Below are 144,179 nucleotides of genomic sequence, written 5' to 3'. Positions count from 1 at the left end.
AAATTACATGTCTAGTTGCAGAAAGTTAGTAAGCCTAGCTTTAAGCTGTGCTTCAGTGTGAGTACTTGTGTGTTTATATCCGGGATCGCATGCTGAACTTTCACAAACTGGGACCTCAACCCTCAGGCATATATGGTTATATATACTATATATGTACACATATATATGAGTATCCATATATGTGTATATATATACACTGTACATGTATAGGAATTGTTAACCTCAGAAAGGAAAAGAACATTTTGGAAATTCAGAAAAGGAAACTGCCGTTTATTTGAAAATGGAAACAAAACCAGCACTTGAATAGCAATTCATGCACCGCTGTCAAAGCAGGCTCTGGGTGGACATGCAGACTCGCAGGTTCTCTGTAGCTGCTGAATTCCTCACAATGTTGGCTTTATCAAAGAGGTAAACATAGATTTGAAAAAATTGCTTTTATGTGCAAGACATCACAGAACAGCAGCTCCATTCATTGCAGAGAATCCATTATTTAAGTCGCTCAGGCAACTGTACAGGTTTTCCATAAAAGGGAAGAATAACGGGATTGTGGAAATAACCCCCTCAACAATGTGTATTCTTGATGGCTTCTGGAGTCTTTCCCTCCAGTTTCAATATCTTAATTCTGTGAAAAGATAGTAGGCGTGAGCTCACGCACCAACAGTCTCAGATATACAGTCACTCCTCACCAAAGGAATACCTGTATTCTTGTCAGACTCTTCTGTCCCTGGCTGCAGGGGTGAAGGGAGGCATTGTGAGAAGCACTGAAGGCTTATCATCTGCCTTTTGCCCTTGAGACTTTCCCTTGGTTCACCTTAGGTTTTGCTCCTGCACTTGCAGCACACCTCAGGGCTGATGGGATGGGCCACACCTGCTGTATCCCAGAGGGATGGAGCAGCTCTGGCACGATGCTGCTGGGGCACTGTCGACTGAACTGGGCTCATCCCCACAGCAACATCCCCCATGGAGACGCTCGTGTACAGGAACGGGAAAGGCAGGTGGGAGCTGGGGACAGATGAGAAGGGTAAATCAAGCCCCATCACCTGCAGACTGGCCAGGTGACCCACCATCCAGGCACTTTCCTATGACAGTGAGACACAGTTTTCCCACCTCCCCTCTGTACTGTCATAAACCATGTGAATGTGTAGGAAGGGTCTGTGAAATTAATTATACTGTGAGTGCTTGGTAACCAAATGAATTGTAAATTGTACATTATTAAAACAGCATCAGAGCACTGACTGATCTATTATTCTTCAGGGAAATGTATGAAGATAAGAGCTTTATAAGCTTTAGGGATCTTTCCAGCCACCACACAGCCAGCTTTGTAAGAAAAATATTTTGTTACTGTCTGAGTTGCAACTGACACAATACTGTATTGTTCATATTTATGACATTGTCTCCTATTTAATATATATGAGATAGTATAACACTACCAGTGACATATGCATGGCCAGTCCCTTTCTGTTTGTCCTCTTTTAGATGGTATTTGGGATTAATCACCCTTATTTCTCTGTCAAAAAAAATCTGTAGGTGCAGAAATGTGAGATAAATTTTAAGCGTGCCTTTCTGCACAAATCATGTAACTAGCAAGATGCACAGCTATTGTTAGCCTTATTTTGCCTGCATATTACTCCTTGCTGCCTACCTGTCTTCTAGCTTCAGAGAACTGTAAAAGGGCTTGGTGTGGAGCTGTACATTAAGAAAAACCCTGTTAAATTATTATTACAGGAAAGAAAAAGATGGGTTTATATGTGCATGCATGTTTTTCTTCCTTTCTTCCACAAAGCATGCTCTCCTTCACATTCCTCTCATGTTCTATCTGATATCCAGGAGGCCTAGTTCTCATGTGTGCACTGGCATATTTTGGGATACTACAGACCAAAAGCCCCATACCCTCCCTCCTAGGGTTGTTAGTTTACTGTACTACTTCGTACAGGCAGTCCCTCTGACATGATGTAATGGCCCTTTTCACCCCTTGCCTCTGGCAGGAAGATGTGTTAAGTATAAGTGTGTATAGCAGAAAGGGAGAGTGTTTTTTTTTCAATGCCTCTATTGAATAAATGGAGGCGGTAACTACTCTAGCATAGCTTTTTCTACAAGGTTGCCTTTATATTCCCTCCTCGAAGGAAGATACATGACAGTATACAGTATCTGTGCAGCTGCTTGCCAGTGAAGAGGACAAACAGCTGGAGAAATATCCTCCTCCCTCTGGCTGGAGACACATCTCACAACAAAGCTGCTCAAGGCAGAGATGCCGTGGTTTCTACAGCCACCACACCAGTGGTCCCATACCAATGGGCAAATTTGGGGGTTACCATACACTAGAGTAACCCTAAGTTTTTCTTGTGTGGTGCAGAGGACCAGCAGCAACCAGCCACATCCTCTCTCCTTCAGAAAAGGCCTATTAGAAGAAAAGGTTTCCTCTGACTGCAAGACTTAGACGGGCATTCAGCAAAACTCCTGGCTCAAATAGTCAAAGATATTATTATTGACTAAAGACTCAGTGAAAGTAGTCCAAACAATTTCAGGACTTACTCTCACTTCTAATCCGGCACTGGAGACAATGAACTTTCTCCAAGATATTTCCATAACCGAGGAGGGCACCTTTGCTTCTTTTCCAATTTTTCAAAATAAACTGGTGAACTTGTGGTTTAGAGAATTTGCATTCTTCGGAACAACTGTCCTTACTCCGTTTAATAGTACAAGATAATACAGTGCTGCTTTTCTCGACGTTCACCAGCCCCGCAGGAATCGCCAGCATCTTTCGGATGCTTTGCCTGCCGCTCCCCTCCCTCTTCCAGGAGGTGCACTGCGTCCTGAAATTCAAGAGAGGGCAGCATTTTACTTAGGCTGCTTGAAAGGAGGAGGACGATTCCAAATGTGTAGAAGACTGTCAGGCACTGAAAATTACCAGTTAGAAAATACACGCATCACGTTCGGAACGATTACTTTTAATGGAAAAAATGCCATGTTACTAGGACTCTCATTAAAAAAAACCAAAAAAACCAAAAAAACAACAAACTACAAAAACCACAAACAAACAAAAAAAAACAAAAAAAACCCAAAAACCAAAAAAAAAACAAACAAACAACAACAAAAAACCTACCCCCCCAAAAAAAACCCTCCCAATTGATCAGTGATATTAATGAAAACACCCCATCTTTGTTCAAGGAATTCTTTGCGTAGTTTGTCGTACGCAAACAATAACACTTTTCCTCAGCACACTACAATGACTTTGCCATCAACTTTTGATTGAAATGGCTAATAAGACTGCTGCATCAGGGATAAATACTGTATACGAACGTAGTGTCAAATTTTGTCTGAGATAAAGAATCCACTCCCCTCTCAATAAAGTCCTGGCTTCAAACTATGCCTAAAATGTAACCAAGTCATTATTTTCTATTACCTCAGTATCTGCTCAAAAACTGGCAAAGCCCATCCAAAGCGGAGTAAGAGTTTTGTGATGTAGCCCCAAAATATGCGTTTTCTAGTGTGAAATAATCAAGCATGCAAAGAAAGATCAAAATGCTCATTTTAATCCAGAAGCCTGGGCCTTTGTGATCAAAACTTACCTTCTGTTTTTAAAGAGTCTGTGTAATATTTCCTCTGCTTAAGCGGCAGCGTAGCCTTGATTTTACAAGGAAATTCTAAAAAACAAGATCTCTTTCAAGTACATGGTGGATTGTAAAAAAATTAGAGGGCACCCAAGTGTAAAACAACCCTTTTTAGTTTACCCCCTACTCAACATTTGATGCAATGTTAGCCTCCTAAAATAACCATACTGTTCGCACTGTCTCTGCCACATTCAGCCAGGCTGGCTGAATCACTGAAGAGCCCAGGACGGGGCAAATATGCATTTTCCTTCTCTGTTTGTATCTAACAAATAACAGATGTTGCAGTATTGAAGATGCACACCTGATGTGACTAACAAGGGATTTCTAAAATATTTGTCCTAAGATGACAGCCACGCTATTAAGCATTTACTTAATGAAAGCTGTGCATAGGGAAATGTTGAAGTTGCAGCTCCTTAAGAAGGAGCAAGCTGCTTGAAATAAAGGTTTCTTCTGTGATCTTGGGCTAAATCTGTGTTACCAGAAGCATGCACACCCAAGCCTAAGGATACTTGCTTCCCACACACCTTTAACACCCACTACAGAGTCCCTGAGGGAGCCTGGACTTGGCGCTGCTGTCCCCACGGCCACTTGCCCTGCTTTTCCCTGGGTGGCAGGCCCTGCCATGTGGCTATCACCACAGTCCCCAAGATGTGCCAGCCGAACCCTTTCACATCGGCTAGAGGGAATCTGGCACGGCATCTCCAAGCGAACCTGCCAGGAAGCAGGGTCAGCCCTTTGCAAATAAACCCTGCCTGATCTGAGTAACACAAATGGACGCCTGGAAGATTAATTCATCCCCTGTAATAATACAACTACTGTTTGCACAAACCAGTGGCATGCAATAGTTTCTTATTAAAATACCCAGAGTATGCATTAAGACCTCACTAAACAAAGCAGGGCTCAAGGACAGGAGAGAGTGATATTTCCTTATTACAATTTGCCACGTTTCCATCAGATTTGATAGAAAGCTATAAGCAGCATTGCAAATGGACAAACGAGTTGTCTAATTGTCAAGAGCACCCTCATGTAATTTATATAAGATCTTAATTTTTGTTTTGCAACCTCTGTTGTAAAACTTCAGTGAGTTATGGCAGGTATCACTACCCCAAGAACACATCAGGGTATGTTTTTCCCTTTAGATTCCCACAATGGAAATAAGCAAGTTTCAGCAAGGTATGTACTCACTACATTAATTCTTTCTAATGTGATTCCAGTCAGCCCCTTAAAAGTAAAATCCAAAAGATTATTTTTACTGTTTCCATTCTCTGTTGTGCCTATACAGTCTTCTTGCTGAAAGGATATCCATCTAACTTTACACACACATAGATGAATATACATTCAAATCACAGATACATATCAATATAACACACATCACAGACCGAAAATACAATATTAAAATTAACTGCATTACGGAGAATAGAGATATAGACAAAACTGCTGAGGTACTCGACTCTCCTTATTGCAAGGTGCCTTAACTTGAAGCAAACCTGGCATTCCTTTGTAATGCAGTCCTGAGATACTTAATCTGCTTTCGCTCCTCCACTGATGTAAATCAGCAGCAAAGTTGTCTGCAGAAGATGGGGGACAATTGTGGCCTGATGGGTTGTCTCTCTATAGCCACATGCACAGTGAGTCTGCTCACCAAATATTTAGCATGCGTATTTTCTAGGGCACGTTTCCAGCAAGGTGTTAGGAAGCAAGAAACAACAAAACTGGTTTAATGCACCAGGTAAATCTGACCAGCTCATTGTGAAACCTATCACTGCACGATTGTTATGATAATAAACGTGGTGAGCTCTGGTTATTACATGCACAGCCCTGTACTAACTGCTCCCTACCGCTCACCCGTTCTCTCACTTTAGCAACACCCCACACACCTGTTCAAATAATATTACTATTACCTTGTGTTGACACCACATCCACCCTTTCCTTTCATATAATAAGAGCTCCTGGTGAACTGTAAATGGAAAGCTTGCAGTAGCAGAAGCTGATTGTTTACCTGTTTCCAGTTTGTTGCCACAGATACTTGGTCAGAAGAAGGGAACAAAGATCAGTTTGACATCCTTGTTAAGCAGGATTTGCCCCCCACCTTACCCACAAAAGGTGACGAGTTCCTATTCAAGCCTGAGCTCCACAGGTGTGCCATCACTCCTGTCTGAAAGAAAACAAAATACAGGTTGTTTCAATATGGCTATTGCCCCAGCAAAATAAAGAAGACCTTGCCCTGCAACAAAGATACAAGCATTTGTTTCAATATTTCAATGAAGCTAAGCAAACACAGACTAATATCTCCCTTTAGATTTAGCATTTGAGCCAAACGGGACACGAGTACTTCAAGCAATCACTGGCAGTGAGCACCCAACCCTGCTGTTCCCACTAAGCTCATGGCTGAGTGCAAAACTCAACTGAAAATCCATCTTGCAACAGGAAAAAGGATTTTCTAACTTCCCTGATGTTTACGCCAGACCCTAATCTCGAGACCACTGAGATGGAGACCAAATCCAAAGATGAGATGGGACAGGTTTGGCCTCATCATATATTTGCTTCGTCGTTCAGCCCCGCCGAAACTGCTGCTGCTATTGAGTCACATATAACTCTCTGCATAGTGAGTTGTTGTGGGTTTAGAATAGGGGAAGGTTAAAAATTGTGACCACTGGCACTCTCCTGCTTGGTCGAAGGCTGTGCCCAACTTCTCATGCCAGTGGCAACAGTGTAGGTTTGGGCTAAACTGGTAAAAAACGGTAAAACCTAGCTCCCAATTGAGGGCCAGATGAGGCATAATAGGATTTTGTCCATGTGGAGTAGAGCACTACAGAGCCCTAAATGTACCCATTCATCTACGTGAATTTGGTATTTGACAACTGCTGAAGGGGATGGAAAGACTTCGGTGGGCATTTGATCAAGAGCTGAGTCACTGAAGTTTCCAGCGCTTTAGGTAGAAACAGTTTTCACCAAAAAGGGCTAATGAGAAAGATTTGCCCACTTTCCAGCTTAAGCAGTGCTCTATTTCTACTGTTTTACATTCTTATTAAAAGCCTTATCCATAGTTGCTTCCATTATGGCTTTACCAGCATTGTTTGTAGTCAGCTGTAAGAAGGTGTCCCTGTACATAGGACAATAGGAGTTGCAGTCGATAGTTTGGAAAGAGCTTGTATACTGGGCTGCAGCTTATGTAGAGAAACGTCCTTGAAGAGAGGAGCATATTTTATTTATTATTTATTGCATATGCCAAGTAAATGGAATGCCAAATTATGAAGACATAAAACATATCAGCACTTTTTATGTGCTCCCAACCAACTCGCAGTTTCCCAGCTGAAAGCAGCTTGATGATTTTGAAGACCTAGAACCTTTGGAAGTGAAGGGACATGTTGAATTTTAAGCACTTAGAAAGACAATTAACTGCATGACCAGCAACATTTTCCTTTTTTCTGTTTTTTTTGGTATGCTCATAAGTAGCAAATGATGAAGACTCTGGGGGATATTAACACAAGTAAACTAAACATGGGAGTGGGACTGTTTAAACAAGGTGAGACAAAAGCCTTCATGCCACAAGCAAATGAGTTTGATAGCAATTTTTTTATGTTTCCACCTCTATTGTTGCAGATGCAAGGGCCTGGGAGCTCGCTGGGTTCCCCTTGCAACTTTCTAGTCAGGTGGGGATATAGCTTCTGTCTGCTCCCCTACCCTCCGAGAATAAAAAAGTATTTGCCCTGGCTAAGAGCTGCAGAGGCATGAAGTCACCTACGTGCATGCCTTCACTTCGGCATGCACTGCACTTTCACACCTGCCCCTAGCATTTCTTGGTGCCTGGCATGAAGCCTCCAGAGCTGCACTCAACAAAAAATCCCCATCAAATTCTTAAAAAACCCTGCTGGCACTCAGAGCCCTAGAGCAGCTTACTGGTATATTAGCTCCTACTTACCTGTTAAGCCTGTCCCTCATGTGGACCAAGATGCTGCTTCCTCTAAAACTAGAGAAGGTACAATGTGATTTTGCACCATTGCTCGCCCAGCAATCCCTGTGATGCTCCTGCAGGGATCCACCAGTCTCTGCACAGACGCAACAGAAGTTGAAGGGAAACGCTTGGCCCGTGGCACCGTGTCCTCCTGCCCCTCTGAGGTCAGGCGCTGCTGCCCTCCCAAATGATTCATTACGTGTACTGCAGCCCACACACATAACGTGTCTGGCCCTGCGTGTTCGCAGGTCTGGTGGAGAAAACATAGGGGAACAGAGGAAGGAGTCTTAAAAAACCTGATACAAAATGGATCTATGTTACGGTCTCGTTGTTTCCCATTTCCAGGTTTTCATGGGAATCTTTCCAACCGGCCGAAAAGGCTGAGCAATAATAATTTTGAAATATTCTAAACAAGACATAGATGCTAGGTTTTTATAAACACCAGCATCTCTGAATGAAGAGATACCCTGTTGAATAAATAATACATATTAAAAAATGTCTGAATTGGAACTTACAGGATAAACTGTAACAGCTTCAAAGGAACCACTGATCTATGGAGTACATAATATGCATGTTAAAAATCATTGGAATATTTATTTACATGACACACAGCTCAGAAGAAGCCATTATGGTCCTTAAGTAAATTATACATGTTGTGAAAATTGTCAAAGCGCTTCTTTTACCAGAAATGAATGCATCCTGTCAGTTGATAAACACATTATCTTTGGGGGGGGGAAAAAAAAAAAAGGCAAGCAAACCCAAGGCTAAAAGAAGGTTAAAATGGGGGAGGAGGAGGGGAAGGAAGAAAATAAAAATCAGCCCTCGTACCACGACCAAGTGTGTTCTGTGCCCATCAAAGGAAGAAAAGCCTGAGCTGCCCTGCCTTGTGTCCCGCTCAGCAGTGCCATCGCACTCTGTGCAGGGAGAGCTGCACGCCTAGGACTCTTGCGGAGGGGCTGCTCCTGCCTCTGAATGCCAAAGTCCTGGGTGGCAGCGCTTCTCCCTACAGGCCAAGAAATGACAAATGGGGACTAATTCACTCCAGCCACCACCATGTCCTCTACTTCGAAACAAGCTGCCAGAAGCGTGCTCTGCTTTCCCTGCCCCTGTCCCTCTGAGTGTGGTGGGGGCCAGCCAGAGAACAGTAAGTCCATCAGTACTATCTTCACCTCTGTATATGGGGAGCTGCTTTGTATGACTACTTTTCCAGGTTCTCCGCATCAGTGCAGCACAGTAGTGGTTGCCAAGTGGCCTTGCCACCCCTTGTGTACTTTCAAGAGGGGCAAAATGGGGGCAAATATTGCCTCGCAATGCCCAGTGTGCCCAGCAGTCAGGCTATTGCTCACCAGCATCTTTCCGATGACTCCAGCTTTGTGTTTGTGCTCAAACGCAATGAACGGCAGGGTTTGCACCGCTCCTTCCCCAGTGCTCTGTGGGTGACACAGCTCATCTTCAGCAGATGTTTTCCTGAGGAAGAAGAATGCCAACTTCCCCTCTTGCCCATATTACTGTGATTGCACAGCAGCCTACACCACAGCTTGGTCCCTGCAAATTTTTTTTTCCAGGCTGTGGAGGGGAAAAGGGTTTTTGTCAAGGAGGCATAGCCAGGGCATAGTGGCTGAGAGACCAGCTCTGGCCCACACGATGCTGGCACTCGGCTGGCAGCTGCTCACAGTCCCGGAGTGCCTGGTCCCCGGCTAAACTGGGATGTCCTCCAACGGCTGGTGTGTGCGTGCCTGCTTTGGGTGTTTCGGAAAGCAGGCTCTCCTAGTAGGCACAGCACGCAAGTATTCTCCTACACAGGAATAAGAGTGAAGGATGGATTTTCTAATGCAAGAGAGCAAGCAGTGGTGCGGGGGGAATATATTTAGCCTGTGTTTTCAGATCACATGTTCTGGGACTGGAGAGGAAAACATTTTCAATACTATTTCGGAATCAGGCTATTTAGTACTGCAAGGCCTACTATTGGAGAAACCAGTAAATTGCGTTGCGACTAAAACAATTACTTGAATTGCTTTTACCGTGCTTTCTTTTTTCCAACAGCAAAGGTTTTACAAAAATGTGACTTCTACAGCTACTAAAGCATTGAAAATACAAATAATAGTAAAGTGGTGCTCTGCATTTGCATAAACCTGTTTATCCTATACACGGTTTATTCATTAACTCTCAGAACAACCTGCAGGACAGCTATGGCATTCCTTATGACCACTTCGGTCGTGGCTGAAAACTCAACAGCTGCTTAAGAGCAACACTACATGGTTCAGAAAGTGAAAATAAATACCGTTCCCATGTGAAACGGTGTGGAAAATCTAGCTATCAATCACCACAAGAGCTGGAATTTGGCTTTTATATGGAATGAACATCTCCTGTCACATGGAAATGTCAGAGGGGAGTCTCAGCATCTGCAAGGACTGGGACCTACGCACTGCAGCTCACCAAAACACACACACACACAGTATCAGCAGTATCTATCACTGCGCTCTGCAGACAGCACATGAGTTAGGAGGGATGGAAAAGACCCAGATTCCTCAACTACTCCTCCTTCAGACCATTATCTAGTGCTTTATAATTTCAGTGTCCCAAGCAAGAGAGTCCTCGCAGCCTCTACTAGCATCGTGTTTTCCAGTCAGCTCCTCCTTAGGGAAGACATTCTTGACAATCACCCCAGCTTTTCCTACGCTTCTTTTCTTACCCAAAACATAATCCCCATAAAAAAAGATCAAATAAACACTAATGCATTTTGTCTGTTTCACCTCCCCACTTCTACAAATTTGAGTACATGTTGCCACTAGTACACTGTAAATGGAAAAACTGGAAGTTTCCTTGACAGACAGTGAGTTGCTCAAGGTCACAAAAGAGCCTCAGTAGCAGAGCTGGGAACAGAATTTGGTATCCTAATTCCTAATCTGGCAGCTTCACCACAACTCTCATCACGCAATCAAATAGCTCCTTTTAAGGAATGCTTTTGTGACTAATAGAAAATCCAAGGCATTAGAAGAGAGTTCTTTTAATTTGCCTTTTTTCAAACATTTATGCCTTTTTGCTATATGGAAAACATGATTTAAAGAAGATATAGGATTAAAATACAATGAAAGATTTTAAAATGTTTGAAAACCAGAAATAAGCACGGCTGTAGTGAGGACTGTACCGATTGCGGCCATTAGGAAGCCAGTGATTAGATATTCCCTGTTTACAGCTTCATACATAACATAAGGAATAAATCAAGACCGGTATCTACTATGCTCCGATAGAGCTCTTTTGAGTGTTACATGCAGGCTTTCACATTTGTCAAGAATAGCATGTAACGGGAAAAATTTTCACAGCTCTTTAATAAGACTTCATTTTCTAAAGGTCCTAACCTGTTGCACCACAAGTTTTTTAGAAAAAGCAAAACCAAATCCTCAAGCCGCTAAACCCAATGGGAGATTGCCCTGACCTGAAACAATCCAGGATTTAGTACACTTGCCCTTGAAGTTCAGTGATTTAGCAGCTCTCCCAGGATACATCAGCTTTTATATGCAAAAACTCTACAAGGTAGTTTCGTATTTTAAGACTGCACCTTCTGCTTGCTTCCTCTTCTTGTGTAACAGAATACCATAATTTGGCAACAGCGGTCAGAAACAAATGGGGGTATTGAGAACTAATGTTACTGTAAAACTGTATACAAAATAAGCTGAGCTATACAAGCTGAAGTGGAGGATTGTGTATATTAATAGGATAAGCAAAGAAAACCAATATAAATGTAAACCGTTCGAGAAATGTTGCTTTTCTTTTCTCAAACACAAGAATTCCCACACTGCAGTAAAAAGTCATATTGATAGCATTCTTACTGTCATTGGATTAGTTGGAGACGCAGGATGAGAGGTTCATGACTTGATTTTACAAGAGCATGTACTTTGCTCATTAAACTACTATTATTATAACATTTGAGCTGGTGGAAAACAATACAGGGACCCAACTCTCCATCCCTTGAGACGGGGCTCAGCCTGTGAAATGCCCCTGCCTTGAATGCATTTGCAGTGACAGGCCTTATGTTTGCAGACGTGTTAGCCACTTTTTTATTTGATCTTTACGCAATTATTTTGATTAAGAAAATGTTCATCTTGTTGACATTACCACTGTAGTCAATAGCTAATGACCCCAGTAGTTAATTTCCTTATAAATATTTAACTTAATAGAAGAAGTCCCTTGGGTTATAGTACTTTTGACACTTCTATAATCTGAAACAAATCCTTTTTTAGTCAAACAGACCATGTTACACACACAGTTGGCTAGCTATTTACAAAGCACCCAATTAAATCCTACTTAATTCTTCCACTCTGAAAATCCCGTTTCATTAGTGCGCAGGCTACTGATCACACAAAATGAACATCTTTCACTGAGCCTGGACCTTAGTTTACAGTCTGTAAGACTTGATTGTACAAAAGCCTGTCGCAAAATGAATCTGCCCGTCGAGGGTTATGTAAAAAAAAAAAAAACAAACCCACAAACAAAGAGAATGTGCAAAACCAGAAAATTGAAGAAATAAGCTGAAGAATCACAGTTGAAGACAGGTAAATCTAGTTTAATGTTCACATGTAGTAGAGTTACACATCACAGATTAAACAGGATTTTAACTGTAACAATAGCTGCAGTGAAATGAAAATCATTTTGTACTAGAAAAATAATCTTGTTGGAGAAATTTGATTTTTGGTCTACTCGAGTTCATTTTAAGATGAATTTACATCACTGATCATAATGACTTTGCCCACGTGCCTTTCTTAAGTTCGGTATCAATACTCTTTGGATGAAGGAAATAACTGGTTTTGTTAATGATTTGCCCTTTGGTTACAAGCAGAGAACTGTTTTCACTTTTTAAGCAGTTAACAGGCTGTAGGAACGCAAGTTTGCAATAAAACCTTTTGGTGCTAAATAAAGTTCCAGAACAACTTTCTTGATCTGATGCAACAGCATATTTGAAAAAAAGCTGTTTAAAGATCTAAAGCATTGTCCCCATAATGCAAAAACTAGATAGAATTTTTCTATTCCCAGTAAAAAAAAAAAAACCACCACATCTTACCGCTATTTTTATAGAATGCACTAAAAAACCCTGTGCCTAAATGACAAAAGTGTAGTCTCAAAATGTATAATACATTTACAAACATTTAAAGTCTAGATTGAGGAAAACACATTTGTATGGACTCCAAACAAGTTTATTTGCAATTAGACATCTCATGCAATCATGCAGGACCACTAGCTATAGCTGTAAATTCCGTGTCTAAGGGACATTTGGGGACAAAAAAAAAAGAACCCTAAACATTCAAGATATTTTCATATTAACAACTCCGTACTTGAGCTGTGTTTTTCTAAAGAGATATTCCCACAAATTTAAAAAAAACATACACAACTTTATAATATTTACAAAAAAATATTTAATTAAAAATATTTTATAATTACAGTAGTCTATTAAAGCATATACTTTTCTCACACTTATAGAACATCTCTATATATACACAGTATGAAATGTCACTCATTTATCTATACAATATGTAACATTCCTGCAGGGAGAATAAAGTTCCCTGGGCCCCAATAAAATCCATCTATTTTAAACAATAGATGTCAAATATATCTACAAATGCTCTGGTAGATTAGTAAAGCTTCAAGATTCAGCTGCTCGGTCCCTTAAGAGTTATTAACGCTTTGAAAGTCCGGTTTAGGCTCGGGTCCTCTATCCCGGGGCAACTTTTTCCTTCTCGAGTCCGACCACCACCGCGGGATATTTGGATCGCATCTGCTCGGTGAGAAGAGAAGAGATGGGACGGGGTGGGGAGGGACGGCGGGGACCGCTACGGACGTGCAAAATGGTGAAAAAGGCTGGATGAGACATGGGAACTGCTGGAGGGGGGTTGGATGGCTCCTCGCTCCGGTGCGGCGGGGGCCGGGAAGGTTCCCCCCCCCCGCCGCCCCCCGCGGTGCCTCCGCGCGGCGCCGCCGCACACCTGTGGGAGAGGAATGAATAGAGGGGGTGTGTGAACCGCTCCGCTCCAGACCGACTGGCGCCACCGACAAAACACAAGACATGCTTGATCAACAACCCAAAACAAACCAGGTCAAACAACAACCGCAAGCTCCCGGGCTGCGCCAGGCGGAGGGATGCGCAGCTGCACGCCGCGGCCAGAAGCGCTTCAGGGGGGGGAAAGGCGGAGGGATTGAGAAAAGGAATTGAAAAAAAAAAAGGGAGCAAACAAAAAGCCGGTAATTAAAGAAAATATAATAACCGCTCGGTAATAAAAAAAAAAAAAAATAAAAGCCAAAGCCTCTTGCAAATATTGCTCGTCGGGCTCGGGTTGTGCGCCCCGCAGGGCTGAGGATCCCCCCGCCCGCCCGGGCACTCACCTGGGGAGCGGAGCTCAGCGGCAAAGGATGCTGTCTCCCGGCTTGTTAACAGAGCCAGCCTGCGCAGCAACGGAACACGGCGAGTTAGAGGTGGAGGGAAGCCGCACGGAGATTCCTCCCCGCTCCCCGGTGCGGGGCTCCCCCGCTCCGGCTCCAGCAGCTCCCACCGAGCCCCCGGCTGCCCCGAGGAATGGAGGGGGCTGGCGCGGGGGGATCCCGCGGCGGGGAGACGCTCCCCGTTGCCCTCCACCCCGATCGGTCTGCACCGCGGGCGTTCAAGGCGCACGGCAGCCCCCAGACCCGCTCCGCGAAGGGCTGGGAGCCACGGGAGCGGCGCGGCTGTCCCCGTGTATGCAAACACGCCGATTACAGCGGCTCTCCCTCGAGAGGCTGTAATTACACGGCAAACCCCGCGCCGGTGCCTGCCCGCACCGCGGGGATGCGGGTACCCACTGCGCGGCATCCCCGCCCCCGCCCCGGGCTGCTCCTTCTCTCCGGGGGCTGCGGCCCCTCGGCAGGGACAGCCGGGCCGCACCTCCGGGGCTCCCCCGCGTCCCCGGGCTGGCGGCACGCACCTCTTACCGGGTCAGTGTTGAGGGCCGTCAGCGGAGTCCTGGGGGTGCCGGCGGGGCAGTTGCCCGGGTGCAGGGCGGGCGGCTGCTGCTGCTGCTGCCGGAGCAGCGCCGGGTGCGTCTCCAGAGCCAGCTGCAGGTCGAGGATGTAGTCGATGACGTGCTGCAGGATCTCCACTTTGCTGACCCTCTTGTTGGGCGGGATGGTGGGCACCAGCTTCCTCAGCCGGCTGTAGCAGTCATTCATATCGCACTGCAGGCAGAGCGCCGCGGGCTCCTCGCCCGACGGCGGTGCCCCCTTGCAGCCGCTGTGCTCGGCCAGGCAGCGCAGCCCCCCGCCGCCCGACACGCCGGGCTGCGCCTTGCGGCTGGGGTGTCGCACGGGGCTCACGGCTTTCATGCTGCCGCAGGGAGGGAGACCTCCCTTCTCCACCTCCACCGTCTCCCGCAACCCCACCGCCGGCTGCAACCTCGCTGGCGTTACCGGCTGCACCCACGGACCCGCAGCGAGAGGATCTCGCGGGGAGGCTCGACACCAACAACAAGCCGTCCCCTGTCCCCTGCCTCCTCCCTCGCTATCAACCGCTCGGCTACGGCCGCCGCTACCCGTACCGCCCGCTATATAGCGCGGGGAGGCGGGCGGGGCGCGGCGGGCGGTGCCGCGGCGGGGCGAAGCGAGCGCGGCGCGGGGAGCGGGGGCGCCGCCGCGCCGCAGCCAATCGGAACGCCGCGCCGCCGCGCCCAGCCAATCGGAGCGCCGCGTCTCCCCCTGGTGGCGCTGCTGGAGAGGGCGGGCGGCTGGCACTGATCCCTGCGGAGAGGAGGAGGAGGAGGGGGGGAGGTCCCGGGGAGGAAGGACTGCGGGAATGCGGGCGGGACTCGCCACCCAGTGGCTCCCGGTGCCGCCCACGCGGTCCAGCGCAGCCCTGCTCCCCGCCGCCCGCCCGAAGGAGGAAGGGTTCCTCCCTCCGGGATGAGGGTAGCATCTCCTTGGGTCGCGGTGTCTCGGTGTGGGAGACCCAGCCTGGCTTTACGCGTATTTTGAGGGACTTCAGGACGCCGGTTTAAAGGCAGGGAAAATCCCGAGCAAAACTTGAGGGGGAGGGAAGAAGGGCGAGACGGGGAAGGAGGAGGCTTAGGGACCGCAAGCAAAGCAGTGCCTGGGAACATTAAATTAGAGCACATAACTATTAAAAATGCATGCAGATGGAGTATTTAAAATTCCTTCATGGCATATAATATTAATCTGTTTTATGTAAAATTCATACCTGTAACTTAATTTGGTCCATTAATGCACCAGATCACGTATTAGTAGATGTACTATGTTTTAAATATGATGCTGGAAATGTCCAGAGTTCTGTACTTTGAGACAGAGCATTAAAATTAACAGACACATACTCCTTGAGTCCTGGTTTAGTTGTCTTGTGGCAGACTGTAACCTTTTAATTTAATAATGCAGTGTTCAAACTTTCTGTTCATTCCTGTGACGGATTAAGAGCCATTGCATATTTGAATGAGATGCGGCTATAAGAAACTCGGCACCCGATTCTACAGAAGCTGCAGTGCTTCAAGCTCTCTGTGGGTGAAGTAGGGCTGATTGCTTGGGCACAGGACTGCAGGAAGGAGTAAAGGCTCCAGGATCTGCTCCTGAGCTTGTAAGTCAAACCCAACAGAAGGGAAGAAATCCATAAAGGTGATTAATGATTGCATGTTCCCTTAATGCTTAGTCACAATGGGTGATATATAAAGGATACAGTGGGAAGCTGTTAAACCCAGGACTTGAATGAGCAGTGAGACTGGATCATCTGAAGTGTATATTGAAGCACACTTTCATTCTCTCTCAGCCTTTAAAAAACATGTTTTCAGGCTCTGCTTACAAAAACATACTTGTTTTTCCTTATTTTGTCCCATATTACCAGTGCCATCCATGGCAGTTGGGCTCGTCTTGGCACAAAAAAATAAGTGTGTGATGTAAATCTTTGTCTGACCGAGGTCTAGATTTGTATGCTACATCACAATGATGTGGTGGGAAGATGTATTTCCATTAGCTATGGGCTGGATGATCCCAATTCTGCCGCAGTCATTCCTTTTATTCTGTGAAGCTCCACTCCCTTCAGTCTCCGAGTCTCACAAGATGGAAATATATATGGGCCTTATAGCATACATTATGTTTACACTTTGTCTGTTTTCCAGAATGCTGGTAATACCCACAGAGTTGATGGGCTGCGTGAAACAAAAGTTATTTGTAAATTATGGGGAGCATGCAAGCTCAAATCTTGCCCCTCCCATTGAATTAAAATCCGTGTGAAACTAGATACACTGTAATACTGGGTTGTTCTGTTTGTACTGAATCCCTTCTAGGGGCTGGTCTGATCTGGTTGGACATCTCTGGGAAACCCCAGTGTGGAACTGATTCTCCTTTAGCTCTCCCAAAGCTGATTTGGACAGATTATTTCTGTACACACACACACAAACAAACTCACTCACTCACTCTCTGTCTCGCTCGCTCTCACACACACTGCAGCTGCACTGTTCCGTATACACTGAGGCCACTGTTGGCTCTTGAAGATGATTCAGTATTTCTGGAAGCCTGAGAAGAACCACGATATGCCATAGACCTCTATTTTCCATTGGGCTACTTCCACCACAAAAGGTCCAAAATCCAGAGGTCTGTAAGCATTGTGAGAAGACACTGTGCGTTCATGTAACTAGCGTATCACAGTAGAGAGATGTGGGAGAAGGAAAAACAGCAGTTCCCTCCAACTATGGCATAAATATTCAGGGGATTTCCTCTAGTAACTCCCTTTGATACTCATGAAGTTGATACATGCTAGTCTGACATGCTTGGCTGAACAATAGGCATCACTTCCCTGTTAACAACAGGTCTGCTTTTGCTCTACTTGAAGTCAATGGGAGTTTTGTCATTGACTTAAGTGGGAGCAGGCTGGGTCAGCTGCTTTTTCAAAATTTAGACTGGATGTACACCAGATGCTAAGTAAAATGCTCTAGAAATGGGTTGGAAACCCATGAATATTACCAATGGAAGTAGGCATGTTGAAACTCTTCATCTCTGAAGATGTACATAAAGAGAGAGTGACAACGGCTACTGTTCATGCTTTTGTCCTATTAACAGCAATATTTTTCAGGACATGAGTACACAGGGATTAATGTTCCTGGTTTTCACCAGACCAAGTTTGGATTTTTCAAATAAATCCTGGGCATCTTTAAGCATGTGGTCCCTTCCTGGCTGGCTGGAGTTCATCTGTCTTGGCTGAGTTTTTCTGTGCTCTCTTCTGATGTCCAGAGTCAAGATTCATTTCACCTGTAATCAACTCTTACAATATTATCACAAGATCCTTAATCATGCTTGAATGGACCAGCTTGGTCCATTAAAAGAGAATCAATGAGGGCAGATCACATCATAGGTGGTCTCTGGAGCTTAAAAAAAGTTGCTTTTGATTCAAAACCAAAGTAAAGCAAGTTAAAAATGATAACTTAATGATTTGTATTGCTTTGTATCCCTTTTATCATGAGGATAAATCCCACTGAAGTTAATGCAAATGAGTAATGTAGGCTGAAATTGTCAGCACAGGTCTGAGTAAATGAATATGCCATTGACTCCAGCTGAAAAAATAAACCTGAGACATTGACACTGTGCCTGGGTCATGGCACCAGGGAGCAGTGACAGTCCTTGTAAGCACAGAACATGGGACATTTCCTCTGGCAGCACTCTGGATCCACAGATGTTTGTGCATGATACAATACCAATGAACCAACTGGTGCATTGGATAGTACCACATTAGTTTAAATAGTCTCAAGACAGATAAAATTTGAAGGGAACACATTTAGGTATACAGAGGGAATCAAACAATCAACGTGGTTTCTTACATGAGGTTACTTGCTGTACCTACCTTAAGAGGGCATGAAATGCACACAAATGCACAATTTGTTTTTATTCTTAAGCAGGTTTTGAAACAGTGGTTGAGTCAAGTGTCACTGTTTGGGGGCTTAGGACACACCTTATCAGAGCAGTGTGGTAAAATCCTCAACTTTCCTTTGCTTGAGGCTGATAACGGGTGTGACAAGTTTCATCTTGGTGGGCACAAAGATGCATGATACTCAGACCTCCCCTGCCTCCTATTCTTGTTACTTCAGCAGGCAGCCAGGAGACTCAGGATCTCGGAGGAGCTGCTCAACACCTAGAAGGGCTGATCATTAAAAAAGCATAATAAATCTCTGAATGGTTTATGGTTTATGAGGGGAATAGCAATTGATTCCTCAGTGGTGCAATTACTCTCCACTATTGCTATCATTCAAAAGGCAATAACATTGGTTATTTACCTTCAATTAAAATATCTAGTTAGTTGTGATGTCATTTAAAATAGCACTATAATGTGTTTAGTGCTCCCTTATCAAACGCCATAGATAAACTCCTCTTGGCAACAGGGGATAGTGATATGAAATAAAAAATTGGGTGTGGGAGAGAGATGGAGGAAAGAATATGTAAATCTTTTACTGGATTATTATTCCTACATGCATATATCCCCTTGGACACCAGCCTGGACGTGAGACTGCAGGCTCATTTGCAGTGACACCCTGTGGGTCCTCAGAGTGGGTAGGGAATACCTATCAGACATTTGAGGAGCACAGAGAAGTCACCTCACTCTGCAGTTGAACAACAGACCAAAATCCATCAGTCTTCTGGTACTACTCCTCACTAGGGATGTCTTATCATCAGAGCTCTTACAGACTCTTCTTAATGCAAATCTTTTCCCCAAACAGTGTGAGTCATCTTCAGTACTGTTCTCCTTATTTTCCTCAAATCCAAAATCTAAATACAACTTACACACTTCACTTAGCGTGGTGGTTTTTTTCCTTATTCTCTGGTTGCGGTCATGACACAATTTTTTGTTTCATGAGAAAACCTAAGAGATTCTCAAGACCGTCACTTCCTCGTTCCCCCCATGCATGATGTTGAATATAAAATAAAAAGGAAATAAAAATGTTGATTGTTCACAACAGCCAAATAGATTTTTTTTTTGCATGTTTACATAGTTATCCTGTTTAGATAATCCTTCTGATGACAGGAGCATACTTCTACCCACCTGTTTATGCTTTCCTTTGGTTTCGTACACTACAAAAAAATCACGTGACAACAAATATTTTGGAGAGATGAAGAACAGATTTAAAAAAACCCTTCTCCGTGGATTGATACTTATGCAAGCTGATTTTTACACAAACATGAAAATAAATGCATAAAGAAATGTTTTATCTCAATTAATAGAGAGAACAAAAAAAAAGACTGTAATGTGTTAGTATCAACAAGAGATTTTCTTGCCCTGCTGCCTCCAGAATGGCTATGTTGTAGAAATTTGCGCAAACCCACCCCCTCCCTTCAAAAGGTCTGTGGCAGCAGACAACATTGGTATGTCACTGACAGCCACCCTGGCATTTTGCTGATCGTTGTATGTCGACTGAAGGCTAATGTCATTTAAGAAGGTTGCTTTGTTCAGGTGACCAGAAACACCAGGTTTGTTGGGTAATGTCAGATTTCTGCTTTGACTAAAGCAAGCTTGTAGCAAGAAAGATAACTCATCTTGACAACTTTCTGTGGTGTGGCCCAAATACAAGCAATCAAGATGCTTATTCTGAGGAAGGGGAAAATAATTTAGGAGTATTTGGAGCAGCTTCCTGAGGAACACTAGATTAAAGTGGGTTACATAGTAACAGATTGAATTTGGAGTCTTAACTTTAACTTTAACTTTAATTTTATTTTGTCTAGATTTATATCAGATTTATGTGCAATGTCATGCCCTTTGTTTGTAGTCAGAGATCCTCAGCTAATCTGCCTGAAAACTGATGGTATGATACTGCCTCATATTATTTTCATGTTTATTATGAGTTTGAATTAAGAGCTCTATAATCACACAAATAATACAGCCTACAGGGACAATGAGCAAATCGACCTAAATTAAATAAGTATCTGGATGTGTACATGCTCATCTGCATATGTTATCATTATACCAATGATACAGGTATTTATTTTCAGGGGACCCGAAGAGCTTAATCAGCAAAACCAGTCTAAGTTCATGTCACCAAAAACCCCTGCAGAAACAATAGCAATACTTTGCACAAATACAACATTTTACATCTCGAAAGCTAATACTAGCATGTTTATTATTTGTTCTCCGTGAGTGTTTTAAGCAATTCTCTGGGGTTTATCTTTTTTCATCTTTTTAGGTTTCTGGGTTTTTTTTAAATTAAAATAAGAAATCATAGCCTTCCAGTGGAGGGACGTCCAAGGTAGATGGAAGGACCTTTGCTTCATCTATATTGATGTAAATGGATCAATGTTTTGTGTGACTGCAGTCAGTTGATTCTCAAAGTGCTTTTATAGGTCAGTGTCACTTTTATCATCTACTTGACAAATATTATTTTTTTAATATTAATCTCAGATTTTGCTTCATGCTAGTGACTGCCTGACTGATATTTAAAGTACTATAGAAAATGCTGCTTGTTGATTTGGTTCAAGTCACACTGGTGTCATTACTGGGAACAGAAATTAGAAAGAATTAGAAACTCAAGTCCGGTGGTTGTGCGTGTGGAGGGGAAGCTTTTCAATGTATCTTCAAGTCCTCTGATGGCAGTTGTTTATGGGCCACGCTGTGCACTTCCAGTGCATGCTGAATTTTGTGTAACCTTATTATCTATTTATTTACCTGCTATACAGTTCTTGTTGCCATAACATGTGAGGGTCTACCAGGGTTTAGTAACAGAAACAAAAGGTTCTTCCTCATTCTTCGATTCCATGCTGCAGAAGAAATAGAGTAGTAGGAGATTATTTATAGGATCATAGCACCATTTTAATATGCTTATAAACTTGTGTGTGTTTGAAAAAGCAGCCCGCCAAAAAGATAAGTTTTGTATTAATTGTGGTAGGATGCTTTCTGTGATCATTCTGCATGGTTTCTGAGAAGGCTGTCACTTAAGAAAACAAGAGCCTTCGGCTTCTGTTGACAGAAAACAGCTTTTGCAGGATTTCATGTTTAGAAAGCAAGGAAAAAAAGTGATGACAGGTAATAAAGTCAGGGTCACGCTCACAGGTTTTAACTACAGCAATAGTATAGACTAAACTGACCTTACGTATTTATTAGGAAAATAGGATTGTCTAATTAAAACCGCTGTGTAGTACTGTGAATTTAAATCAAGATATACTTTGCAGAGTGCAAATGGCTGTACATGCAGAAAAAAAAAAAGATGGATGTAAGAAGAATATTGGACAATGATCCATGAACTGCAATTCTTCACTGTTAAAACATATTCTGTGACTTACTAGTTTTCCATTATAAGAAATGGCAATGGATGTTATTTTCCATTTTAGAGTAATTGTATAGCAATTCTTCATGGTTTGGCTTCTCGTGCAAAACGGGGCAAAGTATGCAAAAGTATTTTAAAGACATATTCAAAATTGCCATTAAAAATGCTTCAACATGCAAATTTTCTTAACAGTTTTGACTTTGTTTTCTTAAAGCTAAATGATGTGCATGTATAAGAATATTTTGAGTAATCACACAGCTTATGCTAAGTAGGTATTTTAAGTTGTCTTCAATACCAGTATGTTTCCACGTACTTACCTTGAAGTGTTAATGACATTTATTTTGGTAATTTTTACTCCACTAACATGCTCTTTCAACACTTTAAAGCACTGACGTATTTTACTCAAGCAAATCTCTTAATTTACCTCAATGGAGAAATTGACTTGAAAAGCAGCACAAATCCTTGCTTCTATAGAAAGTTTGTCTTGAAGTTAATGAGCTTATTTGCCTGAGTAAGGATGTGGGTATAAGGACCGCTCAAGTGAGGAGAAGTTTCACAACTAGATGCAAAGTCATTAGTTTATTTCAGATCAACCTCTACATCAGGCTCCTGAGAATTGATTCTTAAAACAATATCTTTTAAAATATAAAAATGCAAATGCAAGAGTAAAAAAAAAATTATATTTTAAACACAAAAGTTTAATTAAAAGACACTACAGTTAGTGGTGATGGTTATTTGGAGTAAATTTTTGGTCCCTACTGGGTTGTATCCATTGTCCATTGTAGTCTTTTTCCCACTGGGACTAAGAAAATCCTCATAGACATAAAGAGCTTTCTTTTGCCTCCAGGAGCTCCTTCACACACACAATGCATCATACATCCTTGCAGTATGGTATGAATTTATTATTAGAAATACACAAATAGAATATTATGTATTTGTAATCTTACCATGAGGTATGATTTATTTACAACCTTGCATCTCAGCTTCTCCTTTCTTTTTAATCCCTGTCCCTTCTGTATCTTCTTTCTTCTGAATGGTCTTACACTTGCAGCATCAGGATTCTTCACAGTGTTTAATGTTTTAGTAAGGTGGGAGTGTCTCCTTTCACTCTTCAGGGTACTGAAGAGTATTGAAGAGGTACTGTTTCATCCTGATGCACTAGGAGACACATGCTTTTACCTCTGCATCTGACAAAAAGTACTCCATGAAACCTGTGAGCAAGCAAGCAGAGATGTGCACGCGTGTGTGTTTGCCTTCCTCCATTCCTGGAAGACCTCGTTGCTTCAGACAAAAACTGAAGTAGTTACAGCCCATTAAAAGCTATGCCAGATGAAACTTAAACTGGCACTGCATGAACAGGACAGACAATGGGCAGGCACTGGATAAAACATTTATTTTCAGTTGTTATTGATGACCTTTCAGAAGTTGCTCATGGCCCTACTTTGGCCTGTCACTTGTGAGCTGAAGGGTCATCAATAACTTATGAAAATAAATGTCTTATTGAGAGTCTGGCTACTGCAAGTCCAGTATATTGTCTCACATTCAGACTCACAGGCACAGAAAATACGAATCACAGAGAAACTACTCTTGATATTGGCCTCTCTCCTTTTATATAAACATGTGGCTTTCTAGATTTTCTGTTTCCTTTCCTCCTTCCTTCCTTCCTTCCTCCCTTCCTTCCTCCCTTCCTTCCTCCCTCCCTTCCTTCCTCCCTTCCTTCCTTCCTTCCTTCCTTCCTTCCTTCCTTCCTTCCTTCCTTCCTTCCTTCCTTCCTTCCTTCCTTCCTTCCTTTCTCTTTCCCTCCCCCTTTCTCCCTTTCTTTCCCTCTTTCATCTTCTATTTCTTTCTAGTGTTTCATAAAGATATGCCTCTAATTTATTTATAAGGGTAAGTCTCCAGAAAAAGGTAGAATTACTGAGCTGGCTTACCAGTTCCTCTATACACATGAGTACATTCATAATTGATGAAATGGTCTATAGTATTGTGGCTAGAATAAACTTAAGGTCAAATCTCTGGGAAAGCGAATGTTGCCATTATTCCTGATGAGAAATAAATACGTGCCGGAACTAAAAAGTGCAGAGCTGAAAGGGAATAAAACTGAATGTATAAGGGCATTTTGAACAATTCATTCCAAAGTGAAAGTGCTTTTTCTTAGTTTTTTTCCTTTCCTTGATCTTCCTAAAACTGTTGTTGGGGCAGGTTAATGACTGACCTTTGAGGGAACCACATACCAGTCTTTGTTCCCTAGCAGTCAGGATCTTGCAGAGGCTTGAAACCTTTGAGAGAGAGAATAGGATTAAACTGCGGTATGAAGTCCAGTGCAGGTGATGATCAATGGGAGTGGAGGAGTGAGTTTCTCAGGACACTCTCTCCCTTCCCCCACCAACTGGAATTTATTTCCTTTACTGCAGAATTACCTGATGGAGGTGACTGATTGTCAGTGATTGTTCCTAGATTAATTTCCCTTAAGCAGTCATCAAAAGCATGCAGTGTTAAAATCCCAATAAGATTTTAAAGGGTATATGTTTAGGTTTAAATATCATATTGAGCAGTTAAAATCATAAAGACTTAACTCGAGCTTCACTCTAAAATCATATTTACAAAAACTCAGTTTTCTTGCTACCTTCCAATTTCCAAAGTGTCGAACAAACTAGAGAAAGATGATGTTTGATCCTGCAACATGTGTGTCTACTGGCTAACCTTCGATAAATCAGTGTTTGTAGGGCAAACCTTTCAAATATGCCTGCCCTAAATCTCATTCACATACACCATTGGTCCTAATATGTTACACTGACTACAACATCGCTTTGCATGCAGACTTCTGCAGGGTGTTGGCATTCACCTTATCGGCAGGATGCATGGGTCCACTCCCCATCTCCCAAGTCCATAGTTGGCTCCAGGGGAACCCATGCCCTGTCCTGGCAGGGTGATTTGCCCACACTAGCCCTGTGTCAAGGCACTGCCACTCCCTGCAACATCTCCTCTCAGGAGACTGCTCTTGCTTCTTCAGGTGACTGAGCTTTTGCTGTGACAAGGTTCAGGTTAAGGGTCTGCAAGTGGAAGGGTAACACTAGCAAGTTTCTGCTGCCTTTGAAGGCTTCTGTATGACTGCAAGTGGTTGTAATTACTCCTAAAGATTTAGACTCAACCTTCTATGATACTTTTTCTTCCTTGAGAACTTATGCATTAAACCAATTTATTAATGGGAGAATTAAAATAATCATAGAATCATAAAATCACTGGGTTGGAAAAGACCTTCTAGATCATCGAGTCCAACCAAAATAAGAAGAATTACAATGAAAACCACTGCAAGCATCCCACTTGCCTGGCTGGAACCAGCAACTCAGCAAATGCAAAGTGAAGTAAAACACAAAACTGTGTCATTAATTTAAGTTGCTCTAAGATTTTACTGATAAGGCAACCTAAGCCAAATCCCCTCCTCCCCCTCAGCCTGGAGGAACTCCCATGCATGATGGTTCTGAGGCCAACAGTTAGAAGTGCTGGGTGACGAAGATGAGATAAAATCCAGAGGAACAGTAGTTTTGGACTGATGGACGAGAGGCCATTTCATTCACTGAAAAAAAAACAAAACCAAAAAACAAACATTCGGCAATAGTTTAATGTCTGTACTGAGAGAAATTTATGTTTAAACCCAACCTATGTCTCCTGCTAGGTCACAAAACTGCTACACTGGCTCTCACAGAGTGGTCTTCCTTCTGAACCCACTGAAACTAATGGAACTAAGAGTGGGGGTGGAGGTGGACTAGGTGAACTTCATGGTCCCTTCCAAACCAAACCATTCTATGATTCTATGAAAAAGTGGATCTATGTAAATTACAATCTACATTAGGGAGCAATGATTTTCCCATGCTGAGCCTAAGCCGCTCAGCTTGGAAAGTATCCTTTCATGAAGAATTACAGGAAGAAAGTAACAAAGAATTTCATAGAATGGTTTGGGCTGGAAAGGACCTTAAAGATCATCCAGTTCCAACCCCCCTTGCCATGGGCAGGGACACCTCCCACTGGATCAGGTTGTCCAAACCCTCATCCAACCTGGCCTTGAGCACCTCCAGGGATGGGGCATCCACAGCTCCCCTGAGCAACCTGTGCCAGTGCCTCACCACCCTCATCGTGAGGAATTTCTTCTTAATGTCTAATCTAAGTCTTCCCCCTTTCCAACTTAAAGCCATCCCCCCTCGTCCTATTTCAGATGTGAACTAAATGTTCATTGCAAGTTTGAGAGAATATTTTACTGAAACCAGCTAAACAAACACAATCAGGTATTCTGCACTGTGGGAATCTCGTTGCTGAAAGCAGTGGGAAACTTCGGAGCTGAATGAGGGAAGTTTGGGAGCACTGGCAGAGACCGTGAGCCTCGCTGGAGCCGAGTGAAAAGCCCCCTCATTCCCGCAGGAAAGAACTTTTCTAAAGCGCCCGCAGAATGAATTGAGGATGGAAACAGAGACATTGCCATTCAGACAATGAGGAGCTGGCAAGGTCCGAGCGAAATGTCCCTCCCCCCCGCGCTTTAGAGGCCAAGTGGAAGCGACACCCGCGGAACTGCCACCTCGGCGGTGGCCGCAGCCCCGCGCGAGTGCCAGAGCGCCACCCCCTCCCCCGCGCCCCGCCGCTCCCAGCTGATGCCGCGGCCCAGACTGGCCGGCGCCGGGCGCGTGACATCACCCATTCACACTGCGGCCCCAGCTGGCGCCGCCGGGGCGGTCGCCGCGGCAACGGGGACGCCAATCTCCGGGCAATGACTTCCAGCTGCCCCGCCTGCCGGAGCGCGCGCGAGCGCGCCCGCGACGCCGACTCCTGCTCCTGCAGAGGCGGGAAAATGGGGGCTTCCCGCGTGCCGGAGGGGGGGCGCGCGGGGGCGGTGCTGGCTGGGGGAGCGCAGGGGGTGGCGGTGCTGATCGTGGTGCTGGTGCTGCCGCTGCTGCTGCTGCTGGTAGTGCTAGTGGCGCTGGTGGTGGTGTTGCTGCTGTTGGTGCTGCTGCTAGTGGTGGTGTTGCTGCTGTTGGTGCTGCTGCTAGTGGTGGTGCTGCTGGTGCTAGTGGTGGTGCTAGTGGTGTTGGTGCTGCTGCTGGTGGTGGTGTTGCTGCTGTTGGTGCTGCTGCTAGTGGTGGTGTTGCTGCTGTTGGTGCTGCTGCTAGTGGTGGTGCTGCTGGTGCTAGTGGTGGTGCTAGTGGTGTTGGTGCTGCTGCTGGTGGTGGTGCTAGTGGTGGTGTTGGTGCTGCTGCTGGTGGTGGTGCTAGTGGTGGTGGTGGTGATGCTGGTGGTGGTGCTGCTGGTGCTGGTGCTGCTGGTGGCGCTGCTGCTAGTGGTGGTGCTGCTGCTGGTGGTGGTGCTGCTGCTGGTGGTGGTGGTAGTTCTGCTGCTAGTGGTGCTGCTGGTGCTGGTGCTAGTGGTGGTGCTACTTGTGCTGCTGCTGCTGGTGGTGGTGCTAGTGGTGCTGCTGGTGGTGGTGCTGCTGCTGGCAGTGGTGCTAGTGATGCTGGTGCTAGTGTTGCTGCTGGTGGTGCTGTTGGTAGTGGTGCTGGGTCCTGGGAAGCTTGGGTGGCCCAAACAGGCCACAAATGAGGTGGCTGATATTGAGCAGGCTGTTAGCCATGGGGGAAAAAGGGCCACAGAAGCCCATGGCTGACAGCCTCAGGCAGGTTGTGAACCAGATATCTAAAGGAAGGAGGTGGTTTTTGCTAGGAGGTGCTACGCTCCGAGGAGGAGATGGCATGCTGGTCTGCAGCTGATGGCTGAGTCTTGTGGGGTGCTGTTAGGAGCCCACCTCAGGAGCTGCCTTGAGGAGCTGCTGGGCAGGGCTGCCTGCACTATGCCCTCTAGAGACCTGCCCAGCAAAAGCAACCAGGAGCTTGGCCTGGCCTACGACTGGTCCAGCATCTGTAGGACTGGGTGGTTAGAGGAATTTCTGGCTCACAGGTGGCAGCCATTGTATTTAATAAATATCCCATCAACCTTTCTGTGCAAATACTTATGTTCTGTTATTCTTTGGTGTCAGTGGCATCTGGTGGCAATGAGTTCCACAGTTTCATCTAGTGTTAAAGGAACAAAAAGTTCGTTTCAATTGCTCTAAAAATGTCAGCTGATAATTATGGCTGGCACCTCCTAATTCTCGTGTTATGAGAGAGTGAATAACTTCTGTATTCACCTTTTTGACACAATTACTGATTTTGCCAATCTCTACCATATTCTCCCCAGTTTTTTTCTTTTTTTCTTTTCACGCTGGAGAAAATATGTTCCTTTAATCTCCCCCATGTGGAATCCATTCTGACTCTGGCCATTCTGGTCCTCTGCTCTGCAGCTCTGTAGTTGAGTGATTCACTTTTTGAGACTGGAAGGACTGCATGGAAACAGCATATGAGACTGCTCTGTGCTGAGTGCTTTTTAAAACTGGTTTTAGCTGTCCAAGCATAAACTGTTTTTGCTCTTGTAGTGTGGTCAAGTACATGAAAATCTAATACTGAATGTTTTGAAAACTTAAAAGCTCTAAACTTTCTAAACTCATCCCAGAAACTTGAAATCCTCCATGTCATTGTGAAAGACCTAGAGCTGATGTCAAACTTTGCAAACATTCATTTTCATTGATCAAATAGATATGTTTCTATAGTGTTCATAATGAAAACTTTTGAACTCTGAGTTGACTGAAACTTGAGGTAGAAGCAGCAGGAGACAAATAAAATGAGCCTACAATATAAGATTAAAAGATCTTGTAACTTTTGAAGCCAGTCCTGTGATTATTATTATTATTACTATATTCAGGAACTGCTTATGCTTCAGTTTGATATTGCTGCAGTTTGGCCCCGTGTGACTTCCCTAAGCTCCAGAGGGGCACTGAATCAAATGAGAGATTGGAAGTGAGAGAGCCACTTGGTTTTCTGTACAGCCCTCCGGGCAGGTAGCTCACGCTTTGAGAATGAATAGTTGCTACCTATTGCCTTGCAGTTTGTTGATTCACAGTTCCTACATGAAACCATCTATAAATATTAGTCTGTGTAATTTGTAGTGATATTAAACAAAGTGATGAGAATCCTACTTAAGGAGAAAAAATTGATAGCTTTCCATATGGTTCCAAAAGCTTAACACTAATAGTTGTTAGCACAGTATAGGAACAGCACAGTTCTGACTCAATTTATCCATAACAATGAAGACTCGGTGAAACATTAATTTTCCAAAATTACAGAATATTTTAATGTGATTCTAATTGTGCCTTTGTGCTTTTAACTTATTAACATTGTTATAACAAATTATAACTCATTGCAACTGACTGCTTTAGATACGAAAAAACTAAGCTGGTATGCTGGTATCTTGATATAAAGATGGTCTCTGTATAATGCAATCATAGTGTATCCATTCTGATTTATTTGGAGTAACTTATGCTAATTTTGGTGTTTCTGTTGCATTGGTGTTGTGATGCTTTTACATCTCAGGCTCTGTTTTTTATGTAGTCACATCTTATATGTTTACAATGCGTTTTCTTAGGGAGCAACATCTAGACTCAGGACAGCCAGGAGAGCTGGGTCTTGCACAAAGAGGACACAGCAAACTACCGTAAGTGATGCTGGGGAGGGGAGCCCTGTGGAAACTCTGATGTGAGCAAAAGAGTATGTTGCAATGATGTCCGATTAGTTCATCAGGAGCCAGTGTGAGTCTGGAACATCTAGCACTGTGTATAAGCCTGGATGCGGTCCAGTTGCTTTCTTGCCCTGTGGAACTAAAGTGTTAAGTCTTGCTGAACTAGATCTGTTCCTGTTTGGGTGTGTATACGCTATGTTTCTGTAACCAGGTATGCTGCAGAACCCAGCACAGCCAGTGTCTACACAGAGGCATTGGCAGGGTTGGTAACAAACCGGCAGTACTGATTCAGTGTGCAAACTGCAACACCATTTAGAGCCTGTGTGCTGGGCCTCATAGCGCACAGAGAGGAGCCCAGCTACAGTCCTGGATCCGGGCTGGATTTGTGCTATACTGAACCAAAGGCTCAGATTGATTTCAGTCTGGGTTTAATAGCACTAACTCCATCTGAGAGTCTCTCAAATCCATCTGGACTTCGCCACCTAACTCTCCACTAGTGCGGGGATAACTAGGCAAACTCGGTTGCATTCATATTCCGTGCTGCGTGGAAGTATTTGTATGGCTTTGAATCTGCAGTGGTCTGGGATGCAGCCTGAGCTACTGAACTGTATCAGACCTGAATTGGCTCTGCATGGAGCTCGCTCTAGTGCCTCTGTTGCTTCAGCATTCTTGATCTGCAATCTATCACCTGTGGTATATCTGCAGATTGACTTTATCTGGTGGTGTGTGTGTAGATGCATAAACTAAAATGTGATTGGGCAGAAAATATTGCTAAAAGCACTGAGAGGAAGCTTTATAGAGACTCGCTACCAGAATGAGATTGTATTTAAGACTAGGTCCGTACCCTGAAACTTTGGTGTTAATTTTTCTTAGCCTGTGTTATGGGCACTGTGCCTGTCTGTTCTCTCTTTCGGTGTTAGTGCTGGTCAGATATTTGTGTTCTCTCCCATTGCATGCTACAGTTATGATCTAGCAAAGCATTTGAATTATGTTCTTTAGAGCTTTACTGGATCAGAGCCATTGTCAGTACTTCCAAAATGTAAAGCTTATAACATTCTCTGAAATATTTGGCTAGAGATTATGTAGCATTATTCCTTGCCCATAAGGATCTTATCTGGACCCTCCCATAGGAACTGAAATAGCAAATGTCATGTATGCAGCCTTGGCAGTCAGTTTTGAACTTGGAGGACTTCTTTTGGTGAAGTAGTGTGGGCCAGTATGCCTATGAGACATGTTTAAAGCTTTTTATGCTTTTCTCATTCCTTTGAAATACAAACAAACAATTCCCATTTTCCAAAACAGGACTAGCTGTATGTTGTGATGGTGGCAGCGACTTGAGAAGGAAATATGGGAAGCATTGTCTTCGTTTGCCTGTATAGAATATGCTTTATCTAAGAAGGATAGAATCCTGTAGGGTAAAAATACAATAAATCATTATACTGAAAGCTTTTCATGTGCTCAAAACTGTTTATTGATTTGTAAACAGTCTTTGATACGTTTTTCTTTGTCTGTACTGTAAAACGCTTACCTGGGTACATCAGTGACAGCTGTCTAAGACTCAGAAATGTCTTTTCATCTTTGGAACTTATTTGCATTATTGAGGCTTCATTTATCTTGTTTCTGATAAAAGGAATATATTCAAACATGCTATCTTATTCTGAACCTTTTTTTCTCTTCATTTTTACTTTGTGGCTGAGGGATGCTGGGTGGCAGTATATCAAAAGTTAATGTTTTTTGTGTGGTTAAATTATCATGAGCCCTCTATGCTCATTCAAAAAGATAGAGGGCTAAAGGATATATTTTCATGCAGCCTATGCTATGAGCAGTAGCATGGATGAAGAAGCTCTAGTGGAGTGTTCACAGTGAAAACATAAGTCTCTCCGCAAGGTGCATGAGTTGATGACTTGGTTTTGCTTCCCAGTGGCAGGCCTACTGTAACCTGTAGAAGCCTCTTCCCTAATGTTCCTTGAGGACTATTTCCGTCTTTGTCTGAGATCCATGCTGCCTATACAGTAGCATGGTTCCTTTTCCATGGAAGATGCAATGGTGTCAGTTCAGAAACTCTTAACATGCTTTACTCAAAATATATTTCCTTCAGAATTTTCAGGATAAAAAAGAAATTTGCATGTTGGATGTACACTTAGTAATTTGTGACAGTTGTATGCAGTACAAGTATAGAATTCTCATGTTTGGCTCCACATAGTCTATGTGAACACTGTTTTGTCTTATAGAGATGGTAGTGCTGGAGAGAATTTATGAAATGGGCAGGATTGTAGATCTCTTTCTATTGTTGATTGCAAGTAAGGAGATGAAAGAATGCCCAGGGCTGAGAGTTATATCCCAGGCTTTAAACTGGGATAAGAAATGAAATATAGCACGTTTTTATTACGTGTCGTTGCATCCTTAGAGTAGCCCAGTGAAATGGTTTAGTCATGAGAAGGTTCGTATTACTTTTATGAACTGTTAATATTCATAAAGTTATGGTGTCATAATGTTCATAGTGATGTCATAAATGTTCAAGGTGAAAAAAAGGTTTTTTTTTTGTGTGGTGTATGCATGTCTGGATATGTAAAATATCCGACCCTCCCAAGTTTGATTACTAATAATGTAATTACAATGAATTAATTTGTGGAAAAATTGCACTACTAAATAATACACATTTTCTTCTAATGAACAGCAACAGGCAACTAAGCATTCTAACCTTGAAATTCCAGTCTGTTTGTTGAACATACAAAGTTTTCATGTTCCTATTAGGGTAGATGCCCTGCCCACATCTGTAGGCATGGTATGTTAATGTCAGCAGGTGGAGATGACACATTATGACTATAGAGTTCCCTTTTCATGTCCTATCTACCGCCCTTCCTACAGGGTTCACACGGGCCTCCTTCTTCCTAGGTCATGAACAACCCTACAGGTAGAGTTTATATATGGTGAAAGCTAGTAATAGTATATGTGGCTTGCAAATTATGGAAAATGGCCACCAGTGTTAATAGGATTCTTTAGTGGAAGAGCCAACCCACTTCTTTCTGCTGGAATTTTTTGTTTCACCACTTCCAACATTCTTCATGTCCAGTTAGCATGCCATGGACATGTTGGATATCTGGGACCTTCACATCTGGAGCACAACCAGATGGAGATTCTCTCAGCAACACAATCCCATCCAGGATGTTCACAATCAGAGCACTACTAGCTGGAAGTTCCTTTTGGTGATGAATTCGTGTCCAGGACTATCAACAACTGGAGCACTATTGTCTGGAAGTTCCTGCCTTGGTGGCTGAGGTAGGGGTCAATGGCAATGTGAAAGTACTGACCAAGGTCAGAGAGATGAGACTGCTTCCTGTAACGTGGTCAAACACTCCTGAAAGAAGGATGACACCATTCAATTCAATGCATTTTGAGTTAGAAACTCATTCCTGCAACATCCATTTCCTCCTTGTCTGTTCTATCATGGCATATGATACTTTCAAACACTGTTGTAGCAGAAGCCAATAGAACCCATCATTGTCATACGTAAAGTAGAGGCGGACAAAAGCTAGGCAAGCAGACCCCTGGACACCTGCCTGACTGCGTAAAAGTACCTGTGATCACAGACTATGGGCACTGATCCATATGATTGACTGCCAAAATTTCATTTCACCTAAGAGAAAACTACGGAGCGGTCAGTGAAGCCAGCTTTAGAGAGGAATTCTGCTTGACACTGGGGCAGAAGCCAACTTGGTTACTCTGAAGGGCACTCTGTTGGACCATGAGGAAGTGCAGCGTCTTCAGCAGAGCCCAGCTAGTAACTGTGGTCCTGTCTTAAGAGGGTCATAGCTGCTCCTGCCAGATATATATTTATTCAGTAAGAGTTTTTTTATTTGTTTGGGTTTTTATAAACATTTCTGTTCTTCCTTCAGGAGATAAAAGGTACTTCCATTAAACCCTCAGGGATCTAATGGCATGTATACAGACTTTTTTTTCTTTTTGCTTGGCCAGCCCATGTTGCACTATTTTTTCCTGGGAACCACCATTTCCAGTGCAGCTTTAAAGCACTAAGGTGAAAACTACGTAGCCGGTCACCTTAATGTATGATAAATGCTGTGCTGGAGTTCATGTCTTCTCTAGTGCACTCTTCTGCCCTCCCCCCATCTTCCCCTCACACCCCACTTCTCTTTTTCCTGTGGGGGAGACATTCATAAGAGTGATTAGACCAGATGGTTTGAGAGTAATAACCATTGAGAATGTAGGTCTACTCATAGTGCTTAATTTTAAATTGATTTATCCTTAAATATGACCTTGCACACAAGTCCGCCTGTAAGATCAAAGCCTTGGTGTGGAACTTGCTCTGGATTTTCATGAAGTTTTTGACTGTCTGAAGTTAAGCTTTATTTTTCTAGCTATTAAACTAAAAACTGTATTTAACATTTTAAAGAAGTTTGTTTGATTTGGCCAAAGTTTCTATAGAAAATCAGCTGTATCATCCTTCTCTATCTTCCTTTCAGATGTTGCAGCTCTGGTTTCAGGTTGACTGACGGATAAGTCTAGATGATACAGAGGGTCACCTGATCAGAAGCTCTCAGAAAAAGATAAGACTAAGCATGGTGTGTTTCAAGAAGCATCTCAAATTTTACTCCTGCTTTTGTGCAGACTTCTCCAGACTAGTTATCTCTTAAGACTGGAGCAAGAACAGAGGATTGTTCTGTTTCCTAAGAGTTGTAATTAATCTTGATCTGTTAAAGACTTTCCATCAGCCAGGCTGCCCTCTTCAGATACTTTATTTGATAAAGGAAAGACCATTCTTTGCTGCAATGACTTTCTATTTCCTAAGAACTTGACAGAATTCTTACTTTGGTTGATGGTAAAATTCTTCTTGAGGTCATTTGGATAAAACAAGCTTAGAACAACGCTTTTGTCTAGAAACTCCTGCTCTTATAGCCCAGCCTTCTTAGGAGTTAATTAACCGCAGTCTGAAACTACGAAGAAGATAGAAAGTGGAATTTGTATGTGTCTGCATATACATAAATATAGTTCTGAAGGACACCATTTTATGCTATTTGCCCCTAATTTCCCCAAAACTTTTTACCTAGTGCATTGTGCGATAGTCTCTCGGTCCATAGAACAGACTTCCCAGTGGTCATTCTTGTATTTTTAGATCAGATCTTCTAATTATGAATGTTTTGAATGTGAGTTCTTACTCAGTATCATTTTGATGTATTAGTTCTTCATTTATAGTTACAAATTTTCTTTTATTTTTCTTTTTGAAGCCTGTGGGGGGAAGTAGCTGCAATACTTAGAGAAAGCACTCAGAAATTAGATTTACTTATAAGATGATATTTACAGTTGAATTGGCTATAGGCTCCTGGCACAAGTTCAGTGGAAAACTGAGAATCAGTAAGTTGGAGTCAATTAGGTGTGATTTCTAAGACAGCTCATGTAGTTGTGGTCAACTACAGCACATGTAGTTGTGTCCTGTGGTCTTATTTCAATGTAATGTTCTAAAATCTGTCCTAATAGCAGTACATCCATTGTCTTCAACAGTGGAAGGAATGGTGAAGTTATAAGAAGTAAAGCATGCATTTAGTGCTCTATTTGCATTCTTTCAGACTGCAGAATCTAAACATAAGTAGAGCTTATTTGTATGAGTCACAGATATGTGTATTTACATGGTACGTGTGTATATGTAGTATAGTAAAAGTGTGTTCACATACTGAAAGTATTTATCATGCATCTTTGATCCTTTTTAGCATCAGCTAGCTTTTGCCCACTGGTCCAACAAGACCAAGTCATTTGATAAAAATTCTTAATGACTTCAAGCAGAATTTGGATGTTGCTTAATAGGTGATAATTGGATAAGTATAAAGAATGAAATCCTTTCCTTTTTGGGGGTGGTGATGGGGAGAAACATCTGCAAGAGGTTTTCCCACTATCCTTAGGCATCACAGCTTTTTTACCTGAGTGACCATTCACAAAATACTTATTTGGCTATCATGAAGTAAAGCGTTTTCCCTTCTCCTACCTCCAGTTTTCATGTGTCCACTTACCATATTTCTACTTCTTTTTCTTCTTCTGTCTTCCTTTCCCACAACTTCTGCTGGTACAAGTTTGATCTGTTGATGACCCTGGCCTAAGGTCTGTGATGAACAGCCTAACAATTTGCAGTTTTAATGGTAATTTTCTTTGATCTCTAAGGAAACAAAAGGAGGACTATGAGATGCTATGAATATTGGAAGGGGAAATTGTAAATCTGCCCTTAATCCTGTTGCTGAACTGAAAATGACTATAACAGTAAACATGAAATGTGTGACTTCATTGCATGAGTACTGCTTAACGTCAGGGTTTGCTGTATTTTTGTGTGTGTTTGGTTTGAATTCTTTTACTATGAGAACTGAAAATTTGAAGTAGTAGGAAAACCCCCAGCATTTAGCTTCAAAAGTGGTGAGGTGTGTGAAACGCTCCTAATCCAAAGTAGAGAGAAACTCTGGCACTTTCAGAGCTGTTTGTCCCCTGTGATGATTATGTTGCAAAAGCAGTACGCGATGACATGGTATTCTTCAGGTACTTGTTTGGAACAAACTGCATGGCTTATTCATATTTTTTCTTTTTTGAATAAAATACCTATTTTGAACTCATTAACCTTGCTCCCCAACCATTCTAGACCACACTGTTACAGATCGAGGTGCATTCATAGGTATCTACATGTAAATAAACTTAAGCTCTATTTGCACATGTGAAAAAGTGGGAAGTGTTATCAAGAATATAGGCATGATTTAGTGTTATTATGTATGAACAGGCAAAATCTAAGTGATGTATTGGCGACCTTTAAATAAAAGAAAAATTCATGATGGTTAGCAACTGTGATTTTCAGAAAAAAATTGTAGCGTTGCTAAGATTATTAGCTGCTTTAGAGATTTGTCAGTATGGATAAACCAAAAAAACTCTTTGTCATTTGGCATACTGGCAAGTGGCAGTGACTGTACTTTCTTAGTACAAACGAAAGAAGATAACCCCAAATCTTATGACACCCTTGCATACCTCTTTATTATGTTCTGTGAGGATAGAGCATTTTTCTTTAAATTTTTGCATGTAAGACTGTAAATTCAGAAGAAGGATTTGTATACTAAATACCGGATTTAAATACTTAGAACTGCATGTAATACTTCCAGTAATGCATGAATCAAGCTACTGACAGGCTGTAGAGCTCTTGCTCGCTCTACCTGGTGCAGGTCTTAATTGTCTCAGCACTCTAATCAGTAATGGCAATATGGGAAATATGAGCCTGAAATCAGCAGTCATTTTTCTTTGGGAGAATCATCTCAGCATTTTGTAGTGGTTATAAATCTACTGCATGTATATGTAGATAGGATGTTATAGCTTCTGATTTTTATACAGATGTATTACTGGTTGTATCACTCACTTCAGGGAATTGTTGCTTATATATAGGCACCTGTGTAAGGGAAGCAGTCAGGTGCTCAACAGTTATAAGGATAGAGTCTAAAATGAGTCATGCTGGAATTTGACTATTTCTTATATTAACTTGTCAAAACATTGAATTGTAATACAAAGCTTGCAGGAATACTTTCTACACATGTAGAATGTGCTTTCCCTTTTGTTAATTTTCAAAGAAGCGGAAGAAAAAAAGATGGACAAAGTCATCTTAATTTTTTCTTCAGATCAGGAAATGTAATATTTTGTTCAAGCGTTTTAGCAGAGCAATTATTCTTTTGTTTTTAAATATAATTTTCAAGTGAATTAACTGCTTGTGGCAGGTGCTTTTTCAGCAGTTGCAGATAATGAAGTCCTTTTTCTACCAAATCATATAACAGTATCAGTCAAAGATTTCTTTACCTGTTGTCTTTAGGGGTCTCAGCTTTCTTTTGGAGTGACCATTCCTAAAAATAAAAGGAGAGTAGCAATTTCAGAAAACCTTTTTTTTTTTTTTTTGTCCTGAGGTCAGTTATTGTCTGCTAGGATGATCGAACTAAACTGAGGTTGCTGGTTCACTATGGGTCCTTGAAGAGCATAAAGGTAAGAGCTTTTGACCTGGATTAGATGTTGAAGCAATGATCTTGAAGTGGAGGACCAGTATTGAGATGACATTCCACTGGGGTTTTTTACTGAAATTGGAACCTAAAATATTAAATAAGCAGTATTCTCCAGTTCTTTTCCTCCTGTGCTCGTCATTAACAGTGTACAAAGGTTTAATGCGATCTTGTTTAATAACAGCAATAGAAAAAGAAAGAAATAGCTACACACTCATTAGAAACAAAATCAATTATTACTTTTAAAAACTACCTGCTTTCAATTAAGCAGGAAATTATCTAACCAGTTACTTAATTTGCTCTGGCTGGCAGTCTCTCAACTGCTTTATGCCGAGTGGAGCATGAAATTAAATATGTAACAACTATCCTAATGGTTATGTTTTTAGAAAACCAGCATTTAGAAATGGTATTTTGCATAGTATCAAAAGAAATAATGACATAAAAATAAATTACTGCTGCTTCAATGCATTTGATATTTAAAAGAAAGAAATTACTTTCTTTTTGGATTCTGTTATTCTGATTAATAACAAAACAATCTTTGGTTTGACTGATGCAGATCCATACTTGGGAATTGGTTTATTTGTTTTGGTGGTTGTTTCCCTCTCCCCCACCCCACTCCGGCTTTCAGATTGTGTATAATGGGTGAAAGCATTGGTGTTAACCTCTCGCTTCTTCAAGTGTTAAGCTCCACCCCATGAGCATCTATTTTTGTGTACAGTATGCCTTTTGGTTAAATTATTGTAGGAACCTTCAGGAGACATCAGTTTTCTCTTTGATGCTGTTTGCTGGATCTTTCTCAGGGTACACTTTCTGGATCCATGCTGGAATCCATGCTTTTCTTACCACTTAAGAGAGATGTTCAGAGTCATATGTGGCAAGCCATTACCTGATTTTCAGAGGCATCCCATTGGAGTTCAGTACTGGCTCACATATCTGCCTTTAACAAAATTGAGAACCTGGTGCAGAATGATTCTGAGTGTTCATTAGGAGAGTGGTCAAGCCAATAGTCTAAGGTTAGATTAGAACTATTTTGTTCTTCAGTTGGGTTTCAATGCTAACTGAGTAAGTGCCATTTTGTAGATTCTTTAATGAACACTTTTCTGTTCTCCACAAACTTGTGAATGTGAGCCACCAAAGTAGTAAAATTGTTCGTCTTTGCTTTTGAGTCTTGATTCAGACATTCATTGTCTGCCCCAACTTTTGAAAATGCTGTTTGACATTTTCTAGAAAGTGTTTGTTCTTCTGCAAAGGAATCCCACCCTTATATTGCAGAAGTAATGGTTGTGGTAGCAGCTGTCTGCATCTTATGAAAATTATTTGGTACTGTTCTTGACTGTAAGTCTGCCAGGCCGTTCTGTTTTGTTTCTTGAATGGAGGACAATTTGTTAATTGTCCCAAATAACAAAAATAATAAAAATAAGCTCCAGATAAATTGCATCAGAATTGAAAGAGAATGTCTGACATTTCATTTATGATTAGAACCCTTTACCCTCTCTGGCATATAATTTAGAAGCTGTCTTCAAATATTCATGATGACTTCTATGTCCCAGTGACACATATAATGAAGAAAGTGGCAAAAAGAAAATAACTTGAGGAAATGAACTCAGCTGTCCAAAATACTTAGAAGAGCATCCCTGTGGGTCACCCCAGTTTTCTCAAACTTCTTCAGTCACAGTCTTGAGGAAAGTCACCTTTCCTTGTTCCTGCCATTGGCATCAATTTTCTTTCACTGTAGCCTGCAATCAGAGTTGCTGAGCTGAGAAACTGCCTGCTTTCTTTAGTGATGCCTTCCATTGAAGTTGATGGTGTCCTGTCAGCAGCTTAGCCAGACAGAACCACTGGCGCCATCTTCATTAGGGTAAAAGCTAATATAAACAAATAAAGGCGTTAGTGTAGATAGCAGAGTGGAGTATTACTGAAAAATGCTTTGCAGAGTCAGTTGCTATGCCTTTAGTTTTAAAAATATATAAATGTTATATGAATCTAAAATCCGTTTTTATTTACATAAAATATTTATACATCAAGCAAGACAATTTCACAACTTTAAAATGTATTTTCCTGTTAGATTAATCTTTTCATATGCTAACCACATTACAAGTAAACATTTTCATAGTCTCCAGTATATGAATGTGGCTAAAAGCTTCCTTGTTATTTTATAGTTGCAGCATTTCAAATGTATCCCTTTTTGACGTGGTTAGGCAGCCTGCCAGTTTTACCACTAAATTATAGCAGAGAAAACACTCAGTAGAATTTGATTAGATTTCTTCCTTCTCCCCATGAGTAAGGCAAAGCAAATTTATGTTCAAAATGCAAGCTGGGTTCTAAAGAATTGAATATAGATCCATATTTGTAGTGTTAAAAATGCATGCATGTTTTGTAGTTGAAAATACATCTTGTTTATAGTGCAGCTTTATATTGCTCTTGTATTTTGTTGTTTCGTCACTATCATCTGTAGAAAGACAGAAAAGTGTTAGACTATACCAAAGTTAATGTTTGTATTTGAAAGAATTAGTGATAAATGTCTTAATCTTTGCTATTAATAAGCAACTATATTAACAAAGTAGCTATTAAGACTGGATTAAACCCAACCAGTTGCAAGCATTTACCTAAAGGGTCTCATTTACAAGTGTGTTAGGCTGTAGTTTTAAGGAGAAAGGCTGCATCTAACTGACCTCTGAGTATATGATGTGGCACATTTCGAAGCCATAGGACTGGTTTTGTCGAATTGAGAATCTGGTTGGAGCCTATTCTGGTGCCCTCTTGCCAAGAAGGTCAGGATTTTTTCTTCTAGTAATCAGAGCAGAATGGGAGAAGATATTGTGTTCGTGATTTTGACCCGATACACAGCTGGAACAAGGCATAAGACAGTATCTGAAACTGGGAGTTAGGAACTGCTCCTGAGTATTCAGACCATTGTCCAAAGATCTTCAGTGGGCTGAACTGCCCCTATGTCCATCTATTCCTGTGAACGATAAGCATACTTATATTCTAGAACTTATTCTCTCTCAGCTGTTAACTTCAATTCCTAGGTTGGCTGGTTTGTGAATTATGAACACTAATGATCAAATCCCCCTCAAGACTGGTTTCTGAAAGACCATATGCAGTGGTTTGTGATCACCATCTATTATATATTTGATAGATGTCTGCATGAACAATTCACTCATGAGTGTGTATGATCATTATAATGACATGGAAACAAACTTGTTTATATTATAGTTGCTACTCAGTAGCACAGATTTCATAATATATTTATATTCTTCGAAGACTAGAGAGACCATTGTGCACCAGTGTTAAATAACATAAACCAAGAAAATTTAGTCATGAGTCTCTTCAGAAGCCTATTCAGATGATCAGTTGAGTTGAAGTATGCATTTTACAGAAAATGTAGTGCAAAAGCTAAGGTGGCTATAACTGCTTATTTAATCCCTGTTCTAAGAGGCAAGCACAATAGCTGGGTGGGAGTCTTTCATATTCTGTAAATCTTTTATAGAAACAGAAGGGTTCAGAATCTGACATTATAAGTCAAGCACATTTCACAAGTGATCCTTAAAAATGTACACTTGTTGCTATACGTTTTGTGTACAATGTGTGCTTTTAGAATTAAAGCGAACTGAAGCATATATTCATAGTTCTGTCTCCTACTGCCAAGCAAAGGAATTAAATGGGTAACTTTAATGAATATAATGTTTTAATTGTCTACTATATATAGATATGACATTAAACAAATCTTTAAAATCTTATGCGTGAGAATGTACCTAATAATTAACAACATTTAATAAATGTGACTATGATGTATATGATTCAATTAATTAGGGAAAAACATTCTGTAAAGCATGAGCAGTAGATGTAAAGATTTTTCATCAGGATTAGATTCATTGTTAGGTTAAAAGAAACTAGTGTAGGAGGGAAAGAGGTCCACCGTATTTTATTTTTTTTTAATAACCCCATGAAAATCTTTGGATTTTCGTATTTAAAAAGACTTCAAAATTTGTTTTAGAAAATGTTCAGTAAGACATCAAGGGGCTGTGCAAATGGCAAAAACAGTGAGTCAGCCATACTAGCCTAATTATTCTGAGTAAAGAGGCAATGTATATGCCACAGCGCGGATTACTTATTCAATCTTTGTAAACAGCTTTCACAATAATAGACCGATTCAAAGCCTGTAGACATCAGTCAGTACACTCCTAGTATTATCTTCAACGTCTGTTCCAACTCAGTTTGAGCCAAAGCTGCTGTAACAGCTGAGGTGGTGTAAGGACCTAAACAAGCTGTTCTGAAATTAAATTACTACCTCTTTTACACCTTTTTCTTGATTCTTCTGCTAATTTTGACAGCACCCAGCTCTTGGTAGAACTTTCATTGAGCAAGTGTTGATTTTTAGATCTCACTTTCTAAACGGGGGCTATTCTGCTGAATGTTCAAAATGTGTCCTGCCTGTAACTAAGAAAAATATGACACAGTCAGAAAGAGCACAAAAAGTGTTATGTGTGTTTATAGATAATTATATTTAAGTAGGGCAGCAGAACGTTCATTTAACTTATGATTTGTATGCAAATAAAAGATGTAATTGGTTTAATTTATATCAGCATGGATCATTGGTAAATGTGACCTGAAAGGATCTGTATTTTGGTCCGAAGCTCAATGTGATCTTATTCCCTTTGAAGAGAATAATAGTAACAAACATATTGTAGCCTTTGGGGATTGAGGTACTGTTTGTCCCCTGAAGACTCAAATTTCTCAAGCATTTACTGACACTGTTGTTCCCATGGAAATAAATGGGATTGTTCACAGGACAGAAGTTAAAATTTCTTTTACCTGTAAGAGTTTTCGCAAAGACATGAGGACAGGATTTAGTGATGCATTAAAAAATTGTCAGTGCCCCACAAGCCTCAACATGGGCAGTCCAAATATACTGGGGAGGGAAAGAATGACATGGGAAAGTAATCCCTTTTTGCTATTTCCTATGAGACTTGTATAAAATGACATGCACGAGGATGCAGTGTTACTTGCTGAGGATGCAGTCAAGAGAGATGATGTTCAGATTGCTTATTAGAGTATTTGCATGTCATCTTTCAGAGTGGGTGAAGTCAGTAGGATGGATTATAATATGTTACTCAGATATGTTCTGATCAATAGTCATGTTCTCAGATTTTTTGGTTCTGGAGTGGAAATATTCAAGACAGGTGAAATAATTTTTGTCTGTAGGATGCTGCACAGTATCAATGCCACTTTCCTTCTTCAGCCAATTTTTGATACAGTCTTTCTCTGCAACAAAATTAAAGCATAAAGGTTGTGTTCTTGTTCTTCTATTAACTTCATGCTCAAACTCTCTGATCATCTTCTGCTAACATATGGGCTTGAGAGAGGGCCAAACAAGCTGTTTCAATGAGTGGGGAAAATTAGAGGTGGCTCTCCTTTCAGCTCTGCTCTTTCCAAGGGAAAGCACAGGGTTCCAGCCTTGTGATTCTATGCTTCCATATGTCTCTTGAGTGCAGTGTCTTAGGCTGACCATGGTGCTTTTACTTCTGAGGCTATATGTTATAATATCCGCTTAGGACTTCCTTGCTTTAAAAACAGGAGTGAGAAGAACAGTAACCCCATTATATGCTATAGAACTGTAAAGAAAACAACCCCCAGTTGTCCAGTAGATTGCAGATTTGTATAATTCCACAAAGTATACAAGCTATAAATATTATGCTTATTCTAAAGAAGAAATATGAAATGCACTCACCAGACAAAATGCTTCTTTTGTCTCTGTTCATATGTTTCTCCATTCTTTCATGACCTCAATGTGATAATATCTAAATAGTTTGTTCCACAACATAAGACATTCTGTGTGAAGAGACAGGAGCTGGGAGCATTCATACTATGCTAGAATCTTGACTGGTTGATCATCTCTTGCTACTTATGATTAAGCAATAAAGAGAGAGAGAGGTAGAGAGTATTTCCTGGGGATTAATAACTGATAGGGAGGAGTTAATGGCCTGAGGTGCAGCTGAGGGCCATTAACCCCAGCTGGTCATCAATCCTCATTAAAACCCTCTGCAACTCAGTTCACCAAACACAGTGAAGGACAAACCAATGTTTTAAACATCTTTGTGATTCCCTTCTCTGTTATCTCCTTAAATTAGTTCTATTTTAATTTTTTCTTCTCAGGATTGTTTCTTCACTAAGGTGAAGATTGGAACACTTCTAAGTTCTATTCACTTAAGCGTTTATCTGGCTAGTAGTTGTGTAAAAGTGGCAAAGTTCAGACCTTTATGCATACATGGGAGTCCTCAGTACTGTTGTAGCAGAGTATTGGACTTTTTAGATACTCCACCTTTTAATTACATGAAAGAGAAGGTAAGTAAGAAACTATGTAAGATATTGGCTTGAAAAACCTGTATTTGTTGGCTTGTTTTTTTTTTTTTTAATAATGCACCACAACCTTTTCTTATGTAACAAAGAATTTTTAAGGGAGACACCCCTGCTTCTTCTAGGTTGTTAAGCTGTTGAACTTCTTATTTTGTTTCTAAAAATTATTCTTTTATGTTTGGCAGTGTTTGATATGTAAAGCATCTCTTAATTCTGTAATCCATATACATAGACTTAAAAAGCCGAGAACTGCAAATATTGTTTCATATCAGCTGATAAGCATTGCAATATGCATATTTTGTAACTGATTTGGGGCTTACTCAGGTTTTTAAATGTGTATAGGTTTGTGTTATACTAAATGTTTCTAGAAGTCCCCTTGCAAGGGAGGCACTGTAATTGTCAACATGGTATTTAGCGTATAGTAATTTTGTAGGTATTCCATTGTTCCTGGTTATTCCAAATTCAGATTATGCTGCCAAATATGAAGCTGTGACAATATTTCTGAAATTTTTTCCTACTCTCTCCTTCTTTTCCCTTCTTTTCTCTTTACCACTCTTCTCTGTGATTCAGCCTTGCACTGAGTGAAGCTCTGTCTCTGCTGGTCTCTAACAAGCAAAACCACCTTTCTTGCAGCTCTGGAGCTTGTTAAGTTGCTTCTTTTCTGACTTCGAGTGACTGTTGTAATGTTTTTTTTTGGCTTTCCGTGGCTAGTAGGGTCTTGTGAAGTGTTAATGAAGTTATTGTTGTCTCAGTCCTCTGAGCTCCTGTACGACTGCCTTGCTCAGCCCTGGGTGGCATACGGTTCCCTCCAGAGGACTCAGTTTTCCTTTTCCGTCCTTGTGGATGCCCCCTTCCTGGAAGTGTTCAAGGATAGGCTGTATCTTTGGGCAGCCTGATCTAGTGGGAGGTGTCCCTGCCTAGAGGGGGGGTTGGAACTGGATGATCTTTAAAGTCCCTTCCAACCCAAACCATTCTAAGATTCCTTTGTCCATCTCACTTCCCAAGCTGGTGATGGAACGCGTTTACCCATTTTCATGGAGTGGGTCAGGAGTGAGATGTGACACTGGCCATGTGGATCTGATAAAGGCTGAGCTTGCTTGTCACTCTTTGGCTCTTAGGTTGATGAACAACTACAACATCAGTGTATTGCCAACATTATTCTCATTCTAATCCAAATGAGCACTGTACTGGCTACTAGGAAGAAAACTGTCTCAGATGAAACAAGGACAAATACCTCAATAATATCAGAGACCTCTGTTGGCTGAACTTGAGGATAGCTGGTTGATTGTGTTCATTGCAATTCTATCTGAAAATCGGCAGAAAAAATTCTCTGCAGCCCTTTCAGCTTTGTAGAGATGCTGTCAAATGCAATTGGCAGAGTTCTGGGTACAAGGGGCATATAAGAGAATGAGAGAGTGGAATCTGGCAGCAACACAGTGAATTGATTCTAATGCGAGCAGAATTAGTCTTTAGGCCTTCATTTAAAAATGTATGGTTTTGCCTTACGCCCTGTGATGAACTCTGGAGCCTGTGCCTGGGCTAATAAAATCAGAAACCCTTCTCTTCTAGGAATACAGAAATACCTGAGAAATGAGTGACCTGAATGTTTGAAAGGAGGAGAGCACAGGGCACTCTAGCTGAAGAAATGCTGTTTGCATAAAACCCTTTCCTCGTGCTGTGGGAATGAAAAAGAGCCTCCTTTGCAGAGGAAAGTGAATATCTGTTGAAGAATGCCTCTGTGATCCACCAGTTTGAAAATCTCATCTGAGCTTACCATGTGGAAAGGGTACAGTGCTGTTTCCGGGTATCGTGAGGGCATAGGTGTGCAAGGAACTCAGATACATAGGTAAAGGCAACTGTACAGGTGAGACTTGGATCTTATCAGCAGTTTTTTGAATGTAATTAGGACAGAGATGTCTCAATACAACCCTGCACGTGAATGTGGTAAGTGGAGAGCTGTGTGCCTGGGGAGTAGCTAAGGAAAGTGAAAAGAAATATTGTCCTTTTGAGTGTGATGACTGGGCAAGGATGTACCTGTTAACTTAAACTGCTTGGAGAACCAAGTGGACAGATGTTTGTGTGGGCTAAGGTAAGTAATACAAATTGGACATGTGGGGTTTCAAGGAGAAAGCAAACAAGAAGACAGCTTCTAGAAAATGATCTGTGGAATTGCTTTGAATCGTATGCAGCTGTGTGTCAACTCAGAGGGGAACTATTTTAAAGGTGATATAGTTGATTTCTTAATTTCTTAAATAAAGAGAGTTACAGGCACAGTCTTGTTTATTTTGCGTTAGACCTTGTATGTAATTCAGCTAAATTAATTGATATTTGTCAGAAAACCCTTTCCTGTTTTGCAAAGGTTTGTTTCCCTCTCTCTTCTATTCACCATAGAGGATCAATGTGCAGAAAATGACATGCTAAGAAAAGATGCTACTGACTGTGGACAAATATTCAGAGATAAACAGATGAAAGTGGAGGTGGTCAGAAGAATGTTGCCTTCTTAAGCCTGGAATATTTTCTTTGCAACATTTTTAGGTCGGTGGGATTTCAGTGCAGCTTAATCCGAGACAGGGTTGTCATGAACTCTTGCAGATCCTTGAGATCAGAATTGTCTACTTCTTAGTTCTGCTTTCAAGCTGAGGATCTTGAAAGCCTTGCATCGCCATTCATGTGGCGCTCTCCTTGTTAGGGTTCCAGATTTTGTTGCAGTGCAGCAAACCTGCTAAGCAGACTTCCTTAGGTTGGGAAACCTTTGCAGAGCTATTGAAATACCACCCTTTCTGCTCCCATGACAGGAACCAAAGAAGACTGGTTCTCCCATAGGCTTGGCCTTGTCTCTGTAAAAGGGGAGCTTGGAGGTCCAGAAGTCTCGGAGGCTGGATCTAAGAAATAGTAGACCTTGGGAAATGTTCCCAAGGTCATCGGTTCTGGCACAGTATGCCTAATGAGGCTGATGGGATGCTGTAGACGTTGGAAGCCTATGTAGCTGATCATGAAAACTGAGAATAATATAATAGCAGATACTTAAGGAGGAGAAGAAAAATTCTTAAAGCGTAATTTCACGGAGATCCTACAGAGTGCAGGAAGTCTTCACTGGGCAATATGACTGAATTTTTCTTTACATTTCTGGTTTGTAGAGAGGGTAATACTTCCAGATTTTAGTCTTGCTCATGTGTACATCTGGCACTTCCTGTGAATGAGAAACTGCTTTTCTGGTACTCTAGGTGCAACCTAAATTCTGAGTGTATTGCACGTGAGTGTCTGTGGGGATGAAGACTTTGTAGAAGCTCTTTTTTGTTACTTTTATGGAACTTTAGATATAATTTTACTATGTCTTGGACACATAAACAGAATACACGTGATATGTATGGGAGAAAGCTTCTGTAGGTAGCTGTGTGATAAGTTTGATGTGATACATTTTAAATAATTACAGTTGTTAGAGGTGAGGACTTGTACTGAGAGAAATGGAGAATCTTGTTGGGAGGATTTAATGGTAATTGTAAGAAAATACATCTGTCTTTTTATTAAACTTATAGAAGGGAGCTGGGATTGCTGTAATACATTGTAGCACGTAGCTTCAAATAGGAAAAGAAATAGTCTCATTCCTTTGCTGTTTCTGGGGGGCTAAGGCAATAAATGATCTGCAGCTTTCATTAAGTGGAAGGATTGCAATTTACTAATGACTGTAGCTAGTTAAAAAAAAAAAAATTAAGGAATTTTCTGGTTTTGGAGAATGCCTTGTAGTATGCAAATAGTCTGACATTAGTGTGTACCTTAAAGACATATTTGAGGTCTACAATGGTTCATATAAAATCAGCTTTCTTCTTGCCTACCCCAGCATAAATGGACAGTCTGTACAAAGACAGGGGTGTTACTGTCATATGAGACTAGCATGAGATCAAAATAGGCTCTAAAATCTTGTAAATATTAGAAGACGCTAATGTACATTGTTGATTATAATTCTAGTCACTGGTTATAAACCTCATGAAATGAATCACCTCATTTATAATGCATACCATGGGACAGCACCTAATTTGGTGACAAGCACAGAGTCTAGCAAAAATTCAATAGAAATATCTGCTTAAATGGCTGTGTTGTCATCTAATTACATATATTTTCTAAAGCTTTGTTATTTAATACATCTGTTGTTATTATTAAATTTAATTTCACACCTTCAAAGTAGTCTGGTAAATAAATGCCCTTTTCTCTGAGATGCAAGGTTAGTGTTTGTTTTAAATTGTGACTGGTTTTGTGAGAAAGATAAGAAAATCAACATATGCTGTTATCATTCCTCATTTTGAAAACAACGAAGTGAGGGCTATCCTTGGAAAGTAATTGATATTCCTGTACAGGTTGAAACTGATATACAGACAGATAAGCAAAATCCTTCTAGTCTTTGCTCTAGCTGCAAAAAGCCATGCCAATGGTTGTCTTATGGCCTCCAGTTTCAGAACAGAACTTTGACCTTTTGGACCATTCTCCTGGTTTACTCTGACCTTTTCATGTGCATTGGACCTATGGAAATTTTAGCCACATAAGTAACATCTCTTTAATAATTTTATATCCTACCTAAATGATCTAAACGATCTTAAGAATAGGTGTATAAATAAGGTCTCTATTGAATGTAATTATTTTGCACTAAAAATGTCATCTAAACCTCGGATAACATGCAGCCAAGAAGTACACTAAAATTGCGTTGTTTATCTAGCTGAGCTTGTTAACAGTTGCACAGTCTGATGGAAGAACTTGTAGTGAAATCTGGCCTTCACAGATAACTATGGCTAATCAGAAAACATAAGGAATACTTCAGGATCTTTAGGAGGTCATATAGTGGTGGTTATTGTCTGAAGTAAAAGCTGAAAAAATACAGTTCTGTTAAAAATTCCATTCCTAGACTTCTGGAAACTATTTTTGGTCTATAATATGACCATATTGGGTATAAAATTCCAGCATCTGTGGCCTGGTATAAAATGGCATATTTTTAATAATTTGTTTCTGTGTAGTTTTAGTTATGATTAATGGTGGTAGCATGAATGTGCAGTAGCCACTACTGTTCTGGCTGCAGCTCCAGGACTATATGTGACTATGGTGGAGTAAGCACAGCATTTATTCCCTGTCTCTATCAGCAGAGTGTTTTCTCTGTTCCAGTTTGGTTTATCTGTGGAAATTCATTGCAGATATAATGATTATACTGGTGTTACCCAGCACGTATTCTGAAGATAATGGGTTTGTTGATGTATAACAAACCAGTTGTTTGACTTGCTGCAAGATGGGGAGAATGCTTTTCCTAAACGGATGAATAAATCTTGAGACTCAAACAGTGATCGCTAGGACTTGTTAAGGTGGGGGAATCTTTTATTACTGTTCTTGCAGAGTCACTCATTGAGTGACATTTGTGCATGATCTTGGAAGCTGCAAGTGTTTTGTTTTCTAATTGAATAAATATGTCTATTCTTTGAGCTCCTTAGACATGTAGATGAAACCGTTTTTTTAAAACAAAACTTCAATTAGATTTTTCATTTAATTGGTTGCTTATCTTCTGCACTGTTCTGGAATGCTCTCCCAAAGCCCTGAAATCTTGCTTATGCTGCAGTTACAGACAGGTGCAGTGCCCCAAAAGTAGGGGAAGAAAGGGACCCCTCTTCAGGGGAGATGGTGGACACAACTGTGCTTCAAATACATTTCTGCCCAAAAGGAAAGAGAAGGGTGATAGCTGCTGGAGAATCTCCCACGTGGAGGATAGAGGCGCCCATCTACCATACTGACCTGAAGTCTTGGAGTTTGCTGCTTACCAGGTACTTAGATCCTGTATATTGCAGAGGGTCTGCTGAAGTTTGTCAGTCTTTTAAACTGTCATCTCCTGCTGCTCATCCATCTGAGCACCAGTGATACTTCCAGGGAGATGCCTAGAATGGCCCCAAGGCTCTGGGATTAGAGTGGTGGGTGTGGAGCTCCGTGTGTTTTTACCTGTGAATGCAAAAGACTTGGAGAGGAGTTGATAGATCCTGAGTCAACATCTGGCTCACAGCAGCTAGAGTCTTTGAGAGGGATTTGGCTTTTGCAGATGTGAAAACCTATGAGGGTTGAAGACTGCTGGAAAAGGATGAGATCCACCCAATTAAGTGAGGCAAGAGCATATCAGCCAACAGGCTGGAAAACTTGGTGAAGAAAGCTGTAAACAGTGAGGAAATGGTGGATGGGGCTGAGAAGCAAGTGGTGCAGGGTGACAGTTACAAGAGTGATCTTGGGAACAGATACACAGGTTGAAAAGAGGAACTGGAACTGTGTGTGGTCACACAACTGCAATACTCTTGGAATGACTTCAGTGGTGGGACAGCTTGGATGATGAGTGCAGCAATGAAGGGGATACAGGTTCTTCAGAAAAGATGGGAAGACAAAAGAAGGGAGAAGTTTCCCCCCAAGTGAAAGGACAGTTTTAATATATGAAGCTTTGTGGGATGGAGGACAGGCAAATTGAGGGCTTGTGGGTTGTAAGGGAGTAGGCCAGTATGGGGCGTATCATGATGGGAGTTTGTCTGATGATGAGGAAGCACAGAAAATCTTTAGACAACTTGAGGAATTCTCTGGCTCGCAGGCTGAACCTCTGAAGTCTGCTGGAAGAGTCATGGCTTAACCCCAGCCAGCAATTAAGGCACCACACAGCCACTCACTTGCTTAGTAGGAAAAGGCTAAACAAGGAAATTTTTTGCCTGTGGCTGCGTAGGGGGTGAATTGTCGCCATGGCACACAGGTAAACCTGAGGTACTTGTTCTTGTGCTTCAGTCTTCACTAATGAGAACTCACAGATATCAGTGCTTAATGAAAAGGCTAAAGAAGGACAAGAGGTCCCTTGAGGGGATAAGGATCAAGTCAGGAATTACTTGAGATAATTTGACCCATGTAAGTCAATGGGACCAAGTGGGCTGTATCCAAGGGTGCTGAAACCTGGTTTGTGTCCATACAAAGCTATTTTCTGTCACCTTTGTATGGTCATGGAGGTTGGGGAAGAGCCCCAATGACTGGAGAATGGTACAGCATTTGCCTATCTTCAGAAAAGTTTAAAAGGGTAATACAGGCAACTGCAGGATCATCAGCCTCTTTGCTTTGTAGGAAAAGTATGGACAGTCCTCTCAGATAACATTGCTGTATAGATGTTGGAGTTGGTAGTTTGGAACTGTCAGTATGGACTGGCTCTGAGGAAAATCTCTTTCCCTGTGAGAACAGTCAGGAAGTGGAATGGGCTGCTTGGAAAGGATATGGAGCCTCCATCCCTGAAAGCTTTCAAGACTGAACTGGATAAAGTGCTGAGTAAGCTGGTCTGACTGTAGCTGACCTTCTGGGCAGGTGGATGGACTAGTGCCTTCCTGATGTCCCTTCCCACCTGAGTGAGTCTGATTCAATGATTCTATAATGTACAAGACGTCAAAGGTGGGCAGATGAATCCTGTTGTTGTGCTGTTTGTATATATGGCATGGCAGAGAGAATAAACAGAGCCAGAGCTGTTACTTTAATTACATGAAGATGCAAGCCTGGTGGTCTGCATCCATAGTGCTGTTTACGTTGGGGAGTTACTCAAGTGCTGTTAGGGGGGAAAAAAAAACTACAGATGATGAGAAGCTGGGAAACACAAGTCTTGCTGCAGGGTCTTTAATACTTTTCTCTGTGTGATTTTTTTTTTTTTTTTTTTTGTTCCTTTCCTAGTGCTTGAATTTTGTCATTTAAGGGCCATGACCCATAGTTTGTTAGGGATATAATTGCAAATACAAAGACAGTAGATAAATCTATATGGGAATTTTAAATGGAGCGAATGGCTTTAATGAACATATGACATGTCCATTTGTCAGAGTTGGGAAGGAGGAAGACAAATCACAGATTTGTAACTTGGAAATTAATGCAATCATGCAAAAATTCTGTTATGTGGACTCCAAGGATCTATCTACAGTTGAATTTTTATACTGTGATTGGCATTACACAGATGGGAAAAGGAGATGATATGATGAGAGAAGTGTCACGGCATGAAAGCATAGAAAAGTGTGCTAGTGGGTTTTCTGGTTTTGTGCTTTTCACAAATGGTGCCATTCATAGGTTATCTGCATGGAGGATTTACTTGACATTGCAGAAAATATTTTTCTGCATTCGGTGTAGGAACATTCTTTGTAATTATTCTAGCTGATAGATAGCAGTTTTGGACATAAGTGTTGATAATTTAATTGTTTACCTGGTATGAATCTTGCACAAGAAACTCAAGTGAAGACAGCTTGAACTGCAAACACTGTCACTCTAGTCTCTTAGATGGGAGAGATGCTTTTTAGGAAGTATAAATGTGGAGATTACAAAGCAGATTTCAGACTGCACTCCTCAGTGTGCACACACACACACAAAATTCCTTTTAAGTTAGGATTTATAAAATATCTGAAGTTCAGTCCTTACACTGACTCTGTGGAATGAAGCTGTTTGCCAAGTTACTTGAGGAGGGAGCCTCTCTTTTCTTCTCCTGGAAAGATAGGTGCACTGGAGTTAGGTTCTGCACGTAGGAACTTAAATATGTGATGCAGCAGGGAACAATGTGAATTTGGAATTCGTTGCAGCCTTTATGTTCCTCTGTTAGCCTCGATACTGTCAGTATCTGCAGTCTGTTTTCAAATCACCTGCTCTTGCCCAGAACCTGTGACTCCAGAAGTCCTTTCAGATGGTAAAGAGCAGCTAATCACTTCCCACTACTTGCGAGGAACAAATATGCTGCCTTTGGACTATTTAGTTGATCTATTTTCTTAACAATAATAAAAGTATAGCAGACTCACATGGTTACGCTGTGGAATGGAGGGAAGTGTTTTTATACTGTGGGATTAGATGGCTGCAGCTCTGACAAAACTCGCCCATCATGTCTCAAAGAGCGAACACCTTTTGTGGAGTGGTGTCAGTGCGATAGCTGGAAGAGATCCCAGTGTTGCCTAAAAAGGGAGCTCTTTCTGAAAGAAGATGTGTTTACAGGCAGAGGGAACTTTCTGGAATAAGAAATTGGTTCCAGATTGTTTCAAGGAATGGATAAAGAAAGCTCATGCAAGTCCTTATTTTGACTTGGTATCAGCACACTAGCGTTGAGTTTCTTGGTAGCTTCAATTATCATTACTCCTGAGGATCCTTAAGATGCATAGACCTAAGACACCACACTAAGATAACCTATGTTAGGCCTTTTAGAGAGGTGGAGTGGAAGCTATAGAAGAAGTGACTAGTTTGTGGTAGTGTGACATCTGTGGTCAAAAAGGAAAAACTCGGACTCCTAGTTGCTATCTTAACTGTCATTTTTCTCTGAGGAAAAAAATCTTGACTGTTATCCTATTTACTTAATACTCTGTTGGCAGGAATGTTCTTTTGTAGCCATGTGGATGCTTTTCTGGTGTTAAAATAGACTTGGTGACATTGTATGTTTGGATGTGTCAGTAGATTTCTTCATTCACGACTGAGCTGCAATGAAGCATTTTCCATATTGGAACGTGAAGTTAGTAACACAGTTGTTGCTACGATCCCAGGCTGCATCATCAGCACTTGAAGTGTCTTGTGATGATTGTCACAAGGCTACAAGACCAGCCTCGTTAACACAAGACCAATAGTGTACGCCTTTTAAATTGCCTTTTAAGTTACGATATCAAAAGATTTTATTGTTCCGTGCCACTTTGTCATTACAGAGGTATTAACTCAGCGGTGGGGGGTGTAAGTGCTGATAGCATCTGAATAAATAACACTTAGCTTTCTGCTTGCAGTGTTTGGAAGAATGTTCTATTCAGCTCCGGAGTCCCTTTGTTTCTCACTGCCTCACTCTCTCCGTCTGCGTCTACTAGTTTAGACAGGGGTGTAGGGGGTGAGGAGAAGCAAAGGTAATTATCTCTGCTAATAGTCTGTCTGCTCGTGCTTTATTGAAATGCAGCCTGGCTCTCCTGTATCACTGGTTTATTCCCAAAGAGAAGTTCCAGTTGTCTACAAAGCCAACACCTTTGGACAGGCACCATCTGGCCAACTGCTGATTAACTCCCATGTTCCTGACTAATTCTACTAGTAAAGAGACCAGCCTCAAAGAAAGGAAACTAGAAGGATGCTGCCAGAGGCCCCGGGACCTCTCTTCCCTAAAGAAATATGAATTCCATGCAGCTGCCCTAGAGGTTGCCATGTAAAAATAATTAAAAGGGTACTGAGGAAAACCAGCTAATTAAAAAGACTATACATGGAGGCTTCTGATTCTTTAGGCCTGGACAGGGTTTTCCTGTGGGGAAGGCAGAAGTCAGTTGTGTTATTATGCTGCCATTTCAGTTGCCCTGTTTTGAACCTGTGTGAATGATCCTTTGAATCAAAGTACAAGTCCAGGCAGCTGTGGTTCCCTACGCACCCTCAAACCTGAGGGATTTGCTGCCTGGCCATGCTGGCCTGATGCCTGATGATGGGCTTGCTCTCCTTCTACAGCAATGGAGGGTGGACTCCATCAACCAGTTTGTAACAGATTAATTTTTTAATTTTTTTTTTACTGAAAAGATTCTGCGAGGACAGAGCAGGTTATCCAAGGTGTGCAGGTTTGAAACGCATTGTCTCATTGGTGCCATGTGTTTGAATGGAAACATAAAAGAAAGCGAACAAAAAACTTTAACACAAATAATACCCGATAAGGTAATCTGAAATGGTTTCTGGCTGGAAGAAGTATGTTCACTGGTAGGATATTTTGTCAGAGAACTGTCCGCAGGGAGTTTCCATTTCTGTTGGAAACTCGTTCATATAAAATAAAAGAAGAATTGGCTCTGCTGTATGCTCTGTTTGTCACTATATGGATTTAACTGCATTTTGAAATTGAAGGATTGGGTAAAGAAAGTTCATGCCTTCAGGAAGGCAGCAGAGGGTACTTGTAAACTCAAAAGTGACAGTATAGTGTCTCTGAAAATATTCTTTCCAGAAAATCTTATGAAAATTAGGACTTAGATGAAATAGAAGAAATCACAAATTGTTTTTTTACAGGAAGATCTTTACAATTAATATGAAAAATAGCATAAGTAACTGCTACATCATCACTGCTTTGATTTGATTTTAAAAAAGAAGATTTTTTCCGTTATCTGTCACTCGGTAGTTTCATTGCTAGGCACTGTGGTCCAAAAATGTTTTCTTTTTTTCGAAGTCTCTTATAAAAATTTAAAATGGATCTTTCAAAAACTGAGAGAAAAACATGTATTCTTTGATTTCTACTCCAATGTTCAAGTTATTTTGGAGATTAGGATAAAACATAAAATTAATCAGAAGTCTTGCCTGTCAGCTTATTATGATTACGCCGTAACACAGTGTATGGCTACAGTTAAGTCTTCCTGTTATTCTGTCTTAAACGTAGGACTGTGTAGAATTTGTTCTTACCTGCTCGTACTTGGAAATTTGTTCTGAACAAGGACAAAAAAATTAAAATGTAACAGACTTAGGTGCCTTCTTTTCTTCCCGCTTTCCTTCCCTTTTTTTTCCAGAGGGACTTCTCGTTTTTTGCCAAGCAAAACACACAGCAGAATTTCTGGCTCTGTTTCTCCTGCTGGGGATTGAATGGTACAACTCATAATCACTGACATTGTGCACAGATGCTCAGAGAGATGATAGAAATGGAAAACTGACCATAAAGCAGCTGCATTTTGGTGTGATTCCCCTAATGTAGGGTACTCAGAATTTGTATATTTTCAGTAATTAAACCAGGGAGTATTACAAAGAGAAGGCAATGCCTGAAATGGCTATCAGTAAGCTATTTTCAAAAGGGTGTGGGTATGTAAAATGTTCTAGTCTGCAGGTTTGATTATTCTTTCTCTTATCTGTGGAACCACATTTATCTTTGGCAAAAAAAAAAAAATTGCCAAATAAAGGCTGATAGAATTGTCTTCCTCTTTAGCCTATGCTCTTTATAACTTCAATTTTACCATGTTTTACAATTTTGTTTGAGCACAAGTGTCGTCTAGCAATGTGCAATTGAGATAAACTTCCATTTGAAGTCACTAGGAGTTCAGTCTGTGGAAGACCATATGGGATCAAAGAACAAACTGGAATAATCTCAGCTGATATTTGGTGTTAAGCAGTTCTAATGTTCAGTGTATACTAGGAACTTTCTTAGCAAATATACACAGATGAGCAAACTACGATTAGTCAGCATAGCCAGAACATTCAACTAAACAAAGTACAGTTTTACTCCACTTTTTTTTTCTTCCAAGGATCTATGCCAGTATATTGTCACATAATTCTCAGAGTATTGCTGGAGCATCATTATGTGACATGGGGAGCAAGGAGAATTGGACAAGTGTTCTGCAGAGAATGTGATGAAAAGCTTTTATTGAAAAGATGATTTCACGAGAGAAAAATGATAATATCAACTCGGGTAAGGATTTTATATGCTTGTTTATTTTAACATTTGAGGCAATAATTAGAACCTGGAAATCTTGCTCTAAAAGAAGCTGAGGCTTATTAAAAGAGTGTGTGTGCATGTCTATACACAAACTTGTAGACACGAATATATCCTGCTGTCTCTGTCGGCAAGGTTAGCTGTGTTCACCTGTGCAGTATTGTTTTGAAGGACTCTAACTGAATAGCTAATGAGCACTAGAGAAAGATGACTGCTTTCTTGTTTCTTTTTATATGGCCATGCTTATGTTTTGCCTACGAAACTTTTCAGACAAGTTTTTTTTAATTTTCAAATCTGGACTAGCATCTTCCTAGACATAAGGAAGAATTTCCTCACCATGAGAGTGGTGAGGCAGTGGAACAGGTTGCCCGGGGAAGTTGTGGCTGCCCCATCCCTGGAGGTGTTCAAGGCCAGCTTGGATCCCCCTGCCGATGGCAGAGGGATTGGAACTAGATGATCTTTAAGGTCTCTTCCAACCAAAACTATTCTAAGATTCTATGATCTCGGAAAGATAGTATTTCAACAACAGTAAGTGCAGGATGTTTAATTCTTTCCTCTGAAAGCACGTTTCAAACCAGCCTTGTCAGAGTAGTTGCAATGTATACTAGTACGTGTCTAGATAATCTACTATTTGCTGCCACAGAAATATTATACTGAGTGACTGTGTAACCAGAACCAGGCCTGGCAAGGTTATATGTAACTGTATGGAAGGGTGTCTGTCATTGATTTGTTACATTGAAGGTGATGGGTGACTCTGCTTTAAATTCTTGCCTGATGCTTTCCAGTATTAAGGGCTGATCCTGAAAAATCGGAGTATTCAGACACAGAGTTAAGATTTCAAGGTCCTCATTCTGTTCGTTCTTCGATTTGTACTAGAGATCAAAGTATCTAATGATGGGTAATCTTGAAAATTTGGGTAGGTTGCAGTCTCTCTCTAACATGTAAAGCTTGAAACTTCTTAGTTAATTCATTTAATTGCTGCATTGCTAATGGAATGGGACATCAGTGGCCACTTGTCCATTCCTCAATCCCATGTTTTATCAGATGCTTGGACCCACCCAACGTTCTCCTATCAGACCAGCGAATCACAAGCATCGTGTGGCCAGCTCTTAAAGTGAAGTCCTCAATGTTGCTAGTAGTGTAGAGTCTGCATTACTTCTGGTGAAGGGTTAAACCGCAAGATAAGACCCAAGCATTTAAGACCCAAAATGCCACTTTCATCTAGTTTCTGAGACAAAGAAAACATTCTGTTAACTCCAACCAAGTCAAACACAAATGCTCTTAACTCTAGCCAGTTTTCATAATCTCAGTTTCAGTGTAAAGGCCAGGTTGCCAGGGTCTGATCCAAAAAGATAAATGAAACACACATGGGATGTCTTAGGCCAACAGGTGTTGCAGCTGCTTTTATAACACAAAGCTGAAGAAAACAAAATGCCTCAAACACTTGTATCTGAAGAGATTTTTCTGCCATGAAATTCTGTTTCCAATCTTCGAATAGCCTGCTTTGGAAGGCATCACAAAGCATTACAGAACGTCTTTGAGTGACAATTACTAGAGAAGTTACTGCCCTCATAATGTAATTTTCCAGTGTCAGTATATAATTAAGCAGGGTGAATAAAGAAGAGTCCCTATTGTGAAATACTGAGAAGCTGCTGTGCCCCTCCCAGTCCAATGCTGCTGAATAAATCAAATTTAGCTTCTAGTTGTGCAACTTCTAGCTTTCTGAGCTTTGAAGCCTGTACTGAGTGTGCTGCCCAACTGGTCCAGCTGACTTCTGCATTTAATCTTCAAGGATCTTTTGGAAACAATATCTATATGTTTAAAAATTCTTTTTGGGGATTTTTTTGCCAAAAGGCCATATTTTGTCAAATCTGGACACTGTACTTGTTAAACATGTTACATTCACAGAATCAAAACCCGTAAAATTTTCAGCAATAGCAGCAGCACAAGCTACTGAAAGTTCCATTTTCCACCACTCGTATCTCAAACCCAATGTCCTCTTTGTTGGGGGATGTCAGAGTCTTTGTTGCATCAAGTCCTCTTATATGATTGAGATTTTCAGCGTTTAGCTAGTTAAGCCTCTTAAAAACCATCAAGCAGCTATCAGATGTTATTGTAAAAGACTACTTCTATACTGTGGAATCAGTATGAAAATGAAGGCTTCAGTTTGGCTCCACCTTCCAGTTGCTATTGAGCTGTGCCAATATTGAACTGTGAGCTGTGCTGTAAAACTTTGTTCCATTGCTTTTTCTTCTGAGAGGTCAAGTTTACCTAATGCTCACGGATTTATTTAAGTGTCCTTAAGAACGCTCTTTGTTGTCTGTATTTATGATGGCTTGTATAACCAGTCTCTTGGTAGATACAGGCATTTGCTAATTACAGATCTTAGCAGCAATTTTAGTAATAGTGTTTCAGGATGGGAAGGTGATATTTGGAGATAATCTATTTTGCTAAATTGTTAAGCATGTCAAATACTTCTTTGTAGGAGACAAAAATGTCGCTATAATTGTAATTCCTGTTCTCTACATGAAATGAGTTCATTGGAGCAAAAAAATGAGTTCAAGCTACAGATAACTGAATGTGCTGTGGAAAAGGAACGTCCCAGAAGAGTGCACCTTAAACAGGAGATTCCTTTGCAATTGGATAGTCAGAGGATGCCTGAGAGTGCTGCTTTGGCAGTTGCAGGTTCTTAATGCCTCTGAAGACTAGCTCACAAATGGTAGATGAAGAGCTTATTTATCAGTCAACAGTGGTCCATTGTATTCATGCTCTTCTGCAAAGGGAAATCTGAATGATTGAATAACCACAGAACTCTGCTTTACAAAGCTGTGTGAACAACATTTTTTAACCTCTGTGTTAGATGTGGCAGTGATGATGGTGGCCTAGGCAACGGTCCTAAACTATTTTACAAACAAGAACCAATTCAGCCATTGGTAGACCACCAGATGGACTGACAGTCTGAGCTCTCAGGACTTTTAGTTTTACAGTGCCTGTGAGTGGAGTTCTGTTGCAACAGGGCTGTTGTCAGCCCTTCAAGCTACCTAGTTTTAAGTTTGCTTGGATGTAAACATCTTGTGCTGTGATGTAGAGCCACCTGGAGATGTGGCAGTCCTGTGACTTCAGCTGTTTAAAAGTTTGTGAAGGCTCATCTGAAAGGGCACTTTTCTGGTCAGCAGAGAATTACTTAGAATCTTACTATTCAGCTACCTATGTATGTCCCCCTCCCACTAACTGAAATATTATTTTTAGGATGAGATGAATCACTGTCTGGAGATGCTCCTCTCTGTTGAGGCAGCCTAGATGTCTAGTTTAGATTAGATGCTTGACTTTTAGACAACTGAAGATACTGACATGAATGAAACCCTCTGGAGTATTTCCTCTTTTTGCTTGGAGAGTATATCCACGTGCCACAGGGGATCTTGTTGCTGCAGGGTTGTGATAAATAAGAAATGAGGGACTGATCTGAGGTGGAAAATAATCCTTCATATATAACCCTTTCTTCTGGAGCAGTCTTCCATTTTTAGTTTCCAAACCTTTGCCTTTGTGTTGGGGGGGGATCATATTCTTTCAACTTGCATAGCTACAGAGATACTGCAAACAGATTTTATGGTATCCTCTGTGTAGCATGCCTGATAGAATTAGTCTTTTGAGGCAAGATCTCCACTTTTTGTGTAATGCTTCCTTTTTCTCCTAAATGTTTTAAAAAGTTATGCAATGTGTTAAGATTTAGAAGAAGCCTCTGTGCACTTAGAGCTAGCAGGAATATATGCCAGAGAACTGCCTTATGTGAGCAGAGCACCATTGTAATCTACAAATAGGCACAATATACTTTGATCCTGCTCCTAAAACTAAGTTTCCTGAGTTTAAGTAACTTGCATTGGCAGGATATATGCCCTTGTTGAGCACGAAGAGCTCTTACACATCTCCATCAGCTCTGTTTGCTGGTAAGTTTGAGGTCAGCTTGATCTTTTGTAAATAGTAGGATTTGCCTTATGATTAATAGGGCATAATAAAAAAATAAATGTAAAGGATTGCATCGATTCCTTGGGGGAGGAGCATAATTAGAGCAGAATTTAACTTATCTCAGTTATTTGAAAAATCAGTTTTCCATCTAGAATATTTGAGTTTAAAAATAAAATGCACACTGATCAAACATCAACAAATACGAGAAGCCCTGCAAATGCAGTCCACAAGGTTGCTTTGGCCAGGTGCAACTTTTGACGCTTCTTTTTTGCTACAGAAAGTTCAGTATGCAATCTTTCTTTTATATATGTTTGTGAACACCTCTAGGCTTGAGTGTGCTTTGGTGTGTTTGCTATTTGTGTATCTGTAGTCTACTGTACTGATTCAAATCAGTGTGTTGTATTCAGTGTTTTGAAGAAATATGTAACTGTGATGTCAGGGAAAACTATAAAACTGTCTTGCACTTTCATAACTGGAGTATACTTAGACCACTAGAATTAATCATGTAATTCGCAGCATGCATATTAAAATACATGTGTATATATGCCTATATACGAAATAGTTGTATATCTTAATGTTTTGTCCCACCAGCCTCAGATGAGGTAGTCTGAGAACTGAGATTAATTTCTAATTCATGAGTGGTCATAGAACGAATTCTGTGTACTCCAGAACATACTTACAGGGACAACTGCCTCAGCAAAACTGTTGGAATTTCTTTAGTGCTTTTTTCTCTAGTTATAAAACAAAACACATACACCCCCAGAAGAAAAAAAACAAATGAAAGGAAAAAACCAAAACCCACCGAAAAAGTGCAACCAAACACCAAAACCCCTTACCAGGAATACTTCCCAATGGTATTGCAACTTGAAAGCAGAATCTGAAAAAGAAGAGTGGTCTTCTGGCTGTAGTACTGTTCACTGAAGTCCTGGCTCCCCATCATGGGGAGAGGAGTGCTGGAACCTTGTGGAAGTTGGGAGTTCTGCTTTTGTTATAAACGTTGAAATCCTCAAGGTTAAGTATTTTACCTTACAGAGTCAAGAAGAGAAATACTAGGTCCGCTCTTTTCTCTTACTGACCTTTCAGAAACTTGGAGGCTGGACTTGAAGTTGTTGGAGAGTCTGGATAGTGTTTGTATGTGTGAAAGAGAAAATAGTTGGCTGAAGGGCTGAGTTCCAGTGGGAAGCTGCACAATGGGGAACGAACCTCCATGTTGTTTTTGCAGATTTTCTCATACTTTAGGACCACCCCGCATATTTTTTAGCATGTGTAATAGAGCAGCCGATACCTTCTCTCTGTCCGATTCTTTTAGAGGTTTTGTCTTGGGTGTCAAATTAACGGTTGCAAGGTCTAAAAAGAAATAAGCTGAATAATTTAAATATAACCTTAAAATGGCACTGGCATCATGGACTTTTAAACTGGAACTGCAATCCTGAATGATTTTTGAGAAACTACTGGGTATTTCTGCTGAACTTCTTTGGATTTATGCACAGGTGGATCAATGAAAGAGTTTGGTTGTTAGTTTTGCTTGGGGGTTTTGGTTTTTTTTGTTGATTGATTTGTTATTATTATTTTTATTCCCCTTTTCTTACAGGTCTCTTTGAATAAAGATTTCTGCTCTGCCCACAACCCAACGAGCTGCTCTTGAGAAGTTTACTGATGTCTGAAGCTTGCCAGAGGAGGTGATTTCTAGCAGAATTTAACACTTAAGACCTTTTAAAATGACACATTGAATACCAGGCTTGTGATGATATGTGCTAAACATTATCTGTGAATTCTTAGGAACTTGGGAACCTGAATTTCCTTGTGCAGCAACAATGCCCATGGGCCACCTACTGAAAGGAAGGGAGTGTGTGTGTGACAGAGTGCTAAAAATTTGTTTGCCCTGATTTTTTTTGTTTTATGTCAACCCAGGGTAATGCGATGTTGTGTAAAGGTCTAAGCTAACTTTAGAAAACAGAGCTTGAACTTTGCAAGCAGTAGAGCTGCATTAATATAGTGTTGTATCCGGGCTAATTAGCCGAGCTAAGAACAGGCTGCTCATAATGTCACCATTGTGCCAGTTCCTCAGTGGCACTTCAAGCCACCTGTTGAGAGAGGGACCATGGCTGCCAAGTGATGTCAAGCTGTGGGACTGCACCAGATGAGAAGGCACAGGAGCTCTTTACACCTAAATCACTGTTAGACAGCAGGTCTTGAGCTGTGGAGTACCTCTGCAGCCTCTATCCTACTTTCAATCCTGATGTGATAAAAGCAGCAGTATCAAAGATCTGTTTGATCATCCAGCCATGCACTTGGGAGATGAGATCAACAGCATTGCAACTTGTTGCGTATTCCTGAGGAGTGAGTGCTGAGCACATGAGCTCGTGGAAGCCCACTGTGTGAATCTTTCTCTAGGACCTCAATTGTGGGAATAGGTCTTGGTGGCAAAGTGGGCAAAATAATGGCAAGTATCCTGGTACCATATGCTTGAAAAAACATTGGTTTCAAGGCCAGCAGGAGGCAGTGAAAACCTGTAGAACATCTTTTCATTGTTCGCTGTTGTTGTTATTGTCATTATTATAACATATTTTTTTCTCATCAATGGAAAGATAACTGAATCTTTTCCTTTTAATCAGCTTTTCATGAACTGTATTTCAGAATCTTGCTGAAACTCAATACAGGAACAAGCGTGAAGCTCGCTATAGAAACTTCTTAGATTCCAAAGACAGTTAGGCACCTTTTTTGACTGAGGTTCTGTGGCTTTAGAATAAAGCAGCCCATGCACCTGTTTTCACCATCGCTCTGGGTGCATAAGCATGGAAGTCTTACCAGTGTTTATGCAGATCCCATAGGTCTTGTATTGAGGGAGCCTTTCTGTTTAATGAAAAGTTCATCATCTTCTAAAGTGGAAAAAAAAGTGGACTTGTGTCTTCAGTTAGGATATTGTTTGCACTGGGAATGGTAAAAACAATGCTATAATTGTAGGTAATCTCTTTTTCCTTTTTTCCCCCCACCTGTTTTGTGGAAGGAAGAGGATTGGCTGCCAGTAATTGCACAGGGATAACACCTGTCCTCAAAGTTTTCATGGCAGGGGTTAAACCGATGGATTAAAGGCACAAATGATTTCTTTTAAGAAATGTAAATAATTTATTAGGGGATTGATAAATTTCAAATATATGCTAGTGGATTTGAAGAAGGGTAAGGCTATTCTCACATAAGTTGCATAGATTTTAAAGCCAGAGGAGATCGTTAGAATCCTACCTCCACTGTATGATGGAAACAATAGTGTTTTACCCAGGTGTTTTATTCAGTCAACCTGTCTCTGGAGGAAGCTAAGCATATAGTTTTGAAGACCTAGTCTTGATTTCATCTTCTATTAACAGAGAGTCATCTACATCCTTGACTAACTGAGGTGTTACATTGATTAATTTAGCAGATTAGTGATGTAGTTCCTTGATCTGTCTTATCTGGCGTAATTTAATATGACTGCTGAAGAGGGCATACTCACTGTCATCTAGTTGCTTAGCTGTGCCAGATCTGTGTTTTTTTTGCTTCCTAAGTGAAACTGAAGTAGTTTGTTGCCAGATGAATTTCTAACCAAGAAACCAAATTATTTGGTTTTCTGCTTACTCAGTTCTCCGGTTTGATTCCTCACACAAACAATAGTACTGATGCAATGGAGACAGTGGGAATGAATGGCTGTAATATGGAGGAGGAAGGTGGGACTGGCCTCTTTAATCAGCTGCACTGAGAAATGACAGATTAAATGGATTATGGAATTATGGTGTGAAACATAACAAGCAAGTAGCTAACAGCTGACACTAGACAAATTCAGATGTGCAAAAGGTACTCATGGCCAATGAAGATAAAGAATCCTTTGCTATCTGACACTTTCAGTTGGAAAAATTCATTTCAGAGGTAGAGAATTTTGTGACCCTTACAGAGCACATGGCATGTCTTTTCTGACAGTCTGCACTGAATTTAGAAATCGGAAGGACTACTAATATTCCTACAGAGAGAATAGGTGCTTAGAAATTTAAGGAGACTCTATGGAGGGGGGGAGGACAGTAGGGTTTAGAATCCTCATCCATGCTGTGAAAGTTTTACTCTGCAGAGGATCAGACTGTTGCTTCAGCAGTTCAGATTCACATGCCTCCTTAGTCAAGAAGCATTTTTCCAGGCTTGCACCTAACTTTCTTGCTTCTTTCATTGAACCTTATCCACACGACAAGCAAGACTGTCTTGGGGTTCTTGGCAGGCTGCTTCAATGCAGTCAGAGTTGAAACTATAGGAACAGAGAGATGCTTCTCTGCAGTGTTGTGGTTTTGCTATAATAGGAAACAAGGTGCATGAAAGCTGATAATTGGAAGTGGTCAGGCAAAATCTCCCTTCTTTATTTTAATCATCCATACCTTTGCTGAAGTGGAATTAAAAGAGGCTGACTTCCTTCTAAAGGACAGTTGGCAGATGACCAACACTTGATTGAAGAACTCTGAAGCCTACTTTTATCAAACCCGTTGTTTTCCAGCAGGGTCGAACTCCTATCGCTATCAAAGCTGTTAGAATTGGGCATGAGGCATGAAGGTAGTGTGACAATGGGCAGACAGTCTTCTAATGACTTGTTATACACCTGTGATTTCAAGTGCCCTACAGTCTTTTGGGAACCATATTCTATAGCTTTGTTTAAAAATCCAGCTCTATCTTAAGGCTGAAAGTTTGAACTCTGAAGATGCTATTAAAAACATCTGTAGGTTTTAAGTAAGTGTATGATTTCTCCAAGACTTCTACAAGAACAAAAGTTGCAACAGGCTCAGGTAATTAGAGCCTTCTTTTAATCTTTTGCTATGATGTCACTTTTGTAAGAATATACCTTTTATCATCAGCAGTTGCTTGGCACCTTTTCATGCAAGTCAGGGAAGATGCTACTAAGCAACTCTGAATTTTTTTTTTTTTTGTCTTTCAGAGGATGACAGATAATGCCTTGATGAAACCTGGGCACTGAGCTCGTAGGGCACTTTGCCAGCATAGCAATAGCTATTTTCATAGCTGTCTGTGTTTCTAACTTGACTCAGTGTCAATAATAGCAACTCTAGACTAGAAAGATGTGCAGATGCGTGTTTCCTGTGTTGTCTTTTTTTTTTTTTTTTTGAAGTCCCCAAAGTCAGCTTAAACCTCAAATACATTTTGATCACTCATGCTCTCATTGGGCCTGGCAGGAACTTTAATAGGTCTCTTTGAGAAATATTTGTATATTTTTGAATTGTAGTCAAAAGGGTAGCTTTCCAGTTTATTTTTTTTAAGAATTAGTACTTCCAAACACCAAAGCATGGAGAATAAGAGCCCCACAATATATATGCACAGTGATGCATGATGAAAATGGAATTAATAGCTTTAGGTGCCCTGAAAGCAAATAGTGAAGAAAGCATGTTCAGGTGTGCTGCTTGCAGGGTGTTGCTTCTGTAAGAAAGGCAAGACTAAGTTTGCATGCTGTTTGCCATCCAGGCGGGACAGGCTTGGAGAGAAAAAAATTATTTTGGGATTATTGCTGCTACTTTACTTGAGGTCATGGCAGCAGGTTGCAGCATGCTGTGATTTGGCTTGGGTTTCCTTTTCTCTCTGTCTACCTGAGAGCTGTTATTTCTGTGTTGAAATACGTATTCTAGTAGCATGTGAAAAACCTAGCTGCTTTGCAGGGATGCTTTCCAGGACATGGAAATAGCCAGTTAAATTACTAGCGTGTGGTTAAAAAAAATTGCAGAGATTGAATGGATAGCTATCAAGACCTTTAGCCTAAAAATATGCTTGCAGGTCAATGCATATCCTAAACGTAGTGGCTAAACTGGTTTTGCAAAGAGGGTTGCCAACCAGGTTGTGAATCCACCTTACTGATAGAAAGGTTGGAAGCTTATCAGCAAGATAAAACGGGCCCAGTGATGAAGCCCTATTCCCTTGGGAAGATTATGGGGCAAAGACAATCTAAATTCAGAAAACATTGCTGTTTGGAGACTGGCAAGAGAGACAGAGAAGCTCACAGGTGATCTCTGTTCCTGTGTGCAAATATTTTGCATTTTTGCCTAGGGAGCTCAACCAGGTCTGTGTCCATACATATTTGCACTGGTAGTAGGAGCTAATGCTAAGGGGTTGGGTTTGTCAGTGTCCTGACCAAGCAAACTTTTAGAATTAAAAATCAAACAAACCTTCATTTCTCCCTAAAAGCCACACACCTTAATCTCACTTAGATATGCGTGGTTTGGCCTTTGCTTGTGTTTTTTGGAGAATATTGTTATTTGGATGGTTTTGACCTTGCACGCATGTCTGGTTTATTTTCATTGTACCTCTTGAACAGTAATTTAATGTTTAAGTTTTTGGAGCTTACTTGTGAATCCTTTTAGCACTCCTCATGCTTTTTAGTCGATACGTGAGCAGAGTGAGCTTACTATTTCCCTAAGTGAATCTTGGCTGTGTAGCCCTGATATGAAGGGCTGCTCTTCCACTTTCACCTCAGTGTTTATGACAGATAAGATTAAACAAAAATTCTGTGTCAACGGTCCAACTCTGAACTTGGAAACCATCGTACTGAGAATACCCGTGCAAATATTCCTGAATTCTGGATGTCCCAGATTTTAATTTCTTCTTTCCTGTAGTTTGTGGGCTGTGTGTTTCAGATGATTCTGGAGAAGAGGGTGTAAGTTGTAACACCCATGCTCTATTTGGAGCTTGGGGAATTTGATTTGTGCTCATACCTTGTATTTCTTTGCCTTCTCATCTTCTACAGGCTGATTCCAAACAAATGGAACTACTGAGAACTGGCTGTTGCTAGCGTCTGTAGCATTTTCATTGCTAATGTCTACACTTTAATGCTGTCAAAAATGAACAAAAATTTAGAGCACTTGTAAGTGCTTAGTGTGTGTGGTATGCAAGCAACAGATCACTATGTTGCCAAAGATTTTGCTGTTATGACTTGATTTATATGCGACTGTTCAAGTTGAACAATATAGTTTGGTATGTTCTTGTTAGACTAGCTATCCAATCTCATAAGATTTTTCTTTTTTTTTAAAAAAAAAGCAAGTAATGTGAACTTGAAGCATGACTTCACTCTCCTATTTATTTTCCATTTGAAAATGCTGGTGGAAGCAGGTAGTGCAGTATTATCCTGGAAGGACCTGTATGTAATATGAAGTTAGTTTCTAATCAAACAGCAGACTTGGGACGGGTGTGCTTGCAGCAAAACTCGGCTTGCATCTTCTATGTTGTGCCAGATAGTGTCCAGTACTGTAAAAGGAGTCATATAATGAGCAGGAATAATTGGTTCTGTGTTAGTTTTTGGTACTGTGGCATAGCACTGTGCCCGGACCAGAGCTTTGTTCTTGGCAATGGGTGTGGTTTGTCTCCTGAATCAAGTGGTTGGACATCCTTGCTGAAGTTTCTCTCCATTTGCACAACTGCCACCACTAGAATGTTCTCTGCTTTCAGATTCAAATTGATTCACTTTTCTTAATTGAAAGTAATTCATATTTCGAATTGTATGTCATGTCTGTGCCTATGTAATGGAAAAGTGCTATTACAGACATGATAATTAAAAAGAGCCTACATATTAATGGAAAACAGAAACTGTCCATTAAGGAAGGTAATTAAAACCCTTTGGAAAGTATTGATATGTATTAAATATTTATTTTTAAGAGATCCAAGATAATTTTTCTTCTCTAAAAATAAATAAATAACTAATTCATAAATGGTCAGATTATTTTTAGTATGAGAAATATATGGGCAAGAACTTCTTTCCTTGCGGAATTTCTGGCCAGGTTTCTTTATTCCATACAAAAATTGTGGAATTTGGGATCCCTTGATGGAGAGGAGATAAGCCGGGGTGGACTGGGCCTCTGTCCCTTCTTTTATTCACTGTCTTTGAACTATGGAAGGATGCTCTGCAGGGTAGTTGCAGGTGGAAGCACCAGAGTAATCTAATCAGGAGGCCAAAGTAAAGACTCAGTTATATACGTTTTAAGCTCACAGGTGGTAGATGACATGAGATTTCACAGGTCCTATGTGGGCCAGGAACAACCTGTGTGATTTGTAGATTTTTCCCAAAAGGAAGAAACTTCCTTCCACAGAGAATATAAGAGTGTAGGAGATGTCCATGGGTCATATCAATTGTCTGTTGAATCCAGTGTTCTGTGTTTGACAGCAGCAGACAACAGTGCTGTTTGGGAAGAACGTGTGAACCTGGCCACTTTTGTGATGCCTGTTCCTCTTACAGCCCACCAACGTTTGGAACTGTTGTATTAGGCTCCATACATCTCTAGTCATTTAAATATTTATTTTTTAGGCTTGTTGATAAGAATCTCTTTGTACATACTTTTTTTTTTTAAAGGAAAAAGAAAACATAGGGGAATTGAGAGTAGCCTTTGAAGGATATTTTCCCCATAACTTGCCTCTTTCTGCCTCTTTTCAAGACCACAGCAATACATTTCGCAAAATCTTCATTAGAACACATCACTTTGGAGTACAGTTGTTCAACTGCATTGCAAAAATAAATGTTGTTCTTGAATTTGCATGATTCATGATTTCATTATGTGCTTTTTTAATTAATCCCAATGGAAGGATGAGGTTTTCTGATTTGCTTTCGTTTTAGATGTGGTGTATCAAGTCAAGAAATGAAGCACTTTTTATTAATGTGCTCCTCTCCAACCCACAAGCAAAAAAACCCACAAAAACTGTTTATGGGAAGCTTGGATGTTCTCTTTAAGGGCAAAAGCAAATTATCCCCTTGGAGTCATTCTGTTACAACTAATAATTAAAAAAGTTATGGCCAATATTTTATCTGAGATGTCAATGTGTCTGCTATTCACAAAGAAACTGGCATGTGTATAACTTTGAGGTGGTCAGCTAGTGATACAAATTCCTTCTCCCTACTCCCAGAGCTACTGTGTGCCACTCTTCCTCCATACAAAGACATAGTAATGAACAATGTTTTAACAGACAAAGGCACTTCTAGTGTATTATTGTGCTGTCTTTTGAGTAGTGCTAGATGCTGGGAAAAATGGTAATTCACAGTGTGAATGCTGCTCAACAGCAGTGTGTTAGAACAGAGAGCATGTACAATCCATGTTACGTAAGGTACAATTGTGAATACTAGGGGGGGAAGCTCAAATTATAGCTCTTGCTAATGGCCAAGAAACTAGTCTTTTGTATCTTTTTAGAATGAAGACAGCCTAAACAAAATCCAAAATATTGTCCTTCAAAGCATGTATGTTGCTGAGTTCAGTAACAATATGTTCATTTTTAGTGTTTGCAAATTCATATAAAAATACATGGCTGTATTGCCGAAACACCTGTGTTCCTCTAGTTTTCTTGTAAACTGATATAAAGCACAGGTGGCTTTTCATTAACTTACTTCACACAAATATAAATATGCTGCACAGTTTCTCTCATTGAGACTATATAATCCAAAAAAACCATGATTGCTACTGATTTAATGTAATCAGCGTTGTGAGGGGAACATTCTGAGCCCTTTGTGAATGACTCTTTTCTGAGGGGATTTACACCCCATGTAAATCTGATTTAAATGGGAGAGTGGTGGAATGTGGCTTTCCTATTTAACCTATGCAAAAATCTATATTCTCCCACCTAGGTTTCTCACTGTGTGATGGGATACTCGGCTGCTGTGTGGTGGGGGAGGGGAAGAACACAAGTCCAATAAGGACAGAGAAAGTAGGTAAGGGACTATCTCAAAGAGGCAAGTTATACATTTTGATTCAATATTCTGATATTCTTATCAAGGCTTTCCAGAATGTGACACCGACTCAAACTGCAAACAATAAGGAGAAAACAGCAAACATGTATCAATGTCTTCAGTGTTCTGCAACGATTTCCTTTTTTAAAGAACCAATGTTGTTACAGCAGAAATAAAAAATCTAGAGGAATAACAGTGAGCCATCTGAACATATAAAAGCAAACGTGTTTTTAAAAATTACTTTACTAGTTTAAAGATATATTTCTGTTTAAATTTATTGAACTATAGCCAGATTTAATCAATTAAGATAATACACTTCAAGGTTAACTACCATTTGCTGTTCATTTAGGCAAGCTATTGTACAGTTATGTAAATTTCATGAACAGAGACAAGACTTGAGTGTCTTAATTACAAGCAAAAACTGTCATTTAAATATGAATAAGTGAATAGTTGCCTGTATTTCCTGTTCACATTCTGCTGTCATCTTTAAGACCAAGAGCTAACTAGCCATCTATATTGTTCTTTCAGTTTTTCCTTCTGTCTCTAAAGGAAAAAAAAAACCAAACCCAAAATAAAGCCTATCATATAAATGCATATAAAGTAGATGATGCGGGAATGTCCTACTCTTACTGTTGTTAATAGCACAGTGAATTTTAATTTACCCAGGTGACAATGAATAGCAGTAAATATGCAGTATTTTTCTTGCATTTCTCTGTGTTTCAATGTGATATCTATAGTTAAATTGTACCATCTATCATTTCTGTGCAAGATCCTTTGGTATTAACTTTCTGACAAGTCTGCTAAGGGCTTATTTTGTATGTCTCTATTTTCAGTGCTAAGAGCTATTATGAATTCCTCTCATTTATATATACACAGTTGTGTTCAAAAAATTCTGTTTCCCTATTAATTTATAGTTGGCCTAAATTAAATTTTATGTAACAAGAAGTTTGGTAGCTATTCCCTCATCTTTAGGATTCAGTTCCCTGTATTTGGATCGTGTTGATAGTTTGGGATTTTTTCCCATTGTTTTGAATTGTTTGTCTCTCCAAAAATGACCTAGAAAGAAATCTGTTGTTAATCACATATCAACGAGGGAGGGATGATTAGTTAATAAAAACCATGCCTTGTTTCTGTGGACCAAATGGCTAACACTGGTTCTCAGTACGTAGTGTCTCTCGAAAGACTGTTCCCATCCTTCGGTGATGTAGCTGCAGCTCTCCCTGAGGAATGAGAAGTTTGCTATTCACTCTGTGCTTGCATCACCCTTTCCAACATGTTCCCACTGATACATTAAAGGAATTAATTGCTCATAATGATCTCACCATCTGTTAGCAGAGGTTCATACCTACAGGCTGGTGGCATGTGGTGGTCCTATTCAGAAATCAATAGGCAATGCTGGGGGAACGCTTTCCCACATTGCCTTCCATTGCACTCTGAAAAGGGGAGGAGAGCTCAGTGTTGGCCATCTGCTCCTTGTCTTTCTGTGCGCGAGACCTTGATGCAGTCCAGCCCGGCTCTGATCTGACTCCAGTCTGATTGGAATGTGGCTGATCTGAGAGCCTCTCAAAGCTGTGAAAGTGAGTCAAAAGGAGATCCCTATTGTCCAGCGGGTCTGAAAGAAAATGATCACTTTAAAATTCATAACTCCCAGGTGCCCGCCATCTATTCATGGGAAAAACTCTCTGAACTTCTCTTCATTAAAAAGAGAGGGAGAACAGCTAAAAAGAGAGAAAAGGAAGTAGTTTGTGGGAAATGTGCAAAGGATTTCAGCCTAAACAAATGAGGAATTTGGAATTTTTACTTGTATTAAAGGAACCTTGTAAGGAAAGGGAAGCATTTGTAAAAGCAGGGCCTCTGCATCGGGGGCCCTTCCCTGGGGTCCTTTAGCAAAATAAAAAGGCTTTTTTTTTTTTTTTTTCCTCTGGAGTTTTTCCTCCCTTTTCCTCTTTCTTACCTGTGTGAATGATGGAGGAATACTACATGAATTAGACTGTCCCTGCTTTATGTGCTAAATTAGAATGCATTCAGTCTGGTTTCCTCCCCCTCTCCTGCATGCATTTTATTGTTTAGGCTGCATATAAAGCTGACCTGATAACAAATGTAAACTAAAGCTGAGTATCCTCATGGAGAATTAGATTTTCGAGGGGGTGGAAGGGCTGCTCTGTCTGCTTGCTGCCTAAACTCTTCCCTGCACCCATGTCTAGTAATCTGTGGATTTGCCATGTCACAGGAGGGATTTTGGTTTTCTTCCCCTCCCCCACTTTCCCTGTCTTACCTTTCTGAATGTGAGGTAGTGCTGAATCCTTCCTCATTCCTCAAGTGCATTATGTGTGCTTCCCAATTCTGTGCTTTTTCATAGGGCCTCATAATATCTTGAGAGGGTTTATGGTTGTTCTACAATGTGAAATGTATTTTCATCTAATATTATTTATATGGCTAAATGTGAGGAAAGGCACAAGTTCCATGTAGTAGTTTTTAAGGCAAGAACAGATTATTTTGACCACTCATCGTCCAACTACCTGTGCAAAAAAGGCTGAATCACTCCTGGTAATTAGAGTTCAGAGCCTACAACTGTAAGCTAACTACTGAATATCTCTCACAAACACTCAATTTTAATTCAGTGATTTCCAGGGAAACATGGGTGAACTTTGGTATACTGCATAGATACATATCTGTGACCTATTTTCAGTCTAGAGTACCCATTTCAAGTCTCATCCTGCCCTTTGGGGTTGGATGCATTTGTATTTGATGCTGGATAGCATGAAGTAAGCCTTACAGTCTGTGTGATTGCACGTGTATTTGCTGTCAGGATGTAATCACTTATCTTCCACCAAAAGTGTTTGTGCAGTTTTTGAGGTGACGTTGACCTGCCTCCCCTATCCCAGGAGTCTTTTACCTTTCGATGCACCAGTCTCTTTCATTTTCCCCTCTTATAATTTGGCAAGAAGAGTAGTGGTATAAAGCATCTCTTTTTTTTTTTTTTTTTTTTTTTTTTTCTGTTTGTTTGATTCAAAGTGACTTTGAGCCTTCCTATGTTGAGATGTTGTTCTGTCCATCCCAAATCTTGTTTTGGATATCTTTGAGGTGGAGCCAGTGATCTGTGAACATTGTTTGTTTTTTGTTTATTCAGTAGTGTGGGAGGATTGGTAAACATTATTCAGGGTCTCTTCTTCCCCAGAAATTGCTGAGGAAGTAGGCAGCTATCACCAAATAACTGAGTTATGTTCCAGCAGACAAGAACATTTGTCGTGGAATTTCATGATAACATATTGTGTTCTCTGTTCTCTATTTTAATCTCTGCTCCACCTTTGCCTTAGTTTCATCACCAGTTTCAATTATGTTGTTTGTCTCCTGTCTCTTCATCTGTATCATTGGTTGTATATTCATGAGGTGAAACACCCTTCTTACCATAACCAGAGCCAGCATTTGCATAGTAATTTCTGGAAACAACTGAGCAGCACCTGACCCTGTCTCGCCTTGTGGTGTTGAGAGGTTATGTTGGGGCAGTGCCAAGCACACTTACAGGTTGAGTGGAGAATGGATTGAGAGTAGCCCTGAGGAGAAGGACTTTTGGAGGTGCTGGTGGATGAGAAGCTCAGTGTGAGACAATAATGTGTGCTTGCAGCCCAGAAAGCCAACTGTATCCTGGGCTGCATCAAAAGAAGAGTGACTGGCAGTTCAAGGGTGGTGGTTCTGCCCTTCTACTCTCATGAGACCTCACCTGGAGCACTGTGTTCAATTCTGAAGTCCTCTACATGGGAAAGATATGGATCTGTTCGAGCCAGTCCAGAGGAGGGCCACAAAGATGATCCAAGGGCTGTAGTACATCCTTGGTGAGGACAGGTTAAGAGAGTTGAGGTTATTCAGCCTGGAGAAGGCTCCAGGGAGACTATAGCAGCCTTCTAGCACTTAAAGGGGAAGGCTACGGGAAAGCTGAGAAGAGGCTCTTGATCAGGGAGTGCTGTATTAAGATACGGGTTAATAGTTTTAAGCCGAAAGAGGGGAGATTAGCTTAGATATTAGGAAGAATTTTTTTCTGTGAGGGTAGTGAGACATTGTTTCAGGTTGCCCAGAGAGGTGGTGGATGCCCCATCCCTTGAGGAGTTCAAGGACAGGTTCAATGAGGCTTTGACCAACCTGATCCAGTGGAAGTGTCCCTGCCCATGGCAGGTTAGTTGGAACTGGGAGGTCTTTAAGTCCCTTCCAAACCAAACCGGTCTGTGGTTCTGTGTTGCAATACATGCTTAATGGTCTGATTTAAAAACAAACCAACCAACCCAAACCCCAACACAGACATTCAGACTTTACTTAAGTTAGTATACTTAACCTGAATTCTGCTTGCTATTTTATATCTGGTACTGCATTTTTAATTTTGTGAGCACTTCCTGTTCTTGAATGATCATCTTCTTTCTAGAAACTTTAGATGTAATTTTTTAATATTTGTAATATTTTATTCTGTTTTAAAAAAAAATCTTTCATAGTTCATGTGGCAATATGTGGTGATTAATTTAGCTATCTGAATGATAAATCTTTTTTCAGAGATATGGCTTTTTTTTGGTCTGTTTGCATGCATTGAACTTTTTGTTTCTGACCAGCCTTTCTTACCAGATATTCATGAGTGGGATGGTTAGCATTGGAGCTAACTGAGCAGAGAACTTTTCAGTGATCTTAAACCAGCAGGTTTTCATTGTGAGTAACTGGAAATATTGTAAAAATGAGTGTATTATTGATTTCTTATTATTTCTTTACCTTCAAGACCAATGACAAGTGGGAGCTTTCAGTGCTTTATACAGGGTGTGAATAGTGTGTAAATGATGCCTGCCAAACACACTTTATAGTCTGGATCAACAAGGCAGATGAGCACGATGGCACTTAGGCAGACTGTTCAAACCGATCGCAGAAAATATATGCCAAAGCCACAAAAAAAAAAAAGGCTACTTACTTCTACTTACTTCTTCAGTTCTCTGATGTTGGATAGTTGAATTGAGTTAGTGTAGAGCTTTGTGTGAATTAATGTTTGAAAAGTGGTATGCTGAAGAGTTAGATGAGAACTAGCATGTTCAAACACCAGTTTTAAAGCTAGGAGAGGGGACCACAGTTTCTGCAGGGATAAGTTTGGCAGGAATAGTGTGAGATGATCACAGATGGTGAGGAGAAAGCAAAGGAAGGGCTTATAATATTAACGTTAATTTTTTTTTTTTCAGCAGCAAATACAGTGTAGAGATTACACAGTATGCCTAGCTTTATTCACTTTCAGAAGCTGCTTTCTATCTCTACATGTTTCTGGTGTTTGCACTGAGGTACTTTAAGGAAAATCTGTTAAAATAATTTAGTGGTTTGGTGTGTGGGTGGTTTTTTTGGTGGGGTTTTTTTTCTGTTTTTAAATATTTTAAAAAGCTTTTTGTAGCTGGTTTTCATTATTTTGTTTAATACTTGTTTGAATATTTTTTAATAATATTAACAGGCTCTTACCCAGGATACAGATAGGTAAGCAACTGATTCAGCACAATTGAAAGAATTGTAGCCCACAATAGGAGTACAAACCTCAAGCAAGGGATACACAGACTTAAACCATACTTATTATTGGTGGAATACTAACATGCAGTCACAGCTAAAGGTCCTGCAGCCAATAAGAAAGGTAGGGACATGTGCTGTTTCTTCTGGTAACTTAAGTTTCAGCTTTTATATTAGTTTAATTTTTTTTTTAGCATCAATAATAAATTTTAGGAGGCTTTTGAGTGAGGTAGATTTTCTTTGAGGCACATTATGTCATCCTGACATTAACTATTTTTTCATAGTAGATACTTCATTTAAGAGGAAGAATAATAATCCTGTGATGGTGACATTAAATTTGAGAAGTCAATGTGCCATACCAGCGTCTTAACTTAAAATCTTACATATGGAGTTTTCTAATACTGTTTAAAGGAGAAGACATGGGAATAACTTCAATGAATGTCATTCCCAGAATCTGAGACACCTACCACTTTGAAAATATCCATGTGGTGATGCCTTATTGTTAGTAAACACTGTACAGGTTGTCTTGGAGAATCTACTTGCTGTCTTCTCTACAGTGCCCGTGAGGTGCCTGCCTCTCTCTCTTTGACTTATAGAAACTATAAAAGGCACTCAGACATGATTCTCAAGTGTAGAAAGACACGTAAGGATAAGCACTTATGGGGATTTTTCAAGGACACTGAAGTGGTTTAAGTGTTGTCGAAGTCCCTTTGACTCCAGCTTGTAACGCCAGCAAGACTACTGTCTGCAACTTTAGGTTTCCACTGCTCTCAATATGCTGAGCTTTTGTATCACATTCTTTCTGCTGGGTAGGATGGAGTGGAATACAATGCCGTAGAAGAGTCCATGGTCAGAATACTGCCTGATGATTATGACTTGTGTTTGGTGTCTTCCATAATCCCAGGGAAGTGACCGAGACTGCCATTTTTTTTTTTTTCCCCCCTTTTGGTGGTATGTTGCCTGTTAACTAGTACAAGGTAAAACAATTCCAGGAAGAGTACTTGAAAGGGGAGATACTTTGGTAGTTAAGTCATCTCATTGCTGTGAAGCTGCTAGGCTGGGGACTTGAATTTGGATATCTACCCCAGGTGAGTTTCCAAATGACTAGGTAATCACTAGATTGGGATGACAGGGAAGATCACTGACTAGGAATGGCATCTGCATATGTAACACCTTCCAAGTGACACTGCATTTTGTTGAATAAAAAATGTGAGTTTACTAAACAAATTTCATACAAGCTTTGTTCTAAGTTAGTTCACAGTAAAACATATAACATGTTTATAACATTTAACTTAAGGCTCACTGCTGTTCATGCTTTGAGTTCCTTTCCATTCTTCTCTTTGTCCTGAGCTATACACTTTGAATAGCAGAGAGGGGGAAAAAATGATGAAAATGTGCTGCTCAGTATTTGATATTTCAAAGGATGTTAACTTACTCGAAACAAATTTCTTTTAGAGTATACGAAGGCTATTCCATTTCAGCTTTAAATCTCTGACCAGATTGACTGATCTCAGTGTTGATGGTTCTCATTTTATCTTGATTTTTATGATATGTCTGAGAGCAACTGGTACCTTTCCTCTCCTTCCACTGCTCCTAAGGTGTCAGCACTCACGTAACAGAGCCCAAGCTTTTTTCTTTAATATGAGAAGGAAAACTTTAAATTTTAATGGTAGGGTTTTATGTATGGGAAACCTTGTAGTAATTCAGATGTATTATTAATTTAAAAATCTTAGGATTGTCTACATTGATTTCCATGGATTTTGATGTCTGAGGGTGGTTTTTGCATTATTGTCCTTCATTTTGGATGTATGCAAGAAGTGAGCAGTATTGCCTTAATCTGCCAGTTACTTTTGTGAAAAGATTAAGGTGTTTATGATGACTTGATGATCATAACAGTTAGGTTAGTTCAAAGTTAGAAGTACTGTTTGGGAAAAAGAGAGTTTGTAGCCTGAGTTGTTCTGCAAGAGAATTCTTACAGTAACTAAAGTTTGTAAAATATTTGGGAATTTTTTCCTCAAACCAAATCCATGGCAGGGAAGAACTTCATAAACTTGCCTATAATATTGTTGTGGAATTGAAGTTTGAAACATGCAATATTGCTCATTTTATTTAGATATGTACATTTATTTTATTTCTTATTTCAAGAATGTTGAAATAAATTGTTGGTTTTAATATACTTCTTTAACATTCAAAACCAACTTTCCTGGTTTTGCTTGCAGTTGAGAGGTAATCTTTTCTCTAGTCTACCATTTCGATTGAAATCTAAACCTAAATTCAGCTTTAAGGATCAAAGTTTTAGTATGTTTTTTGACAAGATTACAAAACAAAATTACAAAATCTTGTTCCTCATAGCCTCTACTGGAAATGAGGGTGTTTGTTGACTGTATTCATGCATTAGAAGAGTCTTGGTCATGATCTCACTTCATAACTGTGTCTCAGATGGTGCCCTCAAACTTCCCACAGCATTTTGGAGAGCTTGCTTAATTGCTCTGTGCCTCAGTTCCCAACTTCTAAAACCAGTTTAATTGTATTTCTTCAGCTTGTGAGAGTGTGCACGTTTGGATATTGTTATGCTGGGAGCTCTATAATCATTTGAAAATGGTGGTTTTTCTGTTGCAGTGTTCTGATGTAAGTGTGTTCGAGTGTCTGTCTTGCTCATTGCTTGGTCTCCAGCGGTGACCAGCTGCAGATTTCTGAGGAGCACTATTCGAACAGGGCAGGCATGCAGTGATACGTTCCCAGAATAGTCCCTTAGCCTTCAATTACTTCATCTGCTTGGATAGTCCTGGGCTAGGGGTAATATCTTTCTGATATTGGGTCTTGCTGATGTTTTCTCCCAGAAGCAACCTGAAGTCCCACTCTGCTGTTGATCCTCTTGTTTTCTGGGAAAAGTGCAATGAATTGAGTCGTTCCAGATGGCAAAAATATGTAAGATTTTTAGGTTTGAATAGGTATTTGTGTGTGGGGTTTATTGGTGGGCTGATTGTGGTTGATAATACAAGTTATTTAATTTGTATTTCATGTCCATGTTAATATGCCATTTGTATTGTGATAGTTCTTGATGTTATTCAAATACGTAGTCAGATTTATGGCCTGCTTATGCCACAAGAGATCCCAGTCCTACTGAGTGATACCTTTCAGCTTGTGCTCTTGTCTGAGTAGGAGAGCATGTGGGACATCAGCTTTTGCTGGACTGCTCACCTTCTGTGGAGAGGCAAGAAATACTGAAGGCTGTTTTTTACTTTCCACAACTCACTGTTACTTAGCAGTTTGATGTATTACAGAGTAGAAAGCAATTTGTGCCAAATGCAAGGGTGAAATGAATCAGTTTTCTACTTCTCTTTGAATTCCAGAGTACAGCTAACCTGTCCAAATCCCAGGTTTCCAATCCATTTTGTCAGGCCCTGGTCAGCTTGTGTGCAAATATGGAGAAGGTTGCAACTAGAAGCTCAAAGGTTCTGAAATCTTTGGGACACAGTCACTTCCAACCAATTGTTTGGGTTTTTTTCCAGTGTCTGCCTTTGTTCTCCAAAAGGAAAGGTAATAGAAGCTCTGTAAACTTAGCATCAGGAGGTTTTGATTTTGGGTGGTGCAGGAGCCACCGCTTTCTGGGAAAGCTTAGCATTGGATGGAGAATATGGTTGTCCTACTGGAGTGCTGGACAGTGGGTATTAATATGAAGAGAACTAGTGTAAAGTGGGAATATATGACAATACTTCTGAAATGTTTAGAAAGGGATGAGCTAGACATTATACATCTGTTTTGGTTGAACAGGTTAAAGAAGTGGAATAGTTTTGTACGGAGAGCATACTGCATGCTCAATGAAGGAGTTGGGAAGGAAGTGAGCAAATAATTATGGAAGCAGTGGACAATAAGGATGTAGCTAGTGGGACGTGGCTAAAACATGGGATTAGGGATATTTAAATCCATTAAATACCGAATTTATGCATCACAGTGAAGAATTAAGGCTGATCTGGCTCAGGAAAATTTTAAGCAGCTAATTTGTGTTGATCAGAATTGGGATTAAATGCTTGGGAGGTGCTGTCTCCTGATTGCCTGCAGATCTTTCCTCCACTGGTGTGATTCGCTGCCTGACTGAGGCTGACCAAAAGAGAAGGCAAAGGAAATTAAAAGTATGCTTCTACTATAACATTTCAGATGTGCTTCCTTGTGTAGGCCATTTACTAATGTGTTATGTTAGTGTGATTGTATCCAGTGTTTTGGGGGATGTAAATGCTGACAGAAAGTTATTCTGCTTCATCTTCTTGGAAAACTAACTAAACCTTGTAGTAAAGCCTGGCAGCAAAGCCACGTAGAATAGACCTGACAAATCGGGAAGGTAAGGTATGTGAGAAAAATGATTAGAAATTAGTCACTAATAATTCCGTACTTTCTAAATGAATGAGATCATTCATCAAGATCTTCAATGCTAAGAGGAAAACAGTAATAACATGGCTTGATGTTTCTAGGGGAAAGATGTAAGAAAGCAAGCCTCCACGTTAGCCTGTCATAATGAATGTTTTACTTATTTCTAGTATGATATTTTAGCATAACAATCATAAAAATAAAGACTGTAGTATTATTTCTTGAATGCACACTCTGTTTTTAAAAAAATGGAATCTTAATTTTCTTTTTCCAAGCTACTCTCCTTCTTTCTTGCATATGGACTTCATAAACATTAAAGATGCACACAAATTTCCGTACCATATTCCACCATATTCCACTTGTTTATAATATACATTTGTGCAGTATGGTGTATAAATAATAAAAAAAAGACAAACCAAAATAATAAAGCCCTGAAAAAAACCCAGTTATTTTCATCTTTTGAGGCTTTTCGGAACTGCTTTTCAGAGATAAAAGTGAAGAACCAAGGTGCAGTGCAGCAAAGTATTATGACTCCATTAATAGGTGTACTGAAGCTTTAATGTTATGTTTAGGACACTGGGGATACTATTTAGTCAGACATTTCTTCAGAATCTCATTCTGTCTCTGATTATAAAGCCTTAATGATCACAGCAACAATCAGCTAGGTCTCTATCAAAAAGACATGTCCTGCCTTTTAGACAGTACATTCACCACAGAGATGAGCTAATTTTAGTGGTGTGTTCTTGGGTTCAGTATGTCTGAGTCCTTTTGATCTGTTAGGAGGAATGAATTCCTAAACCAAGTAATGTCCTCTTACTAGTTTCCTTTTTAATGATCTCTAACTCTATATGTTTGTGCATGTGTGCTAATTTGCTGACAAGACTAAAATATATTGGAATACCTGAGTTTACTCTATAAAACCTAGTTTTTAGGTGGGCTCACTTGCAAGGGAAATCTAAGAGGCTACTAGTGGCAAAGCGAGATAGTTGCTGTTTGGTAAATGTATTCCAGTTTTGATTCTTGTGGATACATTGTTCTTAAGTGGTTTGGAATGTCCTTAAATAGTATGTATTGCTGCTTCAAACAAACAAACAACATGCCTCTCCCCGCAGATGCTCAGGGGTAGAACTTGGTCTTCCAGACTTATTGTTCTCTTTACTCGAGAAACAATATGTTCAAAATGTTTATCCAAGAAACATTAGTTGCTTTTTTAAGAATATATGTGTGTAATTGTTAGGTCTGTATTTACTGATATGTTGCTTATGGCTGTGTTTCTTTACTGAGCAGTTACTGTATTTTAGTATAAAAAACTTTAAGGCTTGTTTTCAATAGGTTTTTCTTGAGTCATCATTTCTCCTTTCTATCACATACAGAAGGTGAGGAATTAATAAAGAACCTGTTTCAAATGTGTATTTTTAATTTAAATTCAGTCTGGAACTACTTCTATTTTCAAAAAAAAAAGACAAGGAAATAATCATCAGCGCTTTAGCTGGGATGTGAGTTAACATTTGCACCAGCCATAGATTTTTTTCAATTAGCAGTCCCTTAGAAAACACATTCACCCAGCTTTTGTCAATGTGCTGCAGGAGAAGAAGAGCAAATAGATTGGAAATGCTCTGTAGCTCACGCTCCTGGGAAAATGTAACAGGTGTTACAACTCAGCTGGGTATGAGCTTTATGAAAAAGACCCTCTCAGACTTTACCCATAGAATTCCCTTTCCTAGCCAGGGCTTCAAGTAGGAAGAAACTAATGACTTCATTACCATCTCAATTCTGGGAAATGCTTGGTCCAGACCTGAATCATTAAAGGAAAGGTATAGCACTCTGCGTGACCTTACAAGATCAAAATGTTATTTAGAGCAATTCCATTAGTCAAGGCTATAAACCTGAAAGAACACACCCTTTTGCGTTTGCTTTTAGGCTGTAAAATGTGTGTGTGTCAAGAGGAGGGGGCAGGAGGGTGGAGACTGGGGAGTGGGGGAACGGACACACACATATTCTGCACTTGTGCAGCACGATTTCCTATGCTTTCTTTGAAAAGCCTGCACTTACAGCACTTCTTCCCTTCACCCTGTGTCGTGACATGTTTAATGGCTCTTGTCGTTCTTCCTCTTCTAGGGGTATCTAATTGGGGATGATATTGAAACCAACAATAATGTCAAAATTTCAATCCATACAAAATGAACTATATTTCTTTAATACTATAGTAATTGAGAGTAACTTTTATTTATTCATTGCATCTTTAGGTACCTTAAAATAAGGAAAGAGTAAGATAACAGCGTGACTCCCAAAAGACTGACTTTGGTGTTATTTTGTTTGTGTACTTAAAAGGAAAAGAAGTCTTGCTTGGTGAATCTGGATTCTTGCTGGTTGCCTGAAGTTTCTTTACATAATGATGACACTGAATTGGAAGCCCTGGCCCAACAATCCTTCATTAGTAAAACAAAATGTTCACCTTTTAGGTAATTTTAATGGACTTGGTCAATAGGGAAAAACTGTGTTTTTCCAGACAAGCTGCCATGAAGTCTTTTCCTGCACAAAGGTACCTCCACAGGTGAAGGCAGACAAAAGCTAAGACAAAGAAATGTGTTATGCCTGCTTTAGGAAAAGGTTTGACGAGAGGGAATAGAGGCACAGTGTGGTGTTTTGTAGGTGGTTTGAAGCCTCTGTGATATATAGGTGTTTGCAATACCTGAATCTTGTGCCCAGAAAGAAACTGTATGTCTTGTACACCAAGTCAGTAATGCGAGACAGTTAGTTTGGTACTGATGGACATATGAAGAATACTTGTTTTGGTGGACTTGTGTCTATGCTGGTATTTCTTGAAAGTGAAGTCTTTAAAAGGCACAATTGTCTATGCAGTGCAGGACAGTTTACTGATGGTCTCATAGCTTAACTTCTTCCAGGTACATCTCTACAAGGTTGTTGTAGTTGGTTACCAATGCATTCTGGCCTCAAGTATTCTTGCTTTGTAGCAATCCATTTCTAGAGGGCAATTTTAACAACCCGTTACCGCATCTGTATTTTAACTCTCCTTTTCTGAACAGGTAAAATTGGGTATTGGCAACTGGAGCTTAAGATGAGGTCTCAATGAGTTTGCCATTAATGTACCTTAGAACTTCCTTTTCTTCTTGCTGCCCTGTGACATTGGTTGCTAATTTTCATCCAATGATCACCTGGTTTTCTTAGGTTCTCTTCCTTTTCTAGTGATAAACCTATAGTCTCAAGAATGGCATTAGACCTTAAATGTATGACCGTGCATTTCATACTACCAAGTTTCACTTCTATTTGATCCCTTTAATTTGTAGTGGATCCTATTTACCCTGTGACCACATAAGCAAATGCGAAGAGACATTTCTTACTTCTCATGAGTACTGTGTGGGGTGTTTTTTGTAGCCTCAGGTTTATGCAGCCTTTAGGCCAAGGTTCCTAGGCAGCTAAGTTGGCAAGCACTGTACTCTTACTATGGACAGTTTGGATACAAGGAAATGGGTCTTGGAGCCTAAGCCTTCTACATCAGGTCTGAGAAGTACTGTGTTGAGTAAGTTAACTTGGGTATAGGAAAAGTATACGTCAGCAGGACATTGTTTTCTGAGCTGTTACCTACTGTGATGCTGCATTTTGATCCTCAGTTATACCCTTAGTCTGCGTGTCTTTTTCATTTGGCTTTGCTAACATTCTGTATGATTCTGTGTTGTATCTCTTGCATTACTGTGGTGGGTGACAGGCTGTTGTGTTGAGCTCTGAAAGAAGGATGAGAAGGTGTACAAACTAACATCTATTGTCTCCCTGAAATATGTTGATGTGACAGTTTCTTGGACTGAAAATGCACTCTTCTGACAGAAATCTTCTGACAGGAAAAGCAAGCAGTTTTGTCACTGAAAACCAGCACAAAACAAAACCTACTCTGAATATTGATCTACAATAATTATTTGTTTTATGAAAAATGTAGGTGGATTATTGTGCACAAAGGCCTGTGTGCTGTTCTTTGCAACCCAGAACAAAATTCTCTTTCTTTGTCCTCTGAAACCCAGAAGCACCCTTAGAACACCCCCACTGCAAAGATTTGCTGTTTAGAGCACTTCTGAAACAAGGTATTCAAGGTGGAGGAGAATTAGAAAATTGCCAAATACACATTAAGAAGAAAATACTGGTAGAGCTCTAATTACGGAACATCTATTGGCATCTCTGTGCTAGTTTGTACTTCACGGTGCTCTTTATCTAGCCACCTGAGAGGACTATTCTAACAGGAATTACTTAACCCTCTCGGTGCTTCTGTGGCAGGGCAGTTCTATAGGTAGTTCAAGCCCAGGTGCTCTCATCTGGGCATTTTCCAGTGAATCAATTTTGTGCACCAAAGTGAAAATCATTTACTTCTCTGGAGCTTTGTCATAGTTGTGTGTTTTGAGTATATCCATTTTGTACAGACTTGTTGTGTTGAGTCCATTTTGTAGATGATGTGTTTTACAGGTGAAGGTGAAATTTTAGTACTTCTTATATGGATAAATGTGTTGCTAATTCTATTCTTCTGCTTGTTTGCAGCTCACGTGTTCTTCTTCATATGTTTTGTCATAAAGTAGGTGAAAACACCATTCTCTTATTCTAGATGTTGTGTGTTAAAAACATTGGTACAGTGTGTCTCACCACTTGAAAGGTCTAGAGTGTCTGCATAAAAAATTAGTGTTGGAGTGCTTGGAAGGATTTGTTTTCCATTCGAGTATTCATCTGAAGTCAGGACTTGCCTGAGAGCTTATTTTTTCACTTGCGGGAAGATGGCAACAGCCTTTTCTTTAGCAGCATATTGAGACGTACATTAAAGGAAAAATAAGAAACACAAGAAGATAAAAACTAACAACCCCAGTTAGAGTCTAAGTATTGACAGTTGTTTTTTCTAATCAGGTGAAATTTATGTATCTGTGTATAGACTCGTTAAAGTAGTCATTTTCCCTTCACATGATGGTGTTTGCAGTTTGTATTTCCTGACACCAGAAGTTCATTGTATTTAATAAGCAACTTCCGATTGCATTAGCAAATTTCCATCTGGTTGGAAAGGTACCTGATTCTATTACTATATTTGTCTTCACGGCTATGATGCAAACCATAATTTGCTTATAGCTTTGTAAATATGATTAATGCAATGATATGTATATCATATTACCCACGATTTTGCTTTGCGCAGGGTACCTCTGAATTTATGAATGAAGAAAGACAGGAGATAGCTGCTGGTTCTGTAAGCCCAGTCATGTCCCAAAGCTTCATAGAGGCTTTAGAAGGAAAATGAAAGAGAAAACTAAAAGAGAGAAATAAAATTACTGCCTGAAAATGCTCTTTGTTTTGTGTGTGAGAGGGAGAAGGACAATACCTACCCTTTACTTGTGTGTGGGATTTTGGAGAGCTACGTGGGATGATAGGATTTAGTTAGTAGCATCATAAAAATGTTATTTTAAGCTTTAGAAAGCGCTGCAGAGGGGCTATTGGGTGAAACATTAATAAGTATGGGATTTTGTCGCCTGAATTTTACCTGTCTCCAAGAAGCTTCAGCAAACAAGTAATCCTTATGAATTCTTTTAGTAATGGGGCAATATTCACAGTGTTACTCTATGCCCATTTTAGAGGAGTTCAGAGGAGGTGTGGATAACTTTACTGGTTTGCCTCTTGTCCTGTAAGGTGTCTGCAGCAGACAGGAAAATGAAGCCAGGATCTCGCAGCTGGCTGGCTCCCTGTGGTGCTTACAAAGTCTTTTGTAGGAAGCGCCACATAAAAACATTCCTGCTCCGAACTAGGTTAGATGTGAGGAGAAAGAGTTAATGCCTTGCCCAAAGAGTAAGGAAAGCAAGTAGCAGAGTTTAGGGTTTTAGTTTTCTAAAGAAACAAGAAAAAAAACCCCAAAGAAAACAGGATGCTTGCATGTGCATTAGTACTTAGTCTTCTAGTGGTACGTACATGATAGCTTAGAGTTTTGCAGTATAGTAGTCTGGCAGTAGGAGTGTGGGGAGGGTAGAAGACCTTCCTTGGGAAGAAAGTGATCCCACTGCCTTCTGCTTCTTTCGGCAATTCTGTAGCTGACCTTGCTGTCACTGCAGAACTGCAGATTACACGTTACTGACAGCAATAGGATCACTCTGGGACTCAAGCATGTTGATTCCCATAAGGTATCTCCCAATTTGACACAGCCAGGAAATGTATCCATCTCGTGACACCTTACCTACAGTTTTGCATGGCACTCAGGTAGCACTACATTACAAGGTGGTCGTCGTATCATATGTATCGTACCTTTCTGTTTGGTTGTCATACCATACCTTTCTGTTCCAAGGGGGTATGTGGATGGTTTTAAATGTAATATGCAGGAAACAAAGCAGACCTAGCTTTGTTTTTATATGAAATCATTTGGGCCTTTTCTGTGGGCAGATAATGTGGGGATACCTCGTGGCTTCCCCAGTGTATGGAAAGACCACAGAAATGCTGATAAATTATTTGCTATGTGTTTTGCCACCACAAATTAGTGCATTGATGAGGCATTCTGCAAAAGCAGTGTTTGTCTTTCTGAAGATGCGCAAGTATATTTACCAGTGAGTACTAATGAAGTGTGCTTGTGAAGGAAATGAAGCCTCAAGTGTGTGTAATTATGTCCCCTTCTTTCTATGATAGCTGCCAAGAGCTTGAGAATATGAGCCTGTCACCTATAACAGCAACAAGAGATTTTGTCTGTTTTCTGCCATTTGGTCTGTATATTAAGAACCCTCTAGGAACCCTCTCTAAAATATGATGGTTGTCAGGCTTAAATTCAGAAGTGCATCCATGTTTTTTTTCAGAAATGTGTGAGTTTAAGGATTCTAAAGCCTACTGCGTGTATCATGCTACACTGAGTACCAGACATCAAACATGTCTAACGATTTCATCTGAAATATGCTCTGAAGTCTGTTGTTAACTTCATTCTTAATTGGGATCCATGCAAGACTTTTATATTCTGGTTGCTTAAAACTGGGACAGTAAAAGTAGTACACGATAGAGTCACTCATCATCTCTGCAAACTGAATGTCTGGTTTAGGTGTCAAGATAAAGAGCCTGGAGCCTAACTTGAGGCAGTAATGTTTGACAGCTTTGACTGGAGTTTCCTTATTTGATCAGATGTTTCACAGAATAGCCTAACTCTGTACACTAATGAAATCCTGTAAGATGTCAGGTTGCAACTGTGAAATATACTGAGAAAGAAAATAAAGAGCTACATGGGAAAGCATGTGATGCTAGATTTCGGATTTGTCCACATAGCTGTGTGTGTTGGCTGCATAACTGATGCTCTGCAAAGAAATCAGTCCCAGAAATGGAGTAATGTTCTTTGACTCATTGTTAGCAAGTAGATATTGTGTCAATGGTATAGTCATTCAGTAAAAATCAATGATATGAAAGAACTATGAAGGTAGTCTGTCTTTCCAGATGAGGACAGTGTTTTCCCCAGAGGGAGATGATCCTTCTCTTGCTATTGGGAGAAAGGAGTTGAGACCATTTAGAAAATCGGACATCTTTAAGCCTATTGATGATTCAGGTTTCAACCTTACATACTCCTTTGTGCTCAGTATCACGGTTTATCTAAGTGTGATTGTGTTCAGCTATCTTGTTAAAAAATTTATTCTTTGGTGTTTATGTTAAACTGCCACTAATTATATCTTTCAGGTTAAAACCAGTCAAACAGAGCATCTGTTATGTTTGTGAGCAGCTGGCTAGTGCATCTGGGAAAAAAACTATCCCTGGGTGTGGAGAGAGGTAGAGGATGGAATAGTTAGCTGCCTGAGGAACAGCTCTCTGCCACTGGGGAAGTTGGTTTCTGTCCAAAGCTGTACCATGGCAGATAGGGTAAGAAGCCTAGTGGGCACAAGGAGGGCTATATGAAACGATTATGAAATGATTATGCTGCTGACTGCCAGAGCTACTGCGGAAGCATCTGGTTTAAGAGCCAATGGCCTTGCCTGGCCGGTGATCATAATTTCTATATATGTAGCCATGGGTTCATTACAGTACATTCAGTGGAAAAGAATTTAGTGCAGGAGATAAAGAATTTCCATTTTGCCTGGAACTGGGCACCAGCAAATACAATGAAGGCTTTATTAACGACCAGGTGTGCAGCGTTCTGCCAGCACCTCAGTCTAGAACTGGCATGAACAGTGTTGGAAGAAATGGGACTTGAGAACAAATGACGAGAAGTGAGCTTCCTGCTTCTTGGACTGATGATGGGTTTAACGGTGTGGGAACCAAAAATTCAATAATTTATCTGGTAAATATTGAATTAATTATAACTAGCTCCTAGGCTATTGGAAAAAATGGATAATAGTTGTTAGCTTTTTAGAATGTTTACCTTTCTGGAAGCATTGCTAGGTTTTGTGTCAGTTTGAAAGAAAGGGACCTTTTGTGTAGAAAAGAAAGCTCATGTTGTCTCCATAAACTCTGAAGCTCAAGTGTATCAGAATTAGGCATTGATGTATGGTGGATTTCAACTGTTATGGTATGCCTTCCTCCCCTGCTTCCGCTCGCAATAGACTAATGAAACATGGATGGGACAGAGTTGACTTTATGTACCTGCCCTATCCAAGAAAATGGAGAGTTTGCAGCTGATGGAGAGTACAATTGGAAAAAAACGGTAATTTGAGTTCATTTATGCTGCTTAGTACAAGCAACACAATCTATATAAATGCAAGCTATATTTCTACATTCGGATGTTATTCTCTGAATAAAACAAATACAGAAATCCAGAGTTTAAATGTAACTTAAAAATTGCAAAATTTGCTGCTAGTATCTAAGGTATGCAGTAAAATTTCTTAGACATGTTGTGTTCTATGCCGCAGTAAAGAAGAGTTTTGAACTTGCTATGTACCTTCTTCGATGTGTAAGTAGGGAAAAAGTGTCTCAAGGTCTACTAAATGTGTCTACATTTTTGTTTAGGCTATATGATTCTTAGTTTTCCTCACATCTGTCCATTCTTCTGCTCAGTGAAGTTTTGTGGGACACCTTAAGTATGCAACCTACATTTATACAGACAAACGTGTGGCTTGGTCTTACCTGCTTTTTGCATCGTTTCACCTCTCTAATTAGGAGTGGAGTGAGTTTAAAGCCTGTCCTGTACCTTGGCCTTTATGGGATGAATTTCTGTTTGTGTACTCAAGCACAAAGATGATTTTTATGAATGCAGGGCTACCTTTTGGGTAACTCTTGATTTCCTCTTGGGCCTAAGTCATATTTACATTTAAATTATTCCTGGTAGTTTCAGGACATTTTTGTGGAGTCATCATGGTAGTCAGATCTCTTGCTTGGTGCCTTTGCAGCCTAAAACACGAAAATTTATCCCAGAGTAAAATAAGCAAATAATATTGCACATATTATCCTAGAAATTGGAATCTTTACTCAAAAGCAGTCCTGAATGTTAATATGAAATGAAAGCTATCAAGGGAATTCAGTCTATGTCTTGTGTTATATAGGGCCAAGAGTTAGAGAATCTGGCTTGGTGGTTACACCATCAGTTTACTTCTGATAAAAACAGAAAATATAATTAGAATGTTGATCCTTTGCTTTGCAAAGAAATGTATGGAAAATAGGTAGAAGCCAGTTAAACTCTATTGTTCTGGCTGGTGATAATCTGGTAATCCTTGTTCAATTTCCTTCCAGTAAAATTAATTATTTTTGTTTGTTTTTATTATGAGAAAGTGTGTTGTGATAACTTTCTTTAGCATCTCAAAATGTAACACCAAACTCCATGCTGGCATGACTTCAAGAGAAGAGTTGTGCCAGCAGATAATTTGGCCTAGATTATTTTTAAGAAGGTTGTCAGTCTTGTTTTTCTCTATTACATTCTTACTGTGGTAATATCAAATGTTTATTCTACTGATTACAGCTTTAAACAGACTTGATGGAGTAATCTCTTGACCTGTGCAGTGACAGAGACAGGCACCCTCAGAGCTGTTCGAAAATGAGAATGATTCCTCTGGCGAAAAGGTATATTTAAACCACATTACTAGAAAACTCAAAACGGTGGGGTTTTCATGCTAGTGTTGTCCTTCCTGCCCTTGCTGAAAAACTTGATGAAATTCCCTCATCGCAAACGTGGGACTGAAATCCTTGCCTCTTCTTTTTCCTTTGACATAATCCTGTTCATTCACCTGTATACGTATGAGTGTGCACACACATGCAGTCAAATACTCCTCAGCCTCAGGAGGGTGAAAGAGGAAACATTAACCTCCCATTAGCTCCAGGGTTCGCACACAGAGTCTATAAAGAAATCTGGCTTTGGGTTCCAGAACTTGTTGAGAGAAAAACATAATAAAACGTAGGTGCTTCTTACATCACTCACTGGCTCGCTGTGTTTGTGTCTCTGTTCCCTCTCCCCTGCCTACAACCTTTTACATCTCCTAAGAAAACAGACTCCCCTCCCCTATAGGAAGTCTCATTCATTCATGTTTTGAAGGAATTTCTTAATTCTCTTTCAGCAAGATTACCGCCATCCGTGCCCCTTTTCCTCCTCTCTGCCTTTGCCAGAGAGAGAGAGAGGAGCAGGGCTTGCCCAGATGGTTGAGGACCAAAAAGAAGGAACATTTTCTCATGCTTTTAAAAAGACTACTTTCTTTCCTGCCTAATATTTAGCTCCTTCAAATGCAAATGGAGAGGTTTCACTCCAAGGTTAGCATAACAATTATGGGAAAGCTTTAAATCTGAAGCATTTGTTTACACGATGAAAGGAGTCCACAGTCCAAAAGCTCTGAGGCCAGGGCTTTTCAGTAGCTATTTTCTGACTAAGTAGTGAACTGCAAGTCAATTTTAGACCACAAAGAAAACCAATTTATATCAGTGTGTAAGCTAATTTTGGAGGGAGTTCTACATTATAAACGATGGTGTTTTTTTCTTTTTTTTTTTTTTTTTTTTTAAAGTGACTGTTACTGAAATAAACTCCTGATTTCTCCCTCCCCCAGCCATTTGCATCTTGCTGTTTAATGAGCCCCCAGATGTCTTGGATGTTAATGACCTTCCCCAGTGCCCTCAGAAGAAGGGACATGCAGGGTCTGGGGAATCAGCTTCGTTGATACCCAGGTGGGTAGTTGCCCAAAAACTTGTACTGATGCTCAGGAGTGAATTCCAGGTGGGCAGAACTCCTGCCAAATACGTATTTTCCTATCTTGATTTCTGTTTAACTTGCTTGACTGGTTGCTCACTCTCTGAGTGTGAACTCCTATTGGTGAACTTTTAATTGGTAAAATGCTCTGGAGTGACAACTTTCAGGATGCAATTCCATGGAAGCTATAAGACACTTCTGCTGTGAGTATATTGATAGTTCTCCATTGCTGCTATTTTAGTCTGAAACAAACCTGAAGTAATATTAATGCTGTACGATACTAAGTGACAGCTAGATGTTTCCACTTATTTTGTTGGTTAGAACCTTCCCCCAAAAGCCTCTTTTGTTACTGTTCACATTGATTTCAGTATCATCAAAGTATCTGTAAATCTCTCGAGCATTTTGCTGAATTTTTATGTTTTAAGTCTGGTATGACAGCAATGTGATGCTGTTGCTTCTCATCCCAAACAAGATTGCACTTGGCTTATGTGCATTAGAGGCAACTTTGGCTAATGATACTAAGGGAGGAGTATATTCTTGCTGTGCTGAGGTGCCAAGGCAATGTCATTAGCTAAAATCAAACAAGACCTCAGTTCTTGAGATAGAATGTCTACTGCAAACTGTCTCACGTTCATTCATGTGAATGGGCTTCCACTAATAGCAGGTACATGAGGGCTTTAGCCTCTTCACGCTGGGAGAAGTTTTCTTTGTGGAAAGCTTTAGAAAAGGTTTTCAAAACGCAGTTTTTTCCTGGGCAAGGTGGCTGCTTTCTTTCACAAGAGACTGTACTAGTGCCACACAACTATGTACTGAGAAGCAAACACTTGTTGGTTTATTCTCCTTAAGCTGTCAAGAGGATAGAAAGCTGAGACCCATAGAAAGCATTGGTGGAGGGACCCTCAATGCACTACCCAGTCCATCTCTCTATCCTCTTGCAATAAGTCCTGTAGTGATGCCTTTCCTGACAATTTCTTGTCTATAAACTGTCATCTGAATCCACAAAGTAATTTATGCCTGTAGAATTGGGGTCCTAAATGATCACTTGACTTGTCTGCTCCTGTGGAAACAGACCACGTAAAGTAAGTGGTTCCCTTGATTTTTAACTAGAACTAATGCAACCATATGCAACTTGTATTTGTTGAGTTTATGAATTGCTTTGAAAACATTGTTTAAAACTGCAGCCAAAACAGCAAGATTGATAAGTAGGAACCAAGTGAAAGAAACAATTGCAAAGCAGCAAATGGGATGAACCTCAGTGGAACCTCCCACCGAGAAAAGCCTGTAAAGCGTGGAATTGGTACTAGGGGTGTGAGAACCCTTGTCTTCTTGTGAGGCCATTTCTGCATGGTTCAGTTGCTCTACTTAGTTTAATGTATTTGTTGATTCACTAAGCAGGTGTATTGTTTAGCACGGGAGTGTGTATTTGGCTTCCAAATGTATTTGGCTTATTTGTTGACTGAAAAACTAATGATGTATTTTAGTGTTGGTGATGGCTGAAACTTGCTATTATAACTATTATTGGATTAATAACCACCAGATTGTTGTCCATAACATTGTCTAATATTATTTCTGAGGTATTTGTAACTTGCTACTGGCTGTTGTTCATCCTCTGCAGTTAGTTAGCTTCTGGGTGGAGAGATTTACTTTATTTTTTGATTTTCATTATCATAAGATCATAGTAGTATATGTCAAAGAATGCCCTGACTCTACAGTAGTAAAGATCCAGCTGTATAAATGAAGCTCTGTTATCAGGCTATATCCCTGTTAAGTTGTTTTAGTAGCAGAACTTGTGAATATCATCCAAGCATTTGCATTATGTGTGATTCCGTTATGACACTGTTAGATCTCTTTTCTTGTTTTGATGAGTAAATTGTTTTGGTTGATCCTGTAAAGCAAAGAATGGGACCAGCTCAGCTCCTGGCCCCAAAGGCATGATAGGCATTTCTCATTTCTTGTACCTAGAAGCCCCTGAAGTTGCTCTGCCCACGAAATGATAAGTTCAATGAAAAAAAATAGGTACACTTAACTTCATAAGGTTACTTTTTTTTTTAATAAGGCTCAAGTTATTATGTGTCATCATTGTATAATACACAGCATAGAACTTGCCACTCTCAAAGAATAATTGGATTAACCAAACAATCTCATACAGCTAACAACAGCTAATAATATACATTACACTGACTCATTTGTGCAGTAGTCACTCTTTTCTCTTGCTTTTCATCCCACAATGCATTTATTGAACATCTAAGCAGATGAGTTAATGCGTAACTCCACTATAGAAATATTCACCACTTTGGTCCCTAAATTGCAGTGCCTGGGGTACATTTACAATGTAAATGCCGAAAGAAGTTCCCTAAGAAGTACATTAAAGTGTTAAACTCTCTTAACACTGCTTGTGCCACTTGTTGCTGCAGGTAAGATCATCTTTCCTTTTAATGTGTTCAGTAGTTCTTTTCTGTATCTTCTCCAAGGTTTGCAGATTGTAGTGACCCTATAGGAGTCGTTGTAATTTGTCATTATGGCAATGTCTACTGTGAAGAGTTAGTATTTGCTAGCCTGCTGTAGATCTGGAGGTTATATCAAGTTTTTTTAACTTTATTTTGTTCTGCCCGATGATGGCTTTAAAAAAAAAACAAAAAAAACCCAAAAACGAAACAAAAAAACCCCACCCTCAAACTCAGGGGTTGCTAGCCTATGGAACGTATTTTGAAGAAATGCTTACAAAAGCAAAGATAGCCTTTGTGTCATTGTAATGCTCAAAACTTGTTCTTTTAGATCCTTCTTTGTAGCGAAGGATAGGTTATATAGCTATTTTTTAACCTCTTAACCTTTTAACCTCCTGAGTTGGAACATAGGACTACTATGAAAGCTTTAGCTATGAAAGTGGATATAAGTAAGCCCATTTCTACTGCTTTAGTGCAGGTTCTGTATGTTAATTTTCTAGCAATGTAATCAAGAAAGTGCTGGCATTCAGAACCAGCAAATACCTAGTACTCGCTTCACCCCCTGACCATAATGAATGTAAAATGCTAGTAGTAATAGATTGAAATGAAAAACTCCTTCATCTTGGCATGCAAGAGACTTGCAATCACATTTTGATTCACGGAGCGCTGCTTGATTGGGGATTAATGCGTGGGTAGATTGACCTCTCTTGCAGAAGCTGTTGTTTTTGTACTAACTGTGTGAAAAACAAATTTCAAATAGATGGCCTGTTGCACTTTCTTGCAAGTCATATTATGGCCCCTTTGGTTTCTCAGTAGTAATACTCTCTCTGAACGCTTCAGGTTTTTTCCTTCTTTTCATGTCTTGCAGGGAGAAGGATGGATTTTATTATCAATAGAGAGATCAGATTCCTTTTGTTCCCTTTACTGTCATCAAATATGATGTCCCCTCATTGACTTGGTTAATTTTAAAATTGGTAATTTGTGCTTTTCAAGGCAAAACAAAGCTGTTGCTATATCCTCCAACTGAGCTATTTCTACTTGAGAAATAATTTGTGCTGTATACAAAGAGTGGCAAACGCACTTCCACTCGGATTAGATTTGTATCCACTCACCTGTTTTTGACACGCTCTGTTTAGTTTCTAGTATTGATCTCACACTGAGAATATTGCTTGGGCTATGTTTTCCAGGATTGTCTGAACAACCATAATGTGAACTTGTATGCTGAGAGATAAGAATGAGCCAAATTGTTATCTCATCCTAGCTTATTAAATTAGATATAAAAAAAAGATGAATGTGCTTGACCTTCTCAAGTGCTTCTTTTCTCTTCATGTTCACTACTAAGTAACCAAACAAAAAAACAGGAACAGCAAGCTCAGGTCTAGGTTTTGGCCGCGTTTAGAAATCTCATGGCAGACTTCTGAATCTGCATTTCTGCAATCTTGGGCAAAGTATAAATATGTTCCAGGTGATAGTAATCCAAGTTTATTTTTCACAAGTTGAAGATTACAAATGAACCAGAAAACGTATTGTCCTTTCTTGTCACCTTATACCTTCCTGTCAGCTTTATGGATACTAGATGATGGTGTCTGTTGTATTAACTACACCATGTTTTATGTCCTTTTAATTTTCTTGATTTTATAATTATTAATTTTGGAGAATTGTGTAGGTAAAGAGGTGAGCTTTCTATACTTTGAAAACCAGCTGATGTCTGTATAAGGTTATAAGTGGTGATTCTGGCTTTAGAACTACTTTGTGCAGTGCAGAATAATTCTAATGTGCTTAAGGATTTGGGTCATAAACTGTAAACTGGGGTAGGGAAGAGGAGCTTTCAGCGTCCTACTTGTTTTGCAGTAGGTGAGTTTTATCAAACTGATCCATAAGATGTTTCTGTACATTATGCGAACGTTTCCCAAAATACTGCTGTTGCAGACAAATCCTATCCTGAAGCTGTGAAAAATTGAGGTTTGATTCATGATAGTAGAAATGACAAACGTAATCAGCCATTTCTTTTATTTTTTTTTTTGTGTCAAAATAGTGAGAAATGGCTCTGTGCTCCCTAATGAATGGATGATAAAGATACAGACCTCTTCGGCACACAGCAGCTCTTGGATCACATTTTCTTCCACACCAGCAAGTAGTATTGTGGCATAATGTTAGCCAATGCATATCTTGTTAGTGGACAAATACTGTTTAGGAGTGTTTAGTCGTCTATTTTGAAGGCTCTCCAAAACTGTGGTTTTTTACTTCCTGTGGTTGTCAAGTGTTAGGCCACATATAGTACTGTTTGACCTTTCTTGATCTTTAGTGTATTTCTGTAATATTCTGGGAATCCTTTAATTATAGGCACTTGATGTTTCTTATAATTTAGGACATATAGTCTTAAGATGCTTTGAACTAGCGGCCTATAAGTCCTGTTTGTCACAGCTCTAGCATAGTCATTAAAAACCATGTTCTTCAGTATGCCACATATCCCAGCATACAGAGATCAGAAGGTTGCTGGATTTGAGCCCCTGACTGGTATAATAGGTTTGCTTTAGTAGAGATAGTGCTCTGGGCAGGTTTGGTTTTTTGTTTTTTTTTCACTATGGTTGTACCAGTCCTTCTGCCTGCTTTATTGCTCCATGCTGGAAGCTGTCCCTAGACCGGAAATGGAGGGATGATGGGTCTCACTTTTGAGACTTCTGTAGAGTACAGCTAGATGTGAAATGAGGTCTCTGAATCCTATACCAAGAAAAGCTAGAATCTGATCTGAAAACTGGTTCCTATGAGTTCATCTGTTTCCTATCACAAGAAGTACGGAGAGCAAACTGATGACTTAAAATGGCTAACCTACTGCTATGGTACTGAATAGGGTACTCACTTTTGCTCAATAGTCTTAAAAGCTCAAAGAGATCTGTGTTGCAGTTTTGGTAGGTAAATATCAGTGCTGTTCTATGGTGAAGTTTTCCTTCTTCATGTATTTCCAAACTAATACCTTTTCAGAGCGCTATGAATAGTGACTACACATAACCTCTCCACATCCTGCCAGCTAGGTAACAATACAGAAAACATTAATCCCTCATCAGCTCCTTACCTGCACAGAAAAGTAGCCTGGTATCTCCAAATCCTATTGCTGTTAAGATGAAATAAGCTTAATCAGTTTACTCAAATAGCAAAATATATCCCATGAATAGCAAACAAAGCAAAATTCCACTCTGGGAAACCTCAGTGACAAAGTCTGCATTAAACATTTTTCAACATATGGGAAAAGTTAGTACGCAGAACACCAACATGACTAGCGTTAGTGTGGTTAAAACCAACAGCCACTACCACCGCCCCCCCCCCAAAAAAAACCAACAAAAAATCCAACCAAACCCCTCCCTCACAAACAAAAATCCGCAAAAGCAATAGGAAGTATGAAATGCTTCAAGGAGAAAGAATCTACCACTGAAGAAGGTTTCTCTTCACTTACAGTAACCTCTTATTGCTGATCTGGCCAAATCTATGGTAGTGTGAAATTTGCCATATATGACACATTTGAGATGCCCACTAACCAGATATAGAAGTGAAGTAATAAGCATTAATGTTGGGGCAGCAAATATACTGTCTTGCTTCAAATCTTGATGCTTTATAATGGATAGCAAAAATCAAGCAACCAAAACACATAAGCCTACAAAAGTCATTCACCAGCTTGCTGGCTGTTGCTTAGGATTGTAATCTATGGTATGAATACTTCTGCACTTGATGTCTTGTTATTGGGCTTTTATATATTAGATAGGTGACTGCCGTCATCTAACTCTGTTGACTCAGTCAGCTGCATTGCCATCATTCAAAATAAGATATATTTTGGCCAGTTTTGTGATGAAAAGTTACTTCTCATTCTAGATGATGTGTATATTGGCTGTGGAAAAGCCCTGTGTGGTAAAGAACAAAGATTTCCTTCTCACTGTGCGGTGTAGGTCTCTTATTATTGAAGTCCAGGAATGAAAGAGATAATCTACTGTGATGTAGCTTTATACAGATTCAACTCCTTGTCCTGTATATAGTCAGCTTGATAATCTATCTACCTGTGAAGACAATACACCGGCTTGACTCAAAAGATGAGAGTCTGTACAGACTGGCTTCCTGTATTAGCCTGAAATGAGGCAATATGTGTATTTGTTCTTCATTTTGAAATCCACTAATGAATTATCTTCCATTAAAGTAAGAGAACGTTTGTGTTCCAGACTAGTCAACATAGCTAGCTCACGAGTGAGTTGATATAGTAGAATGAAACATTTACGTGCTCCTAAATATTTTGATAACTCGTGAAAACGGACCACATAATCTTCTCCAAGGACTTCTGCACGCAAAATACAGGTGGTAACATCAGGGAATTCAACACTGCAACTGAAAGATAGTCTATGTGTAGAACTCTGTTCTGGGAGAATTCCCACTTTATATCTTAAGTCAAAGTTTATCTGTGAGATTTGTTTTATCTTCCAAAAAAATAAGTTATGAGTGATGAGTCCTTGTGGCAGGTTTTTAATATTCAGTAAGAACACGCTACCATTTATTGTGACTTCCTTAATGTTAATAAGGTGTGCTGCTAATGCTAGATTGACATCTACTCAGAATGACTGTACAATAAATACATTAGGAAAGAGTAAGTGAAGTAGAGCTGACTTAATAGGGTAAATTTTGCCTACCAAGCAAGCCATCCAGGATCACTTTCCTTGCATCAGTCTTTTATTTCTTCAGATCATACATTCAAACTTCTATTGGTCAAAAACTTGGCTGTATAGTTAGTCCTCTTCACTGCTCTAATATTGAGTTGTTTATCTTAGGTATGATTGTTGCTTCTTGTATTTAATTCTTAAATTTTTTATTGTCTTGCAGACTATTTTCCCCTTATATTCTGAGGAATTTCAATATTCTTGTCTCTTATTTTATATCTGGAGGTGAAAGGTGAGAGACTGAGGAACTTGGGGTGACTGAGTTGTCATCAGAAGATGAACTAATCTTCAAAGCTGAGATTCCAAAAAGAAGAGTAGGAAGAAATTCTTCGGTGCTCTGACTGTAATTTCACAACTTACTGAGTGTAATCTACTCTGCTGGGAAAAGTGAATTTCAGTATCTTGGAGTATGATGTTTTTATTATTATATTTTAACATCTTGTGAAAATACCCAAATATGTATGTTAAAAAAAAAAAATAGCCTATCATCCTTTTTGTTGAAGATATGCATATTTGGGCTGTGTTAAGTATAAGGATAAGGAAAGGAAAGAAAAGACAGCAATCCAGCATTTGTGCAATGTGGATTCCCACGGTGGTATTCAAAGCAGTGTAAGGATCTTCCCCTGTTGTCATCTGGTACTGTTATTGGTCTTTAAAGGTGAATCTGGCAGGTTGTCTGCATTCCAAGTGAAAGAGAGCCCCTGGAGACAAGTGGCTTGTTTTGAGAATGGAACTCCATGAAAGAGCTAGTTCCTTTCATAGCATTGTGACTTGCCTACAGCTTATTTCTCTAAATAGGAACTTCTGGGCTTTTTTTTTTTTTTAATAAAAAAAAAAAGGCTTCTAGATCAGGGTGGGAAGTTTGTTCCTTGATTCCCTCCTGGAGAGATGTTTTGATGTCTATCTCCTTGCTTCTGCCCTCTTCTCTTCCCCCACTAAGCAACCTTTTACTTTCTGCTTGCATAGCAACATCTCTGATTCTTGGCCTTTCTCACTGAATTGGGACTTTGGCTTCATCCTGTCAGCAGGTAAATGGCCTTAAACCCGTCATGGTTTTGTCAGGGTAAAGTGGAGCTGAAAAGCATTACATATGTTCCAAGTTGAGAGGCAGCTCTTTTGCCACATTCAAGTGGATCTTTCCCCTCCCCCTGCTTCTCCTTCTATTAAAAGGCTCAGCCACAATGAAGCTTTAATCAGCTTCATTGATTTAAAGCTAATTTGCACTTGGCTTCAAGGCTAGGGTCTGTAGCACAAGCTGAAGACCTTTAAATCAGAAGTCGGAGTGAAAAGCCTTAGGTATATCATATTGTCTGCTGTGCAAAAGAATAGCAGCTTCTGAAGACTGCAAATTAACTATAAGAAAAAAAGCACAAAGCAGTGTTTTCTTCTGTGTTAATGTAACCTCAGCTTGCTGAGTTACACAAGCTTTGCTATCAACATTTCTGCTTCATCATGTAAATTAATAGAGTTGGCTGAATACGTTTTAGCTCTGATGTTTTCAGCACTCTAATTCTGGTTGGTTTCAGTTGGATTTAACCTAATTGCCAAACTGATTCCCATCAGTAATAACTTTTAACATTTATTTTTCCCAAAGGGAAAAAATTGTCTTGTCTGTATTCTGCAATTAAGAAGGTGATGAAATATTCAGTGTATGCCTCCACTCCGACTTAAATTCTTCTGTTAACTTTATCAGATAAACTATAAAATATTAATCACCCTACTGTGTGAGCATGTGTGAGCTGTATACTGTTTATCAGACATTTTGAGGCACTTATAAATTCTAACATAGACTACGTCATAGACAAGACTGCATTATCCTTCGTTTTCAGAATCAATGCTTTTCATGGGGCTTGATGTACCAGAATGCATATTCCTTTACAGCTTGATCACAACACACAGGAAAGCATCTTTACTGCAGGTGGAGCAGAAATAATGTCTTTTCTTAATTTGGCCTTTCACAGTATTTTCTGATCATGCTGGGCTATAGTTTAGTGTTGCCTACTGGAATTTTCAGCCAGTTGAAAGGCTGGGATGGTCTAAATTATATGTGGACGTTGCATACACCTAATATATGTAGATAGGTACAAACATGGCAGCTAAATTAAAGCGTGGCTGTGTAGATTCTTGTTTGGGAGTAATAGATGAAAAATTCTTATTTTTTTGCATCTGCATGTCAACTTTTTCCAATCCTGGTACGTATGCAAAAATGCAAGGAGGATAAACTTAGTTTTGTGGCTGTTTGCAGTTGCTGTGTTTGGATATTAAGAAAGAAAACATAGTTTTATGAAAGATTCTAGCCTCTTCTGTGTGAATGGTTTTGAAACAATTAATGAACTCACTGCAGTGATGGAAGGACTGCAATGCATTCATTAAAAAAGTGACTCTACTTTCTTGTCATGTCTGTGAAGTGAATGCAAGCCTGAGCCATGACAATAAAGTCAAAGCAGCATTTAACTTGTTAGCTTTTCCATAGGAATTAATTCATACATTTACTTACTCTTACTTTTTGAATATTTTTTTAAAAAGAACGCAAATTTGTAAGCTTTGCAGTAAAAATCTCTGTGTTGATGTTGGAAGTGTGTTAAGTTAGCAGCATTTAAAAGCTAGTGGGCACAGCTACTGTAAGAGGAGGAAAAAATGGAACGTGTGGAACGCTGCAGGAGTGTTTCACACTGCCTGCTTTGGTATCTGCAGCAGGGTGGCTTAGCATTCCTCACCTATCCTGCACATTTACATGTGGCTGATGAAGCAGTACACAGGCCTCTCGGGATTTTTCTCACCTGACATGTGAAGTCCTGTATGCCAACTCATGTGACTGTAAGATGTTTTTTTCTGTCCTATCCTTTTCTTCATGTTCTCTGCACTGGATTATGTGACACAAAAGGACTGCTGCCAGGAAGAGCCTGCTTTTTGTTAAGGCTCCCTGGCTGTGCTGAGTGCTTGTGTTCTCTGGTACAGTGTCTTACTCTCACTGGAAATCCTGTACGCAGGCATAACTGCTCTGTGAGCCATGCAGCTGCATCTAGCTGCCTGATTCCGGAATGCAGCATTGTACTGGCAGCCTAGGAGCTGTCGGGAGGTGAAGCAGTGAGGTGCGTGATGGAGACGATAAGAGTCTCATGCACAAGGAGTGAAACTAGATACATCTGTTTCTAGAATTCGTGATGCTGTGGGTATTTAAAAAGCTTTTCGTTGCCGGAAATTCGAGATGACAATTGCATGGGGGATAACAAAGGTCTGAGGGACAAGCATTTCTTTCCAGGCAAGTGGTAATAGACACTCCATCCCAGATTACATTTGTTTATAATATGTTACGTTTGGTGGGGTATTCTGAGGTTGCCTTCCTCTGCAAGTGAAGGGCAGCCCATATGCCCTTGTGTTTGACAATCTGGCACATGTGACCTTTGGGCCCCACATTGTATGAGAGAAATTAATTTTCTTAATCAGAAATGGCTGATTTGTTCATAATTGCTTTGTGAACAGCCTTATTGAATTATCTTTTCAGATTTAAGATTTTTGAATATGTGTGAGCGGAAGGTTTTGAACTGTCAAAACATCTCATTGACATTTTATTAACAAAGTTCTGGCTTTAGATGTAGAAACATAATCTCGGTAGAGGTTGGAAAAGAGTTAAAATGGTGATAAAGAAGAAAATCTGTTGATTATTTGTCAGAATTTTTCTTCATGATTCTGAATTTTTTGATTTTTGACTTTTATCTTTACTGAAATCAGGAGCATTTATTAATTCTCAGATTTTCCTAGCACAGGTTCTTTTTTGTGTCTTGTTTGCTGGAGATAAAATAAAGGTCAAAGCAGTTAGAATAATGCTGAAAAGTTATATGGAGTTCGTTCTTTTTCCAGAGAAAAAATTGCAAAGTTATGCAATAAAAACAGAAAATAAAGGATAAACAAAACTGAGATAAGACCGCCTTAGTGTAGAGTAGACCCACCAGGAAGGACAAAAATCTTGAATAGGCATAAGTATCCTCAGTGTTCTTATCTGAAGTCCTGCTGCAAATATCCAGCTTAAGATGCTGTCTTTTATATTTGTTTTTTATTCATTCTTTATTCCTCAAGTTCTCTTTTTATGGACCTAGCTGTTTGAGGATGCTTTAAGTACATTTTTTAAAAACAATATGATGCAGAGCCAGTTGCTCCATTTGCAAGATAACTAACGTGATATGAACTTGTTAAACTCTGCGTTGATCAATACAAGTCAATGTAGAGGCTTTAGAACAGCATTTTTAGAATGTGAATTCATTCAGTTCTCTAGCATGGTCCAGTGCCAACACATGACCAGAAAAAATTGAACTTTGAGATGAAGGACCAAATACTGCAAAAAAATGCGTATTTTAATTCACCTTATTATCTCCTCCAGTGTGTGCTCTGGTGGCTGATTAACTGATGTGATAATTAACTGGTCTTAAACATATAGTGCTAGAATTTTGTGAAAATCTGCTGTAAAGTTGCATTTGGTACAAATTTGGTGATCAGTCTCCTTCATAACATAACTAAAACACTTCTCGAACCTAACACTCTTCTTTCACCATTAAAAAAAAAAATGAGGAGGAGGAATAAGTAGTCCCAAGAGATTTGGGTTTGCTTAGCTGATTAGTAGCCTGAGGCACTGTTGATTTGGCTTATGATGTTAAAGAATGTGTGTATGTCATGTGTACCAGCTCTGATGGCATCACAGAAGTTGAGAGAGAGGGGCAGACTGGTTGACTTCTAAATGTGATGTTAAAACTCCTTTTCAAGAAGGTGATGTCAGCTTTTGGTTATGTTTGGCTGCCACTGCCTATGAACTTTTAGGGAAGTGAGAGAAAATGCCTTCTCTTGTGGAAGAAGGAAGCTAATATTGTTTGGAAAGCTCTCTTATAACTTGGAGATGCCTGTAAGTTATTATGACTTTTGATTGCAATGAACGGTGGTCACATTTACGACAAGGACTATTTATAAATCTGTGTCATTTAGCAACTGCAGCATACTTCTCCAGTAGGATGAAGTAGCTGCAATCAACAAAGGCCAAGTTTTAGGACACTCATTCTCCTTTCACTGCATTCTTCGAGTAAATAATTATCTCCTGTGTTTTAACACGTACGAAATGTAAATGAGAAAATCAGATGCTTTAAGGCTATTCTCAGTGCTTAACCTTAGCCCACAGAAGCTTTTATTCTGTAGTCAATGAGCAAATTTACAGATTATATTATGGCTGGTTGCTACAAAGAATGCTATGCTTCTGCTTAGCATTTCTCCCTAGAATCACACCTTTCTGTTCAGTGTAACTGGACTGCAAAGAAAATACTATCCAAGGGCTGGTGGAATTGTTTGTAAGCACCTCAGTGTAGCCTTGCAGGCTGTGGAAGACCTGTGAATGAAAGCATTGCAAGGGCAAATTCCTTGCTATAGTACGGTACTCTGCATACAAGACCAGAGCTCAGTGAAAAATAGGGCGCTGTGTTTGGTTATATAGAATATTGAAATGGGTGCTGGTCTAGACTCACCTTATTTTAAACATTATTGGAGTTTGTGGCTGAAGGACAAAGTAATTATTGAATGTCACTGTCGTTGCTCCTTTAGGACCAATTCTGAGATCAAAACACATGTGCATGGCAGTTTCCAGAGAAATATCTCGTAGTGGCTTTCTGGATTAGTAAAAATGATTGTTTCTTGTTGCTGGTGTGAAAGGAGTGGGTGAGGTACCACACTGCTAACATGTTATTGCCTTACAATTTGGCTGAAGTGACATTAAGACACATTGAAGATAAAATAAGTCCTCTCATCATTAAACACTTGAAACAAAGCCACTGTAATTAATGAGAGAAATTCCCATTTGCTACAGTGTGTGTTGGCAAAGGCATGAAATCCTTAGCTCTGCTTTGCAAGCTCCCCCTTCTAACATAGGAATCTGTCTGTTAACAAACTGTTTTTTAATAAGTAATCTATTTTGCAAGGAGTGGATGTTTCTGGCATTGATGTAGGATATAGGGTAGAAGATCTGTGCAACTGCATGGCATTCCTAGGTTCTGAGTGCAACAGAACTTGTTCTGTATTAGTCATACATAGGCAGACCAGTGTACTTCATGCTTATTGATTCACCTTGTTGATAATTACAGCGTGCTGCTAATAAATTAACCTGCTGGAAACGAATTCACATTTCTTGTGTCTGCATAGCTATACTCATTGGTGTCAATTAAGTTCAAAGGGCACAGAAAGGAAGTTTCAATTTCCCTGAGTGTTTGATATTTAATATATGCAGAAGGATGATTATCTGAAAACTTCAGCTATTTTGTAAGATCCACCTTTTCTGCTCTTTTGTTCTTTCTTGGCTTTTACTTTGTATAAGAGATTTATATGGGGATAGGAGGGAGTGAGGGAAAACAGCACAAGACTTTTAATTGTATTTATTTCTATTTTAGCAGACTGTTCTGAATGAAACAGCATGCAGAATGCTGTTGATCAGTGTTCCTTTTCATTGGAAATACCACGTTAACGCCTTCATGCTGTTTGCTGCAATCACACTCTGACAAGTTTTCTTTGGTTTCATAATTTGCTATTTCATTTGGAAAAAACATCTGCACATTTTATAAAGAACCAGAGGCTGGACTTTTTCAGGTATGCTCAAATCTTAGGTAACCTGAAGAGGGGATTCAAGCTTGAGGCATTCAAGCCACAGCTGCTCAGGCCCACCCCCAAACCACAACCTTTTGCCTGTCAGTTGTGCTGATAGAACTGTTTGTAGGGCCATACACTGTTAATCTATTCAGCGAGATGGTGTAAGTAGTCCTCTGAAAGTGAATTTTTAACCCTGATCTGACTTGCAGTACATGCCTACAAATAATTTGTCAGTACCATAGGCGGGTGGCCAATAACCACTGCTTCAGGAGCCCTGAGACTTCCAGAGTATGGAACACAGAACAGTTGGGTGTCTAAATGCTTTCAAAAGATCTGCACCTTGATGTCTGTTTGTCTTTGTATTCTGAAGGAGTGAGAATGGGTACAAGAGTTATTGGTTACCACAGCCAATGTCAATTGAAGATAGGATCTGGAGAAAATGGCACTAATGTTTACTTGGTTCTTTTCTCCTTCAAAGGACTTTTCAAGTGAAGCGTAATAATGATTTATAATGTAGTGTTAAAGAAATGATATTCCACTTGCATCCCAAATAAGGAAAACAAGAGAAATTAAGTTACTTGCGTTCTACTAGAAGGGAGTCTGTAGGGTCTCACTCAGTTTTCTGATGTACCTGTGTAGCAAATATTCCATTAGTCTCTGTTGCCTAACCATGAACAGTGAGTGTCATTTTAGATGTCCAAGAGTATCTGAACCATCTCGGTGGGGCTGTGAAAAACACCACTGAAAGTATGGGACAGGCATGCTATCTGGGAGAGGTAGGTAAAAGCCACATAAGATACTGTATGACACCTCAAAATAGCACTTTGTATGAAATCTAGGATAGTACTAAACACCTGCACTCAGGCAGCTGAGTGACATCTTGTGTAACTTTTGTGTAGAATACAGGAGTCCTCTAAATCCCACTAGGTGATCATAAGACAGTGATTTCTGTTGCCTTCATGTTTTGTTCATACTGTTGGTTTATGTCAGAAAAGGGCTCAGAAAATTCTCAGATGAGCCATAGCTGCTTGGCCTGCATACCAAGTATGCTAATAAACAGGTGATTCCTGCTTTGAGAAGCTCTTAGTGAAATAGAAGGGCCAGGAGATCAGTGGAAAAGATACGAAGGTTGCCAAACAATAAGTGAAAAATTAAAGCAGGGCATCATTTAAATCTCTGCATTTTGCATCTGCTGCTTCACCTATAAGATTGGAAGATCCTCATCCTTTGTACTGAGAACTAAAAAGATTATACTGCCCGGTATGTCAGTGTCACATCTGGTTCTGAGCCTGCGCAGATGTCTGTAGCACATATACTGGATGTGATATGTCCTGAATGTATCAGATTTCTTGGGCACATGAAGCACAGGAACAGTTGACCCACTAGAGACGTTTGTTATGCAGGTACCGTGTGGTTGAAGGGTGAATGCATAGTGGTAGTCTGTCAGAGTTATCTGGTCATCTGCATGTAGATGATGTGTCTAGGGATAACTAGGCAGTTCAGTTATCTTAGTGCAATAAGAGTAATTCTGTTGACCTTCTCTGTGAAGTATTTGCTCTTTTACTCCTAAAATGCTGAAAGATTCTTTCAGGATTTATCCCTCTTCATAAAATTAGGACACGCTTCTCAGTCCTGTTGCAATGGAGGAAGTCTTCATTAGCCAGAGTTTATGGAGGGGGTTGAATACTTAGAGGAAAGGAGTCAAGCATCCATGATACTGGAGCATTGTGAAACACGGTCTGTCATGAAGTTCTATAGGCCAAACTCAGTTCTAGGCTGATTGTCTTGACTCCCACAGAATCACTGCAAGTTATGAATTATTACAGAAATGTACTGCAGATTATCAAGTTAATTCAGTGGATCTTCTTTTCAGCAAAGAACAAAAACCAAATGCATACATTTATCAATAAGAGGCACAAAACCTCTTAGTGCTATAAAAATAGTAACTGCTCTTCTGAAATCAGGATATGCCTGCATCTGAAAGCAAATATGCATGCTGAGTATACACACCTAAGCTATAGAGGCTGTATGTATATCTTCTAATGCCTGTGACTTATCAATTCAATATGAACGCTTGCAGTACTTGGATACAATCAGATGAGTCTTATTCTGACCTTTGACTGGTTTCTGTTACCTGATTTTCAACTACTTGAGCAGCTCTGATAACTCCCACTGGGAGACACCACTAGGTTGTTCTACACTGCTTCCAACTCTTTTATTGTTTTCTTCTTGTATAGTATATCATCCCTTTGATAACAAGAATCTCTTTGTTTGTATGCCTTATACTGAGAAGGGAGAAAAGAGAGGTTATTTTTTGTTTGCTATTGTTACTATTAACTAGTGAGATCAATGTCTCCTACTGTGGCTGCTGTCTCACTTAGGCCTTGTGAAAGGCATATGGGAGGAAAGCATGGAATTTGATGAACACTAGTTTCTGTACTTTGGAAGCTGATCTGTCTAATTGTTAGGAACTGCACGGATGACTACTTGCTTGCACACTCTTAGACACCACTGAATCCTGTGCACTTTGTAATAGTAAATTAGTGGTGATACATAGAAACCCTTAGCATCCAGCATACTCAGAATTTGGGGAAAATAATTCAAATCTAATGGAACAGTGGTTCCATCCCCTCAACTCTGACATCGTATTTCTAGTCCATTTATTTATTCTGTGGTTTATGTCTTTACCTCATGCTTAATTTTCATGGCTGTTAGATTGCATGTTTGCTGGTGATAGGACAGGACCTTCATACAGTGATGACTTTCCTATCTAAATAAAATTAATGAATAAGTAACTGATCCTGCTTATAACTTAACTTTTGCCCACAACTGTGGTCTGAAGAAGGATGCAGACAGCTCAAGAAAGCAGCTTTCCTATGAGAGAGTGTTTGGCTATTCTTAGTTGAGGAATTCCTGCTGGTTTTGGTATGTCAGCATCTGTTTTGATAACAGTCATCTTGTGAAGCAAGCAGCATTGCTGTTTTGTAGGAACCTAAGGTATGCCAGACTCATAACTGTATTAATGGATGTTGCAAGCTGCTGGAAGCCTGAAGGGTTCAAATTCAGTCTGAGGAAAACCTTCTAATGATGGTAAATTGCTCATCCTTATTTTACTTCAAGCATGTCAGCTGTAAAACTGGGAAGAAAAGACAACCACTCTGAAAAACAGTTTCTGTATCTGAGTGTGAGAGTTATCTTGCTTAAACATTTTATATAGAAATACTTACTAGTTAGGGTTTTTTTTTGTTGTTTTACAGTTTTTAGGAGCATTTCACAGATGCAGCAGGAAAACGACAAATTGTGGCTTTTGAAATAATGAAAGTAGTACAATAATGAATAAAAATAAAGGCTACTTTATGCTGGAAAAAACACGAAACAAAATTTGCTTTGGCTTTGGAGTGAAGAGGACAAATAAGAAAGGACAAACTCATGCTGGTGCATGTGTTCATGTGCTGCTTTTTGCTCACATACCACATGGAAGTTTGAGGAGGTTAGTGTGGCTCCATCAGCACTCAAAACTGGGAGACTGATTACTGCCAAGCAGAATGCCTTAAACTCATTACAGGGCTATGCATTAGAATAGCATTAAAGGCTGAGCTGCTATTGTACTTATTGGACAAAAGCCCACAGATTGAATCATAGAGGCTCCATATGTCACCTAAGGAATTTTTAAACCCATATGTAAGCCCACCTGGATTTCTGGCATAGAAAAATCTCTAGGAGGAGGGCTCTTTTTGCTGATGTCTTTGAAAAAATCTGTAGAATTTGTTGCTGGTGGAGCCTGTGAGAGCTGGGAATTAATTCAGGTTATCTGCATCTTCTGCACTTGTGCTAGCAGACAACAGGTTTTCAGCCTTGGTTTGGACCTGTACTCGCAAAGGGGACAAACAAGGGTAATCCACGCTTTTTGCCCTGTTCCTGTCAACTGCAAATTTTACCATTAATTCAAAAAGTCTTAATGAGTTTCAGTATGAGTGTTTGATATCTGGTTCAGCAAAATGCCTCAAATCCTTCAAAATGAATGTTCTTTTTTGGGGGGATGGGGCAAAACAAAAAACCCAAAAGGGCTGTAGTGTAAGTCAACTCAAGTTTAGACTCCATAAAGTGCTTTGAAATGTCCTACTAGCTGTTTTGATAATATCTTTGGCACCTGATATTCCTAGCAGCAACTCATTAGATGAATTAGTTTTGTTTTGCTGACCGTGTTTGAGATATTGGGCCTGACTTAGCCAGGTGATAGTCTGAGGTCACCCGTTGTTGAGTGCTATAGGCTGAAAATGTCTGGAGAGATCATGCTGTTACCATTATATTGCATACTAAATCTCTCCATTAAATACACCAAGTTTCGTTGTGCCAGCAACACAAGTTTAACAAAGCTCTTAGAATATTGCCAGTGTGGTAAAACTCTAGGATTGATTTCTCTGATTTTGTACATACAGTGGACTTAAAATATTCATAGTCTCCAGCCTGCTGTAGGGTAACTTAATAACACACTATTTTGAAGAGTGAGAGATGCTGTGAATCTTGTGGTACTGCTAATGGATTTGAAGGGGATGCTAATGCATTGTACCAGGAAGTGAATTGAGCTCTCGTCTGTAAAGGGGGATTAGGAAATATAATTATGAAAAGCAATAGTCACAGGCTTGAAGAAGTTTCATTGATGTGTGGCTGCTACAAACAATGTTTTGTTGATGAGAAAGATGACTTTGATGAGTGTACGCTGCAATAGTAATCTTCTCTATGAAGTAACATGGAATGAATTATAGAAATAGCTGTTTTGTGAACTATGAAAATTAAATATAAAGTCTAATATTGACAAAAAATGATGCAGCTTTTAATTTGAAATGACAATTGTCTGCAGAAAGCCTTGCACTTCTTTATGTGAACACTTAAGCGCTTTGGGAGAAAAAAATAGAGCATGATATAACTGTCAAGCCAGATGAAAACTAGGCCCCCTCCCCACACACACAAAGGTAACCAAGAAATTAAATAATTTGTGGCCTCCAATTGAGTATGGGAGAAAAATCTGGGCTTTTTGGAATATCATTCTCTAGTTCAGAAGAATGAATGTCATGTTGTTATGAGTTGTGAATATATTGATTTTGGATGTCATAAATCAGCCACCTTGGCTGTCAGTGCTGCTGCTGAATGCTTATGTCCCTAAATATTAGGTGTTATCACACTTGCTGGTTCAGGTATCCCTTTTCTTATTCACGATTGGTGTGCTCATTCCTGTGTGTGGTAATCACAGTTCTGACCTTCCACAAACAAGCATTAAGGCATCTTTATTTGAACAGATTTCTCTTGTTGTGGCTGAAGTGTCTTGGTACGGGAAGTTTATAAATGACTGAACTTCCAGACTTCTTGAGGGAAGAAGTCCAGAATGTCCAAGTCCTCTTGTTTTTTAACATGCATTTGACTGTTTGTCTCATATGTTTGAAATCAGAAGGCATTAGCATGTTGAACATGCCTCAAGTCCTTTTCGGGGCTTGCAGCAGAAAACAAGTTGTTGTTGGATGGTAGCTCCCTCTTACCTTGCTAAGAAGGACTAATGCCTGTACCAGCGCATGGTCCTACGCGTGTAGGAACATTTCTGACCTGGCACTGTCTGCATTTAGCAATGTAGGCAGAAATGCTGTAGGTCACAGCCTATGGCATACTCCTAGTTTCAAAACCTCTTTTTACAGTAGCTGTGCTGTCACGTAGTACCTTTCTATGGCAAGGACATTCCTTTTCTAAAACTGGTGCCTTAAGTGATGTATGGCGCCAAATACTTTCTTAAGGGCAGGAGCATTTGGCCATCTAAATACAGTCTAAATACTAAGCTTCTGTAACAATAAGATGTGAGACACAGAACTTGCATATAGAAAAGAAATACGCAGAAGTGAACAAGATAAAAATCAATGTACTGTCCTTACTCTCTCTTTTTCCACTTACAGCAGTGAATTTCACTGAAACTTGTATACAGAAAAGTGCATTTGCATAGCAAAATATAATTTTTAGCTCTCTTCCATTGATATAAAAGTTTGTCTCTTGTAGAGTGCCAGTGTAAGTAATGTAAAAGACAATATGATCCAGCTGTTTATTTCAGAAAGCCTGGTGTAACAGTTCTCACCAGGGAAAAAGTCAGCAGCAAATCTGACTTATTTCAACTGTGGCATTATATCATTTTCTGTGTGATATGAGTATCTGGAGGCAGTCAGTTTCAGAATCAAAGGAAAATACTGTAAATGGAATCGCTGCTAAGTTTGGGTAGGCTGTTCTTTATTGAGAATATTTTGGACTTGGGCAGAACAACTGAGGGGTTTGGGGCTTTTTTTTGTTTTGTTTACTGTTCCAAAATATGGGGAAGGAAAATTATTTTAGATTGGTATGAACAGGTTTTATGTCTGTCAGTTAAATTTGAAAATGGCTGAAAGTGTTACATTTTGAACATAGTTCTTTGGCTCTCTGGAAATAAAACCTTGTCTTAAGTTTTTGAGAAATTTTAAGTGTATATAAAAGGCTAAGCTTGATAAAAAATAATTAACTTGATTCTTTTTAGCTTTTATGGCATTCTTTTAGATTTAAAAAAAAATCCTGTTGAAATTTGAACAAGCTTGTAAAATTTCTTGCTGTTGCCCAATTTGGGGAGTTTTTACTGAAAATACTTGTACTTACTTGTTTGTAATCCCACTGATAAAACATGAAAGCATGAAAGTTGCTACAACTTGCACCAGAATGTGCTGGACAGACTTCTGTGTTACAGTATCCCTAACTTGCTCACAACATTATCCAGACTATATTTCCTATACTTTTCTCACCCATATTTCCTTCCTTTAGACACCAAAACTGTGTTTACAGGCAGCAATGTAGTGTGAGAATCCAGTAGTGACCTTTACACGTGGAGCTGTTCAATCATCTAATACGTGTAAAGACTTTACCTGATGCACGTTCTCTAGTTTTAAAAACTCATATGTAACAGTAAAATTTATTTGTGCTTTTTGATTTTAAATTACTTAAAGTAATCTGGGGTTGGTGATGGCAAGTGAAGCACAGTTACTGCTGGTTATAATATGACTCGCTAGTTTTAGAAGTTTGAATTGTTAGTATCAGTGTTCTGGTTTGGTTGCTTGACCAAGCTATTAATTGAAACTTTTAAAGTTCTGTATATTGTACTATGAAAAGTGTGAAGGAAGTACCTTATTCATGGAAGAAATTGGAGCTACTTCTCTTTGTTCCTCATGTTGCTTAAACAAAGAATATCGAGGCATGGATTTCCAAGAGGAATTCTTAAAGTGCATTGCCTTCTGTGGAGTTGAGAACAGTTTTCCCATGTAAATAGGTGATGATTTCAGAGGGGATTTTGGAAGCAGAAATACCTGTCTTCCTTCACTTTCTGTTTCTCTGTCAAACATGGAGAATGTTCAGCGTAGAAAAGCGCACATTTACAAAAGTTAGATTGTAGAATTTTCCATAATGGGAGTAGCATAAACACATGCAACCATGTATGTTGCACCTCATATGGGAGGTGCTCCAGCCCTTTGATCATCTTTGTAGCCCTTCTCTGGACCCGTTCCAACAGCTCCATATCCTTCTTATGTTGAGGATTCCAGAACTGGACACCATACTCCAGATGAGGTCTCACAAGAGAGGAATAGAGGGGCAGAATCACCTCCCTCGACCTGGTGGCCACGCGTCTTTTGAATGCAACCCAGGATATGATTGGCTTCTCATCAATCAGCATCCCCAAGTCCTTCTCTGCAGGGCTGCTCTCAATGATATCGTCCCTCATCCTGTATTGATTATCTTTTGAAAATTTGTAATTTAACATAATCTCTAACTCTCAAAATCCTGTAAAGGAGGTCTTTTACTGTGTGTTCTGTTGGGTCCATTATTCAAAGAAGGAGAGCAAATGTGTTCTATTGTGTGCCTACAACAAATTAGACATGAGATGACCTTTGATAGACACAGTTCCATAACTCTGACTACAAGCATCTGGGAAACCATGTAGTTATTAAACGGTGATGTCAAAAGAGATTTCCTCCAAATTTTGTTTTAACTTGAAGTTAAAGAAGTTGCTATCACCTAAAGATTTCAGTGTATTTGCATGGCTTGTGCTACATGGAATACAGAGTAAGACATAGGTTTAGCATGTGTCTGGATGCCCTAAGCCAAGGCTAGAGAAGAGTTGTCTGGCTTTACTTGAGAACAGCTAGAGATAGAATTTTAAAAATTTATATTGAATTAAAAACCCTCCCCCATGATGTACTTTCTAATTGGCACTATCTGCAGTGTATCTGACTGTTTAAAGCACTTCTGTGCGAAACTTTGGGTACTGTTTGGGGCTTTGTCAGTGGCCCACAAATGACCTGAAGTCAGAGATTTCACCGGCTTGTTCCTCAGTTTCTTTGTCTGTAAAAGTAGATACTATCTCTCACTACCTTTGCATAGGGTATGGTGATCAAATGATGAAAAAATTTAAAAAAAGGGTAGATTGGAATGGTCTGAGTGGTAGAGCTGTTGATTTGGTTTTTTTCAAGCTTTATTTTGGTGCAGGTTATGTCTCAAGTTAGGATGGACTTACCTTTAGAAGGTCTTTGTAGGAATTCCTTATTGCTTCCAGGACTCCCCATAAACTGTTATTATCACACTTTGGATAGGTGATCTGCAGGGGAAATCTCGGACCTGTAAATATTTGGGAGTCCGTGAAATACTGCTCCTAATCCAGGTCAGTGATGAACTCACGATTTAAAAGGCTAATGGTTAGTCTTCAGTAGGAAAGACTGTAATTAATGCCAAAACTCATTAACAGTCATGAAAGAGCAGAGCTGTTAGTCCTGGTATACTCTTACATTCTCTCTCCTGGAAGACTAAATCACATCGCTGTACGTTTTCTATATAAATTGTTTGGCTAAGCATAGTTTTTCACTTTCTGCTCTGAATATCAGTGAAATTAGATCTCTGCTTGATGCATAAAATATTTTAGAACTGTTCTGGATGAAAGGTGTCAGAAAAGCGTAAGATGATGTTTTCCATATATAATATTTCCATTACGTAACACAGATTTGCCTTAGTTTTAACTGCCATCAGTAAGCAAAATTCATGTCCTGTGTCTTGAGAATTACCAAAATTATTTTCTATCGACAGTAAAGCAATTGGAATTAGGGGCATGTGTCTAACAGCCTTTACCCAAGGCTCCTGAAGAGCATTATGCCTGTCCTCTGGAACATCCCTTCCTTAGGCACAATTACTTTTATAGTGTTGAGGAGTGGCGTACCTAGGAGTGGTTGGACTTGGAGGTCTTTTACAACCTTAGTGATTCTGTAATGCGATCATGACAACATTCCAGGATTCTTGCCAGCTGTTTTCATCCCAGGGAAAGGAATGGATTCAGAACCAAGATAGTGTGTGACACTTAAGTAGTGAGGTGTAATGCAGGAGCCCTGCAGTGAGCGTCACAACTTTGACATGCTGATGTTATGGCACCCTATGATTCCAGTGCAGACAAGTTTTCTTTGTTTCCTTTTACCAGAGAAGAGGAAATAAATATTTCTGGATGCTCGAAGGAAATGGACTCTGCAGGCTTTAGGAGAGCATTTCTGTGGTCAGTGCTTCACTCGCATTGCCTAATGACAAACAGTAGAAAGAGTGTATTTAGGTTTATAGGTTTTGGAAGAAACTTGCATTTTCTGCCAAATTGTTTTGTAGACTTGTAGCATTGAAAGCTGAGTAATGTTGCCTTAGAAATTTCACAAGTGAAATATCTTTGCTTGTAGGTGTTGTTATACATGCAGCAAATGTTATTCTCTTGCTAGGCTATTTTTTTTTTTCTGGTTTATGAAAAGACAAGATGTGGTTCCCTGAGCAAAATCTATGGATATTCTGGAGTATATTTGCCATTTTTCTTACAAAAAGTTGTTGGGGGTTTTTTAAGTGCTTTTGTACTTGCTTGTCAGTAACATTCACTAAGCTGCACTAATTTTGAAAAATTCAGAATAGAGTTTTGCCACTTTAGAGATAATCCATGAAAGCTCTCTTCCTGCAGACTGCAATAAATCATCCCCTCCACTAAAAGCCTGAATGTCATTTGAAATTTATTGCATGGAGCTGGTAGTGGACTTAAAAGCCATTTCACATGTCTTATTACTCCAGTCATCTAATTTATGGGTTTCAGCCACAATTGTAGTTGGAAAAGTATTTTCCTTCAGCTGATTAATATGATTTTTGCTTTTGCATTCATTTCCCATTTTATGATTTTCTATAATCATTGCAAGAGACTTTGGCGTCCAGCGAGCATTTAGGTATGAAACTGAAAGGTGCCAAGACAGACTGATGCAGATTGACAAAGCTTTACTGGCTCTTAGCTGCACTTGTCAAAAGGTATCTTAGTTATTGCTAGTTGAGCAATCTTGCCCTAGGAAAGAGAAAACTGTCAGGAGCTTCCTTGTTTAACGTGAGAATCTGTAGCTCTGTGGAGGGAATATGAAGGCAACCTATTAAAGGCAGATGAGGTAAGCATAAGTAACACAATTAGCACAAAGAATAGTAAGATATTTGCGCTCTTTTCTTTCCACTTCTTAGTGTGAAAGCTATTTTTACTTTATTGTGCTAGGTAAGACTATCTTTTGATTCTCTTTAGGATGCTCACCATAGGCAAGATATTATGAAGCATGTGCAAACCAAATAAAAAGTAGAATGGTTATTAAACTCAAGATGGATTATGTTATCTATTTTAGAAGTTTAGTCTTTTCTGAATTCTGTTGATATGTGTGGTATGTGAATTAGTAATTCTGCAACATGCATTGCTGGTATATGTGGTCTGCATGTATGCTTTCACAAATAATGTATAATTTGTATTATAAAAGTGTGAAGAATTCTAGAGGCACCTTCCAGAAGATGTACTGCATAATTCCTGCCCTGACTAGGTTATATTATTCTTAAATGTGCCTGTGTTTGTACCAGTGTGTGTGCGCGCATGGTGATGGATAGCTGGCGAGGAACAGCATCAGTAATAACACAGTTAATTCCCTAGCATTAGGGTATGGCGTAAGGAATGAAGTGCTGTCGTGCGTCAGAGCCATGATGATAGATCAGGCACAGACTCATCCAGAACTGCTTAAAGACAGTCCATGAGGTGCTGGATGCAGTTTTTCTGCAGCACAGATAGCAACAGCTGTTCTCCTGTCTAGTGCCCATGGCCGGAATGCCCAAAGATAGGTAGCTGAGGGCAGAACAAAGCTGTGTCTGATGCTCCTTTGTCACCTCAGCAAAACTATGCTTACTGGCCAGACTGGTGACTTTACTACAGCAGTGAATGTTGACATGCTACAAACAGATGTTTGAAACCAATATATGCTTTACTATATATTTATATAAATACAGAGCCTAATGAGGAGGAGAAGGAAGCTATACAGCTTTGACTCCCAAGTACCCGTTGACTCTGTTCCCTGAGAATTTGAAGAGATTAAAAACAAGAACGATGTAAAGAGAACCCTGCTGTGGTTTCTACAATGCATGTTTTCTGCTAATAACACCTGGGAGGCAGTGTGAAGTAACAGCTGAGGTGCTTAAGGGCACCTCTAGTGCCATCTACCTCCTGTGCACATCTGTGGATATGGGCATCCATCCAAAAGGAGGCTGAGAAGAAAATCAGGCAATGATGAGACCATTGCAACAGGAGGAGGAGATAGTTTTCTGCTGCTGAATCTGTAAGTTTCTGGGTGTAACCTGGGTACTCCAGCGTTCAGGGTATTTGCCAAGTGTTTGAGTGAGAATAGACCTGAGACTATCAGTTTGATGTAAGGGAGCTGAAATTGCAGCTTGTGCTACCAGGAGGAAATACTTCACCTGGGATGCCTCCTGTTCTACTTGAAACAAGTAGCCACCAGTAGACAGATTCTGCAAGCCTCAGTAAGGTGTAAATGCTGCCTAACTCATGCCTCCTTCTCTGCTGAGCGATTATTTATGTGGAGCCTCAGTGTCCAGGTTCGGTACAAGTGGATCTGGCAAGTCTAAATAACATTTTAGCAGGGATTTTACTCTCAGATACCACAGTTGAATAGAAAGCTGATGCTGTAATAGAGAATACAATGCTGGAGGTCCCAAGATGATGAAAGATTAATGAGCAAGGTTTAGACTTGCAACAGCTGTTTCTTTCTTTCCTGCCCGTAGACAGTAATGTTATGCAAAGATAAACATATTAGCCAAATATTAACTCTTTTTCAAGCACACAAAAAAGTAGTGTGTGGCAAGTTCCTATGTCTAAAGCAGAATAACACAGGTTGCCAGTTTCAAGCTGAACTCAATTGAGCTGCTACTGGAATTTCAAGAGAAGATTGTTTTGTGTAGCACCATCAGTTTGCTTTAGGGTTTAATAATGAAACAAAGACTTGTTTTCCATGCAGAAAAGTTTATCTAGGAACCAGATCTTGAGCAATTAATGCAGCTACTACAGCCACAAGACCTAAGGTGATTTACCCAATTTGAGGCTTGCAAAGTAAACACTGCATATTTTCTGTTGTTAATTTTTCACAGTTCATACTTCAGCATAATGATCTGTCTGTAGTTGGACAATATTTTGGGGAATGTTCAATCTGAAAATTAATTTGCTTCATCTGTAGTGACGTCTTCTTTGTGTTTGCTTCCCGCAAATGTTCCTGCTGTCAAGTTTTTCTGGCACAAATATGTAAAGACACCATTTTTTAAAGCTCTATGCACAATTATTTGTGCTGGAAGGGCATGTGCGCTCTTTCATTCGGGAAACAAAGTGTAAATACTCTCAATTAACTGATAGAGCTCTACAAGAAAATATTGAACTGCCTGTGCTTGCGCTTGCAGGGAATAGAAAAAGAGATTTGCCCTCAACTCAATTGAATACTTTCAAGTGCATTTTAAAATGTTGGGGGCAGGGAAAGCCTAATTAATCTAATAAATTCCTTATAGTGAATTATTTGCTTAACTATTTATTATGCTTTTAAACCTATTCCATTTTAGTTATTTGCTTCTTCCACTTGGCTGTTTTTGTTTTGTTTTTTTTTTTAAAGCAACGAGGTCCTTTCATGAAGTCAGTGGCGTTCATTATCTGGTTGCTTTATTTTTTATTGTGAGATGTCAGGTATCAAAGGCAAATGTACAATCATTGTGCTATTTCTTCACCTTGCCACACTGAAGGAGTCTTCTGTACATTGCTCTCTATGAGAAAAAGATACAAAAAGACCAACTGGGAAGTGAGGCCCCAGAGCAGTGCAGCACAGCAGACAGCAGATTGCTAATGGCACCTGTATTTCAGTTTACAGTAGTGACTGCTAACAACACACGGAGTGTGCTCTGCTTGATATATTTTTTTTTTCTAGCCCCTACTGTTCTTTCCCCTACTCCCACACACTTAATTAGAAAATGTTATGCAGCCAGAGACGTTATCTGCCATACCGTGTCTTAGTGAGGAATGCATTCTTTGATGTTGCTGATAAGCTTTTCTGTGTTGTGGGTCGTTAATTGGTAGTGGAAAGGAAATGTCTGGACTAGTGTAAAAGGAAGCTTCCTAACTGTCTCTCATGCAGCTGGTCTCACTGGTTGATGAGCCAAGGTGTGGTATTGATGTAGCAGTGGTGAGGAGGTCCTGCCAATATTGCCCACCCCCCCAGCAGAACAGTGCAGAGCACCTGCACTTTTGGAATCTGTTCTGAAGTCTTCTCATCTTTCATCTCTGTAAGGAAAAAAAAAAGTAGGAATAAAACACAATGCTTCCCAAAACCTGGAGGGCCAAATTTCCTGCTAGTATAAATCAACATGTGCACGTGCACTATAATCTCTCCTTGGATCGTATTAGTCCATCAGCCCTTTGAGAGCAGAGAATGTGGATAGTGAAGCATTTGCAAAACAGTGAACTAGTCATTGGATTAGATCCTTGCAAAACTCAAAATAAGAACCTCAGTTTTATTTGAGGTTTGTTTTCTGCAGCTTTCAAGCTTTATTTTGCCCTTCAATCTTATCTTGCATTTGCTGAATAGTAGGCTTTGCTGCTAAATTCTAACTCCCCATTTACAGCTTTAGAAACTGTAGTCAAATCTTGCTTTATTTTATCTAGGCAGCAAAAGGATCATGATCTTTCTCTGAAGGGCAGGGCATATTTAGGGATTTCAGTTTTGGTTTGTTCAGCAGCATTAGATAATCTGATTTTTTTTCTTTTTCTTAGATTTGTGTCTTTTTGCAATTATTGCTCACAAGACAACTTTCTTCATCCAGTAATAGATTACTGTTATTGTGAAAGGTCCTTCTCTTCCTAATGAACTTTAAAAATTTTCCTGGTTCTTTGGCTGTGTTGGGTATTGTTATGCCTTTTTGATTCCCTTCTCCATTTTCTACAATGTCTACTTTCTGTTTTATACTTACCATTTTCAGCTTTCTCTTTCTTCCATTTATTATAGGCATTGGAAAAATTAAGGTGTTTTCACTTCCATTTTAAGTCTGGATGCATTTCTGTAACCAGTGTGATTCTTTTCCTGAATCATTACACTGTGGTTTTTTTGGGTGCCTAATAAGATATTCTTAAACTCTTGCTGATCGTTGTCATCTTTCCATCATATATCTCTATATATGATTTTTTTTTTCTACTGGCTAAGTTTGGCCCTAATTAAATTCCCCATTTTGAAACTGACCCTCAAAGAGAACCAAGTGGAAAGATAACTGATTTGAACTTTGTGCTGTGCGAGTGTAACAGGTGTAATGGAGTTGTGCTCACCTGTACATAAGCAACAGTGGTTTTTAATTCTATTTCTATTTCTTCTCATCTGCTAAAATGAGATGGAGTATAGGATGAAGGTCCTCTGTGAGACTTAGAACTCCCCACCTTCATATTTTCACCAAATTATTATGATTGACTTTGATTTTTCTTCTACCCAACCACCCCGATGTGGAACTGGTAGAATTAGCTAATGATCAATGCTTATCTTGCTAGGAGTTCCACAGTGGCTTGGGTTAATTGAAGGGCTCTGGCAAAGCTGTCAAGCCCAATACTGACCCTCCTTGCTGTCTGTGTGTAGGTAGCTCATGTGGTATGCTTCTTTCTTGGCTACCCTAGTCTGGTGAACAGATAGCAATTACACGAGAATCCAGCTATTTAAAAGAGATTAAGAGCAGCTCAGGATAGATTTTGTGTTACACAGTTAGCTGAGTACTGAGATATTAACCAGATATGATACACTTTGGGCCAGTTTATGCGGTCTGGTTCACAAATGTGCAGTAGGAGAGGAGATTCAACCTGTTTTTCCTTCTCATGTAACAGCAAGGGAAAACCATGATACTGGGAATGCCAATGAGGAGAGCCAGATGGTTAGCTATTCTTGGTCATGTGCCTTTCACACTGTTGCACTGCCCTTCTTGCTTTGTTCCCATCTGTATCTGCAATGCCAACATTCCATGTTCAAGGGATGCTGAAGCCTCTAGAAAGCATGGGACAATATCAGAGGAGGAAAACCTAGTTTTGTCTGAAATACCAGACATGGAATTAAGGCTGAAGAGGATTTCACTTCAGTGATATCTAGGAGGTTATAGCATCAAGGTGAGTTAGTGACATGTGAAGCATGATTTCCCTTACCCCCAAGAGAGGTCACCAAACTCCCAGGCTTTGCTAAAGGGTAGTGGAATTGTGAGAAAAGGCTTAATCCAAATTAACTTGCCTAAGAAAGGCTGAGGAAAAGCTTTGCAGACAAGTTCTCGGAAAGGACAAATTGAGACAACAACTCAGGAAGCATCCTGTTCTTTCCAATTCATGTGATCTCTAGTTCAGGTCAATGGCTGCTACAGTACTGACGAGCATGACTGTCTGATTCCACTGTCTCTCCTTCGTCTCTATGAAGTAGGAAACCAGGCTGTTCTGTTTGCACGCTGCGAGGGAAGTATGTTACACTCCCAATTGTGATCAACCTCAAATTTGCCTATCCATGAGAGAGTCTTAAATCAATGACTGCACACATCGTATGACAGCTCACACTCCTTGCATGGTGTGTGGTATGTGTAAGGGATGGTGACTTTTAGTAGTTTGTGATTTGCACGACTTTTCTATTCAAAATACACATTGCTAAGTTGTGTGTGGCACAAACTATTAAAAATTCGTATTTCGGATTGCTAAGTATATATAGCTAGTAGCATGCATACACCACAGATCAGTAACTCCTGCTGATATTTGGAAAAATCACAACCCTCTTGCAGGTTTTGCAGTCGCTTGAGAGGACGTTTTAAGTCCTAAGTAGTGTGACAATCCCTGCTAGGGCTGGCAGTGTGTGGGGAGGATTTTTGTATTTTGTGTTTTTTCTTTGCTGCTGCTGCTACTGAGTCATCCACTCGTTTTTTCTGTTTGTTTACGCTCATTTATATGCACTTACTCAGCTGACTGGTTAAGTTCCTCCACCCACTTACAACTGCAATGAATAATGTTTTAGGCCTGGTGTCTCACAAGTGCAGGCCACTCACACATCAATGTCATTACTGGAATTGCTTTTACTGATAGCAGCCACGTGGCAGGTGTACAGAGAGCAGCCTGCCGAAAGAGCAGCATGAAGAGCATCATTCATCAGGTTTGCTTACAAAAAGTAATTTTGCTTGTTAGCTTGAAGACGTTACAGTCCCCGTCCTCTTACATCCTATTCCTTACACTGCCTGTGAAAGCAACACGTGCTTTTCTCACTGCCTTGATTTTTCACATCATGATTTCAAATCAAGATGGGACTAGGTTATGACTTGTTGTTGCGTAGAACCTTTGAGGAAGGTGCAAGGATTCTCTTGTGCTTTTGGAGGAAGTTTCATTACCACCACATGCACCGGACCAAACTGATTAATTTATAGTCAAAGATGTATTTGCATACTTCAAGCCAGTTAGGTTTTGCCTGAGCTGGAGCCTCACAAGGCACTCACAGGGACAGAGAAAAAAATGTTCATAGTCCCATCCCTGCAGTGCGACTCATTGGAGGACGAAAGGACAGAGTAGCAGTAGCTTTGCTCCAGTAGAATTTCTTCTTAGGTGTATCATTCAGTTATCTCTGAGGAAGAAGCCTTTACTACACATGCTGCTGTGCCCAGTGACTTGATGGGGATGCAACCGATTAGGCCTAGTCTGCACTTGCTTTATTTTGTATAAGTTCTAAATTCCTTCTGGGCATTTAAGATTTATTTGGACATTTGTTTTATTTTGTTTTAACAAAGCGCCTCATCTTGCTTGGAATAATCACCACAATGAATCCAGTAAGCTTTACTAACCTTAAAAAGGGTAACTGCACATTGGTATTGGATATAAAAGGCGAGGTTGTTCTTAACTGAATCTGAATCTTAACTGAATCTTAACTGAAAGACAAAAAAGCCTCTAAAGATCTCGGTTGGCATATGAAAGAATACCCTCTTCCTGTTCTAGGTTGTATTGTCTCATTAAACTGTCCCCTTTCCTGTAATCACTATTTCACAGTTCAGCCATCTCCAGATACTGTGAAACAGCTGTGCAAAGGTCAAGTACAAGAGGGCAATGGGAAAAGAAAATGACACTACAGCTCCCAGGGTTTCCAGCTATCCTGTTAACAAAGTTACTGACACAAGGTATAATTTTTACTGACGCTGCCCATTTTTTACTGACACTGACGCTTAAGATTCCATGGGGAGCAGATGCTGACATCTCTCTTGACTTTGAAAAGCTCATTGCTGAAACAAAATGGTTTTATGCAAAGATTTACGTACAGTGTCTAAACATTAAGTAGGGGATCAATAGTTCTTCCAAGTCTGAGTAATAATCCCACATGGCAAAGGTATGCTTTAATTAATAAGAATGCATCCATACTTCATCTCTGTACTTCCCCCTACCTCCCTTCTTGAAGAGAGCCAGAGCATCCAGGATTTGTTCAAGCACATCCCTGTTTCTTGTCACATAGTAGCCCATGTCTCTTTTTAGGTTCTGTTTCTGCTTTGAGACCTGTGCAGACAAAACTGACACCTTTACAACTTTTTAGTGAGGCCAATGGAGCTTCATGCAGATATCTGCATGTCCTTGTAGAGCCTTACTGTAAAATCAAGCCCTTGTTTAGGAGATAAGGGTGGCTGGTAGATCTCAAAGAGCTCATCAGCTCCTGAATAGATTTAGTTTAAAGTAGACCTCATTGTTCAAAAATACGAGCTGTTTGTTTTAGCACCATGCTTAGCTTTTGTCTCCTTGGTCTCTCTGGTTGTTTGCTGTTGACTTTTCAGTCCGACATAAACATGGTTTTGTCTGTTTCATCTCTTAATTCTGACTGCTAAAGTGTGCTCTATGTGGTGCACTTGCAGTTTTTCCCCTTTTTGCTGCTTGTTTTCCCCTTTTTGCTGCTTGTGTTCCCTCTCAGTTGTTGACTGTGACTGGAAAATAGGCGTACAAAGCATTTTGCATTCTCTGAATGTACCACACAGTAATTCTGCTGTCTGAAAACTCTGTAATGTCAATAATTGATGCACTTGAGAAGTGGTAATTAAATTAGTTAATTATGCTGGTAAAATTACATGCAATTATGTGACTGCAGGGTATGTTTAGTAAATTAGGCTTTCCCATACTCACTACATATTGTGGTGCCAATTTTGTTCCTTGATGATTAGGTAGCTTTTGATACTTCTTAATTGATTTAATACCTGGATCTTCATTAGCCCTCGATTGCTATGCAATATATGTCTGACATTTTTCTCTCTGATATTTCACAGAGAATCATTCATCGAAAAAAATCAATCTATACGTACATACATATTCCTGGCAGATGTTAAAGCATCAAGACTTCAGGGAAAATGCTCTCTTCTACAAGTGTCTTGCGATGACTTGCCCGCTGATGTGAGATGCCAATCAACTTGCTGTCCCTGGGAACCCTCTAATATAGAATGACTGATTTCATTTATGTTTCTCTTGAAAGATCCAAATAAATAGGTGTCTCAGGGAAGGATAGGTGGCACAGTAACAGGTGTCATTAAAACAGCTGTCATCTTTGCAGAGAGCAGTGAAAGGTTATTATAAGGTAACATTAATACAAATAAAAATTTCAAGGGAGACAGGTTTGATGGTGTCTGGTACAATGGGTGTGGTTTGTTGTTCTTCATTCATGCTTGCTAAATATTTTACATGTCAGAATCACCTTCCAGCAGGTGGTTACCTTCATGCTGTCTGTGTTTACTATCCCAAGCCTTTCCCAGATCTGCTTTTCTTAATACCTATACTTGCCCTCACTAGCGCATATTCTATTGCTGTAAAAAAATATGCTTCTGAGTATGATCCCTGTCTAGGGATGTTAGTGACAAACTGCTAAAAGCCAGATCATGTGGATTGAGCTGCGGTCTTTTAACTCTATTCACAGAGCAGAAGCTATGTGGGGGAAAGGAAAGGGTAGGTGGAGCAATTGCGTGGTGTTTAGCTTTAGAGTTGTGAAGCACATATTGTCTCTACCTGAGCCCACTCCAGCAGCGTGCCAGTATCAAAAACAGTGGGACCTGAATGACAGAGTAATTAATTAATTAATTGAACTAAACTGACCCTTGAAGAAAAGGTCTCACTACTGTTGATAATTTTAGAAAATGATGGAAGTCTGTATACTGTTGTAATGTTTCTGGGAACTTGATACAAATATAGGCAAGTAGGACCCTTGGTTTGTCAGTTTTGAGAAGCAAACAAGTTTCTCTGCCCTGTCTTTCTGTAGTGCTGTTCGCCAGGCTCCTGGGGAACGTGGAACCAGCATCTGTGCCAGTGTGCCAGAATGTGGAAAGTGCTCATGCTAATGATGTACTTATCAGTGAAGTAAGCATGCACTGCTCAGAGAATTAACTGCTGAATAAAGGCTTTTGGAAGCATGCAGGTAGCCTTTCCTGAGTTTTGCTTCTTAAATGAACTTTCCTTTATCTGTGACTGCTCTGGGAGCTTTATGATGGCTTCAAAATGAATGCAGGGGCATCAGTCCACGTTGCTTGTGTTTGGTTTGGTTAGGCCTTTACTGCTTTTTCTATTTTTCTCTTTTGTCTCAACAACTTTTATCACATAAACTCTCTTTCCGCACCCAACTGTGGCTTTGGCTGACTCTTTGTACACCAAGTGTACAGCTTAGGCTTAAAACGTTACAAGTGAGAATTTCATAGAATCATAGAATCATTACAGTCGGAAAAGACCTCTAAAATAATCTGGTTGAACTGTCAGCCCAACACTACCATGCCTACTAAACTATGTCCCGAAGTCCCATGTCTACATGCTTTTTGAACACTTCAGGGGTGGTGACTCTACCACTTCCCTGAGCAGCCCATTCTAATGCTTCACCACTCTTGCGGTAAAGAAATCCTTTCTAATTTCCAATGCGACAAGGCCTTTTCCTCTCGTCCTATCCCTTGTTACTTGGGAGAGTATTTCCAGAGTGCTCTGTAACACCTAGAGCTGGAAAGCTGGCTGGCCTCTTAAACCCTACGTATCATGGCTTTTCGTACTTGTTGGTCTCGGGGACTGAGGCTTGTGTAGTTTGCAAGCACAAGGAAACTTCTCAAAAGGAGGAGTCTGAGTTTCTCCAGACTTCTAAATTAGTGCTTGTAGGTAAGTTCCTACCTTTATTAATACAACAATATCACAGATTCTTGATCTGGTTCTGAAGTTTTCAAGCTCACAATAAAGTTGAAGTGAACTGGGTGCTACTGGATGTGAAAAATTTCCTATATACTTGCTCTAGCAGCAAGAACTGTGTTCTATTTAGGAGGCTAATAGGTATTTTGAAAAACTACAGTTTTGTGTTATAGGAAGAGCTGCTCTTAAAATGTGAAGGAATAGTTAGAACGAATATGGTGAAAAAGTGTGCAGATATAGATGGGAAAGCTCTCTCCTAAGTATGTTAACGGGATGTATAGAGAGCACATGCAGGCATATAATGGGTCCTACCAGTGAGTCTGTTAAAATCCCACCTGCTTTGCCTGGCAGTATCTTATATTAAGAGCTTTTGTTCAGATTTCTATGTTTGGGAAGGTGCTTGAATAGTGAAAATGAAGGGAAAATCAAACCTAAAATAACTGTAGGAAAGCTGGGGGTATGCAGAGGTTTCTCGCTTTTTTCTTTAGTGGGGACAAGTTCTACCTGACTCTTGCAGTCTTCTGAAAGCAGTGCATTCAAAACAACCAATCTTTATTTGGCACATTTGTGCTAGTGAAGCTGGCATGCTACCTTGTTAGCTGGCGTGATGCCATCCCAACAGATGGACAAGAGTATAGACAGCCAGGAGACCATGTACAAGCATCAGTATGTGTGTTGAGGGCAAGATCCCCTAGCCAGAAGTGTTGAAATGCTTGTCTGTCCTGTGTTTCTGTGCTTATGGCTGAGATGAGGTACCAGCCCCGAGTAGGATTAGCTGCACCAGTATAAGCTAATCCTTTACATCCAATGCATGGGTTGCTTTGGCCATACAGAATTTGATTTACTATCCCCCTAGGTATTCCTGTGGGACTCTGGGGATTCCTGAAAAACGCTAATGCTTTCTACATAGCAAATGGCTTAAAGTGTCATGGGGCCAACTTTTAAAGACACATGGGCATTTGGTCACACTCAGAGAACAAACAGAGCTCCATCAGCGGTGACATCACCAGAGGTATAAATGACTGAGTCTAGTCCTGCACAATTCATTATACCAATCTTCTGCTTAGTTTGGATTAGAGCATGGGTAGAGCTTGTCAGTAGATTGCCACAGAAGTTGATTGTCAGACTTATCTGGATGTTTTTCATGCTATTTCTCTTTGCCTGAAGAGACGGCATTTTCCCAGAGGGACATGGAAACCCACATCTGTTAGCATTAGGTGCTTTTGTAAATTCAGGTAGTTACTTGGCTGCATTAATGGAATCGAAGAAAAAGAATTAATCTAATGTGTAGTCACAAAATTGTGGCATATATTGAACTCTAATCAGCTTTAAATTTGGCACTCATGTAGTGTATGTTTACTTTGGGAATGACCACTTCTGGTTAAGTTCAAATTTGCTTCAGGATGCTATAGGGTATACTGAAAAAAAACACCCCTGCTTGTAACTGAAATGCACACTTATTTGTAAATGTCTTGCTAACTCAATTGGTTTAAATTTACCAGGATTAAACTATAATCAGACTCTAAATATAGACTCTTTCCAGACTCCTGCTTGAATTTACTTCATTTAAAGAACTGGCAACCATTTCAGAAGAGTTGCGTGATATTTTTAAAACCATACAGATGACACTGATAGAGCACTGTGAGGCAGCCCACAGGGGACTGAGATCTGCCATTCAGAGGCCTGCACAATTGTGAATAAAGGCAGATAGTGAAATTAGCAATAGGTTTATAGGCTTATAAAGCCAGTGCTGTAATGTTTGTATTTGGGAAATTATCTTTGCAACCATAAAGACTATATGTTTATATTTTGTCTTCTACCAACTAAGTCTTAGGTTTAGATTTTAGCTGAAATACTTTCATGTGGGGAAGTCTGTCATGCCAAAGGAGACTGGATGAACGTTTTTGTCCTAGGTCTGCTGATGTCAAAGTCTGCTTCAATATGTATTCATCATGTCATGAGTCTTCCTCACTATGTACTAACAGATATTTTAGGATAACTTTGCATGAAAGACCTGTAATTATATTTTACTAATTTTAGTAAGTAGAACTAGTGTTGAAATGGCACTATTCAGATTTTCACATAAGCAATCCAACAAATGAATCTGTTCCACTTAGACATGTTTAAACCTGGCACCCACTATCCCCTGCGTAGAATAGCCATTGGCAGTATGAATTGCAAAGGGTCCATCAGGCAGATAAGCCATTGAAGTCACCGACCTGGGTCAGGGTCATGTTTCTTGGATGAAATGTTAGATTAATTGATCCTAATTCACTTCCAAATAGGTATATGTGCGTAGGTAGCAGAAATGTCTGTTGGCCTACACCCAGCCCTGCTTTTCTTGGAAGAAAGATAGATTGTTGAGACATCTGTTAGACTGGAGAAGAGAAGGCTCAGAGGGGATCATATCAATGTATGTTAAATACCTGAAGGAAGGGTGCAAAGATGATGGAGTCAGGCTCTTTTCGGTGGTGGCCAGTGACAGAAGCACAGGCAATGGACATAAACTGAAACACAGGAGGAACGCTCTGAACATCAGGAAATGCATTTTTACTGTGAGAGCAACTGACCACTGGCACAAGTTGCCCAGGGAGGTTGTGGAGTCTCCATCCTTAGAGGCAATCAGAAGCTGCCTGGATGTGGCCCTAAGCAACCTGCTCTAGGTGACCCTCCCTGAGTGGGGGGATTGGACAAGGTATCCTCCAGAGATCCCTTCCAACCTCAGTCATTCTGGGTAATTAGCTTTAGCGAATTGATGTTGAGATTGAATTCAGGTCATATGTGCCAGACCTCTTTCACTTAGTTTCCTTTCCCTCCATCATGCCTCTTGTTTGTTTACAGAATGCAGAGAGCAGTATCTGCATTCATCTTATCAGCATACTGCCTCCTTTTTTCCTCAGGAAGTGCTTGGGATCAAAGCACTGGAAAGCAGTTGAAATGTCTTCAGCGGGTGCATGGTTCTCTCAGTGCTGTTAGTGATTTTTTTGTAACCTAGGTCCTTATGTGGAGGCACAGGAGAAAGCTGTAGCTGTGTCACAGCTTCCAGTATGGGGGTATTTGAGTGTGTGCTAGTGAGAGGTTTGGAACTTTGCTTAATAGCCTCTATTCCCTTGCTCCCTGCTCTGCAGTCCCCTAGTGCACACATATCCACGTAGATTTCTCTACTTTCACTCTCTAATTGCAGCTTCACATTCTCCATATCACAGATTAATCAGTCTGCCTCCCTCATCCCACCACTATTTACAACTGAGTTAGGTTTATAAGGACGTGGTAGCAGTCATACTAACTTCAAGCAACAATCTACCTGTCTCAGTGGAGAGACTCCAGTTGTGGCTGCAGGTGGGTTGTGGAACAATGAGTAAGAAGAGAGCAGAGGTGCGTGTCTGATGCTTTACCATATTACTTCTCCATCTCTGTCTGGCTCTCCCTTAGCTGGAAGCATTTCCTGTGGCCTTGCTGACCCTTGTTGGTGTTACGGTTTAGCCCTGGCCCAGTCAATTTCAGCAGCTAAAACTAAGCAGTTGAGCTCCCAATTCCCGCCCCCCCTCCCACCCTTGGGGAAAGGGAAGTGAGAGGAAAAAGACTTGCGGGTTGGAAGCTAAACTAAAACAGCTTTAATAAAATAGTAATAATAATAATAATAATAAAAAATATATATATACAAATGGATGAAATTGTGCCCACATACCTCAATGACTATACATCAAGACAAATGCTGCACAGCAAGTCAGGGAAGGGGTCAGGAGCAGAAGAGAGCTGGATACAGAGACTGGATTCAAGAACACACCGATCTGAGATCAGGGGCAAACAGACAGACGAGGTCCTCATGGGATGTCGGCCATCACTGAAGAGAGAGAGAGAGGGACTCTTGTGATCGCTCAAGTTTATACTGAGTATGACATATATGGGATGGAATAGTTGGTTGATTTAGGGTCACCTGTCCTGTCTGCCTCTCCCTGCAGGTGTGATCATTCATCTGACTTACAGCACTCTACTGACATGAGCATGGCCTTGGTTACTACAGGAATAAGTATAAGCAACGGTCTTCCTGCATAACAATACCCGTGTTATCACTTCTAGGGAGAGACACTGTCTGAAAAACATGCAGTTAACTTCCAGAAAATGAAATTACTTCGATGAGACTTAACTGCAGTTAGAAAACTGATTCTACTTTAGGTCAAACCTCAACAGTTGCATTTATCTTCCAGAAACTTACCAAGTTTCCCTACCAGCTTTTAGCATCTGCGGAATCCTTTGGCAGGGAGTTGTTTCCTCTCCATGGTGTGCAGAACCACATCTTCATGTGTTGAACCTAGCTTTTATTAAATTTTTTTTTTCCACCCATATTTTTCTATAGAGAGAGGGAATGAAAGGATGGGAGAGAAAGAAAACATCAGTGATTGCCATCCCTTCTGTAATGCTTTTGATTTTACTGTTTTTACTTTACCCTCCATCGGTTATATTTTTTTTGATAGATTTGAATTACTCTCAATAGCACTTTCCAAATGAAGTTACCACCTGTTTGTCAAGATTCATATAGAAAATAGGTGTTATAAGGTTGAAAATGTAGTAAAGTTGAATATACCCAGGAATTGTACATATCTGAAGTTAGTCATCTGTTCTGATACAGACACTCTTTTTGTTCCTCTTTTTTCTCCCCTACCCTCTTCCTATTTTTTTGGTAGATCCTTTTGTGATGCCTTGGATAACTTCTCTGTGTTTAAGCCTGAGGCTTGGGAAGAACGTCTTCCCAAATAATGACATAGCCGTTATTGTTCTAATGGCTTTTGTATTGTTAACCCATAAATGTCTTATCCTTTGCTATATTTTAATTTCCCACTGAGTCTTTTTAACAGGGAGAGTCCAACTTTGAATCTCTGTCTGGCCAGACAGAGTGATGTCATGCAAATAAAAAGGAAAAAATTAAGTATAAGGTTCTCTACGGATTTGTGGAGTACCAATTAGATTTCACAGACTCATCCCAAGTCCACTTCGATTCATAAAGCTCCACATACAAATATGCAGTAGAGTACTAGAGCATATTAGTTTGCACTAATACTAAATCTTAACAGTATGCTTAACAATAGGTTTTCTACCAACATGTTTTTGTCCTTTGCATTTTAAATTTTAAATGATAATTAGTAGCAACAGGTGCAGACTAGATTCTCCTTGCAGAAAAATAAAATGAGATTGGATGGATAGTGAGGAGGAGGAATAGAGATATCGGAACAGTACATGGAGCAACTACAATACAGTTGTATGCTGGATTTGCTGTGGCTCTCCTGAGCCATCACAGCTTATCCATTTTTTGTATCAAGTTCAAAGATGGTTCCTCTGGAAAGATGGAGTGTAAGTCCTTCACACAAACCAAAGGCATTTGTTTATGCTTGGAGGTCTCCTTTCATCTCTGTTACTTAATGATTCTTGGCTTTTCTCCTCTTTGCTGCCTTCGCTGTCATATTAATACAGCTGATAGCGAATGCTATCCTTATTTTAACCCCAGTCATTTTAGATTTGGGTTACCAAGCACCCAACTCACAGTGATTCTGGAATTGGACATTTAGCTGTTTAGTAGAGTGCTTTTAGTAGGGTGCATTGCAGTAGCTTTGGTGTACTGGCTAGCGTGTCTGGCTAGACAACCTTTCCTTTATTTGTCACTCCTCTAACCTATGTGTTTAGCCTGTTCGACACCTGTAAACATGCTTTACTACACCGGGCTTCTTTTCTTTTTTTTTTAAGTCTGAGATTCAGTAAAACTTGTTTTCTGCCACATAAATTCTTTATGTGAGTGCTGTCTACTTTATTGAGTTCTGATAGGAGATATAGCAGGGAAGTCTAGGCAAAGGATTTTGAGTAGATCAAGATTATACAGTTCAGAGTAACTGCAATGTCTCAGCTTGCCACTGCAGTGGAACAAATGGCAGAACTGTTAGCATGGAATTATAGCATCTAGGGAAACTGTATATTCAAGGCTTAATCTAGTGCTATCCCAGAGGCTCTGAAAACTGGAATTTGGATGCTGTCACTGTGCTAATCTATTGCAATATAACCTGTGTAAATTGGTGGCTCAATTTACAAGTATTTTGGATTCTGTTGGCTTTAACAGTGAGAGAGAAGGGATAGAAATCTTGTGGGGTGAGGTCTCTAGGTAGATAGAGCCACTGGGCTAGTGTTTAATGTCTTTTCTGGGTTTTGGTGCCACCAGTCCCAGATATAAAAGGTCTTAAGTTAATTCTCCAAAAGTTTTATATTGTGAGAATCAGAAAACCATGGCAAATTATTAAGTAATAAGTGGGTGTTATGTTATCTTTTAAAGTCTACACTTGTTTTTGAATTTCAAGGTCCTAATTAATCATGATTTTAAGCGTTTGGGTCTTTTTTCTTCTGTTTTTTTAATTCTTCTTTCTTTTTTTTAATACCACAGCTTACTTTAAAGAGAGGTTTGGGGTCTCACAAAACTGCTAACTGTTGGGAGCTGGAACTTTAACCGGAACATCAGATATTTTAACACTTATGATTGAAACCGTCAGATCTGGCAAGACTGGGCTTTCTGGTTGCCAGTGTATTTTGTAGATGTGATTGGTTTTAGTAGGTCATCTAAAATGCAGTAAAAAGTAAAATTAAATTGTGTGTTCCTTCATTCTATTACAAAGGAGTTGAGAAAATGCTGTCAATCAGCTATACCTATCAAACACATCCAGTCATACCTCAGATGTGTTGTACGTGTTAATCTGTACTCACAAAGAGAACGTATATATACAGAGTATTAAGAGTATAAGCTCTCTGTGCATATTTGAAGGCTAAAGATTTTTGTTTCTTTGGATAAGGAATACTTTTATTTTACAGTGCATCAAAAGTAACCCTAACTAAGCCATATAAAGGCATGTCACATCCTTCAACTTTGTGACTCACTTACTTCTTGATTATACACCAAACACAAATTCCAGTTCCTTGTGTTTTACTTACAATAACAATAGTGTTTAATTCTACAGACTCAATCAAAGCCACACTTCATATAAAGAAAATAAATTCTCTCTTTTATGGCTGCATTAAATACTTTCCTCTAAAAAGGTTTGGGGGGGGTGGGTTTTTTTTTTTATTTATGGACTTTTTTCCCAAAGCTAGATGCTTTGTTTTGGTTTTAGTACTCTGTATTTATAGTTGTGGAATGATCATTTTCTGGTTGATTTCACATTGAGCTCTTTCAGAACTAGTTGTAATAGTTCCATGCTCTTTAAATCTTTTTTTCCTATCACTGCTGTTACAATATATTATACTTTATATTCTTAAGCTATTAACTCTGAGCTCAGTTAATGATTTGTTGGTGGTTTAAAAGAGAGTATCTGAGTCGTTTGTATTGGCATTAGCTTTTTTCTTTATTCTAAGAGTAGCAAATAAATAATTCCAATAGTGGTGAAAAAATAGGAAGGGGTTTGTTTCATGGGGCTTAAACAAGATGGGAACACAGAATGTAGTGATCTGGACCTATTTTTGGTTTTATTTTTTAACTTTTTAGTTTTTGGCCAAATGCTTGCATGGTGTTTGGTAGGTAATGATGATTTTCCTTTTTGTGGAGAGGTGCAAACGTTAAATGGGATTTTTCCTCTTTCTCTTGATACTTGGCCTCCAGTGCTTAAGGAAGTTTGCAAGTTACTTGTGGGCTTCTGTGGAGTATCTTAAGTCTCTGCTCAGCACAGGAACAACTGAGCAAGTCAGGCATCCCACTTCAGAAGCAGGGTGCTTTGGGAGCCACGGGCATGAAAAATAAGAGGAAGAAATCTGTCTCCTCTCAACTGAAACCATAGTCTGAATTTTGTACCAGGTTTTGAAGAGGGGTGGTGATCAGAAGTCACTGCTATCCTTTGCCTTTCCTTTACTGAACACATACAAATGCATGCACACTGACTTATTGGAATAGAGAGTGGACAGAAATGACATCGCTGGAACTTCTTTGGAAGCATGGGCATGATTATACTAGAGTACCGGTTGGGTTTGATCTGTGAGATGATCTCTAAGCAGATGATGGAGAGGGAGTAAAGTAAAGCAGAGAAGGAAAAATGGAAAAAGGAAAGATGGCTGTTCATGCTGTGTTCCTTCATGAAACTTCACGTTGCAAGGAACAATCTCTTTCTTTTCCTAGACTTGCACAATAACGTGATACCACAACATCACGTGTGAAATGGTACAGGACACAATGTCTTTTAAGCATCGTCAATTAATTGTATCCTAGGTTAAGACAGTACTGAGATGCTGCTTTGAGGCTCAGTGAAGTTTGTTGTGACTTTACTACAGATAGTAGTAAGCACCTTATATAAAGTTCCTTTGTTAAATATGGACCTGAAAGTACTCCTGTGTCCAGTGCCTTGTTTACCAGGTGGTACTTAAGTTTCCACCTTACCTCTATTTTTGCCGTCGAACAAAATGCCATCTGTCCTCACTTGCACTGGAACGGGGCACTGGAACGGGCTGCTCCTTTACTGCCTTAACTAATTGCTGATCTTTCTTGTATGTTGGCAGAGCTTTTGTTTTCTGATATCTAGTTTCTTCTTTCTCTTTAGCAACTGTAAATGCACAGAGAAGTGTCACGAATTTGGGATAAAGAAACAAAATTTTGGATAGACCAAACTGACGGCAGAACTGTACCTAGCGTCAAATTTGTCTTTGCTTTCTTCTTGAGGAGTTGGACATGGAGGGTCTTGTTCAGGCTTGTGATAACTAGTACTTGCTGACTACATGCTTTAATGCAGCAAAATAACCCAACTAGATATATTTATTGCATATTCCTTCTTTATTATACCTACATTGAACAGGTCAGTGTGTGAAAGTCATATGAAGGCACAGAAGATCAAATCAAAAGTTTCATCCTGGACTCCTTGTTGCGGAGGATATTCTGAGGAGTGTGGTCTGATGGACAAAGCTGAGTAATGGCACGAACCTGAGAAGATTTTACAGCGAAATGTCAGAAGAGCACACCGTAAAAGGGTGAAGGTAGAGGGGAGAATGAACTGTTGAAAGTTCTGATTTTTGTCTGATTTATGAGCAGACATAGCAAATAAGCAATACCCGATAAAGCAAGAAAAAGATGACTGTGTCCTTTACTGCAGCTAGTGTTTTAGCATTCCTCTTTCTCCTTATAATCAGAATAATAATTCCACAAAATGCAGGTTTTCTGCTGAATTATTTCAGGATTTGGATCTAACTACCTCTGGGAGGGATTCTTACCATAGCCTTTTGCACCCTGCATCTTTTGAAGACAGATAGGCTTCTCTCTGCCTGCTGCAAGTGTCCCATGTGTCATTGTACCCAGTACATGGGGTTACTGTCTATTGCATTACCACTGTAAGTAACCCAAGAAAACGTTACATCTTTTCATGTGTATGGGCTTTTTTTCCATCCTCTAGGTGGCTGCAGAGGTGATGTTGGTGCAAGGTTCCTTTGAGTTAAAATCTGTCAGCCCATATATATACATACACACACACACGTATACATATATATATATGTTTTAAAAACCTCATAGTGCTGTCATGTAAGAACTTTTGCAATGAAATATTTTGAGTTAGGAAACAATTGAGATATCTGGCCTCATCCTTCGAAGTGACAGAATTTTATAAGTTACTTTCACATTAAATATGTGTAGATATGAATCTAGTCCTTGTGCTCTTCCAAGGTGTTATTAAACTGTTAAACATAAGTGTGCCCAGGGAGGATTTAAAATCTAGTGTTGTTTCTGATGCAGAGTCACTAAGGGTTTGCTTGTCCCATACAAAAGAGTTCCTCTAGATGATGTTTTGTCAATGGGAGAAGATACTACCATGCCATTTCCTGGAAGCACAGAAATCTATCTATTTTATAACTGTACTTCCCCACCTTAGCAGTCTCTCCTCTTAGCATCATGTCTTTTTTTTTTTTTTTTTTTTTCTTTCTTCTGCTATTATTACATTTGAAGGGTACCTTTTATTTTGTAAGGCATCCCTCACGTAGTATCCACCATCACTCCAGGGATAAATAGGGTTGCATTTGCAGTCTGGTGTAGGTGAAAAGCTAACTACATTTAGTGGGAAATGGAAAGTGGAGTGGAAGTGGAGCACTTCATGCTTCTCTGTCTGAGTAGCCTTTTGCAATCAGGACATCAGCAGAGGTACAAAGACAAACAGCAAAGAGTAAAAGGGGAGAGAAATTGAGGGGAAGATAAAGCAGAGAAAAGAGAATTTGTGGGCTGGAGTCTGCTTTTTGTTGCTGTTATGCAGTTCTTTTTGTGTGGGTGGACTGGTGAATCACAAAGCAGGTGTAGGGAGATAAAGAAGAGGAGTATTTGCACTGTTAGAGGTGAGAATGTGTGAAAAACTGGAAAGAAAGCCAGTACTTGTTGAATACAGAGACCACAGTTCACAGTTTGGCAAGAGAAAACACATGAAGGGCTTTTAAAACAAGGAAGTCAATTTTGATCTGAATCCCATAGTGAAGTGAGAGCCAGTAGAATTGTCCAGCCTCTGCCAAATTCAAGTATTCAAAGCCCATGGGTTTTCTCTCCCTGTTCTGTTACAATATCTTGAAATTGACCTAAATGTCACAAATCTTTCAAAAATAATCTTGGGTGATTTATCTTTCTTTAATTTTTAAAATTTTATTCTCTCTTTTTATCCAGGTTTGTAAAATTTCAGCATCCTCTGAGACCTTACAGAGCCCTGGAGCCAACGGAAATGCTTATGCTCACGTAGTCTGTGGTGTCTTAATTCAGTCTGGCAGATTCGGCTCAGATATTACACTGATTACTTTCTAAATATGTCAAGTCACAAATTATTTGCCAAAAGTATTACTTTTGTTTCTCTCTTCAATTTATACAGAATTTTTCATCCTCCTTGATGAAGGCAGGTATGTTTTTTTTTTAAAATATTTTGAGAGGATTGTCTACAGCATAGATGTGTTCATGGTCTATTTTTGATAGCCGGCCTCTGCAGATTCAGAGTGAGATTATGGAAGTGTGCAATGGCCTGGCAGTTCCAAAGCTATCATCAATAACGTTGATCTATGCTTGGTTTATTTTTGTGTAACATTAGTGCAGGCAGCATGTTGACAGAATATAGACCCCTTCACAAGCTGTCCAGGTAGTGAATCTTTTTATAAATGGGTCTGGCATGTGGTTATAGAGTTCTATAGTGGCATGTGTAGAGAGAAGGGCAATTCAAATGCAAAGCAATTCTGACTTTTTTTCTGAAAAGATGTCTCTATGCAGTGCATCAGACTCTCTGCAGCAAGCTTTTAACTAGCACATCAAAGTCAACGTGCTGCTTTTAATTGTCTCTGAAACAGTAATGGTATAACAAATCACAATGAACATTTACTTTGCATGTGTTACATCATATAGCATCTGTTGTCCCTAGTTTCCCATTTTGACCTGTATTTTGATAGAAAGCCTCCCAAAATCCATGAACAAAAGCCTAGCTGTAGTTGCATTGTTAGGGCAAGCTGTGTACACCTTTCACTGGTACTATACCGACTACAGGAATGACTGCATGAATTCCAAATGTATGTTTGGCACAGGTGCAAATCTTTTGATTGTTAGAAGAAGTTAAAAATTTGTTGCATTTAAAAGTGGGAGAGGAGTTGGGAAGGGAAATTTTCCTTGGTAACTTGAAAATTAAGTACTTTCCTCTTGGTCTGTTCCGATTTCACTTTGAAATAAAGCCTTAGAGCCCAAGCTGTAAGTCTCCTGGTTCAGCAGCATCTCTATTTCTCAAGTACAGGCTACTTGCCAGCCTTACAAACTAAAAGAGGATTTGAGAACCCAGAAGTCCTGGATCATCTGTGCCAGCTGCGAGATGTCGTAGAGCTTTGGGTTCTACTGCAGAGCCAAGAATAGGGAGACCAATATACTTATGTGCAGGGTAGAGAGCAAAACTAGCTCTGACCGAGTTAATTTGTGGGCCAGAAGCCAATCTCTTGGGTTTTGCACCTTGCTTCCCAGGAGGGCTAGTGAAATCGGATTGCTTCTGGTACTTACTGTGCCCTGTAGGCACAGAGTCCTAGCTAGTGCTGAGTCTCCTCAGGCCCACAGAGCTGCTCTGTTACCAGCTCCATGGCAGCAAGCCTGCGAGCTCTGAAGTCTCTGACTATGGATGTGATCTGACTGTGGAAACAGTTGCCATGAGGCATCGTTGAGGCCAAAGGATTTAGCAGGATTAAACAAGGGATTGAATGCTTTTGTATAAATAACCAGAATATCTAGAATTATAGTTGCTAATGTTAACAGACATTTAGGTGGATATGAAAACCTCAAGCTTAGGATTTATCTTTTAGGGATCACAACAAAAAACCCTTCTAATGGGTAACATATTCCCAAATCTTACCTCTTACAGGCTTTCTTGTTTCTAGGACGCTTGGTACATGTCTCAGGCCAGAGGCAGGATGTTAGGATAGATGTGTCACAGGTGAGATTCTGTATGTCTGTGTTTATCCGTCTCCAGTGGCTTCCTCTACTCTTACTCACTCTAAAGAAGTGACTTTGGTACATTTATTTATTTGAAAGCATTACCCAGCATTACTAAGGAGATGTGAGTGTGAGTAAAGTGTACGTTGGCATGAGCCTCTTGTTAGTTGGACAGCAACAGCGGATGCTCACTGGCTGTACTTGTTGTTCCAGTAATTGGGCATCTTCACAGAAACATGCCAAAGGGATGGCAAGGAAAAGAAAAATCTCACCTTTCATTAGGTTTGCTTCTGTGGGATGAAGTTATGACTCAGCTTTCAGGCATGAGAAACACCCATAGTACCACACCTTCCTGGCAAAGCCAGGTGCATGAGCACTCCAGAGGCCTGTTCCTGATGGAAACGCTGGAAAGGCACTCTCTATTCACCACGCCTGAATAACCTCTAGTGTTGTTACCTCAGGCATTTTTCTGTCCAGCCCTGTCAGTGAAAGAGCATCATGCAGAACTGTTGCTTTGCTTGTAGTAACATCGCTTGGTTAGCTGTGATCTACAGAGCTTAACAAGAACCACAGAGGAATAGAGGGGCAGAATCCCCTCCCTCGCCCTGCTGGCCATGCTTCTTTTGGTGCAGCCCAGGATATGGTTGGCCTTCTGGCCTGTGAGCACACGTTGCCGGCTTATGTCAAGCTTCTTATCAATCAGCACCCCCAAGTCCTTCTCTGCAGGGCTGCTGTCAATGACATCATCACCCATCCTGTATTGAAACCAGAGATTGCCCTGGCCCAGGTGTAGGACCTTGCACCTGCCCTTGTTGAACCTCATGAGGTTCACCCAGGCCCACTTCCCCAGCCTGTCCAGTTGCCTTTGGATTACATCCCATCCTTGATGGAGGACGGTGATAATGCACAGATTTTGAAAGCAAATGGTCTCTCCTACCCAGTTCTTATATCTTTGACGCAACTGAAAACTTCATGTCATCCCTTTCTCAGTTTGTGGGTGAAAAACAGAACACAGCCAGGAAAAGGAATTGCTGGAGACCTCTGTGTAGTTTAGAAGTGGAGTTGGTAGTAGGACTATGCCTGTTATGGTTTGTTGTCAATAAAAATGAACAATGATCTTCTGGATTTCATATGAGCAGATGGATTCCCAATTCTAGTTCTTCATGTTTTGTTTGTTTCTGATGATCTTCTTTTGAGCTTGGTTCACTGTGGAAGTACTAAAGGATCACAAAAGCATGACTTCAGGATTGCCAGACAAGTTTTGTGCTTTTAATCAGTTAAAGTAAACATCTGGTTCTTCAAGATATGATTCTACTAATTCCTGAAATGCGAGCATGGGCTAAATGTCCTCAAACTAGGTGGGAAAAGACTTGTAAAAGGTAGAATTAGTGAGATCCTGTAGTCTGAGCAAGGCTCGTTAATTTGCCAGGTCCTTCATAACCAATGATTTGAGCAGTATGAATTACAGAGGCGCTTATCAGTGCAAGTTGTAACTTTACTGTGCCTGGTATTAGTTGCTGCATTTCTTCATCCTTCATTTAGTGAAGGATGCTTTGATGTTAGAAAGAGCTCTGGAAAGAGCTAAGCAAGTGTAATGCTGTGTTTCCTGCTAAAACTCTGACTTCAAACAATGCTTTTTCTGTACAAGTTAGAATAATAGGTCCAGGCATATTTTCACTTCCTTTTCTGTTCTTGTGAAAGAGAAAGCAAGGATATTGCCTTTTTTACTGTATACACAAGAGTTCTATCTGCCTGCAAGAGCAGGGAGATGACTTATACTGCTGCTTGTTCTACTAAGCTACAACTCCAGATGTCATGATCCTTTCTTTCTCTTTTGTCCATTGAGACCTGTGGTTAGGTGTCCATGACAGTCACATGGTTAAGTGACACTCAGATAAAAAGCTCCAAAACAAAATCTTCTCTACACTGTAATTTCTTTAGTTATCCCTGCACACAGCAGAAGTTTGAGGAGCTTTAGAAAGACTTTATTTTTTTTTTTTTTTGCTACAGTTCGTACTACTGTACATTAAAGTATATCTTCAGTGCCAAAAGGGACATCCATCAAGATCTAAGCATGTTTCCTTTAATATGCTCCTTGTAAGCATACTTACTTACTCCCATCATCTTTGTTCCCTTTCTATGAGAGGGGAATGCAGACTTCCCTCTTTTTACAGGTCAGGAATTTTAAACCCAGTGGGACAGCACACAAATGCACTCTCTGGAATAGCTAATGACTTCATTCTCTTGCTCACATGAAAAGCTATTTTGTCTTGATTTCAGCCTTTGTTCTAGGAGATGCTCATTCTGGTAAAAATGGCAAATAATGGAAATATTTTTCTTTGGTACAAATTCGTTAATGGGCCCAGGCCCCCTAGATAACTGCAGTACTGGAAGTAAGGGGAGTATCCCACTTGCAGGATGATAATGGAATTAGCAGCTGAAAGATAACTCCAAAGTGGGCAGTTTCTTCTGTCCAGTTGAACTGCTTCTGAAGTAGGAAATAAAGTGTTGATTTTATTTCATATGCAAATACAGCTAGGAGGATTCTAGCAGAGCACGTTTTGTGCACTTTTTACATTGTCCATGCAGTTGGCAGAGTGATGTTAGCCAATAGAAGTGTACAAATAGTTTCTTAATTGGACAGTTGGACTCTAATGCATCAGAGTAATCTTTTGTCTCTGTGGCTAATGTCCAGTGCCATTCCCAGTTTGACATTAATTTCAGATTTCACAGGCTGTAGCTTTCTGAAAACCTCTTTCTTCCTGTTGTTCAGAAGCATCTGCAAGAGCTCTGCCAAGGGCTTGATTTGCTGGATCCAAGCCACTCTGATGTTACATATCTGTGTTTACAGATGTCCAAGAGTACCCTTCAAGTGACATGATGCAGGCAGCTGAGAGTCAGGGCAGCAGCTCCTTAGACTTTTCTCCTGCATGAACTGGCCTGTCTATTGTGGATATGGCTCCATGTGACCTGACTGTCACACTTTGTTTCAGAACTCAGCTACCTGCAAAATCTCTGTCCTGATCTTTCCTGTGCAATGTGGGCATACACTAAACCAAAAGGCCAACAGCTCTTCTGTTATAGAATGTGATACTGAGTTAATTGGCTAGTTTTATGCTTTTACAACTATTCATTAAATTATATAATAAGTAATAAGCTTTCCTGCTCCACCAAACACTTAAGCAGGTATATTCTCTTGTAGTTTATGATGCTACCCATTTTTCATGAGCCCTGCGTACCATATCAGAGTTACCTGGGTAGTGCATTCAGTAGTTCAGATAGTACAGTGTACTGGTATGTATGGTATTTTAAGGTGCAAGAACTGGTATCAAGTGTTCTGTACTTGTGAAAATATATGCTCAGCTGTGGCATCTTGGACCATCATTGCTAAGTGAGGCAGAACAAGGCTCCCTCATGCACTTGTATAGGATGCCACCAGTGACAGAACTGGAATTCTGAGAGCTAGACTCTTGGGTGTTGTGGTGCATTCCAGTTTAAAGTATCCTGTTTAAGTTAGGTGGGGATCACGATAGACATATCAAAACTGAATTAAGCCTTTGAAGGACTAGATGTAGTAATTATAATCAGACAATCATTTAATTGTATGCAACTTAGAACAATACCTCTGTGCTTCTTTACCTTGTGATATATTAAATCTTCAAGTATGTTATGCCTGTTAAGAATAGATTTTTTTTTTTTGTTCAAGGCTTCACGTTCAAAATTAAAGGCTTTCAAAAAGCTGCCTGTTTGTGAACTGTCCTGTGAAGTTTATGATGACAAATAGCAATTTGTAATTGATTCTTCTTACATTAATATGCAGATCCATCTGAGCATGACCAGGGAAGCTGGGAACTCACTGCTGTCAAACTTCTTTAAGAGCCTGCTGGAGACATAATATGCATTCCAATATGTCTGTGTTGCCTTGATCTCTCATCTAGAGGACAAAAAAGGAGTAGGAGGAAGGGTATGGTTATTTAGAAAGTCCTTAGTACTAGTGCTTGAAGTGGTTAAGAAAGCTGACAACCTAATTGATGTGGGACTTCTGTTCCAAGCTGCTTGGCCAAGACTTTGGCCAGACTGAGGGTGGTACTCCATGTCAAGTAGATGCAGGGAAAAAGGATAAAATTTGCCTGTTAGGTGGGTTTAATGCATAAAAGACAGTGTAGAGTTGAGGAAAATTTACAATCCTAGGAAGCAGAGATGAAGCCACAGAGACAGTAGCCTTGCCATGTTGAGATTCCAACAGAACTGCAGTCTTTGTCCGCAGTGACTGCTGCCTTGGCCTGACTCTCTTGCCTTGTGCTCCCAATGTTAAAGAAAGGAAATAAAAGGGAAGACTATAGCTGTCACCTTCCATTTGTTGGTGTGCCTAAAGGTTGTAGAGGTGAGTGCCTTAAAGCTGGACAGCTGGGGATTCAAGAACAAACAATCATAGTTTCACTGCTACCCTTGGGGCATGTCTCATGATGCATGTATGTGTCTCGCTTCTCTGCCAAGACATTTTCATAGAATAGTTAGAGTAGGAAGAGACTTTAAAGATTGTTTAGTCCCATGGGCAGGGACACCCTGTTCCATCTGCCTAATGGAAATCTGTGGTGGAGATATGTTACTTTTTATTGTATCTTATGTGATAGCTTGGTGGACCTAGAGAAAGGTTTGAGGTAAAAAATTTGTGCTTTCTTTTGGGGACCTATACACTAAGGGATAATGCATGTTCTTAGCTCTAGCTTATATTTGTTTAAATATACTCCTCTTCAACATTCTTTCTCCCTTCTGACAATTTTCTACACATGGCCCTGAAACGTTATTCTCTAGGTATAGTGCACCTCACTGCTATTTTCCTGAATTTCTAGTTCCTGAGGACATCTTTAAGGGGGGAGGGTTACCTCTGGCCTCTCTTTATTTAAAAAACACCAAGTTTTCAGGTGCTTACACTTACCCTGCTTGTAGCAGATTCTCAGGGGTCAGCTACTTGTGTGATGTGATGGAGGAGACTATATAAATAGGACGTATAATCTCTTCACCTGTCCATTGAGTTTAAACCCCGTCTTTCGCACTAGCAAGTGAAAACCACTCATCCATTGATCACCTTGTTAGTAAGTATGGGGAGCTTTGCAGAGATGGCAAGTTTAAATGCTAATGGCCAGCCCTAGATATTTATCCTGATAATTAAATTTTCTCTGCTACTTGAAGTGTATGCCTAGCACACATTGGCATTTAACCCAAGACTGAATATTTGGAGTTTGTCTACAAGCCAGATATATTAAAAACGTGGAAATGGGTGAATGTTTCCAACCAAGAGCTGGAGATCTGGTAAGACATGGGGATGTTTGGGTAGGAGGCAAATGTGCATACTGTTTATATTGACTATGTTTCTCATGCTCATTTTTTAAGTATTTAATAAAATCTTATTAATACTTTAAAATCACTATTATCATAAAAAGGTGCTTTAAAATATAATATGTTTTTAATGTTCTTAGCCTCATTTGCCTGTGTTTAAATTATCTCTGAACAGTGTAGGGTTTCCATGAATTTATTCATCATTCTAAATTGTCTTGATCTGTAGATTTTTTTTCTTGAGAAACTTGTTATAACTAACAGGACACAAAATTTGAGCTGTGTTAGTTACTTTTATTGGATTAAACTAGTGCTTGGAATCAGGATTTGGGTACAGATACTTAGAATTTCAAGTCCCAAATTTGATTTCCACAAACATTTCTTAGCATTTAGGTTGTTCCTGCCAATAGGTTTGCTTGCTTAACTCCTCACTGAAAGAGGTGAAAATATTTGCTAGTTATTACTGCTGTAGTTATTTTGGAGATATTACGCTATTTCAGTTAATCTCAGTTAATATATGAACTATAGCTAGTCTAGTGTCTGTGAAGCATATTGAGAACCTTCTTTTAGAAAAAGGAAAAATAAACAGCAAGGGGAAGATATCACATTGCTTTAGTGACATTGCAGTAAACATGCTCGTTCATATGAGTAGGGATTTCTAGAAAAAATGATCTTATACATAAGGTGATTAAGACAAGTAAACCCAGCAATGCTGCTTTGTTGTTAAACAAAGATGTTATTCTCACACTTGTAAAATTTAGTGAGACATTAAGCATGTGTGCATGATGTCAAGATATTGGCTCTAGCATGTGTTCTTACAGCCTTTATACTTTGTGATGACATAATTAGGTACATTCTGTGAAAGTAACTTAAAATGTTACTGTCTGTTCCAATGAATTGAATGTGTTTGGTCCAGGATATGTTGCTGGAACATTTGCACAGCCTTTTGTCTGGAGGCCTGGGGAGTTCAGAAGTGAAACCATCTTTCCTTTGTTCAGTACAGTCACGTGTCTACAGGTTTCCATGTGTTTCTATTGTCCATAGATGCTGTCACCACTGAGTGCTAATGAAAGCCTTAGATCCCTAGCTAGAACCATCCTTTAGTTTTCCTGGCTCAATGAGCAGCTGTAGGTCATTGCAGTTTGGGGGCAAACAGGTGCTCGGCCTGGAACTAAAACCGCCAGCTTAGATATTCAGAGGCAGAGATCACCAAGTAGGACTTAGATTGCTAAGCCCAAGCTCTCTT

The 144,179-nt window shown here is 40.0% G+C and overlaps 1 protein-coding gene and 1 long non-coding RNA gene across 7 annotated transcripts; one reads left to right on the top strand and one right to left on the bottom strand.

The window, feature by feature from the left end:
- Positions 1–12,100: 12,100 nt before the first annotated feature.
- Positions 12,101–15,098, bottom strand: ID4 (inhibitor of DNA binding 4). Of its 4 annotated transcripts, none has more exons than XM_054060584.1 (3): positions 14,517–15,098; positions 13,942–14,000; positions 12,101–13,336 (listed from the first exon to the last, which is right to left on the bottom strand). In XM_054060584.1, the coding sequence occupies exons 1-2, from the start codon at positions 14,911–14,913 to the stop codon at positions 13,987–13,989; spliced, it is 411 nt and encodes a 136-aa protein (XP_053916559.1). In that variant the 5' UTR covers positions 14,914–15,098; the 3' UTR covers positions 12,101–13,336; positions 13,942–13,986. The 4 variants fall into 4 exon arrangements, with proteins under 4 accessions (XP_053916559.1, XP_053916557.1, XP_053916558.1 ...); XM_054060582.1 differs by having other exon boundaries at positions 12,102–13,336; positions 14,524–15,098; XM_054060583.1 differs by having other exon boundaries at positions 12,103–13,544.
- Positions 15,099–27,180: 12,082 nt separating this feature from the next.
- LOC128851344 (uncharacterized) lies at positions 27,181–135,960 on the top strand. 3 transcript variants are annotated; one of them, XR_008448698.1, is made up of 7 exons: positions 27,181–29,396; positions 56,011–56,174; positions 61,753–61,840; positions 89,633–89,733; positions 90,705–90,822; positions 133,980–134,157; positions 135,815–135,960. It is a non-coding gene; the product is annotated as an uncharacterized LOC128851344 (long non-coding RNA). The 3 variants fall into 3 exon arrangements; XR_008448699.1 differs by lacking the exon at positions 56,011–56,174; XR_008448700.1 differs by lacking the exons at positions 133,980–134,157; positions 135,815–135,960 and adding an exon at positions 123,288–124,243.
- The last annotated feature ends 8,219 nt before the right edge of the window (positions 135,961–144,179 follow it).

This window comes from Cuculus canorus, chromosome 2 (genome assembly GCF_017976375.1).
Source record: "Cuculus canorus isolate bCucCan1 chromosome 2, bCucCan1.pri, whole genome shotgun sequence".
NCBI classification, from domain to species: Eukaryota; Metazoa; Chordata; class Aves; order Cuculiformes; family Cuculidae; genus Cuculus; species Cuculus canorus.
This window is presented reverse-complemented; position numbering and strand designations above follow the sequence as displayed.

Bases quoted from the DNA above. Each gene is read 5' to 3' on its own strand.
- ID4 (XM_054060582.1), bottom strand. From the start codon at position 14,913: ATGAAAGCCGTGAGCCCCGTGCGACACCCCAGCCGCAAGGCGCAGCCC. The intron at 14,001-14,523 runs GTAAGAGGTGCG...GTTGCTGCGCAG, and splicing joins CGGCCCTCAACACTGACCCG to GCTGGCTCTGTTAACAAGCC.